Raw genomic sequence first — 139,980 nt, 5'->3', positions numbered from 1 at the left:
TGACACTTTTATAGCTGTTATTAGGCAAAACACTAAACAGTCAGTTTTTCCTTTATGCTCTTAAGAAGAGACAGCATGGGTATCATCTGAGGCCTGGGGGTTTCACACTGTCTATGACTGTGGGTAGGTCCCTTTGCCTCCCTGTAAACCACTGTGGGCCAGATCTGTGGTTCTCTAGCTGAAGTTCCACAGAACACTCTTGGGGGCTGCTGTTGTCAGGAGAAGACCAGCCAAATGGGCAGAGGGCCCATTGACTGATGATGATCGCACACTCACAACATCTAAAAGAATACAAATATGTCTAAACAGCTCCTCTCCTCCAAGGCAGGCTTATCCACAAATCACAGTTCTGAGGTGTGGCGCTCACCCTGGAAACAGAGAAGAAGCCACTGGGGACCTGGCCCCTGTCAGCTCGGCATCTATCCCTCTCTTCTGACTGGGGCCTCATCTGCATCACATGCTTGGTGGGATGTTTCCCAGCAGTGTCTGGCTCTCACCAGGCATCCCCACAGTTCTCTGTGCTACCCAAATGTACCAGAGCAAAAAGCAAAGTCAAAAGTCAGCATTAGCTGAACCCATCAAAGACACTGAATATCTCTATCATCCACACACACATACCCAGTTAAAACTCTCACTAAATAAGACTTGGAAAATTGGAAGGGGTGGCTTGATGTGGGGCTCAATTGAACGCTTCCATTTTTTTGTTTTTGTCTTTGTTTTTGTTTTTTTTTCTCCTGGATAACATCCTGGGAGATGGGTCTAAGTGTCCAGGTCTGGCTTTGCATCCCTTTCAATGTGATTGGATGGGCGGAGCAACAAGCATGTTGCTAGGTAGTGTTTTCATCCCCATTGGTTGACAGGAGCCTAGTGATCTGCAGCTGCTGTGGCTATAGCCAGAGGGGACCGACCCTTGACTTTGAGCCACCTTCAGGCTGTCATAGATGTGGCTCCCAGAGGGAGGAACAGTGTTGATTGAAGGTCTTTCTAGCCATGCAGGGTTGAGTCCAGCAGGAGGAAGATGAGTTAGTTCTTCAATGAAAGGGACTCAAGGAGGATCCTGACTTGGGACTGTGCCAAGACCAAGGGCCACTTCTAGAGCTTCTAGGGATGCACCATGGCAGTCCTATCAAAAGATGACCAGTGTGTGCCTGAAGGGCAAATGTGCCTCTGGATGCAAATGCTCTTCAGAGGGCAGAGTGTCACTGATTTCATTTGTTTCTCAAAGGAAGACTCTCCAAACAGGGTAAGGGGCTCTAATATCAATCAACGCTCTCTTGGAAGATGGAGAGACCAAGGTTCAGAGAGGGAAAACCACCTGCCTAAGGCCACACAGCTGCCTCATCTTATTATATTCACGTGTCTTGTCTCCTAGGAGAGCCTTTTCTAGTCCATTCTGCCTCTACCCTGGGCTCATGGGAAGGAGGGCCTGGCCTTGGGGAATGTGCTTAAGAGGAAAAGAAAACAGCAGTCTGCCACACTGTCCTGAGCTGAGGGGCATAGATACTGTGGAGTGTCCTGGGCAGATTTTACAACATGGGGATGGACTTGCTGGACCTGCTCTTCCTTACATATCCCATGGAGATCCTGCAAGAGGCCACCTAATCCCTCCCAGCATGGGCAACTGGGCTTCTGGGAACTCACTGCAACAGCTTCTAATCTGGAGGTGAACTGGGAAGGCCGCACAGAAAGGGACGCTCCAGCATTCAGTCTGTGGATGGTTCACCATCTCCCAAACGTGGCAGCTCATTCCAGATTCACCTGCCTGCAAAGATCCTTTCCTGCCACCAGATTTCCATCACTGAGATACCACACCACACTCTTTTCCATGGTGCACTGTATGCCCAACTGTGGACACTCTCCACATCTCCCAGTCCTCATAGAGACATGTGACAGGGGACACTTTCTGGGTGGTCACTGGTACCCAGCCTGTGGGTTTGTAATGATTTGTGTGGAGAATATGTCAGATGCCACAAGTCCCAGCAAATCTCCCCACCCCAGAAAAAAGAGGAAGAGGGGTTACTATCAATGAGGGGCAGTTCCTTTCTTTGGGAGGTGATCCCAGGATACACTATGGAGAGTAGAGACTGAGGAAGGGGAGGAAGGGCCCAGGGAGAGCTGGCCTGGCCCAAAGATTGAAATAAAGCAGTAACATTAGACCTGCCTACTGCCTGCCTGGCTGGCCACATTGAAGGGCCTCTGTGAAGAGAACATATCCTTCTTGCAGGTAAATGAGTCCCTAAGACTCAGCATCCCTACACCTGGGAAACGTCACAGATTCTAAAGTGGGACCTTAATGGTCTCAGGGTCCTGCTTTTGTCTTTACAAGTGTGGACAGGAAGGACCAAGGGTGTGTGTGTGTGACTTAGGAGACACACCCCTAGGTCGGGCACAGCCAGGCTCAGCCCAGCCACTGGACTCCCAGTGCTAGAACTTCCAGCCCTGGGCGGCCTGGTCTCTGCCCAGTGCCTGTCTTTACACAGCTTTGACATCTAGCCAAGGGGCACCTCCCGGAATACAGTGTGGGTTAAAAATAAGACAAAAGGCGCCAGCCCTCCCCTGCAGCAGCCTGCTTCTGAGGACACATAGGGAACTCAGAGCCACCACTTTGGGACCTGCTGTAAGGAGGACACAGCCAAGGCGGCACAGGCACCATGTGACACAACACGAGACAGTGTGGGCCCTGAACTAAAAATAGCCTCCATTGTATTTGCAGTGACCTGCCAAATGTAGACCCCTGTGAAGCCTGAGGTACCACCTGAACTTTCTGGGTGAGCTTTTGGGACCCTGCACACTTCTGAATTAAACATTAAATGACATTAAAAAGAGGTACATGATGTCTGTAGTATATCAGTGCCAGCCTGGTCACTGGGGGTCAACCTTGGGGTCATGAAAGTGTTCTCTGAGGGGAGAAGGGTAGGAGCCAGACCACCCATCCCAAGCCATCTCAAAGGCTTAAGGTAGAAGTCAGGTGTGGTGGCAAACCCCTGTAATCCTAGTACTCTGGAGGACTCTCATAAGTTCAAGACAAGACTGGGCTCTATAGAGAGTCTGACTAGCCTGGGCTACATAGAGACTCTGAGGCCAGCCTGGGATATATGAAGAATCCCAACTGGTCCTCCATGTCTACAAAGTGAATCTGTGGAGAAGCCTTGAGCAAGAGTGTGTACAACCCTGGCAGCCACCCAGCTCTGCAGAAAGTGGGAGCCAGGATCCCTCACATGCTCTCAAACCCCAGGAAGAACCATGGGGGAGGTGTGACCACAGGGAAAGCAGCCCCCCATGCAGTGGTGTGATCCAGCTTGCTGGTCGCTGGGCAGCTGGAGACACTGGGTGGGGAGCCTCGTGAACAGCTGTGTAGACACAGAAAAGCCAAGGGCTCACTGGACAAAACCATGTTTCTCTTGTCTGCCGCTCTCTTGACCCAGCGATGGGAACAGCACCCACTGCTTTGAGAACACCCCAGAAATCTCAGGGTGATCTGACTCCAAGTTGAGGAAGCTCCATTCAGACTTCATTAGATAAACAAAAAGAACAGTGTTAGTTCTCAGAATGAAAATCCAGGCAGACATCAGGAGTGGTTCCATCCAGGGATTCAGCCAACACCATCAGAATCAAACAAGCTCCTTTTCACCTCATCTTCCCTCTGTCTTTCTGTGTATATATTACTTTCACACCTAGGCTTTCTTCCTGGCCACAAGATGGCGGCACCAGCGCCAAATTTCACACTTTTATTCCACCAGGCCCTGAAGAGCAAAAGCTCCCTTTGTTCTAGAATCCCAGACATGTCTTCTCACTGGCCTTAAGTGGGTTACACACACAGCCTAAACCTAACACCAAATGGTTCTTGAGGCTTTAGGCTCCCCCAGGAGCAGATGCTAGGCTCAGTCACACATCTGACAATGAGGACAGTGAGGTCTTGGGAAAATGAGAGAGCTGCTCCACAAGAGAGGGGAGAGAGTGAGGTGGTATCCACAGGTGAGGACCACAGTGCCCATCAGGGATGCTGGGCCCCATGCCTTCACATCTAATCATCACTTAACCTCACTACAGCCTCCTCCTGCTCCTTGAGGAAACTGAGGCACAAGGAGTCAATGTAGACATCTCAAGGTCATCAGGTGATGGATTAAGGAAGTTAGCCCAGCCTGTGTGGCTCTAGCCTCTCAGCTCCTTACTGACCCACAGAGCCCCCCTCATCACATGTGTGCCCCAGATGGTCCCCTACTGTGGACGCAGAGTCAGCACCTAATTTCGTATGACGGACTGCCAAGCTAAGACTGCTCCTTAATGATAACTCGTGTCTGGGGATGGAGCTTAGTTGGTAGTTTGCCTGGTGTACATAAAGCCTCAGGATGATTCCCAGAACTGTAGGGACCAGCTGGGAAAGTGCACAGCTGCAACCCCAGCACCAGGAGGGAGAGCTGGGAAGATCACCATAAGTTCCAAGTCATCCAGGAATATAGAGTCCTAAAAAACAAAACAACCCTGCAAAATAAAACAAAAAACCAAGCTACCTGCCCAGGGATGAAAATTTAAATCTACACAAAGTTCTGGTACAGACTCTTTTTGTTTGTTTGTTTGTTTGTTTGTTTTGTTTTGTTTTTCAAGACAGGGTTTCTCTGTGTAGCTTTGCACCTTTCCTGGAACTCACTTGGTAGCCCAGGCTGGCCTCAAACTCAGAGATCCACCTGGCTCTGCTTCCCCGAGTGCTGGGACTAAAGGCGTGCGCCACCACCGCCTGGCATGCAGTCTCTCTCTTTTTTTTAAAAGCTGAGGATCGAACCCAGGGCCTTGTGCTTGCTAGGCAAGTGCTCTACCACTGAGCTAAATCCCTAACCCCTGGTACAGACTCTTACAGCACTTTCTTCATGATTGCTGAGATGTCCTTTAGCGGGGAGTGGACACATGCTAGCCCATGCTGGATGGAGCACTCTGGTCAGTACTTTGAGGTGGAGTTGGGGGTGGAGCCTGACATGTGTGTTGCTAAGGGAACAGGGACAAGGCAGGGGCATCTGGGAAGTCTACCTCTGTCTGGTTCTATTGTGAACCGGGGTTTCTTAGTTGACCTGGCAGTTACTGATTTGACTAGGCTGGAGTCCAGGAGATCTCCTTGCCTCTGACTCGTGGCGCTGTAAGTGCTTTGCATGTGGAGCTGTGTCCCAGCCCCACCGAGTCCTGTTTAGAGCAGGTTCTGTCCTCGCCCAGACACATTTCTGTGAAGAGAGCTCCTGCTAGTTTTCTACATCCAGCTTGTCTGTGCTCCCCACACACCCCCATCCTCAGTACAGGAGACTCAAGGGGAGGAGAGGATGACATGAACTGACATGAACGGTCTCCCCTCCAGGACTCATGGCAGACAGAAGCTGAAGACAGTTCGGAGCCAGGAACAGCCCCATCTACTCCTGGCTGAACCCCACCATTAGCTTGCAGCCTGGATGGCTGGGATTCACATTCACTTGCCACATGGAGGACCTGAGAACTGGGAAGGCAGAGCCTTGGTCCCCTGAGTCCATGCTTCTGCTAGGTTCATACTCTACACCACTGGAACAGAGATGAAACCCAGAGACAGCACAGTGCAGAGCCTGCTGAGGCCTGGAACAGTTCCCACAGGCTAGGGCTGTAGGGAAGGAGGCTGGAAGCTGAAGAAGGCACCCAAGAAGCCTTGCAGGAGTGTGCCAGGATAGGTTACATCAGCTCCCAATTTAAATATGCTACTGTCAGCAAAACTTCCCCTGGGGGATCAGGCCAAGAAGACATTAACAGACTGCATCACCCTGAGATAACAGAGTCCAGTGAAGGGAGCTAGGCAGATACTGTGTAAGGTAAAGACTGGCTGGGGAGGGAAGGGTCGGCAGGCCCCTAGGAACAGTGAAGGGACAAGGAGTACTTCTTGGCAGATCACAGCAGAGTTAATGTCATTCTGAATTACTTGTTTACTCAGTGATTATGTGAGTAATGGGTACCGCAGGCTCAGGGACATAAAACCGAAGCAGAGCGGCTGATCCATTTCTGGGCCTGGCTGCCATCACCACTTCGGTAGGAACAGTCAATCAACTTAAGTCGTCTCCCAGGGCAAATAGTGGCTAGTAAGTGGGCTAATGAATAGATGTGGGGTTTCTAGAACCCTCATCTCTGGAAAATTATAAGCATGAGAAATGATTTCAAAGGTGATAAGAAGAAGGGTACCAGCTTCCTTGTGTTGCCTCTCTCAGCAAGAGGCTCACTGAGGCCTTTACCTGGTGGGCTCCTGAGGATTCAATTCTCTGTTGCGGCCCTTCCTTCTCTCCTGCCTGTTCTCTGACCTTTTCTTAGCCTGATGACCCTCGCTCTACCTGACCTCTCCAAGCATGCAGACCTGACTGGGAGGGATGCAGATCTCCATAGCAGCCTGGAGCTGCAGAACAAAGGCAGGGACAGCTGAGCCAGGAAGAAACTAGCAGTCACCTCACCTGGTCCTCTTTTTATAGGTCAGCAAAATAGGGCTCAGAGAGGTTGAGTCAAATCCAAGGTCACGCACGGTAAAGAGTCCAGCAGCCCTGGCCAGCTACTGAGATGGGAGAGTACAGAAAGCGGGCAACCCTCACTGTGGTCTTCCAGCAAGCCTGCTTCACCTTGTAAAGATGACCACATCTACCCTGCAGAGTGCCACATGAGCATGAGGGCCTAAGCTCAGTCCCCAGCACCTAGGGCCAGTGAGATGGCTCAGTAGGCAAAAGGTGCCTACCTTCAAACCCAGTGACCTAAGGTCAATTCCCCAGACCCATATGGCGGGTGAGAATTGATTTCCTGAAAGCTGCCCTCTGGCTTCCACTTGTGAGAGGTTTTGTGTATGCACCCCTACACACACACACAAACATAATTTTTTTTTAGTTAAAAAAATAAAGTTTTGTGGCAGTACCTGCACTGGGGAGTAGAGACAGGAGGGCCCCAGGGGCTCAGTGGCCAGCCAGCCCAGCCCAGACACTTAACCACACCAGGACTACATGAGAGACCCTGTCTCAAAACATGGTGGAAGCAATTGAGGAAGGTATCCAGTGTCAACCTCTGGTCTCACCTGCACCTGCGTGCGCGCGAGCGCGCACGCACACACACACACACACACACACACACACACACACACACACACTATTTATTTGTCTTCTAGATCTGGGTGGAGACACTTCATTTGAAATAACACTCAGTTTTACCCATCTTCCTGCAAATGCCACTTCACTGTTCTTTCCGGCTACACACAACTCCATTGTGTCTATGTACTGCACTTGCATTATTCATTCATTGGTTGACAGACATCTGGACTGGCTCCGTTTCCTGACTATTGTGACAGAGCAGCGATGAACACAGACATGCAGATCCCACTGTGGGAGGACTCAGACTCTAGGGTAAACACCCAGGAGTGTACAGCTGGCTTGTATGGAAGTTGCTTTTGGAGAAACCCACCACACTGATTTCTTTAGTAGCTGTGGAAATGTTCAATCTCAGGGGGATTAAAGGTCTCCTCAGGGAAGGGTTAAAAAGACAAAAAGGCAACAAAAATACAAGCAGCAGGAGGAGGAAGTGAGGCTAGGGCAGGGGTGGGGTGGGAGTGGGGTGAGACAAGATGGACAGAGGGCTGTGGGAGGGAAAGATCAACCAACCAATCACTTTTGTATACCAATCTAAACGAAAAATATTAAAGTATATTACAGTATTCCCATATAACTTATGCCCAGCCTGGCACGGTGGGAGCTAGACCTGGCATGGGGCTCTACCCCTGACCTTCCCTCCTGCATGCTTCAGTTCCTCTCAGAATCGTCTGTAATACAGAGTGAGGCATGAACAATATATAAATAGGTGTCGGGCTGGGTTGTCTAGGGAGTAATGGAATCTACATATCAGGCATATGTTGGGAATATTATTTTAAAGTGTGTTATTTTTGATTATGTTGCATTTGTGTAACTCTGTGAAGCTGTGTTACTGTGCCTGTCTAAAACACTTGGTGGTCTAATAAAGAACTGAATGGCCAATAACAAGGCAGGAGAAAGGATAGATGGGGCTGGCAGGCAGAGAGAACATATAGAAGGGGAAATCTGGGAGGAAGAAGTAGAGGGAGGAGGAGGACATCAGGGGGCAGCCACTCAGATACACAACAACCAGCAACAGAATAAGAAAAGTTACAGAAGAAAAGGTAAAAGCCCAGAGTAAATGACAGGTTAATTTAAGAAAAGGGGGCAACAAACAAGCCAAGCTAAACCCAGGCATTTATAATTAAGACTAAGCCTCCATGAATGATTTATCTGGGAGCTGGGTGATGGGCCCGCCAAAAGAATAAGGAACAAACAACAGGTACACATGGATTTTTCTACCATGGGTGTTTCTGATCTGCTGCCATTTGAATCTGCAGACGCGTGACCTGTAGATACCAGGGACTGGTATCTCTCTCCACAAGTCTATCAGTGTGCACACAGGCTCAGAGGCTGACCATGGGACATTAGGTAGATAGAGAGACCAACCTGGCCCTGAATAACAGCTCTGGTAGGAGTCATCTCTATCAGTTAATGGTCAATAGAGACAGATCAAGAGGCCAACGGGACACATAGACACAGAGTTGTTTATGGTGGTATTGTGTTAACCAAAATATTGTGCACCCTAATAAACTTATCTGGGGTCAGAGAACAGAACAGCCACAATATTAAACATACAGGTTAGGCAGTGGTAACACATGCCTTTAATCCTGTCACTTGGGAGGCAGAGATCCATACAGATCACTGTGAGTTTAAAGCCACACCGGAAACAGTCAGGCATGGTGACTCATGCCTTTAATTCCAGGAAGTGATGTCAGAAAGCAGAAAGGTATATAAGGTGTGAGGACCAGGAACTAGAGCTGGTTAAGCTTTTAGACTTTTAGTAGCAGTTCAGCTGAGATCCATTCTGGATGAGGACTCAGAGGCTTCCAGTCTGAGGAAACAGGATCAGTTGAGGAATTGGCAAGGTGAGGTTAGCTGTGGCTTGTTCTGCTTCTCTGATCTTCCAGCATTTACCCTAATAACTGGCATGGGGTTTGATTTTATTAATAAGACCCTTTAAGATTCATGCTACAGTTGTTAGAATGGGCAACACTGTTGAGGCTGGGGAGTCATCTGATTGGCTATCTGAATGCCTGGGCTGCTCCAGCCTTAGCCCAAAGCCAGAACCAGAGTACCAATGTTCTAATCCCTGGTTCCAATCTGAAGGCCCAGGAACCAAAGCACTTGTGTCCACACCCGAAAAGAATGCCAGTTCATACCTTCCAGCACTGCTGTTCCGGTCTGCCATGTCCTGCACATGTCCCTCTTCACCCACCCCGAGTTAAACACTGCTCCCTAGAACTGCTACAGATGCCCAGGACACGTGTGCATCCCTTAGTCGGCCAGGTTCCTGCAGAACACGAGAGACATCATCAGCCTTGACCAGCTTAACCAGGCCTTTCTATGTCAGTGCGCTCTGAACCGGGAGAGGAGGGGGATGCCGAGAGCTTTGGGCTGCAGAATGCTCTCCTCTCCTCTCCTCTCCTCTCCTCCCCTAGGAGGAGTTTATCATCCTAGGGCCTCAGGCAGCACTGGGCAGATTTTAGCCAGGTAGCAAAGGTGAGGACAAGGTTGTCCGGTGATTGAACACATCACTTGTTCAATCAACAGAAGCTTGGCAGAAATCATCACTTAACTTATTAAGACAGAACCCTGCCCCTTGCTAGCAAGGGACAATCTACTAGGAATTATTTTTCATTTGTAATGATTTAAAGAAATCTTAAAAGGGAAATTTCAACTGTTAGAATTCTCCCCTCATTCCAGCAACATGACTGCACATGCACACTTCAGGGTCTTGCATCTTATGTCATCAGGGGGCGCTGGTGACTACATAAGCGCGGCATGGTCATACAATCTGCACCTTCAAAGCCAGATGCAGACCCCATGCTCCCTCTGCTCTCTCTACTCCCCTCTCTCCCCGCCCCACCATCTTTCTCTCTCTCTAGGCCTGGCTCTCCTCTCTCCTCTCCTTCCTTCCTCCCAATGAAGCTCTCTGTAACTCTGGTAGTCATGGCCATGACTCATGACTGGTAACCAGCGATGCCACCAGCGCCCTTTATCAGACTTTTCATTCACACTCTGAAAATTACATGAAATTCTAAGTGTTTGAGATGACTGTCTAAGATTTTCTTAGAATACAGCCGTGTTTGTCATCCAAGCATCTCTATGGCTGCTTTTGTGCTTCAAAGACCGTGTATGGTTAAAAGCCTGAAATATTTTCAGGAAGAGTTTGTCCATTCCTGAATGAAATGCCAGTATCTGGCAGAGTACTTGCCCAGCGTGTGCAGGTCCTGGAATGCATACATACATGAGAGTACCCTTATGACTAATGTGCTGTCTTGGTGCCATTAGATCTGCCATTTGGGCATGTTGTATATCCTGAGTAGGGAACTTGGATGGGGTGGGAAGCAGCTTTCTGCCTCTCTTCCCAGTCCCTCCTCCTGTGATGTCAGTGGTCACTAGTCACCCCCCTATACCCTCAGTTTTATTGTCCATGAATTCAGTCACCAGTGGCCAGTCACAATGTGAAAATGGAAAATGCCAGAAATTAGTGCATAAACTTCACATTGCACACTGTTCTGGGAAGTGTGATAAAATTCCATGCCATCCTGCTGCCATCCCTTTGCATATCCATGTTGCATGGGCCACCCACCCACTAGTCACTCCACAGCCATCTTCATTGGTCGATGTTGGGTAGTTTTATGTCAACTTAACACAAGCTAGAGTCACCCGGGAAGAGGAACCTCAGTTTGAGAAAATGCCCCACCAGATGTCTGTATGGCATTTTCTCGACTAATGATTGATATGGGAGGGTCCAGCTCTCTATGGGTGGTGCTGCCCCTGGGCAGGTGGTCCTGGGTTGTAGAAGAGAGCAGACTGAGCAAGCCAAGGAGAAAAAGCCAGTAAGCAGTATTCCTGCATAGCCCCCGCTCCAGGTCCTGCCCCGACTTCCCTCAGTGATGGAGTGTGACCTGAGACTTGTAGGATGAAGTAAGTCCTTTCATCCCCGCTTGCTTTTGGTCATGCTCTTATCACAGCATAGAAAACTAAGACAGGACTTATTTAACTGTTGTAGTAACGATTCCAGGGTGGTGAAATCATTGCTCTTGACCTCTTATTGTACCTGGTTTATACTATATCTTCTCACAGGTCTGAAGTGAAGGAAAATGCACAGTGAGCTCAGAGCCTCAGCGATTGCAGGCATCTATGCATCAGGATGAGGAGTCCCCCTCAAATGAAGGGTTCTGCCTCTCCATTGTGTGTGTTTCTGTAAAGTATGTGTTTTCCACTTGCGTGGATGGTACTGTGTACTCTTATGCTCCCTCCTCCTCCTCTTCTCCCTCCTCCTCCTGTACTCTTCAACTGCTCAGTGCTGGGTTTCAGACCATGTTGCCTGGTCCCTCAGCACATCACTTCTCCCTTATACAATCCTCCACCCATCCCAGAGGGAGTCACACACACACACCCCCAGACAACATTAAGTGAGTATCTTCCTATATGCCCCAGGATGCCTTGTAAGATGATACCCAAGAGGATCTGTTGGGTCATGGGTGGGAGGATACCCACGCCCTTTAACCAAGAAACACAGGGCAGTCCATAGTGTGCTGTGATGTGATCAAGTTCGTTTGCCTTGCAATTTTTGCTTTTGAAATGAGCTGTCCACCCCTGGGTCAAAAACTCATTCGCTGTGTGTTGTTCTGCTTGCTTTTCCTTCACATGGAGATGTTGAGCCCTCCCTTTGAAGGGTGTGAACAGGAGTCATTCTAGTTTTCTCTACATGCCAAGGGGTGTCGTCTTCAATTACAATTGACTTGGAAACCCAATTGGGCTTTTCATCAGTTCCTCCTACTGGGTTCATCATCAGTCAAATAATTCCTCCCAAAATCTGGAGCTTTCTTAGTTTGTTTTCTGTTGTCATAACAAAATACCCAAGGCTGGATAGTTTGTAGAGAACAGAGGTTTATTTGGCTTGGGAAGCCCCAGAGTATGATGTCAGCATCTGGCCAGACCCTCACACTGTAGCAAAGGTGATGCAGGGTATCACATGGTAAGCTCAGTGACACTGACAATTCTAACAAAGTCACTAATACCCTCATGGGGACTTCCCCACATGATATCATCTGATCCTAACCTCCTCCTAAGGTCTTGCCTCTGAATACCATCAGCATCTTGACTTGGGGATTAAGTTCTCAACACACATTCAAGCCACAGCAGGGATGGTGTGGAGAATCTCAATTGTGGTATATTTTGTGTTTATATGAACAACAGAGTCCAATTCTGGGCTCAGATCATTGGCAGAAAAACAGGCTTTTTACCACATTAGCCTAGTAGCGAATTGAGCTAGTATTTCACGAGTGAGAATTACATTTCTGGGGGAAATGATTATAAACTAGTTGCTTACCTCTTAGCCTTTGTTTAGATCCATGTCCATGACTGGACTGTGCTGGCTTGACATGAGCTAGAAGATTCCCCTCCTTCTCTCTGTGCTCTCAAAACTGGTGCCAGAGCCATGCATAGCTACTGAGCACTTGGAATGTGAGTGGTGTGGTTTGGTGGCTATAAAAAATGGATTTGTAACTTTTTTAATTTTAATTATTCTAAATTAAAATAGCAACACCTCTGAGTAGTGGCTGCCATATTGGACAGTATGGATCAGATTTAAACTGTGGAGGCAAGAGAAGGAAACAAAATGAGAGATGGAGATGACCTGGTAAACAGGAAGGAAGCTGTGAGCAAGCATGGGAGCTGGCATCTGCTAAGTGTCAACTGTGTGTCAAGTTCATATAGCCCCTGCTCAGCCCCATCAGCTGGGGTGGCCTCCTTCCTCTGAAAAGACAGCAAGCAAGCCTCAGAACTGACCCACAGTAGAGCAGCTACAAGCCAAAACCTTCACCATAAGGGATCCCAGAGGGAAAGGCAGGATAGTGACAGGCCATGTGCAGACAGGGACCTTCAATGGCACCCTCCTGGGGCACAGACATAGTCTTATGACTGACCAGGAACCACCTTGTGCCTGTCTACAAGATGTCATCGACATGAAATAGGATGGTCAGGAAGACATGAGGCCAAGATTGGGGGAGCAATCAGGAACAAGGAGAGGCTGTCTCTAAAGGACACTTTGAAATATTTTTTTTGTTTGGTTTGTTTTGTTTTTTGTTATTTTTTCGAGACAGGGTTTCCCTGTGTAGTTCTGCGCCTTTCCTAGAACTCACTTGGTAGCCCAGGCTGGCCTCGAACTCACAGAGATCCACCTGGCTCTGTCTCCTGAGTGCTGGGATTAAAGGCATGCACCACCACTGCCCGGCTGACACTTTGGAATCTTGTGGGAGAATGACTAGAGATAGCGCTTCTCACATCTGGGGGCCTGCCAGGGAAATGAGCCCCTGAATCCTACTCCTACAAAGCTTCTGCATGGCCAGCTGGACATTGGTGCATGAAACACTTCCACAGTCATGATCTAAGATCAGAATAGAACTCTGCATGATGTGTGAACAATTTTCTGCACAGCTATAATATGCAAAGAATTTTCCAAGAACACAAGGCTATGTGAGTTGAGGTGTTATACTTCATTTTGTTTGGAATTCCCCAAGAGCTGCTATCATTTCCCAACCACATCACAGATAGTGGAAGCTGTGTCATTACTGCTGAGGGACACTGTATCTTCTGACACTTATGTCTTCATGAGTCTGTGTGTCTACCTGCCTATCTTCCTATCTGAACGAATTTTCTTAGCCTGTGTTTCAAAATGTCACATATATGAAGGATGCCAACAAAACACAAGTAAACATTACCCAGACCCTTTCCAATTCAGTCTCACCCATTACATGTAGTGTCCAAAAGTGTCTAAAAACTTCATTATAGCTGAGTATTTCATACTGAATTATAATATAAAATTATTCTCCCCCATTTAAGTTACTGTTACAGTATCATGACATTAATCTTTCAAAATAAAAAGTGGACTATTTATCCGGTTTAGTTTGAGAAAGCAGAGAAATGCTCTACAATGTCTGAGTTAGTCAACTTTCTGTCATGATAACAAAGTACCTAAGAAACAGGGTGGGGGCCAGGCCATGAGCAAAGCATTGGTTCTCATACATGAGGCCCTCTGTCCAATCCCAAACACTGAAGATGGGGGAGGGAGTACTTGGCTCATGACTATGGTTATCCATGTTCATGGTTGGTCAGCCGTGCTGTTTGGGGCCTGTGGTGAGAAACTTACCTTTTAGCCTTTGTTTAGATCCACATCCATGACTGTACTGTGCTGCCCTCACATGAGCCAGACGTCTCCTCTCTTTCTCTCTGTGCTCTCCAAAGTGGTGTCAGAGCCGTGTTTGGCTGCTGAGTGCTTGGAATGTGGCCAGCATGGTAGGATGGCTAAAAAAAATGGATTTGTAACTTTGCTTGTGGGTGGGGGACCAGGAAGCAAAGAAAGAAGGAAGAGATTGGAACCCGATAATACCACCCCCCAGGAGCACACTCCAAATTACTCTATCCCTTGAGGCTCTACCTCCTAAAAGGCTTCATCCCCTCACAGTAACAGCAAGCTGGCAGCAACTCTTCAACACATGGGCCTCTAGGGAACATTCTAGATGTACTCCTTGCAGCATTGTGGCTTCAAACTATTAGAGTCAGGGTATGTTGCTGAGTCCTGATGGCTCCCTTGAGGGAAGGGGTGAGAAGGCACAGAGTCAATGGCACAGACTCTGGGAGTCAGGTACAAGGAAACAGCAGATTCATTTATTCAGCAATGGGGAGAGCCTTGTATGCGCTCCTCCCAGCACCCAGGCTATGTCCTGATCTGGTGACATTATGTGGTCACCCCTCATTGGCTAGGCACGATTACAACCTCTGACACGGCCTGTTGTTAGACCTTCAAGAAGACTCCAGGTTGGCTAATCTCTTGGCCTCATAGGCCTTATCTTTCTATATATCCGCCCTTTTTTATTTATTACATGGGTGCTCAGCAGGACCCAGCATTCTTTACTCAGGCCTTGTTGACCCTGCTTCAGGAGGGCTCAGCAACAGGACTGTGATTGTCTTAGGTTGGCTTGCCTAAAAAGCTCTTACCCGTCACTGACTACCAGCTCTGGAAGGCTATCCATTCCTGGAGAGCTGCCCAGTTGGAGATTAGGCAGTAGCCTTTTGAACTTCAGAGAACCAGGCATGCAATAACCTCCTGTGGAGGTCTAGGAGCAGGATATCTAAGAGCCATTAACACTTAAAGAGTCACCTTAGTTGCTGCCCGCTGCTGTTGAATATGCTTCAGGGGACATTTAAAGAGAATAAGGATTAACAATACCACCCTACCAATTAAGGCATATGTGAGCATCCAGGAGGGATCAAATAGCTTTTTTATATTATGCTAAACCTTTTCAAAAAATGAAGAGTCAAAGGCCATAACTTCTGCCCTTGTCTGATTTCAAGATAGACAGTCAGCATTGGGGAGTATGGAAAAAAGGGGAGTGTCCAATAGATTTTTGGGTTACCAGAGCCTCCTCTTGATAGCAGGGCTGAGGAGCACCCTGCCTGGAGTTTAAAGGGACTGGTGCTTCACCAGGCTGTGATCTGCAATCCTTTGCCCAATGAAATCCCTTATTTCATCTTGACCATCAGGCCCTAGGTTTTGCCCAGGAGCAGTCACATGGCAAATGGCCTGGTTTGCAGCATCTCCAGCAAGATCTGTCTACTTGGGGGCCCTTGGGTGTGTTTGTTGGCATCCAAGGAAGTTGTGAGGACAGTGATGGGACCATTACTGGGGGTCAAGCTCTCTTGTGGCCAGTACCTACTTATGAATGTCCTCATTGTGGACTGCTGTGACCACATTGCAGGTAGGGGCCCTTCCCAAACCAGTTGTTTGATTAACATTTCCCTAGTAGGGCCCAGGTCTACTCTCTACTCCACTGCCTCATTAACACATGTGAGAAAATCAGTAAAAAGTTCCCCTGGCTGTTGAATAAGATTGAAGAAGTAAGCTGAAGGGTTTCTTGGGGTACATGCCTTAAGAGCTTTGAAGGCCAGGTCAGAAATCTGTTGGTAGAAGGCTTGATGGCCATTCTGTGCCTGATGGACAGGATGGAAAAAGTTACCTCTTCCAGTGAGCATGTCAAGGGTTACTAGAATGTTAATTAAGAGGTTCATTTGTGCTTGAACTTCTGCTTGATCATTATAAGCCGATTTCCAGCTAAGAAAGGTGGCTGGCTCCAGCACAGCTTTGAGCAAACTACACCAACCACAGTATGTCTGTAGTTGCATTGCCCATTGAGTGAGGACCTGTTCAAAGTAAGGTGAATCTGGGCCCAACTCATTAGACACCTTCCAGATGAGGGAGAGTTCAGCTATTGGGGTGCAAATCCAGGGCTAGTTTGGCGGCATTTTTTTCCCAGGTTGACTGGAAAGGCTTCCACTTGCCTTTGAGGCTGAGGGGGGGCACTACAGCAGCTGGGGGGCATAATGCAGTATGAGGGAATTTCCACTTTCTTGGGCAGGTGGACATTGAGGCACTCCACTCCAAGGGCACCTCAGCAGAGGTGTAGCCTCCTGCAGCAGGAATGGGGCTGACAGGGAAGCAGCACATATGGTCTCAACTGTGGCCATGCTCTCCTCAGCAGGTTTTGTGGGCTCTGAACTGTTTGCCTCATCAGCATTGGATGCTGTACAGAGATCAGACATGGGAGGAATGGAGGTGATGGAGAGGTTACCCATTTTGTTGAGGGAGACAGCAGGTGAGCAACAGTCAGAGAGATGACAGCCAACAGGGGTGTAAAATTGTATTGGATCTTTATGTTTTATGCTTAGTGGGGGACTTCCATGATTTTTTAGGCCACAGCCATATGCACGCATGGTATCTCCAGATGAGGGACAGTGTTCAGGAGCCAAGCCTTGGTTCCTCCTCCTGGGGGTCAGCCCCTATGTGGAGGTGCTGGGGAAAACCAAAACAGAAAAAACTGCCTTCCTAACCAGGCAGGCAGACAAACATGACAGACAACACAAAAGAAGGAAAGAAAGGGGTCCCAATACTTACTCCTGGAGGTACTGAAAACACACAACACTGAGGTCTCACTAAAACACACCATCTTGGGGGTGCTGTTCAGCACCACTGGTAAGAGGAGGGAGGTGACCAGAACCTGTTTGGGTGCCAGATATTGCTGGGTCCTAACAGCTCCCTCAGGGCAGGGGATAAGAAGGTGTGAAGTCAACAGCATAGACTCTGGTAAAAGGAAAACAGCAGACTCATTTACTCAGCAATGGGGAGAGCCTTATGGACCCTCCTCCCAGCACCTAGGCTGCATCCAGAGCTGGTGACATTGCATGGTTGCCCCTCATTGGCTAGACATGATCAGGACCTCCATCAGCACCAGTTGCTAGGCCCTCAGGCAGACTCCAGGTTGGCTCATCTCTTGGCCTCATAGGCCTTATCTTCCTACAGGGATATTTGGCTCTCCATGCAAAGGAAGCCTGTCTGAGAAGAGCGCTGCTCTGATGATGCTCCAAACTGCTCACTACTAGAATTTGCTAACCTCCAGACTTTGCCAAGGCCTGAACTCTGTTTGCCACATGCGTAGAGTACCTGATATTGTCACCATTTTCCCTTCAGCCAGCCCCTCCTTTCACTTTGTTCTTTTCTCTCTTTTTGCAGTACTGGCAGAGAACCCAGATGTTCACACATACTGGATAACACTACCCACGGCCTATACCTCCAACCTAGCTTAAATAATTTTTAAAGGAAGTCATATCATATCACCATTAAAAAATTTAAAGATAATAAACTAATGGGCTCACTATTTTTAAGAGACGTTGAAGTAAATGCTTAGCCAGATGCACATAGTCTCCCTGTTCATCTGGGTGCCCCCTAAACTCACCTCAAACATCAGTGAAGGCAGGCACTCTATCACTCTATTTCATTATCATAGGACCCCCAATGTCCAACCCAGGGTAGAGCCCCATCATCGTTCACTGGTGAACAAGTCAGAAAATGAAATGAGGCAGCTCAGAGGGGGTGAGGGAGCTATAGAGTTCACCCAGCAAAGTCGTGGTCTCCTGCAGGGTCGTGGCAGCTTCTGAGGCCTCTTGGCATCACAGAACCAAGAAGGGAGTCTTTCAGGAACTGGGAGCTTCTAGGATGAAAGGGAGACAATGTGACATCTGGCTCCTGTCAGACTGTTTAAGCCTCTGGGCTGGCAACCAGATGTGGCCATGGACTGCAACATGGAAGCTATCAGAGTCTCAGTGGTGTTCCAGGAGGGTGTGGACGTGGCCATCGGGAGGGAACACCACATAGAAGACCTGGATCTAAGGAAGAGTGGTAACCACCAGAGTTCATTTCTCCAGGACCATCAAGCCACCAGGGAGGCTCCAGCAATGCTTTCTGGACCACTGACATCCTGACATCTCCCAGAAACACCCTTACCCTACTGAGGAACCAAAAGAGAATGGTACCCAGTAAGGGACCTAGAGAACACAGGCCAGGGAAGTATAACATGTCTCCTGGTGACTTACCAAGGGGTTCTGTAGCTGTGTTGACCACAGAGGACTCAGTTAAATCCCAGTTAGCAGACAAGAGCCACACAGGACCCTCAGAAAATGGTTCTGCCTCTGCAACCAACCTGAGGTTCTTGGGAAACTCAGAAGTTTTTCCTTACCTGACTTCCTTGCCATGACCCTGCCTCAGGGACTTCCTCTTCCCAAATCCTTGTATGTGACTTGTAGTCCCCAAAGCTGACAGTGGCTGTGCTGTGTCACTCCAGGGCTTCCTTTCCCTTTGGTAAGGCCCAGAGGGTGGTATGGAGAAAGAAGTTCTAGGGTCCTCTATTTCTGAGGTAGGCAGATAGCTCTGGTTCTCTGTGCTCCATTCCCTTCTCTGTGAAATGGGGACAATGGCATTATTTATTGCTATGGTTGAAATGTGAAATGTTTGGACACTTAGTCCCAAGATGTCTGAGGACAGTATGGAACCTTAAGGGGATGAAGCTTATCTGGAAGAAGTTGTTGGGGGAGAGGGGTCACAGGTAGTTTTATGTCAACTTGACTGAGAAAATGTTCTTACCAGATTTGCCTGTTACAAGCCTGTGCTGCACTTTATTTAGTGATTAACGTGGGAGAATCCAACCCATTGTGTGTGGTGCCACCCCAGGACAGGTGGTCCTGGGTTCTATAAGAAAGCAGGCTGAGCAAGCCATTATGAGCAAGCCAGTAAGCAGTGTTCCTCCATATCCTCTGCATCAGCTCCTGCCTTCAGGTTCCTGCCTTGAGTTCTTGCCCTGCCTTCCCTGGATGATGGACTACAAACTGTAGAATGAAATAAACCCTCTCCTCCCCAAGCTGCTTTCGGTCATGGTGTTTTACCATAGCACAGAAACCCTGACGAAGACAGCAAGAATTGCTGGGCAGTGGTGGCACTCACCTTTAGTCTCAGCACTTGGGAGGCAGAGACAGGAGGATCTCTATGAGTTTAAGACCAGCCTAGTCTCCAGAGCAAGTCCCAGGACATCTAGGGCTACACAGGAGAAACCCTGTCTCAAAAGACCAAAACCAAACAAAGACAGCAAGACTTCTGGGATGTAGTCCAGCCCCATTCCATTGTCATGCTTTGTTTCCTGGTCCAGGAAACACAAGACACAGTTGCCTTGCACTCCCACCACCACAGTGGCACCTCCACACCCTCCCCTTGCACCCTCCCCTCCACACCCTCCCCTCCACACCCTCCCTTCCAGGATGGACCGGAGCTACTCGAACCCTGAGCCGAAAATGCATCCTCTCAGTTGTTTCTGTTAGGTACTCTGTCACAGAGACAAGAAAAGCAGCCGACAGCTGCAATCCTAGACCTTGACAGAAATGCTTGGGTGCTAAAAAAGGTGGTGGGGTCCAGGAGCTGCTGTGAAGCAAGATGCACGGACACCAGCTTAATAGGTTGCCAGCTCATTAATCAATATGTCCGTGCTGGGCGATGGCGGTGCACGCCTTTCATTCCAGCACTCAGCCGGCAGAGGCAGGTGGATCTCTGAGAGTTTAAGGCCAGCCTGGTCTACAGAGTGACCAGGACAGCCAGGGCTACACAGAGAACCCCAGTTTTGAGAGAAAAAAAAGTAGGTAAATTAAAATGCTAATTTTATATCAGGGTTTTTTTTTTCCCCCCTCTATTATCTGACCTTGTGAACTGAAGGGACATAGAAAACAAATATTCAAAACATGGGAACCTTGGAGTGTCAAGGAGACTGATGGGGAACGAAGTGAGTTTTCCAAATCCCAGAGAGCAGAGATTCCTCAGTTAAAGGTTTTCATGCCCAAGACATAGAATGTAATTAAAATTATGTGAAAATCTAGTGGAAAGAAAAGAGTCTAGCCAGACACAGTGGTATATGTCTATAATCCCAACATGGCCTGCAACAGTGAGAGACTCTCTCTTTAAAACTCTCTCCTCTCTGAACTGGTAGGACCCCAGGTTTGCAGATGCAGCATCTACACACATATCCACAGTGTGTGCCATCCTCCTGCATCCACTGTGGCATTCTGGAGGGAAAGGAGGAAGCAGCATCCACCCTGCAATGGGAAAGTACTGGCTTCTCCATAGTGGGCAGCGGCCATCTGCAGCCAAGTGTTCCCAGAGAAAGCACTCTCGGTGCCTGCTGCCACCCTGCATCCTTCAATAGGGCACTTGACCCACAAAACACCACAAGAGCCAGCACAGGACCCATGAGTTCCTAGCTCCCCAAGCCTAAGCCTTAGAAAGGAAGGGGCTCAGGCCTCACAGACAAGAAAGTGCCCCCAGCCCGCCCTCCTGCTCCACCTGGACCTGGCCAGCATTCAGACCCACCCTTCCAAGTCTACTTTCAGGTCTGCAAACTGGATGACGGCAGAGTAGTTCTGGAGGGCAGGGTCTGAGCACCCACTTGTGGTGGCATGAAAGGCTCCTGACAATGACCCACGACCTCAACACACCCAAACACACAGACTACTAGTGATCATTTCTTTATTCAAACTAGACATACAAGAGTCTCCACTATTCAACTACTGGGTATTGCCAGCCCCCCCGCCATGAACTTTACCCTCCCCCACTATGCTTCCCACCTCCCCTTGCTTGGTCCCCAGCAGGTCCTCCCACTGTAGAGGTCCAAGCCCACTAGGGTCCTTGTCCCTCGAAGTTCGGATCAGTGTCTGAATTTACCCACCAGTGGCTTTGAGGGCCAGGCCCCCAGGCCCTGCAGGTCCAGCAGGAGAGAGAGATGCTGGCGAGCTTCCCTGTAGGGCACAGCCTAGTGTGGAGAGGAGGAGACAGGATGAGTGAGGTGTCTGTCTGCTAAGAGTGCTGTGAGTGGAGGGAAGGGTTGGGGAGAAAGGAAGTCCACCTTGGTAGCCTCATAGGTCTTCAGAGACAGGAGCTGGGGCTTCTCCAGAGCTCTGGCAACCTGGCGGAATGCTGTGAGAAAGGCCGCTTTACAGAGGCGGGAGGGGGGTCCAATGCTGGCCCTGAGAAAAGACGTGCGGTGGTCATTGGGAAAGAATAGGCAGGCCTGCCCATGCCACTCACAGTCTCCTCCTACCCAGTGCCTGTGTTATCAGAGTCACCGGAGGCATAAGCCATCACAGAGCTCTTACCCTGTGAACAGGGGGATGAGCTTCCCTACCCAGGAGCTCCCTGCTAAGGCTCAGTCCCACAGGGCCCTCCTCACTCAGTCTTCACACATCCGGTGGCCACATCAACAACTTCGATGTCAGGATCCCCCAGGCTCCAGTTGAGGCTCAGGCCATGGCAGGTGCTGGGCTCGGGGTCGGAGGGGGCCACCAGGGGCCCAGCAAACAGGTGCAAGGTGGTACGGACATAAGGATATGGAAGACATGATCCCAAGACACTGTCCAGTCTAGGCCGGGAATGAATGGCCCTGTTCACAGTTGGAGGGTCATGGCAGGGGTCAGCTGTGGGCAGAAGGCACAGGACATGGCCTGAGTCACCATATCCTCACACCACTCACAGCCCAGTCTCTGCCCTAGCGCTTTGCGCCCCTCACCTAGGACAAGACTGGTGGCATAGAGTGGTGGCAGGAAGTGGGCCAGCAGCCCACCGCCCAGCCCAAGGACAGCCCAACGTGCCAGCTTGTCACTGGCTGAAAGGCAGCCCACGTGGGTATTGCGGAGGGCAGGGGCCGCATAGGATACAGGTTTCAGCTGCCCACAGACATGGGCCTGCAGGCGGAAGGCTGATCTGTGCAGGTCACTGTCTTCCGAGGCCAGTGGGAAGCTGTGGAGGTCGGGGGAGGGGAGCAGAAGCCCAGAATCAGGACTCTCTTTACACCCTGGTTCCCCCAAAATGAAATCAAGGGACTACCAGCCTCAGACACGTACTAGCTGTCATGGGCTGCCCCCTTGGGAGTGTTGCTCACATACAGATGCAGGAAGACCCCAGGCTTGAGTGCGAAGGGGGGTCCAGGCCCAGGCTGGGGGGCCAGCACTGACCGCTCCTTGCCCTTGGGACCCCCCTGTGTGGCCAGCAGGAGCTGCCGGAAGAAGAACCTGGGAGTGACAGGCAGGGGGTGGGGTAATGGTCCTAGGCAGCTTGCCACAGAACCCACTTGCCTGCTCCTCACCTCAGCAGGGCCCTGCGGGCAATGACCAAACCATGGCAGTCATGGAGCCGTCGGCCTGAGAACTCCAGCCAGCCAGCATAGCTGCTGCTGCCTGTGCCCAGTGCTACCAGCTCGTAGGTCTCTTTGGAGTGACCAATAGTGCCTTGGACCTCTGTGCAGGAAGGGACAGAAAACTCAGGCCAGGAGCCTGAGCTTGTTTGTAGAGCTGGGGTGGGGGCAGGGCGATTCCTACCCCTCTCCAGGATGACTGCGGCCACTGTCCCCTTACAGGCCTGGTATGGTGAGCTCTCATTCAGCAGTCGGTCCAGGCCGGCACTGACCACAGCTGCACAGCGCTGCTCATGGGTCAGGATATTCTCTGCACAATGACCAGAGGACAGTGCAGGACCCACAAGTCACGCTTCCCCGACCTTTCCTCTTGCCCTGACCAGACACCAGAGTTCAAGCCAAGTGCCTACCTACCTGTGCTGAGGGAGGTGAGCAGAGACTGGCGGGGAGTCACAGGGGGCTCTGAAAGAGACAAGAAGAGCCAGTTGCACGGATGCTGAGTCTTCCCATCCTTTGGGAGGCCAAGCAGAGGAGGCAAAGTCTCCACCTTCCAGGCAGAGCATCCACCAGCAGCTGCTCTTGCGCTCCCTAGCTCCAGTTGGGACATCAGAACAGAGGCAGCCCATTTCTCCATGCTGATGCCCGATGGGACTGTAGACCTACAACCCCACCCCCATCCCACCATACAAACCCACATCCCCACACACACTACACCCCCAAACCCCACCACACACACATACCCCACCATACACATCCACACCCCCCACACTACATACATACACTCCACCATACACATCCCCCATGACCCCACACTACACACACACTACACCCCACACACATACACACCTATACCCCCTACCTCCATACACCCGCCCACAAACCCTACCATACACTCCCACCCTCCCACACACACAGACCACACATACACACACACACACCCTACCATATTCTCCTAACCCCACATACACACACACCACACATACACATAGTTGCTCACCCCAGTTAGGCCTTGGCTACCTGGTCTTTCCAGATGCTTCCGGATATACTGAAGAGCAGAGAGCGCTGCCTGCTGTTTGGCCTCCATCTTGCTTTTCCCTGTTCCCGCAGGACAGACCAACCCATCCAGCTCTGCACACACAGAGAATGAGGAGTCTGGACCTGGGGAAGAGATCTTGAGGAAGGCGCCTCCTGGCCGTCAGCCCCATCTTGACCATTTCTAGTAGGGATTTATCAACCCTAGCCTCCTCCTCCCCCTTAAGTCTCCTCTTGACCCCTGACAACAGATGACAACCAGATCCCACCAAGTGGGAACTCTACAGACAGCAGGTGGTGTGTGTCTTTCCACGCTATCCCCATTGTTAACTCAACCTGGCTTTCACAGAGCCTTCTAGAACTAGCATGAATGACAGGAAGGGTAGGCACTTTTGGGGAGAACCTAGGAGGAAGTTCCTCCACCCCATATGGGACAGCTTCCTGCCTGCCACCAGACTCAGCCTTTGATTTTTTTCTTCCAGGGCCCCTCCTGTTAAAAGCTCTTTCTGTTCAACATCATCAACTCAGGTGTAACAGCCCAAGAGCAGGTTAAAAAAAAAAAAAAAATCCCAGAATTGGGTCACCTGATCCAAGGATACGAACACACTTAAGTTCCTTCAGGTGTGTGTAATCCTTTCTGGGACAGTGGCACTCCCCATGAGCAAGGTGCAGTCTCCATCCAACACAGACAACTGTGATTGCATGAAACTAACCCTTTTCACCAGAAGTGGCCGGTGGAGACGTTTGCACAGCTGTAGCCTTGAAGGCATCAGATCTTTCAAGCTGTTCACCTCGCTCCTTTGAAAATGGGGTTTACCTGGGGGACCCCAGGCTCATCGTGGCCAGCTCAGCAGGTCACTGGAGGAAGCCTGACCTTCCTGCATTAATTAGTGATTCCTTCACCCCACAACAGACACACACCTGCCCCAGGCCCCACCTGCGGTCTGGTCCTCCAGGAAGGTCAGAGAGACGCCCAGGTTAGACACACACTGGGTGAGCAGGGCCACCGCCTGGGCTGGGGGCGGGTCCCTGGGCAGCAGGCTAAGCCCCCGGGCGTCCATAGGGAAGTCGCCCGCGGCCCCCGCGCGCAGGACCGAGCCCCTCGGGGGCTTACAGGCCTCCTCGTGGGCCTCCTGCTCCCTAACCACCCCAGGTTCAGGGGTCCCAGGTACCCCGCCCCCAGCCTCCGTGGACTCCTGGCCTCCCGAGGGCCTCCAGGGTCCGGGGCTGATCTGCAGCGACGCTGCCAGTCGAGGTCTCCTGCGCCCACCCTCGTCCACGCTTGCCATGGCCGCACCAGAACTCGCGCCGCGCCCTTTTTTACGTGGAGCATGTGGCACACAGGTGATCATGAACTCCGCCTCTGCCTGGAGCCGGCCAATGACAGACTGCGCCGCTGTGATGGATGCTGCGACCAGCCAATGGGGAAGCTTATCTCACCAAGCGGTGTGGAATCTTACTGGCTACCCGCCACCCGCCACCCGCCACCCGCCAACTGTGCTGCACGAGGGCAGATCTCGTGAGGGCTCGCACCATCAGCCGCTGCTCTTGATGCGTGGGAGTGGAAGGCTGAGGGTTTGCGGGCTTTCCTCTGAGACCACAGCCCATCTTAGCTCCTTTACCTGTACCGGGGTCCTTGTCCCTCGTACAGCCCGATATGGCGCTTTAAAACCTCTCCCCGGGCCTCCTTGAAGTCAAACAGAAGTGCGAGCTAGCTCCAGATTAGCTTGTCTAGCTCCCCTTCCCAGAAAACTTGCGTTTGGATTGGAAAATACCACAAGTTGTCAGTTATTTAAAACGAGTGGAGTAGGGCTGGCAAGATAGCTCAGCAGGCATTTGCCTCAAAGCCCGGGAACCTGAGTTCAATTCTTGGGTCCCACATGTTAATTGCAAAGACTCAATTGCCAGAAGTTTACTGTGATGTCCACATACCTGCCGGGACATGCTTACTCACACGCATACACACAAATGTAATTTTAAGTGAGAGGATTAAAATGACGGGACATAGAGAAAAAAAAGAAGATGAAGGCAGGGGTGTGGGCAATTTACATAGTATCGGCTATGGAAAGTGATGCCAATGGCTTGTAACTATGTACATATTCGACGAGGTTGGACACTATAGGCTTGTGTGGGCTTTTTGTTTGTTTTTCCGAGACAGAGTTTCTCTGTGAGACCATCCTAGAACTCACTCTGTATACCAGACTAGCCTCGAACTCACTGAGATCTATGCCTCTGCCTCTAAATTGTTGGGATTAAAGGCTTGTGATACCACTGCCCAGCAGTGCATTTGTTTTATTGAGTGTTGAACATGTTTACTAGACTACACTGCAGCTTATTCAAAGCAAGCCAGGAGGACCTGAAACTAGCCTCTGTGAAGAAATGTGTCTATAAGGATGATGTAGGATACTGGTGTGATAGGCAAAATGATGGTCTCCCCAAAATATCCATACCCTAGTCCCCAGAGCTGAGGAATAAATGATGGAATTTGACAAGGGGAAATCAAAGTTTCTAATCAGCTGATTTTATTTATTTGTTTGTTTGTTTGAGACAGAGTTCCTTTGTGCAGCCCTGGCTTTCCTGGAACTTGCTCAGTATCCCAGGCTGACATCAAACTCAGAGATCCACCTGTCTTTGCCTTCTGAGTGCTGGGATTAAAGGTGTGTGCCACCACGGCCAGGCTAATCAGCTAACTTTAAAAGAATATGTCTTGGATTATCTAGGCAGGCCCAGTGTAACCACAACCATCCTTATTGGAAGAGAATTGGAGGTAGTATCATGAGGAAGATTAAAGAAGCCATTGTTAGCTTGAAGATGGAGGGAGATGTATGCTGTGGGATGCAAGAAACTGGAAAAGGCAAAACACAGTAGTTTCTCCCTTGTCCAGATGCCTCTGCTCACACTGTGACTTTGGTCAGGTGGGTCTGTGTTATACCTCTGACCCCTAGAACTGTAAGAAATTGTACTGTGTTAGATTTTCAGTAACTCGTCACAGTGGAGAGGGGTAGGGGGAACTGACTTCTATGATCTTCAAGCTTGGCATAGGAGTATACAGCTGATCCCAGTACTCAGAGGATTGAGGCAGGAGATTTGAGAGTCTGAGACCACCTGAGCTATACATCAAGGCCCTGTCTCAAAATGAGTAAATAGTCTGCAGTGGTTTTGCATATATGCACCCTAAAGTAATTTCTAAAAAACTATGTAGCCCCAATTCTTAATCTCAAAGTTATTGGCAAAATGGTTTTTAAAAATTATATTATAATCACTATTTTAAATCTATTTCACCTAAACTATGGGGATGCTGTCTTAGGTCATTTCATTTATGAAAAATGCATCCTAAGCTGACCTCTTTGGCAAAGCTGGTCCTCAGAGGGCAGACCAGTCTGCCAAGCCAGACTTGAATTCTATCAGGAGCAGTCTGACATCATTTTTCAATCTGAGTAAGTATGCAGGCATTGCCCTGAGAGAACCAAGTCATCTCATTCTCTCACCAACTCAGTGTTTAGGTCATGTTGGGTGGGGGTTGTGCCAGACAGACAAATTCTACCCTTATCTTTTGAATTCTGTTTCTAAGCTTGAGAACTAAGTAAGCTGTGACCTGGCCAATCAGTCGAAGTGTCCATGAAATGGTGTATCAAGACTGATGTAATTTTCTTCTTTTTGTTGAGAAGACTTGTGAAACTCTAACATGCCTACAGAAAATGGGACAGATGGTTCACGCTGAACATGCCCCTGTGTTGTGGAGTACAGTTCTCTGGCCATGCCAGGGCCATTGCCATCTTGATTTTTTTTTTTTCCCTTCGAGACAGGGTTTCTCTGTGTAGCTTTTCCCCTTTCCTGGAACTCACTCTGTAGACCAGGCTGGCCTCGAACTCACAGAGTTCCGCCTGCCTCTGCCTCCCAAATTCTGGGATTAAAGGCGTGCGCCACCACTGCCCGGCTCATTGCCATCTTGAAAAGAGACCAACTATAATCTGTAATTACTCACATGATGCCCTCCCTGGATCAAATCTGTTAAAGTGCCCTCATAGAAGGAGGGTGTGGGGAGGGTCGTCAGGCCCTCACCTGAAATGACAGCTGTTTCCCCGACTCTCACCCCAGCTGCACACAATCCTGCCCAGCTCCAGACTGTCTTAGCAGATGCTGGAGCATCTATAGTAGATGGAAGGGTAACTAAAGGGTGGGGAGCTCCTATCTATGCACCTATGCTGCAGTGGGTGGGGCTTTGGGGCAGTGCAGCTGTTTGGGGGTCACTCACCTTCCTATAAATAACTCCGATGAACTCACTGGATCACTGAACTGAACTTCAATGGGATCATTACTTTGGGCTTCCAGTGCCTTCTTTACTGAGGTGCACAGGTACAGACTCCTGGGGAATGGCACACACCACCACATGAGCAGCACTCAGTGAAAAAAGCAGACACATCATCTCTATCCTCGTCTCTTGATGGCGCTCTCTTCCAGGGCCTCCTGCAGGGTATCTGCTGTCCCCTGGCACCTTCCTGTTTGGCACCTATTCATGGGCAGCACTCCATGAGGGAAAATGGTGACTGTCACTGTGAAAAGGAAGGTGGAAAGGAGCCCTCTGACTCCAGGCACCATCCAAATACCAACGGTACAGATGGAAGTTGACAATCTGCAAATTGATTTAAAAAAACAAAACAAAACAATAAAACAGGGCCTCATGTTCATGTATTCCATTCTGGCCTCCAACTTGCTATGTAGCCAAGAACGACTTTGAATTTCTGGTCCTCCTGCCTCTTCTGCAGATTGCTGGAATTACAGGTATGGGCCACCACTGGCTTATGGGATCCTGGGATTAGAATCCAGCGTTTTGTGCATGCAAAGCATCACCCTACCAGCTGAGCCTCCTCCTGACACCTCTTGCAAATTGATCTTTTTTTTTTTTTTTTGAGACAGGGTTTCTCTGTATAGTCCTGGCTGCTGTCCTAACTGGCTCTGTACACCAGGCTGGCCTTAAACTCAGATCTGTATGCCTCTGTCTTCCCATTGCTGGGATTAAAGGTATGTGCCACCACTACCTGGCACAAATTGATCCTTTAAAGATCTCAGAGTATGGGCTATGGGTCAGCAGTGTTATCTCAGACCCACTAAATTAGAAACTCAAGTGGGCCCAGCAAACTGTTTTAACATGCCTCCAGGTGGCTCTGGTGTACACTTAAGGTATCAAGCTACAAGGATAATGATGCTATTTCTGACTGGTCAGTGGTGCTAAAGCCACATGCAGGGCTATATTGCCTGGGAATGGGGAAGATGTTGACTCAAATGCAGCCCTCCTCTTTATGACATAGAGAGTAGAAGGTAGCTTACTCTTTAGCTAAACATGAATGAGCATGGTCCCACACGATGGCTAAAATTGGTTGTCAGCTGAGCATTTGGAATAAATTGAGAGCTAAACTGCTGGGCACACCTGTGAGGGATCTTTCTTAATCAGATTATTTGAAGAAGGAAGACCCACCCTAAATCTGGGCCACACCTTCTGGTGGAAACCCAGATAAAAGGATGTGAAGAAAAAGGAACTTTGATTTTTGTCTGCTTGCCCTCACCCTCTCTGGCGAGACTGTTTATTTATGCCACTCCTGAGGCATTCCCTTTACCAGCATCCGAACCAACTTCTTTGAGATTACAGCAGACTGATGATCAGCAAGCAGCTCTCCAGGAATCATCCAGGACTACAGCACCACACTGGGACAGCTGCCACATCCAGCATCATGAACTGAGCATCTACCAAAATTCTCACCTTCTTGGTCACCAGACAGCTATTGTTGGACTACCCAGATCACAGCTGTAAGCCAGCCTAATAAAATCTCTATTCTACAATCATCAATCCATTCTGTTAGAGAACCCTAACACACCCAGAAACACAGATTCAGGTTTCCCTGGATAACCTGCTACACCAAGGAGATTTATGAAGTTTTGCTAGTTCCAGAACAAAGGAAGTCATAACCCAAAGCAGTTTGCAAATACATTGGAGGGAACGTCATGTCGGTAGATTACAGTGAGTTGGGTGGGGGGCATTTACCCACCACGCAGCAGGAAATATTAGATAGAAGGAGTTAGATTGTGGAGATGAACAGATAGAAAATAAAGGATAGCCTCAAGAGGGCCTGGAACCTATTCCAATGGGCCCTGACAGTCTCTGCCCCAAGGTATTTATAGGGACGCCAAGGGGTGGAGCAAAAGACCCCCAACCCCCAGCACAGCCAAGAGCAGACCACCTCAGACACATGCACTCAGGCCTGTGGTCCTAATCATCCTCTCTATGCAGACCTGCTGGGTAAAGCCAAGAGGAACCTGAAAACGGACTCCCACAATCAGGAGAATCTATTTAGGTTCCAAGATTCTATCTGGAGACATTCTTAGCTTCCGGGTGTGAGTGGGTCGGTCAGCAGAGCCACACATCCTAAGTTTCACATGAAAGTCACAAGTCAAAGGCAGCTTACAGGCAGCGCCCAGACATCTGGGTTTGAACACGACCCCCAAAGCACGCAGGTGCACACTGGAATTTGAGAACTACGGGCTAATATTCCCTTCTGGCCCCTGATTAAACCACACATGAGCCCAGGTTTATCTGTAAGGTGGATTCTTCGGATTTATGGACACTCCCGAGTGCTGGGATTAAAGGCGTGCGCCACCACCGCCCGGGACAATAAATAGAATGCGTGCCTCATCAGAGGTGCTCAGTTTGTTGAGCGAACGCTCCGTGAGACAGGAAGTTAATGAAGCAGAGGCAAGATCAACCAACACAGGGATGATAGGACTTCCACACCTCAGGCGCCACGACCACGCCTATTCCTTGGTTGCCCCGCAGGTAGCGCTGGAGGACACCGTGAGGCCTTGCTGAGGGCGGGATTTCCTGTTTCTAGGGAGCACTTCCGGCCTAGTCCGGAAAACAGTTCTGTCTGGCCGTGGATGCTCCAGCGTTCTGGGCTGCGGAGCTGATGAGTGGCGCTCCGGCTCCTTTTCGGCCCTCGGATCAGGTGAGACTGTCACCGGGAACCAGCATGGTCTGCGCGCGGGGTGGTGGTGGTGGTGGTGGTGGGGGTAATGTGAGCACGTGGCGGTTCCGCGTGTCTACAGAAACCTAGGGCAGGCGGGCTCCGGCCTTGAGGCTTGTTCGGGACCCCTGGGATGAGGGTGGGCGGCCTCAGGACCGGGTCTCCCCTCTGGCACATGTGAAGAAGCTAACCGCACGCCGATTCTTCAGACTCCTCAAATTCAGGGCCTTTATGCCGCACCTAGCAGGTGCTAGAGCTCAGCAGGTGCTCTTGTTGCTGATGTTCGATTTAAATTTTCGAAAAATGTGGGCTGATTAGCAGCTAATGCTTCTAGAGCAGTGGTTTACAACCTCCCTAATGCTGCGCACTTTTAATACAGCTGTGATGACCCCAACCATAAAATTACCTTTGTTGCTACTTTATAACTGTAATTTGCTACTGTTATGAATGGTAAAGTAACTATGTTTTCCGCTGGTCTTAGGCAGCAGCCTGGATGAAAGAGGGCTGAGGACGGCTGTTCTAGAGAGTTCTTTTTTTGTTTTTGTTTTTATTTATTTATTTTTTGAGCTGATTATCGAACCCAGGGCCTTGCGCTTGCTAGGCAAGTGCTCTACCACTGAGCTAAATCCCCAACCCAAGAGAGTTCTTATTTTTATTCGATACGTGGGCATTTTCAGAGAAGCCTATGATCGGCAGTGGGAAAACAGGAATAATATTCAGCCCTTGTCTACAGAGGGGTGGAGCATAGTCTGCCTGCCACTGTCACACAAAGTGCTTATCACACTTCATCCCCCACACTCTCCTCTTTGTATATTCTGAGGTTACCTAGCTCTTCACTTTTTCTGCCTCAGAGCCTTTTACACTCCCTAGTCATTCTCCCTGGACCCTCTACCCAAGTGTGTGCAGAGCTATCTCCCTGACTACCCTCACCTGTCCATCAGTCCCCTCCCCTGTGATGGGGGGAGTGAGTAGTTCTCCTGAGGCCCTTCTTACTCTCTGGCATTAGGCTGCATAGTCTGGTCTTTACCTGCTTCTTTGTAGTAGACTCCCCTGAGGGCACTGTTCAGACTCCTAATGAAGGCATGTGTGACCCTAGATACATTCTCTCCAGGATGGACTTCCCCAGCTCTCTGCGCCCCTCCTTGTTTATGGCTGGTCCTCTTGGCATGACTGATGGCCCTGACCTGTCCTTCATGTGCAGCTGGAGAGATGCACTGACCCTGCCAGGGTCCCAGCCACAGAACTGCAAGGTGAGGATGGAAATAGGGCCCTTCCCTTGGTCCCCACTCATCATTCACACTCAGTGGCACAGGTGGTAGGGGAAGACGGCCAAACAGATGCTACTCCTGCTGTGCACAGGCCACCCTGCTATCCAGAGATAGTCGCTCAACAGAGGCTGTGGCTCCTCTTTCCTCCTTCTCTCTCCCCAGATCCAGCAGGCACTTATTGGCCAGGGTTTCTGTGCCAGGGTCCTTACAGGCCTAGGAGCCACCTCAGGAACTGCCAGTTAAGGTGGGAGAGCTTGTACCAACAAGCAGACCCTGTGTGGCCTTGGCTCTACTGGAACAGTGGAATGGCGGGACGTGAGGCAGGATTTCTGCTGGCATCTTGGGAGGGACGTGCCACCACCGCCCGGTCCATGCCTTCTCTTTATTGACGCTCACTTGGGGCAAGTGACAGCGACCTCCTCCTTCAGTTTCTGTATCAGTGAAGTGACCGACTTTGCAGAGCTGTCATGAGCACTGAGTGACAGCTCTGTAGCCAAGGGGTGCACCTCTGCCATGTTTTTGCTGTCCTGTTCTCCTAGGATGGGACGTCACCATTGGCCAAGAACCTGCTATGGGAGCCAACCACACCAGGACCTCTCCCCCTGCTGCCTCCTGGTCATGGTAAGCGTCTCCTTCTGGGCTCCCTCCAGGGACCTCAGCCATCACGCACGCGCACGCGCGCACATACACACAGGCATTCCAGGCTCTGGATACCTCCAGATACTATTGTGTTTCCATGCCTTCTCAGGTTCTTCTCTGACCTCTCTCTCCCCTTAGATCCCTGGGAACCTGGCATGACCCCTCGGGATCTCCTTTTCCGGGGAGGTCACCGCTACCAGTTCCGGCCTCAGGTTGGGCTGGATGTTACTGAGCAGGTAAGTGGTCCCTGGGTGGGATTGTGCCACACAGCCTGGCCTGTGCTGAGTGACACAGCCATTCCCCCCACAGCTCAGCCACTTCTTGTGGGACCATGGGGACATAGCCTTCGCACCCCTGGGGAAGCTCATGCTGGAGAACTTCAGATTGGAGGGGAACAAGGTAGGTAGCACTGACTGGGTGAAGGGTCAGCCACCTCTCTGGTGAGACCCAGGAGTGCAAAGCTGACAGGCCTTCCCTGCAGGGCTACTCGAAAAAGATGACCATAGTCAGCGCGAAGAGGCTGCTTCAGGACCTCGGTGGACACCAGCCCTGGGGGCAAGTAGCCAGTGAGAAAGCAGCCACGGATAGGCCTGGCTGGTGATGGGATGTGGAAGGATCTAGGACACAGACCAGGTTTTCGTCACAGTGGCTTTTCCAGCCGATGGTCATGAGTCACGAGTTCACAAAATCCCCAGCTCCAAGCAGCTTAAGGGAAAAGAGAATTGATCATTGGTGGATCTTAGGCCCACATATATCCAGGTACCCAGAGTGTTGCCAGGGCTCTCTGTTTTCTCGTCTGACTTAATTCAGGTAGCAACAGGGTGGCTTCTTATTCCAAGGAGTCAGTGTCTGAAGTACCACAAACCCTAGAAAAGACTGGTGAGCCAGGCTGGAGCCTCTCAGCTCTCTGTGGGTCACTCACTAGGAGGCACTGAAATATTCAGGGTTTGGGGTTCAGGAACAGGGTAGGGTGTATTCTAGGGAGCTATGAAAGAGGCTGTCCGCTTGTCCTGCATTGTCCCAGTGCCATCCTCTGCTGCTCTGTCCTTAGGTGTCCTTGGGCCTTCCTCAGCCACCGGCTTCGTCGCTTCTCCATCCTTGGGGGTCCTGTCCTGAGCAGGTCAGTGTCGGTGCTTATGGGGCGGCTGCTGCATGAAGAGCTGGCTTTTCGGTGGGAGCAGTTGCTGCTGGATGAGGCCTTCACTGGGGGTGCCTTGGCCTGGCTCCCTGGAAAGACAGCACGGGCTGGGCAGCTGGTCTACCCTAGTGGAGGTACCTTGGACAAGCTGTGTATCCTTCCTCATTTGATGGGGATCCTGAGGCCATGCACAGAGTGGTCCAGGGGAAGAGTGAGAGGGTGACCAGAGTCCATCCCAGTCCTTAACCAGAGGCTCAGATTTCCAGGAGGTCAGTGTGAATTCAGGTGGCAATCCCCGAGTCCTTGAGGACCCTGGGCACGTGCAGCTTCGGGGACCTGTACGGCAGGTGGTGACCAGCACTGTCCAGGGAGAAAGTGAGATTCCTTCCCCTCCCTTCCCTCACCCCTTCCTACTCCTTGTCCAGCTGGCTCCTTCCCCCACTGTACACACACTGCAAGCCTGACCTAATTCCCCACTGTACACACACTGCGAGCCTGACCTAATTCCCCACTGTACACACACTGTGAGCCTGACCTAATTTCCCACTGTATACACACTGCGAGCCTGACCTAATTCCCCACTATACACACACTGCGAGCCTGACCTAACACTGCAAACCTGACCTAATTTCCCACTGTACACACACTGCGAGCCTGACCTAACACTGCAAGCCTGACCTAATTTCCCCACTGTACACACTGCAAGCCTGACCTAACACTGCGAGCCTGACCTAATTCCCCACTGTACACACACTGCAAGCCTGACCTAATTTACCACTGTACACACACTGCGAGCCTGACCTAACACTGCAAGCCTGACCTAATTTCCCACTGTACACACACTGCGAGCCTGACCTAATTCCCCACTGTACACACACTGCAAGCCTGACCTAATTCCCCACTGTACACACACTGCAAGCCTGACCTAATTTCCCACTGTACACACACTGCAAGCCTGACCTAATTTCCCACTGTACACACACTGCGAGCCTGACCTAACACTGCAAGCCTGACCTAATTTCCCACTGTACACACACTGCGAGCCTGACCTAATTCCCCACTGTACACACACTGCAAGCCTGACCTAATTTCCCACTGTATACACACTGCGAGCCTGACCTAACACTGCGAGCCTGACCTAATTTCCCACTGTACACACACTGCGAGCCTGACCTAATTCTCCACCGTACACACACTGCGAGCCTGACCTTCTGTCCTCCCCAGCACTTCTGGCCGCCCGCTCTGACTACCACTGTGCCCTGTGGAAGACTGATAAGCAGGGGCTCCCAGCACCCCTGCAGGTGCTGCAGGTGGAGAAGGGGGCCACTGGTGTTAGCCTCAGGTGAGACATGTTGGCTTCCTAGCAAGGACAAGGGCTTGGAGGAAGTCTGGGTTTCTGGATCATGACGTAGCGCCCTGTGCCCTGTAGCCCTCACCTGCCAGGAGAGATGGCCATTTGCAGCCGTTCTGGAGCTGTGTGTCTGTGGACCCCACAAGATGGGTAATTAATTCCCTTTCCCCCTACAACCTTCCACCCCAAAACAGAACCATGATCTTCTGTTCCATGGCTTAATCTTCCTTCCAGCCCCGCCCCTCAACACGCTTGTGCCCCTAAGCCCCACCAGACCCACACCCACGACCCGCCTTCCTTCTCAAGGCTGCAGCTAGTCTACAAGGACCCTGAGACGCTTGTCTTCCGTGATCCTTCTCCCTGGCGCTGGACAGACTTCACTGCCCACCCCCGGGTGCTGACTGTGGGTGACCGCACAGGTGTGAAGATGGTCGACATTCAGGTATTGGGGTGAGGGGGTGAGGGGTTGAGGGGGCGAGAAGCAACAGAAATGATGGGCTGCAGGAGGCCCATCTCCAGCCTGGAGGCTCTGGCTGACTGTGCTGCACTTTCCCTAGGGTCCCCCAGGCTGTGGGCTGCTGCTGTTCCGTGCCGGAGCAGAGGCTGCCTGCCAGAAAGGAGAGCGGGTGCTACTTGCCCAGTACCTTGGGCAGCCAGGTCCCACCTGTACCTCTCTGCATCTCGTCTGCACCCAGGTGAGCATCAGCCTCCTCCCTGGGCTCTGACTCAGGCTTCACCAGAGTTCCTGCCAGCAGGCCTGATACACAGCCAGAGGAACCAGGGAGTGTTGGGTCCCCATGCATGTGACCTCACTAGGGCAGGCAAACTCGGTCATCTGCCAAATCAGATCAGAACCTGAGAGGAGGCAGAGGTTGACTGTAGCTCAGGGTCCCAGGTGCATGGAGAGTCTACCACTGGGAGCAAGGTTTTCTTCATGTCTGTAGTGAGAACCCTTTGGGGATGGTGCTGTCTGCCCAGGAAATACATGTTCTAAGTTTGGTAGGCCAAGTTGAGAGGGACTTGAAGGCAGATAGGAGTGACCTCTTCTGGGCGTTGGGTACCTCCTATAGGCTGTGTGGCCTGGAAAAGGTTATTGGAAGGCTGGTGTCAGGCATCAGCCATGCTCACCTCTTCCACTTCCTCAGTTCTCGATATACCTGATGGATGAGCGTCTCCCTCTGGTGCCAATGCTCAAGTGGGACCACGGCCTACCGTCTGCACCCCTGCTTGCCCGCCTGCTACCCCCAGCTAGCCCTGGCTACCCACGGCCCCTGCTACTGGGGGGCCAGGGTGGACAGCTTCAGCTGCTGCATATAGCAGGTCAGCCAGGCAGGAGGGAGGCTCTTGGAGATGGGCTGGGGAAGGGGCTGGGGCTGGTATACCTAGCTCTCTGTCCTTCCTCCAGGAGAGGGGACCTCCATGCCCCAGCTGGCAGGACCTCCTCAGTCTCTGCCCTCCATCATTGACTCCCTCTCCGCCTTTCCTCCACTGGAACCCAAGAGGCAGCAGCAGCTGCAGGAGCGTCTGGAGGCACCAGTCATAGGTAGGCTGGGCACCAGGGGCTTGGGGCTGCGTGGGAAGGAGCTGCCAGGCCCTGCAGCTCTTCTCCTTCCCTGTCTAGGTCTGGCTGCTGCCCCGCCCTGGGCCTCGGCCCCAGCACTTCTGCTCTTCCGACTGTCAGCAGCTGGGGACGTCTTCTATCAGCACCTGCGCCTCCAGCCAGCCTCTAGTCTTGGAGGAGAGCCACGTGACCACTCAGCACCAGAGGGCCCTGCATCCAGGGCAGTGGCACCTGTGGACCAATCCTCTTGGACCCCTCAGGCCACTGTCCGTTGTAGCCGTTGGGTGGAGGCCCTGATGGAACTGCCCCCTACTTGTCCCGTCTGGGCCGCCCCCACCTTTTCCCACCGTCGTTTTCTGAGCCACATGGAGCAGCAGAAGAGCCAGACCATGGCACAAAAGCTCCGAGCAGCCATGGCCAAGGGGAAGCTCTTGCGGCCTGAGGATCTGGGTACACTCCCCAGGGCAGAGCCGCCCCCTGCACCTCACTGCAGCCAGCAGGATGAGCTCACTGAGCGCTTGGCAGAAGCCTGGGAAGGTGGGGTAGCCTCCTGGTGGAAAAGGCATCAAAGTCAGACCTCAGGGTCCCAGACACAGACCAAGCGGCCTAAGCGCCGGACTCAGCTGGCTAGTACTTTTTCCTCATTTACAAGTTACCTGGACTTCCCAGATACCAGCAGCCCCCCTTGTAGCCAAGACCATTCTACCTCAGAGGCCTGGCCTCAGCCTCCAGGTACCCCGCCCTCCCAGGAGTTGACACAGGAGCTGTGGGCCCAAGGTGTACAGCGGGAACGTCGGCAGACCCTCCGGGACTACATGGCCAAGCTGCCACTTAAGGACACTCCAGGACCTGTGGCTACACCGCCCTCCCAGGCCTCCAGCCTCCGGTCCATGCCCTTCAGGCAACAAGCACCTGTCCTCTCTGGCTCCCATCCTCCCCGGAAGAAACCACGAATGGGTTTCTGAATATGGAGAGCCGTGCCTGAAAACCTAGCCTTCATCCTGGAGCCTTGCACTGAGCTTAGCCAACATGGTCTCCAGGGCAGAATCTCTGCCTCCCAAGGACAGTGTGCCCAGCTGAAGGAATGGGGAGCAAGTCTGTTTCATGTATTTGATAGCAGGTTATTCCAGAGTGCTGGCTGCAGAGGCTGCCTCAGGGTCACTGATGTGGGGACCCCATGGGTCCTTAGTCCTCCACTTGTCCAGTGTGGGTTGTCACACACTGCTATTTTCAGGGGTACATGGAACAGAAGTCAGGATCCATGCCACAGAAGCTCTGAGCAGCCATGGCCAAGGGGCAGCTCCTGTGGCCTGGGGATCTGGATACACTTCCCAGGGCAGAGCCTCCCCCTGTGTCTCATTGCAGCGGAGTTGCTGGAAAGTAGAGCCTGTGTGTCAGTGTTAGCCTCCTGCCCTCAAAGGAAATGGCCTCCTGTGGTGGCACAATGTGGGTCGGCAGCTGCTGTTGGGGACTGTTTGTGTGATAGTCCACATGGGCTCTGTAGGAGTTGGTACTTTGGCTCTGGCTCAGGGACTGAATAAACCTGTCCACTGGCCACAAGCTGGATGGTCATATGAGCTGAGAAGATGGTGTCTCTGTGGACCTTTCCAGGTCTGATGTGTAAAGCCCTACTCTTGGGGATGTACACACATTTGACAGCGTAGTGGCGTGGGGTGGAGTCTCTGGTCTCATCCCAATGGAATCTGACTGGCATCCCAGTAACATGCTGACTTGTGTGGGTCTTAAAGTATTTATGTAATCATGGGGTCTGTAACCAGGGAAACGGATGCATTGGGTACAAGGCACACAGCTGTGGCTGCAGAGCACATGCTGTACAGGGTCCCAAAGTGCACCAGCTGTGGTACACAGGAAAGAGTGCCCTGCGTCCACCTCACCACTGCTAGCCTCCACCTCACCACTGCTAGTCTAACTGTAGACTGCCTTGGGGTTCAGTCCAAGCCAAATTCAATATCTTCCAGGCTTGCCCTGGGGCTGGGCTCCCCCAGGTCCAACGAAGACTGTACTTCATTCTCAGCTCTGTCTCCTAAAGAGGCAGGAGAGAACAAGTCAGGACTTGGGTACAGCTGCCCTTCTTGCTGAGCACTGACTGGACTGGTCCAGGCCAGCCACAGAGTCCTTCAGATATGTCCCTTACTGTTGGGCAAGAGGAATGGGGAATATAAACCACCCCAAAGGCGAGTACTCACCTAAAATGCACATCCAACCCTGGGCTAGTCTTCTGTTTGGAATGACTAGCTGCCCAGACTGCCCTGTGCACCTGCACACAGCAGCAGCCCTGTGATTTAAGCTGCTGTGCCTTCATTGACAAACATCAGTGCTTTTGTCACTTAGCCCTAGTGTCTGTGGTCCCCTCCCTCCTCAGAGCCTCTGGCCTGGAATCACAGGGCCAGGTGACACACCACAGCCAAATGGTCACCTATGAATGGGGCAGAAACTCCCATCTGTTTCACCCCTCTGGTTCGCCTCCCTACAGTAGCCTCTGGGGTGTTACCTAGTAGGGTGGCTTCAGGCAGCTGGCTGTCTCCATCTTCACTAAAGTGGGCAGGTGGTGACTGGTTAGATTCATTCTCTCCCCTCCCATCCTCTTCCAGCTCCTGGATGAGGGGTCGTGGAGGGGTGGTGCTGAAGACTTGACCTTGGCTTTCCAATTCTGTTGTTGCTGTTGGCTTACATATGTCTGTGAGAGGCACCCTGGCTGCCTTGGAGGAGTCCTTGAAGACTGCAAATATGTTTGAGAGGACACCTGTAGAGCCTGTGGGAGTGTGCTCAAGCATGGGGAGAGAAGAGTCATTCACTTCAGGGTCACTGTCATCACTCAAGCTGGAAACAACCTGGATTTTCGGGATGCCTGTTTCCTGGTGAGAGAGAGTGAGCCGTGTCTGATTTTCCCATGGTCACAATACAGAAAAGCATGTGCAGGGGTAGGGAGAAAGCAGGCTGGTACAGGGCCTTGGGAAGGACACTTGGGCCAGTTTTCCCATGCTTACTCCCCATCCACACAGCTTTCCTATACCACACCCTACTGGTGTCTGGATTCTAGCCTCTGCCACACCCCATAGCCCAGCAACTCCTCAGGACTTTGTTCCTGGACCCCAGTTCCCACAGTGTAGTGGCCTGTGTGCCTGTTTGGATGTGAGATCTCATGCACAGGCTCCTTCCGAAGCCTCTTCTAGGGATAGGAGCTGACACAGTGGCTTGCTGGCTCCTGGTTATGCCTGGGGGGAGAGTCAGGTGCCTTCCCTCTGGGTACAGCTTTAGTAGATGAGTTGGGGAGGTTTGCATAGGAACACAGCATAAGGCAACACCCCAGTTCGTTTCATGCAGCCACTAATAGAACATGCAGCAGAAAGCCCAAGTGGCTGAATGAGCTTTCAGAGGGGCCAGAGAGTGGCTGTTTCCTCAGTGAGGGAAACATGGTCACTGTGCTCAGAAGGGCAGTTCACTTTTATGAGAAGGAAATGGCCTTTAAGGGACAGGCATGGTGGTACACTCCTGTAAACCCAGCAATCAGGAGGTAGAGACAGGTGGGTCTCTGAGTTTGAGGCCTGCCTGGTCTACAGCAAATTCCAGACCAGCCACGGGCTGCACCTTGAGACCCTATCTCAAAAGCAAAAGAACTAGGCATGGTACTTGCTTATAACTCCAGTACTTAGGAGGCCAAGGCAGGTGGAGGGCTGCCACAAGTTTGAGGCTATTCTGGGATATAGGGAAGAGCATGCTGACCTTTGTCTGGTCTTCCATAGACATGTCCATGCCATCAACATCTTCCAAGTCAGGCAGGTCCTGAAAGGGCCAGTGACCACGTGTCATCAAGAGACCCAATGGAAGAAAGTGTCAACAGGAAACAAGATGTCCTAAGGGAACCATCACCAAGGCCCCTCAGTAACTCCCACCTGTGCCCACCAGAAGACTTTGGCATGCTTGAAGCCATATTACCACTTCAAGTCCGGCCACCTAACCAATGGGAAGACTGTCACAGCTTCTTCACTTTGTTGTGTCATGGGGAACTGGAACTCAGAAGTACCTCTTATACATTAGTCTGAGCCTCAAGTACCTCCTGAAAACTAGAAAACCACACCACTACTTCCTAGATGTTTGGTCTTGGGCAAGTTGCTTAACCTCTCTGTTTCTCCAGTTGCTATTCCATAATATTGAGATGATCATACTACATATCTCAGAATACTTAGTACATGCCCTGCCTCAGGTAAGGCAGCCTCAGAGTAAGGACTCAATCACATCCTCACGGTGTCCTGTATGGTCAGTTTCTGAATGCAAAGCTTAGGCCTTAAGCAGACAGTGAGCCCCAGCCCACATGGGTTTTCGTGCCCCCTGAATTACAGTTGTTGGGGCAATGGGACACTGTGTGATTTCTCATGCCTTGCAGGCAGGATATACATATATACATATATATGTGTGTGTGTATATATATATATATATAGTCATCTAAATGGGAGGAGCTTTGGGGAGGGGTGGGTGACACAGTTGAAACCTTTGCTGGGAGGGACACTAGACAATCACACCATGGTGAACCAACAGGAAGCCAGAGTAGGGACCAGCCAATGAGGTGGCTGGAGCCACCTGCCAGACTGTGGGTGTGCGGCCCAGCAGGCTTCAGTGATGTATGACTCCAGGGCTGACCACAGAACCGCTTTGCACTATAATATCCCTGGAAACTCTAGTGTGGCTTTCACAGCCTGGGGAGGTAAATGGACCAGGCTCTAAAACCTGAATATGAGTAGGGTGGACTTGGGGGTTTGCCTGCGTATCTGTGCTGTACCTGCTCACTGGGGAGACAGTGAGGACCACAAAGGCAGAACCCCACCCTCAGCTTGTCTAGCCCCCTGCTCACATCGATAAAAAGCCTCTCCTTGGTGTCCAGGGCAATGGCCTCTGTGTCTTCGGTTCTGGCCCCATCAGTAGCCGCCACTGAGGACATGGACTCTGAGGAACAGCAGTGAGAAGTTACTAACCCCAGCACTGATGTCAGACACAAAGGCTGGGGCAACAGGCTAGAGGTTAAGGTGGAAGGGCAGACCTTCCTGGGTGTGGTTGCCACCATAATGTACCCTGCAAGAGCCCTCTACTGAGGACAGGGCTGCATCCCAACCTCCTGCTGAGGAAAGACAGGAAGAAGCTGACCCTGCTGTGACAGGAGGTGAGTCTACAGAAGCAGCCAAGCTAAGAGTAGACAGCCTGACAGCCTACATATCTTAGAACATTTAGTACATACCATGCCTCAGGTAAGGCAGCCTCAGAGTAAGGACGCAGCTACATCCTCACGGTGTCCTGTATGGTCAGTTTTTTAATGCAAGAAAGGGACGTGCTTGGGACAATAGCTGCTTCCAAAGCCCAGAGAGGACAACCTTGCAGCCCAGCCCTGGTGGAGGCCTCTCTGCCAGCCTGCACTGTCTGTCCATCAAGTACATGGCCACCTGCTCTCCAGGGCCAGGGACCTGTGCCACTTACCACAGCAAGGCTGCCTGGATGGGTAGAAACATTATAGGACCTCCTCTGCCAGGTCCTTCTTGCCAAGTTCCTAAGCCTTGTCCTTGTGTGGTTTGTTCACTCACTGTCCCCTCCATCTGGGCTAGGCACAGGAGAGGAGTGGCTAAGCCAGGAAGTCCATCCTGTGTATGACATTTGTAGTCGTGGTGGTGACACAACCCTACATGCTGAACCCAGAAGCCTTCAGATGCCAGCCATAGCACGTCCATGTGTGGAAAGCCACAGCAGACCCTTTCTAAACAGAAAATTTTCCCAGAAGCTCAGAACAGGCAGGTCACAGGTCTGACAATCCTACCCTGAGCCAGACACAGCAGCCTTCCCTTGTTACATAAGCAATAAAGTAAGGCATGTCCCCAGACAGACATCCTGGCACACAGTCCCATCAAATCCAGAAGAGCCATATGCATAGCTGATGAGCATGGCAGGGCACCAAGAGCAGGTTTCTTTCGGTGGCTGTAGCTTTCCGATACCATGCCGAAGCCCCTGCTTCCTGCTTCCCTCTGGATAACCATTGGTGCTCTCACCCCACCAATGGTCCTCCCTTTCCTGCCTCTCTTGATGCACAGCATGGTATCCCTGAGCTCCCTGCCTCCTGTTCTTCTCCAGACTGCCTTTGAATGCCTCCTCCGTGCCCTGTTCTCTGTCCTGTATTTCCTGCCTCTCTTGAGCCTGGGACACCTGAGCCCCCACACTGGAACCACTGACCCTAATTCACTGACTGAATGTTATATCTATGGCCTTGTGGACAAAATGTTCCAAGGCGGTCACTGTGGCATCCTGGGGTTACCTATCAGTAACAGACAGCCTAGACTCTGGGCCCTAGACTCATCTGAGAGGAAAGCCTCCAGTGAAGGACCGCCTAGATCAGACTGGCCTGTGGGTGTGACTGTGAGGCTGTCTTGATTTCTATTTGGTATAGGAAGATGGAGGCAGGAGCTGTGTGCAGGGTCAGAGGCTATAGCTGTGTGCAATGGGCTACCCTCTATTATCTCAGCTGCCTTACCTTCAGGAGTGGCCACCAAGGGTGCCTGGGACTGAGCCAGACTCCCAGACAGGTCTGGATCTTCCATTGTCCTGTTCACCACCACAGCCAGCTCCTCTTCTCCACCTGGCTTCTCGGGGAACAGTTCATCTTTGGCCTTGAAGCTCTCCTTCACAAACAATTCTATCTTCTGCTGGGTTTCTCCCAGGGGTGGCTTTTCCTGGGCCTCTGGGCTGGTGGAACTACTCTCCTCACTGTCTGGCAGAGGTGTCTCCCCTAGAGAAGTAAAGTCCAGAGTTGAACTTGGAGCTGCCTGAGAGGACAAGAGAACCTGTCTGTTCATGAACTTGAGAGACTGAGTGCAGGGAGTTGTTGGGCACAGTTCATCAAAGCATTAGACAGGCATGGTGTGCACACCTGTAATCCTGAAATTTAGGAGGTAGAGCCAAGAGTATCAGAGTTCAAGGTCATCCTCAGCTGTATAGCAAGTTGGAGGCCAGGCAGGGTTACGTGAGACTTCAACTTAAAAAACAATAGGTGTGTGGAGGGAGTGTTCATATGATAACTAAAGGCAGATAAATGCCTCCAATAAGGGATTACTCTGCTCACAGCTCAATGGGCAGCACTCTGCCATGAAGAACACAACATAGAGCCCCAAGGACATGGCACGCAAGGAGTTGGGGTCTACCCAAAGCACAGTCTACCTTTACTTTCAAGCAGTTCAGAAGAGGCCAGGCATGGTGACTGTGGTGGTTTCAATGAGAATGGCCCCCCATAGGACCATATGTTTGAATGCTTGGTCCCCAGTTGGTGGAACTTGGGAAGGATTAGGTGTGACCTCGCTGGAGGAGGTGTGCTACTGGGGGTGTGCTTTGAGGTTTTGAAAGCCCCATTGTTCCAGTTAGTGCTCTTCTCCCCTCTCCATCCCCCTCCTGCCTCATGCTTGTGGATCAGATGTAAGCTTTCAGGTAATTCTCCAGCACCATGTTTGCTTGCCTACTGCCATGATCCCCACCATGATGGTCATGGACTCACCCTCTGAAACTGTAAGTAAGCCTTTCTTTTCTATTTTGTCAGGGCCTTGCTGGCTTCAGACACATGTTCCTCCTGCCTTGGCCTCTAGGCTGAGCTGGGATTACAGGGATGTGCTATTAGGTTGACTGGAAGGTAGTCCTGCTGATGAAGGTCATTTGAGTGTGACCCCAGGGTCACACAGGCTGACAGCTGCTGACAAGCCCTTGCCTCAGGAAGGGACCAGAACTTTGTGAAAGGCCTTGTTCATGCTCAACATACCTGTGCCTACATGAATACACACACACACACACACACAATCATAAAATTAAAAATTAAAAACTGTTGTATGATATTTTGTTTGTGTCTGACAAATAAAGCTTGCCTGCAGATCAGAGGGCAGAGCTAGTTAACCATAGAGGCCAGGCAGTGGCAGCACACACCTTTAATCCCAGCACTTGGGAGGAAGCAGGAAGATCAGGAGTTCAAGGCCACCCTGGGCTACACAAAGAGATTAAACCAGTCTAAAAGAGAAACAGAGCCAGGCAGTGGGGGCTCACACCTTTGATGCCAACACTTGGGATCTCAAGCCTTTGGGAGGTGGAGACCGGAATATAAGGATTGTAGAGACAGGATCCCCTCCTTTGAGTCTGAGATTTCATAGAGGTAAGCGGTGACTGTGGCTCTGATCTTTCAGCTATCGCCCTGACTCCAGGATTTTATTGTTAAGACTAATTAGGATGCCTGCTTCAAAAAACTCCGGATGAATTTTGGCTTGGGGTTAAGACAGGATTTCCCAGTGTTTGGAGCAGTCCTAAGCATGCTTCTGCCCTTCATGCTGAGCCCTCCTCTTAGGGCTTCAGCGCTGTCAACCATGAAACTACAGTGTCAGTCAACCGTGAATGCCCGCAGATGCTCTGCACCCAACACACCCGCCAGCCAGCCAGGGGTCATTCCCTTTTGTTGTTGATGTTGCCACACATTTCCTGCAGACAGATCACAGATTAATGTCAGAACAATGCTTTGTTAGACATACAGTTTTCTCATTTATAATTTTTTTTGTTTGTTTTTGTTTTTCAAGACAGGGTTTCTCTGTGTAGCTTTGCGCCTTTCCTGGATCTCACTCTGTAGACCAGGCTGGCCTCGAACTCAGAGATCCGCTTGGCTCTGCCTCCCGAGTGCTGGGATTAAAGGCGTGCGCCACCATCGCCCAGCCTCCCTTTTGTTTTTCTGTGTATGGGTGTTTTGCCTGATGTACGTCTGTGTACTACATGGGTGCCTAGAGCCCATGGGAGCCAGAAGAGGGTGTCAGATCCCCTAGTACTAGAGTTACAGATGCTTGTGTCACCATATGGGTTCTGGGAATCAAACCTCGGTCCTCTGCAAGAGCAGCAGTGCTCTTAACTTCTGAGCCATCTCTGAAGCTCCCAAGGTTTAATTCTTTATGTAAAAATAACCAAGCATATCCATTCCACTAGCATGCAAATCAGCTTCCCTCATTAAATGAGAAAACTGCTGGGTGGTGGCTGCGGCGGCGCACACGCCTTTAATCCCAGCACTCCAGAGGCAGAGCCAGGCGGATCTCTGAGTTCGAGGCCAGCCTGGTCTACAGAGCCAGTTCCAGGAAAGGCACAAAGCTACACAGAGAAACCCGGTCTCGAAAAAACCAAAATAAATAAATAAATAAATAAAGAAAGAAAGAAAGAAAGAAAGAAAGAAAAAAAGAAAGAAAGAAAGAAGTAATGAGGAAACTGTATGTCTAGCAAAGCGTTCTGACATTAATCTGTGATCTATCTGCAGGAAATGTATGGCCTTTGTATGTTTTCTATACCTGTACACCAGGCTCATGGGAAAAGCTTGCATAGCTCTGGCCTGGGGCGTACCTTTGTCTCTGGCCTTCTTTCGCTCCTCAGCCCGCCGCTTGATCATGGCCAAGGCTTCCAGGCTGTCTGTGATCTTCTTGTGTTCCCTGCTCTCCCACTGATGCCGTTCTTCCTTCTCAGCTGCATAACCCCCTCGGGCCCACGCCTCTGCACATGCCCTAGGTAAGGACAAAGGACAGAACTGGGAGCTGGGCATGGGCACATGTCTGTCTGCACCTGAGCAGAAGGATTGCCATGCCATGAGTTTGAGGCCAGCCTAGGCTAAATAATGAGTTCTAGGAAGTGTGACACCCTGGGAGGCAGAGAAGTAGGAGGTAGGGGGGATCTGGGAGGAGGATACAGGTCTGAATTAACTTTTATTAAAAAATTCATATTTTCTTATCTGTGTATGTATGTACACCATAAACATACAGATGACATCTTAACCCGAGCCATCCAAAGGCTCCTTACACCTTGTGTAGGTTAAAAGAAAATTATAAACATTTATATGCTGTCTTCATTCCTCTGTGTACTGGTGTGTGCAGGTGCACACGTGTGACTATGTGTGTGGAGGCCAGGGTATGACCTTGGGTGTCTTTCCTTTTCAGGTACTATCTACCTTCTTTTTGAGACAGGGCTTCCTCCTGGCACCTGAAGCCCCTGAGTAGGCTGGGCTGGTTGGCCAGTGCAGTTCAGTAGCCCTATCTACACCTCTCCAGAGCCGGGATGGCAGGTGCATGCCATGGTGTCCAGTTTTTTATGTGGGTTCTGGGGGTCAAATTTAAATTCTCATGCTCATGAGGGAAGCACTTTAATTATTAAGCCATCTCTTCAGCCCCCTGAACTCATTCATTTCTTCAAAATTAGGGAGCTAGAGAGATGCTTCAGTGGTTAAGAATGCTTGCTGCTCCTGTAGAGAACATGAATTCAGTTCCCAGTGCCACATTGGTCGACTCACAATTCCCTGTAACTCTAGCTGCAGGAGATCCCATACCCTCTTCTGGCCTCACCAGGCAGCTGGCACACACACACACACACACACACACACACACACACACACACACACAAATAAATAAAAGTAAAAAATCTTCAAAAGTTTCTGGAGTTGATTTACTAATCCTACATCAACTTTGGTTCATCAGTTGTAACAAGTGTACCCAAGGATGCAAGATGCTCATCCTGGGAAACTGAAAGGGGAATGGGAACTCTGTACTCCTGCTTAGTTCAGCCAAAACTGCTCCTTTAGAAAGGCACACTGTTGTTTTAAATGAACAGAGACACATTTCCCAAAGAACAGATGCAAATCACCAGTGCATAATTAAAAACCACCTTACAAGAGCCACCAGGGAGGTGCAGATTACAAGCACGACAGGTCTCCACTTTGCATCCCACAGAAGGAGTGAAATTGATAGATTTTGGCAAGGATGCAGAAAACTCAGATCTTCTCAAAGTACTGGAAGGAAAAGGAAGGTGTGAGGCCATTTTAGAAATGGTGGCTTCTCAAAGGCCCAGCATGAGGCTGTCATCTGATCCATCAATTCTACTTCTATATATCTATCTAAAGTGATCCAACCTGTGTCTGCACAAGAATGTGTGCACAAATGCCTACAGAAGCATTGGTCCCAAGAGTTAAGATAGAGACAAAAGCCAGGGAGATGGTTCAGCAGGGAAAGGAGTTTGCTGCTGAGTCTGATAACCTGAATTCAGTCCCAGGACCAACACAGTGCAAGCTGACCTCCACAGGTATGCCAGGGTACACACACACACACACACACACACACACACACACACACACACAAAATCTGTGGGCAAGCGCTCCTGTTCCTGTGCTAGGCAGTGATGGTACGTACCATTAAATGGGTCCAGAGGGTATTTACCAGTTTGTGAAAATGCTCAAAAGTTAGAAAACTTGAGAGTCTACCAAGTGTGCTGACTGGCAAGCACTCAAATGCACACAACCCAAAGGTCTCCTTTCTTACCTGTCCTTGGGGAAAACCGGCCTGTCATCCAGGTAAGTCAGTTGCTTCAAACGAACAGTGACCGTCCTACGGTAGTTAGGGATATGTTTGATCACTGGGTTTCCCATCAGGTTCAGCACACGCTGCAAAGCAACATGCAGGGCCAAATTGATTATCAAAGTCAGACAATTGGGGCCCCTGGGAGGCCTCAGTGGGTAAAGGCACTGGCTGCCAAGCCCGATGACCTGAGTCCAGTCCTAACATGACTAACATGGTAGAAGAGAACCAACTCCTGAATGTGGTGGTTTTGTGTTCCCCAAAATATTGTGCACCCTAATAAACTTATCTGGGGTCAGGGCACAGAACAGCCAGGAGATACAGAGGCTAGAAAATGGTGGCACACATGCCTTTTAATCCTAGCATTCCAGAGGCAGAAATCCATCTGTTCAAGGATACAGCCAAGCATGGTGACTCACTCCTTTAATCCCAGAAAGCAAGCCTTTAAGAGCCTTTAATCGCAGGGAGTGATGGTATAAAGCAGAAAGGTATGTAAGGCATGAAGACCAGGAACTAGCAGCATTTGGCTGGTTAAGCTTTCAGCCTTCTAGCAGCAGTTCAGCTGAGATTCATTTGGATATGAGGACTCAGGTTTCCAGTCCGAGGAAACAAGACCAGCTGAGGAACTGGCGAGGTGAGGAAGCTGTGGCTTATTCTGCTTTTCTGATCTTCCAGCATTCACCCCAATAACTGACCTCAGGTTTGATTTTATTAATAAGTACCTTTGAGATTCCTGCGACAAGGCCAGGCGGCGGTGGTGGCGCACGCCTTTAATCCCAGCACTCGGGAGGCAGAGCCAGGTGGATCTCTGTGAGTTTGAGGTCAGCCTGGGCTACAAAGCAAGTTCCAGGAAAGGTGCAAAGCTACACAGAGAAACCCTGTCTTGAAAAACCAAAAAAAAAAAAAAAAAAAAAAAAAGATTCCTGCTACACCTGAAAGTTGTCCTTTGACCTCCACATGCATTCTCTACCCAACATATCTGTGCCTACACACACACATATACACACTACACACTACATACACACTATATACACACATACACACTGCACACAAACACACTACATATACTACATATACACACACACATATACACTGCACACATACCACACACACAAATACACACTACACACTACATACACACTATACACACACATACACACTACACACAAACATACTACATATACACATATACACACACACATACATACTGCACACATACCACACACACAAATACACACTATACACACTACATACACACTATACACACACATACACACTACACACACACTACATATACTACATATGCACACACACAAACACGCATGTACTATACATAGTGTAATAATAAAACACAAGATGATAACATTATGTGTCCTCAGAATAACTTAACACAATTTTCTTGAGCAAAATGAAATGTCAGCACCACATCCCAGTGCAGTGACATCCTGCACACACTGTCACTGCACATCCTGGTGCAGTTGACACTTTGCACACACTGTCACTGCACATCCTGGTGCAGTGACATCCTGCACACTGTCACTGCACATCCTGGTGCAGTGACAGGACAATGAGAAGGGCTCCTGTGCTGTGCCACTGAAGTGACACAGACTGCCCAGCCACCCTGCTCTCTACTCCTGGAAGGACTGGGGTTCTTCTGGAGCCATACTGGAGGGCATCCCCCAAAGCCCTTGCCTGCCTCAATAGTTCTATTAACTGCATTTCTCATTGTCTTTCACCGAAACACACTTCAGTCCATTTGTTTCTGGTTCTTCCTACCTGGAACCCATTTCAAGAAAACATTCATAGGGGCAATAAATAAGAATTAATGGCTGAGGAAGGCCAGGCTTAGCTACAGGAGATCTTGTCTCCAAACAAACAATAACAAAACAAACCAAGAGGCACAGACTGGGAAGGATGTATGGGCCACCAGGAGAGGCCTTTCCTACTAGGTGCCAGATCCCCTGGGGTCAGAATATGGTAAGGAAGGTTGGTCTAGTAATCCCAGCCCCCTCTCCCATGGCCAGATGTACACCTTCTGGACTCTACCTGAGGAAGCTGAGAGGGTTAATGAGACTCAATCCTTTTGCATTCTGTTTGCCTGATCACATCAGACACTTTTCATATCTACAGTGGTCTATGTTGTTGAGGAAACATTTCCGTATTATATGTAAATGAGTTGGCTTTCAACTTGCAATGTTTCTTAGTCATTGTTCTATGGCTGTGAAGAGACACCATGACCATGCAACTCATAAATGAAAGCACTTAATTGGGGTTTTCTTACAATTTCAGAGGTTTAGTCCATTGTCGTCATGGTGGGAAGCATGGCGGCATGCAGGCAGACATGGTGCTGGAGAAGTAGTTGAGAACTCTACATCTGGCTCCACAGGCAGCAGAGAGAGAGAGAGACACTGGACCTGGTATGAGCATTTGAAACCCTAAAGCCCACCCCCAGTGACACACTTGCTCTAACAAAGCCACATCTACTCCAACAAGGCCACACCTCCTAATCCTTGTCAAGTAGTGCCATTCCCTAATGACCAAGCATTGAAATCTATGAGCCTAAAGGGGTCATTCCTACTGAAACCACCACACCATGCTCTGGTCTCATGGCTTCTTCATTGGCCTGCCTATATTTTCAAAGTTCACAGAAGGAAGCAGAAAAGTATTCTAAGGGCTACATTGTATGTGGAGGATTTAAAGGCATTACCAAAAAAAAAAAAAAAAAAAATCAGGTGACCGCTTTTAACTGATGTTGGGGGATACATAACTGTAATCCCAGCACTTGAGACACAAAGTCAGAAGTCAAGGTCACCCTCCCCAACACAGCAAGCAAGTTCAAGGCCAGTCTGGATTACACAAAAATCCTGGCTCAAAACTCCAAATAACAACAAAAAGTGACCACTTTTGTAACAGACTGGAGTGTCCCATGTTGTCCCATGTCCCCCACCCCAGGCCCCAGTTTTCCCCACTCAGTACCTTAGAATGTAACTATATTTGTAGACAGGATCATCGACAAGGTAACTAAGTTAGAGTGAGGTCATTAGGATAGGCCCTACTGGCCTGACCGGCGTCCTTATAAGAGGAGATATTGTGAAGAACAATTAGCTGAGGTTGACCTCCGGCCTCCACATAAATGCACATACATGCATACACACATACAGAAGAATGATAGCCAGGATCAGCTCATACCTTACACTACACAGTGATGTAGGCAAACAGAGCCAAGCCTCAGGGTGGTGAGGGTCTCAACCCATTCTGACAACTGACAGGGGGGAGTTCGGAGCCAACACTGAGTCTGGCTCTTCTATATGAACCAAGGTTCTTTTTAAACACACAAAGAGGGAAAAGGAGGGTTAGAGACAATCACATGTGGCTCCCCTGATAGAGCCCACAAAGCATGATGGGAGACATTGTGAGGCCAGCCAGGCACATAGCATGAGAGCTCACTAATCCATCTTGCAGAGAGGGAGGCTGCGGGCCTGGCATGCTGCACCTTACAGAATGGTGCTGAACCGGAACTGAGCAACTATCTTCATTTGTCCAGAAACACCAGAGTCCTCAGAGCTTATGGAGTGGCAGAGTTCTCCAAGTCCAGGTCCAGGATGTGCAGCCACCAACACAGTTTCCTTGTCAAATGAATGCAACAACAGCAGCAGCAGCAGCAGCAGAGAAGGAGCGCTCAGCTCAAAGGGGATTGATTGACAGTAACCCTGAGGAATGCCTGGATCAGCACTGGCTAGAACACTTCTGAGACCAATGGGGAACAGAACCGACAGAATGTGCATGTGTGTTTAACATATACTTATACATATATTCATTTAGTATATATATTCTATACACATATTAAAGGGGATTTAGTAGAGTGGCTGGTAGGAAGTATTGAGTATAGCCACTGCAATGTTTTAAATGGGAGGGAACTACCCCCAGGTAACATCTGCCACTTGAGGAAACAGCTGAAAGCATTATTCTGGAGCTATTTCTTCCAGGTTGAAACAGCCTCTCCCAGGGAAGGGGGGCAGGATGCTCAAAAGACATAAGGAGATACACAAGGCATAGGAAGAAAACAAAATGAATACTCCCAGATCTCGGCTGTTTGCTGATGTTATTTGGCAGATACTCAGCTGCAGCTGAGAGAGCTGCCTGCTAGTCACCCAGGGAGCTCTAGGGAAGCAGCTCTCAGGAGTACCATTGTGCTGGGTGGGTTTCCCAGTGATGCAGGCTTTGAGTCACCCATGCTCCTGTACGTAACCCCAGTAAACTCATGGGTTTACTGACATTTAGGTGGAATCCGTTCTTTGCTCTCTTGATGGTACCCCATTAGGGGTGACCAGCTACTTGTCCAAGTCTCCCAGGGAAAAGTCACACAACTACAAAAAGGGAAAAGGAAGGAAGGAGGGAAGGAAGGAGGGGAAGGAGGGAGGGTGATGTTTCCGAAGCATACCCCAAAGCATGCTGCCTATGGCATGCTGTACTTACTAGACAGGGCATGCTCTCCAGCACACTCAAGATCTCTGGGTCACTCAGCATGTTGTGGGAGAGGTCGAGGACACAGAGTCGCAGACACTCCCTGAGGTGTTGAATGTCTGCCACCGTCTCCAGGCGGTTGTGGGCCATTTGCAGCGTGTTCAGGACAGGGAGGCAGGCTGGAGGGGAGGTGGCACAAATGAGCAACAGTAGCATGGGCTCCCGGCCCACACTCTGGAATCTCAGCCTGGATGTGGTACAGAGCAGGGCCACCAAGCTTACAGAGGTTCTCAATGGTCTTGATGTAGTTGTTGCTCAGGTTGAGGGCATCCAGCTTCTGGAGCGGCTCCAGATTCTCAATCTTGTGCAGTAGGTTCACTTGCAGAAAGAGGCAGCGCAGCTCGCTCTGGGCCTGCAGGTTCTCAATCCTCTGGATACCATTGCACTCTAGCCAGAGGCAGCGAAGGCCTGTATACTCTTCTAGGTTCTCAATGCGGTCAAACCCTGGTGGGGAGGCGCTGGTGAGGACCCTGTGTGCTCAGAGGGGAGAGGCCTGGACACTGTTGGTTTTGCTTATTGGCAAAGGCTGCCACTTTGGGTCTCTGCAAATTCTGATATAGAAGACCATTACCTCCAGGGTGATGGTGTTAGAAGGGGCCTTTGGGAGGTGAGGGGTTCCTGAGGGTGGGGCACACATGATGGGATCAGTGCCCTTTTAGAGAGAGACTGCTTGCCATGGTGGTACAACAGTGATCCCAGCTCCCTGGAGGCTACAGCAGGAGAATCACAAGTTCAAGGCTACTTTGGGCTATAGACTGAGGTCACAGATGGAGACTTCCATCTGTGAACTTGGAAGCAGGCATTGGATCTGCCTTCACCTTGTTCTTGCACTTGAGAGATTAAGACACCCACATCTCTTTCCTCTTTTTCTTTCTTTTTTAAAAAAGTTTTTTTTTTTTTTTTTTTTTTTTAAGACTAGGCCATTCTATGTAGTCCTGGATATTCTGAGACTTGCTCTATAGCACTGGGCCACACCCACGCCTTCCAGGGTCCCCGCTGAGCTAGTCTCTGTGTGTCTCTTTCCTGCACTCTGGCCCATCCTCCAACTCTTGTCCCTTGCTTCCACTGTCACTAGGGAAAGCCCCTTTGTTCCCCCAGCTCCTCCAGCAGCAGTTTCTAGGTCAGACTGGAGTCCCTAGTGACATCCTCATTGCTAATTCCCATTGTTGGTCTTCGTGCTTGACCTCTCCAAGGCTTCTGACCCATTTTCTCATTCCTACATGGCAGGTCCCCACCCCAGCTTATCACAGGCTCTTGTGTTGATACAGCGAGAAAAGGGTGGCCCTGAGACGACACATAAGGCAGAAGCGTGGCATGTGTCATTTCTGGAACTGGGATCCCTATTCCCATATTGTTCTTTCTCTTGATAGCCTTCTCTATGTGGAGCTGGCAGCCATTGGGAGGCTTACACGGTCAGGGAACTGAGCCATTCTCCAGCCCCAGCCCAGTGTTCAGGTAATTGAGGGCACTTGGCAACTCCTCAAGAGGGACCCTGAGCCAAAGCCACCTAGCTAATCACACATGGATCCTGTTCTTCAGAACCTGTGCGAGATAATGAATTTGAAGTTGCTAAGTTTCAGGGTGATTTATTAGCTAGTGACATATGACAGAGGTAGGCACCTCTCTCCTAACTCCAAATCCACTTAGCCTAACACATTGGCTCCTATTCCTTCCCTCCTGTTTAGTCTCTGTCCCCCATCATTCTAACCACTGCTCATGCTCAGATGCCAGGTGGAGAATTTCAAAGGGGCAGAAGTGGGGAGACAGGTGGGGAGTCCTTCTAAACCCTGAGGCCTGTGTGCTGCTGAGCCGGTGTACCTTCCTGCATAACGCCCTCCTCCCTGTAGCTGCCCACTCATGCCTGCCCAACCCAACAGGACCCCTAAACCATCCTTGCCACATCCACCTCTGGATTGCCAGCACTGAGAAAGTCCCATGCATGGAAGGCTCTCAGGAAAGATTTCCTGAATAATATACAAACAAATAGACAAGCAATAAGCAGGTCAGCCAGTTTACACTGGGCTCCAACTGAGAGCTGGGGATCCTAGTCATCACTGGTCAGGATAGTCCTGGCCATGAACCTGAGCTCAGATGCAGATGTGGGGCTGGACACCAAGCCCAAGTCCCTAGGATGCCACAGGTCCTCTGCATTCTGAGAGGATGAAAGATCCTCCTAACCTTCTGTCCTTCACAATATACCCTTCCAAAGCCCAAGGTTTACAACTGCCCCCACTGCTTTAAAAATTGCCCAGTCTCTGAGCCAGCTGTGCTAACTGGAGCCTCAACTGCCAGCACTCAGCAGACTAAGGCAGGAAGGCCACAAGTTCAAGGCTAGCATGACTATATAAAAAGATCCTATCTTCAGTGTGTGTGTGTGTGTGTGTGTGTGTGTGTGTGTGTGTGTGTGTGTGTGTATGTGGGGGGAGGTGATGGGGGTGTAGGGGTGAGGAGGGTTGAGAGATACTGAGATTAAATTAGTTATGTGCCTGATGGTGCAGGCCTGTGATCCCTGCTACTTGGTTGAGTGAGGCAGAAAGATGAGAAGTTCAAGATCCTTCTGTGCTACAAAGTGAGTTCAAGGGCAGCCCGGGCAATTTGCTGAGCCTTGTTTCAAAATAAGAAGGGAAAGGAGGCTAGCTCGGGCTGTGTCTCAGTGTCAGTGTACTAGCCTAGCCTGTGTGAGGTCCTGCTTCCATCCCTTATATTGCAAGGGGGAAAAAATCAAGCAACCAAAGAAACAAGGGCCATGTGGTGGTGGCACACACTTTTAATCCCAGCACTCGGGAGGCAGAGGCAGATCTATGTGAGTTCAAAGCCAGCCTGGTCTACAGAGCGAGATCCATGACAGCCAGGGCTACATAGAGAAACCCTGTCTCCAAAAATCAGAAGAGGAAGAAGGAGGAGGAGTTGGAGGAGGAGGAGAAGGAGGAGGGGAAGAGGAAGAGGAAGCAGCAGCAGCAGCAAGTATGGCTCCTTTGGACCCACACAGCCCCTTTATGAATTCAGTCAAGCCTGAGCTCCACTTAAATAGCATCTGAGCACAAAGATGACCTCTGCAGCTTGTTTTCTAGTTTGTCCTCCTGACACTGCTCACAGACTCTCCTGGGACTCACCCTTAAAGTGTAAATACAGCGTGTCATTCAGGGCAGGGGTGATGTACAGCTTGTGTTGCTTGCAGAGCTTTTGAAGGAATTCTTTAGTCATCCTGTTAAATTGCAAAACACAAGTAAGAGGCTCGTTTCAGCTTGTCAGTGGGGAAATGTATTTTAAGGTTTGTATTTGGTTTGCTTTGGTTTGGAGATAGGGTCTCACTCTCTAGCCCAGGTCAGCTGGGAACCCACTAGGCAATCCAGGCTGGCCTCAAACTTGTGGACCTCCTGCCTCAGCCCTGCTGGGAATGCAGATGTGAGCCATGGCACCAGCTCAGGTTCTTTCCTACATCCATTTTGTCTAAAGTCCTAAATCTGAAGCCTTTTGTTATATCTTCCTCCTCCTCCACTTTCCTTTGGTATGTTTGTGTGTATGTGTTCTTGCATGTTCATGTGTGTGCAAGGTCAGAGGGAAACCAGAGGTGAACATCAGATGTCCTCCTCTATCACATCTGACATGGTTTTTGAGGCAGTATCTCACTGAACCTGCTGATTTGGGTAGAATGGCTGGCCAGTGAGCCCCAGGACTCCTCTGTCTCAGTCAGCCTCCCCAGTTCTGGGATTACAGATGTACAGAGATGCCGGGGTGTTTGCATAGCACTGGGGATTCTAATTTATGTCCTCATCTGAGCCATCTCAGCAGCATCTCCTCCCTTATTTGTTTGTTTATTCATTCATTCACTTAATTCACTTATTTATTTATAGTTCTTAGAGCTTTCTAAAAAATTGCAGTGTTTGGCCTAATAAAAATACTTCTAGTAGTGCCATCAACAAAACTGGTGTGAACCAGACATGGTGTGAACATTTGTAATGCCAGCACTCGGGAGGCTGAGGCAAGAGGTTCATAAGTTTGAGAGCCAGCCTGAGCAATAGAGTGAGACCTTGTCTTAATGCAGGGGTCTGGGGGGGGGGGATGACAAGATGGCTCAGTGGGTAGAACCAAAGCCTGAAGACCTGAGTTTGATCCCTGGAATCTTCAGTGGAAGGAGAGAACGGACTTCTGCAAGTTGTCCTTTGACCTCCATATATGTGCCAGGGTATATGGCTGTACACATTCGTTTCCATATTCTTCCTCCCACACGAGTAATACTTTTTTTTCAAAAAAAAAGAACTAGGGGCTGGAGGCATGGTAAGATAGCTCTGCAATTAAGAGCCTTTGGAGAAGATATAGGACAAGTTCCCAGTACGCTCCAGGCAGCTCATAACCTCCCATAATTCCAGCTCTAGGGAACCCAACACCTTCTTTGGGCCTCCATGGCTACCTACACACACATAAATATATAGAAGTAACACCCCCCCTCTCCTTCCTTAAAAAGCTACTGCTGTTCTTAGCCTGTTCTGGTAGTAACTGGGCAGGCTCCTCAGTTGTTGTCTGAGCAAGGGACTAAAGGGCTATCACTGTGTACTCCTTAGTAGCGTGTTACTACCCAGCTACACAACACAAACCTGGGGCCCCGATCACCCCTGTCATTTCTTGCATAGCCTGAGCGACAATCTAACCTATGGTCGCTGCTCTGTTGCTTCTGACTTTGGCAGGATGTTGTAGAAGGACCCACACGTGTTTCCTGGGTCTCATTAATTTCTGTAAAATAAAAGAAGAATCAACTTGTAAAGATCAAAAAATTTAAGATGGGTATGGGCAATCTCAGCCTGTGGTCCCAGCACCCAGGAGGCTGAGGAAGGAGACTCTCCATTGGGTTTTGGATTTGGCCAGCCTAAGCTCCAAAACAAAAGAAAAAACAAACCTAGGCTGTCATGGTTTTGATTTATATAAATGGCATCCTGTGCTTTTTGTGGGGCTTTTTTTTTTTTTAATACCCATATATGTTCCTGAGAATGATCCCTACTGATGGATGAAGCTGTCAGTGTTATTTTCAAGGCAGAAGAATTCACTGCTTTCTACAAGCACTCCCTTAAAGACATTTTCATTGCTAACGGTATCTGACGCCCTCTTCTGGCCTCCTTGGGCACCTGCACACCTCTTCCCCGCCACACACTAAAATGAACTTTTTTTTTTTTTTTTTTTTTTTTTTTTTTTTAAAGGAAGGACACAGTGAAAAAAATAATTTAAAAGGAAAAACTGGTGTCACGGAGAATTTACCAGTAAGTTTTCTTGAAGAATATCAAGTTACACAGAACTAAAATTTAGCCAAGGAGTCACTGCCTCAGACATAACTTTAGGACTGCTGGGATACAGATTCGAAACAATGTATTTATGCACTTCTAGGTTCAAACTAAGATTATCAGGCAAGTGTTGCAAGCACTTTTACCCTGTAAGGCACCTAGAAGCCTCAAATGCATGTAACCTCAAGAGCTGATTAACTCTCTCTGTCGGGGGTCTGTTGGATGACACTGAACACTGTTTGGGGACCGTATCTTACATTCAATGCAAACAATTCCCAGCCACTGGTGGTACCTGATAAACATTCATTGGAATAAATAGTGTTCTATATGTGCTGGATTGATTATATTAAGAAAGGTACAGCATTCATTAATAGTTAATGGGAAGGCATGCATGTGAGATGCTGGCTGTATGGATAGGCATTTTTGAGGGGTGCTGGTTGTTCCCAGCTGCGTGGGTGGGCATGTGTGAAGCACACGGGCCCTCGCCCCCTCGGTTCCCCGACGCAATGGCACCTTCTTTGCGGACCCCTGGGCCCGCGCCCCCGTGATCGCCCGCCGACTCCTCCGGACTGGGTTCCGTCGCTCCATCCGCCTGAGGCTCTGAGACCTCGGGGTGCATGCTCACTCCTCGTCCCGCCACTCAGCTCGGGCACTAAGGTCCTCAGTCGTTGGCTGTCCAACGCTTCCCTGGTCGTCGCGGTAACCAGTGCACACGCGCAGTCGGTTACGCCGCGGAGGGCGGGCCTAGTTGGGAGCTCCACCCGGGCGCGTGCGCAGATCACGTGGGTAGCGGACCTGCGACGGAGTCCCGGGCGGCGGCTGCGCGGACTGGCGGCGGGACGGACTTCGGAGACCGCGCCGCTTGCTGCAGGTATCGCGCCCGCGCCTCTCGTGCCCCGTTTCCGGCCCTGGCCACGCCCCCGGGGACCCCGACCCTCGGGAACGTCCCTACCGCACCCCCCTGCCGCGCCCCGTAGCTGCGAACTCTTGGTTTCGCGCTCCGGGCGGTTCCTCGGCAGCCCGTGCAGGTGTCCCGGGCCTCATCTTCGCCCCACGGCTCGCACACGCGACACGCCCTGGGACCGCCCTTTTTTCGATGCCTCTTTATCTTTCTTTCCCCGCCGCTGGGTCTGAATGGGTTCTAGGATTCAGAACTGATGCAGAATGGCAGCGCAGCTGAAGAACGCGCGCAGATCCTGCAGAGCCGGGTGGGTTCTGCAGAGTCGCTGGGCGGCGCCCGGCGGCGCAGGGGAGGGATGGGGAAACGAGGTGGCGAGTCCTTGTTTCACCACCGGGACTCAGCCGCACCCCTGGGCGGTGACCGCAGGGGATAAAGGTTACCACGGGCCGGTGTGTGTGTGTGTGTGTGGTGGACTCTCATGGACCACCAGCCAGGGCTCTGATCCGTGCCTTAGTCTCAGGTCTTAGCTATGACATCCTGGGATGTGACTTTGTGTCCTTTTCCTCGTGAGATTGAAGGAAGGAGTAAAGTGAAGCCATAGGGATAACGCTCTTAGAAGCTTTTTCTTAAAGTCGGGTCGGTACAAATAGCGGTAGCTAACATCGAATCCTGAGTAATAATCCTGGCTAGTGGCTAAGGTTTATTGAGTGGTTGCGAAGTCACTGCTTTTTATGTATCACCTCAGCTAATTCTCATTGTAGCCGGGAAGTGTTAGCCCCTTTTACATGTGGTAGCGAAAGGACGGTGTGTTGTAGTGTAACTTAATCCCCAAGCACAAGATCTCTTTTTTTTTCAGAGTGACTCTAATTATTTCGGGAATATTTTAGAAGTGCAGAGTTCAACACTGCTTTATTAGTGGAGTGTGCGTGTTGTGTGTGTTGGGGGGGGGGGCGTGTTGCTCATGTGTGGATGTGAAAGCCACAGGTCGGTATCTGTTGCTCTCCACCTTATTTTTTGAGAAAAATGTCTTTCACTGAACCCAGGGTTTCCTTTAGGCTAGACTGACTGGTCCCCATGATCCTCGATTGCTTTTTTCCCTCCCAGTACTGGGGTTACAAATTGGTTCCACTGTTTTCCACTCTTACATACCACTGGGGATCTCAACTTGGGTCCCCAGCCTTGCACAGCAAACATTTAATCTGCAGAGCCATCTTCCCAGTTCCCAGTGCATTTTTTTTTGAGGCAAAATTCATAATTTTAGATATATTGAAACGTGCAACTTAGCAGTTTGTAGTACATTTACATGCTGATCAGTTGTCATCCCTAGTTCCAGGTAATTCCCACCACTCCCAAACAAATTCTACCCCATCAGCTGCAGTTTGGGCCCCATCTTGCCTCCAGTCAGTGCTCCTTGTCAGATTTCCCTGTTGCAAACATGTTTTATACATGTGTTGTGTCTAGCTTCTGTCCCTCGGCCTCATGTTTTCATGCCACAGCATGTACTCATGCCCCATTCCTTTTTAGAGCTCAGTAATATTCCACTGTATTATGTTTGGGTCACATTGTGGTGTAGCAGGAATCTTAAAAAAGTTCTTATTAATAAAAACAAATCCAGGGCCAAGTATTGGAGTGAATACTGAATGATCAGAGAAGCAGAACAAGCCGCAGCTACCTCACCTTGCCAATTCCTCAGATGATCCTGTTTCCTCAGACTGGAAGCGTCTGAGTCCTCATCCAGAATGAATCTCAGATGAACTGCTGCTCCAAAGCCTGAAAGCTTAACCAGCCAAAAGCTTCTAGTTTCTGGTCTTCATGCCTTATATACCTTTCTGCTTTCTGCCATCACTCCCTGGGATTAAAGGTGGGAGTCACCATGCTTGGCTGTATCCTTGAACACACAGAGATCCCAGATAAGTTTATTAGGGTGGACAGTATTTTGGGGAACACAATACCACCACATTGTGGTCATCAGTTGATGGACATTTTGGTAGTTTCATCTTTTGGCTAGTGAGTAAGGTTGACAGGAACCCACTTTACAAACTTGTAGTGCAAGCAAAAAATTTCAGTTATTTTGGATGAGTACCTAGAGTGGGCTGCTGGTGCCTAAGTAGAGACCTGGATCTCAGGGGTGTTGTGTCTTGGGTAAAAGTCCTGGGTTCTGGTTCCCATGTAGCTGTTCTTTTCCCTCAACCGTACTGCTGGTTCAATCAGTGATGAAAAATAGGCAGAAGAAGGGAAGGAACTCCCCAAATCTCACTGATCTGAAAGAGAATTTGTCAGAATGCTGATACAAAGTTTTGGGGTTTTTCTCTTCAAGCGTGACTTGAGCTCTGGCACAAAACAGTATCTAATGGGATTTACTAAGGCAATATTGTATACATAGCACTTTGGCACTGTGGAGCCCTACAGAGGATGCATGAAAACTGGCTGCCACCATTACAGAAGCTGGGGTTGCAGACTTAAATCAGAAGAACTTCTAGAAAATACTGTGAGGAAATTCCTGCCAGGGGTTACAGTATGAAGTAAAATGGGATGAGCACTGCTTGTATAGGAGGGGATTTGGAAACGAAGACATCCAGCTTATCAACAATGCTAGCAAGAAATATCAGCGAGAGCATGTGTCTAGAGTCTGTCAGGACTTCTTGTCATTCTGAGAGAAAAAGAAGACAATAGGAAGAGGGGCAAACGATGGGAGCGGGCATTTCAGAGATTCAAAGCAGCGTCACACGTGGTTCAGAGAAGTCTTGGCCCCATTACTAACCACTCCTACACACCCTGTTGTTTGAGGGTGAACCCTTGGGCATTCCTGCAGATAGCACAGAGGAGGCAGTGTGCACCCCACCTGTGAGGCAGGTGAATCAGGCCTGTCACTGTGGGAAGGATCCACAAGGTAGAGTGGAACCCTTGAGTGCCTGTGGCCCAGCAGTTCCACTGTGTAGCATGCCCCTTCGTGCATGCCTGCACCAGTGCCCAAGAGACGTTCTTAAGAATTTGAGTGGTGGCCCTGGGCTGGTGGTAGCATGGGCAGGAATTGTATGTGGGGGTGTCATGACCTACAGGAAAGCTGTGACCTCAGCAGGGTAGAGGAGTCTCCGGAAGAGGAGGATGCAGGTCAGCTCAGGACATGGGGGAGCTCCTCAGAAACCACTCAGACAGGCAGCACTCAGCAGCGTTGTGAAGTGTTGTGAACAGAGTCAGCAGCTCTTCAGAAAGAGCCAGAGTAGCAGGTTTGGGGTACAAGCTGTGATGCCAGCATTCAGGATGCTGAGGTAAGATCAATGGCAGCCTGTGCCTCAAAAATAAATAAATGACAAACCCCAGCTTTCAGGAGGGTGTCCCCTTCAGTGTAGAATAGGGGACAAGGAGAAAGCCTGGGTGTCCTAGAACTTACTGGATGCTGCTTTTGTTGGGCTGGTCACTGAGTAGGTGTTTTGTTTTCCTTCGAACTGTGATTAGTAGGGGTTCTACACTTTGCAATGTGTTTTCTAGTTTCTTTTTAAATTTTTTATTTTTGGCACACATTCTCACTTGTAGACTAGGATGTCTTTGAACTCACAGATACCCATTTGCCTCTGCCTCTTGATTCCTGAGATTAAATAAATGTGCCACCATGCCCAGCCCCCCCCCCCCTTAATTATGGAGAAATTGGTTTTGGACACAGCTCCTGACCTCCGGAGGCCCGAGCTCCGGTTTGCAGAGTCAGAGACAAGGGAAATACTGTGTTAGAGGCAGAGCAGCAGAGGGTGGGGCTGGGTTGGTAGGAGAGGAAGGGCCTTAGGCTGCAAAAGGTTGCCCCTCAAGACCTTTGATGGCCGGGGATTGAACCAAGGAGAGTGAGTGGATAGGAGGTGACTTAGAAGGCTAAGCAGGACCCAGGGTTCTGTGTACAAGGCAGGCTCAGTGGACACGCCAGAGCCAGATGAAGAGCACCACACCTGTGGCTGCAGAGGCTAAGGGGGCCTTGTCAGTCCTTCCCAGCCTGCAGGATCACGTCCAAGAGCAAAGGACTTGCTTCCTGATAACACTATGGTTATGGCTGAGGGCCTGTCGCAGTGTCTTCCAGACTGACAGTACATTATCTGTCTGTCCATCCCTTCTTCCAGGCATCTGTCCCTGGGTCCACCATACTTCCTTCTGTGCCATGACTTAACAAATGATCATTACCTTATTTATAGTTTTGCAGGTTAGAGACTAAAGTCCCTACATGTCAGGACACATGAGAACATCCAGGCATGCCTCAGGACTGTGTCTTGAGTTTTGTCATGGGGTCTTACTCATCTATCAGAAGTGTCCTAGGGATCTTCCTCATATATTAGTGGAAGTGTCCTGTGTATGCTTCGTTTTGGCCTCCTCCCTCAGCAGTTCTGCGAACGCCTTACCTCACAGATGGCCAGTTATCTTTCTGTGGGTCTCCAGGCATATGGGCCCAGGAGTCTCCTGATGTCTCAAGTTGTCTTTGGTCTGGGACATTTAGGTGCCATCTTCAGCCCTGTTTCATTTTCCATGCACACTTTTCCTATGTGAGGACAACCCTCCCCCACCCCCACAGGCCAGTGACCACCGGTTTAGGTCCTTGATGGCTTTGTGCTTTATTGACCACATTCTGCCTCTGTGAGTTTGGTGGGTGTGAGTCAGGTCTCACCCTGACCTGGCTTGGAGGAATAACTGAATGGTGTTTTTTTTCACGTCCAGGCTCCAGAGCACCAGTCAGCGCCTGTTTCTAAGCAACACCTCATAGTTGGTGGGGCCACTGTCTCCGCACTTCGTGATGGTGGCTGGGGAAGGGTCTCCAGGGGGAAAATGGAGAATCCTGCTAAGCAAGCCCCCTAAACCACTGTCCCCCTCCTTCCAGCCCCTCTCCTTCCTGCCAGGGTATGAGAAAGTGTTGGGCACCCGGGTGCAGGCAGGCCAGGCAGAAGCTACCAGGCTTTGGGTGTGGACACACAGGCTGGCTGTCGTGGAGGGGAGAGATGAAACAGGTGCTGCTGAGGACTGAGGAAGGTAGTGGAGAGAGAGGGTGAACCTGCGCAGGCAGGTGGCGAGACCAGAACCAAGTGATGTGGGCAGCCAGCTACTCAGGCTCAGGTGCTCTGAGGGTGGTATAGATTGCCCTTGTTCCCTAAGCTCACCTGGATGGATTTTTGTCCTAGTCGATGAGTCAGGACAAGGAAGGAATGCCCTCTCCACGGTGCCTCCAAGGCCAGGGGACTGTCCCCAGACGCACACTCTTTGCTGCCACTGCCGACTCATGCATTAAAACTTTCGCTTTGTTTTGCAAGCATTGATCTTAGTTTTACATAAAGTGTTCCCAGCTGAGCTGCGGCTTGCTTTCTTACTGGCTTGCTTTCCTTCACAACTGCCCCTGAGAGCCAACAGCCGGAGAAGACAGGCTGTCAATGAGGAGAGCAGAAGCCCCCTGAGGTCAGGCACCTTCCACTGGATTTACTTCACTGGTGTTCTTGGGGAAGCTGGGGCAGAGGGGCAGTTGCTGCACCCCTTCATCTCCCCGCTCTTCTCTTCCTCCTCCTCTTTCCTTCCCTCCTTCCTTCCTTTTCTCCCTCCCTTTCTTTGCTGGTGCTTGTAGCCAGGACTTCATGCTGGATAAGCCACTGAGCCACTCCCCACCCCCACACCCCCTTAGATGTTTTTCATTAAGTTCCAGGCTGGCTTTGAACTCGATTTTCCCACTTTAGCCTCTCCAGTGATATCACAGACCTGTGCAATGGGGCCTGGGTTTTTTTGTTTTGTTTTGTTTTGTTTTTTGAGCTGAGGATGGAACCCAGGGCCTTGCGCTTGCTAGGCAAGCACTCTACCACTGAGCTAAATCCCCAACCCTTTTTTTTTTTTTTTAAAATTTTTTTTTAAGGCAGTCTGTGTGTAGCCCTGGCTGGTCTGGAACGTACTATAATAGACCAGGCTGGCTTTGAACTCACAGAGAGCCACCTACCTCTGCCTCCTCAATGCTGGGATTAAAGGCATATACCACCGGTTCAGCTGGGGTCTGATTTTTTTTTATTCTTATATTTATTTTTTGTAAAATAGCCCATCATTTTGGCCTCGAACTGGGACTCCTTCGTCCTCATCCTCCCAAATGCCGTGTCCACATCACTACCCAGGTTTGAGAATAGCTTTCAAAACTTACTGTGACGTCAGCGTGGTTTCTCCCACATGGTGGAAATGTGGACCTTCCCGGGGAGAGTGCCCTGTGTGGTCAGGGCCTCCGCATGTCTTCTGTCTGTGGCGGTGCCCAGCTTTCTCTTCACGCTTCCCTCTGCGGTTTCTGCCTTTTCTCCATTTTACTGGGGGGAGGGGGGCTGTGCTCGCAGGTTCCTGCTTGGTGGTTGGTTTGTTTCATTTTTCCCTCTGGGAAACTTGATAGAGCTTGAATTAACTCACCGTAGACACAGGGACCCACTCCTTCCCCAGGGCTTGTGCCATTTTTGCCACTGTGTTGACTGTTTGCAGGACACCCTCATCTCACTTTAAATGGATTTCCTTCCAGAAGTCATTCCCACAAGTTCTATCTTCTCTGTTTTGAGGGAGAGGGGGTGGTACTTAAAATCTAGTTTCCCGTGTGTAATCCCAGCTGTCTGACTATGCATGTGAACCTTCGGGTGCTACCCTGGATCTGACTGCGGCGGCGGCTCCTCTGCTGTGGTCCAGGATGGAGCACAGACAGCTCTTGGTGATGCCATCAAGACCATGCCTGGCCTCTGTCCACCTCTCCAGGGTCCCCTCTGCTTGTAGGCTAAGGTACCCAGATGAGATTGCATTTTAACTGTTAAATGCCTGCCTCTGTCTTGGATCCTTAACACCTAACACCTGTCACCGTTCTTGGGACGTGTCTGCCCTTGAGTGTTTACTTCGTACACACTTAGTAAGGGAGGGTGTGTGCTGTGTTGTTGCGGAAAGGCGCCATCGCCTCACGTTTTTGGGGTGTTCCTTTTATTTAATATGCGTGTTTCTTGGGGCCAAGGCCACGTGCTGTTACTACCTGTGTTTATTCCACCTGTCACTGTTGAGGTAGTACGTCCTCTGTACTTGCTGACTGAATGACGCCAGGAGCTGGACACATTCCAGCTGCCATCGGAGGTAATAGCGCCTCCTGCTGCTCGGAAGTAGGGCACTCATGTTTCTTTTTGTTCTGGCTGCTTGTGGCTCAGATGTGGGGGTTTGGAGGAATTCGGTAGTTCTGTTGAATAATCTCTTGGAAGGCAAGAGTTTCCTAAGCCACGGGTGTTAGACAGTGAGGTCATGCTGTGACAGTTTTAGGCTGTGTGCTCTTGGGAGTTACTGTTACTTGAGGCAGAGTCGAGAAGGCCGGGGTTCTCCCTCCTTGATCTGAGGAGGTCTGCTCTGTCCACAAAGTGCAGCTCTCTCTCTCTCTTCTTGTCTCTGCAGGTTACCATGGCTGCCGTTGACAGCTTCTACCTCTTGTACAGGGAAATTGCCAGGTCTTGCAATTGCTATATGGAAGCACTGGCCTTGGTGGGAGCCTGGTACACAGCCAGAAAGAGCATCACGGTCATCTGTGACTTCTACAGCCTGGTCAGGCTGCACTTCATCCCTCGCCTGGGGAGCAGGCCCGACCTCATCAAGCAGTATGGAAGATGGGCTGTCGTCAGTGGTAACTTGATTTCAGCTCCAGTGACCTTTCTGTTTGGGTTGTGTTTCAAGTCAGTACTTCGAGCAAGGAGCTACAGAGTTTGACTGGAGGCTTCAGCCTCCTGCTGAGACCTCATTCTGCACTCTCCCACCTCACTTAGGGAGCCCTACCCTCAGAGGCATCCCTCTCATTACTCCAGCTCCTGTTCCCAGTCCCCCACTTCTCACCCCTCCCATGTCTTTTCTGCTGTCTGTTTTGACATTGTCCTTAGGGGTTGTCAAAGCTTTCAGAAATGCTTTGCCTAGTTTGAATTGTGTTGTCATTTATCTCAAGTGTCCCAGAAAGCTCATCCTGACACCTAAGCAAGTCAGGGGTGAGTTTGGGATCAGTCCTACAGTAGTATCCTACTCCAGCTGGCTGAGTGTGAGCAGTGCCTGGTCTGTCTGTCAGGGTGTCTTAGAGTGCATGCATTCGTGTGCGTGGGGGTGTGTGTGGGGGGGTGTGCCATGTGTACATATAAAAGTCTGGGAACAACTTTTGGGAGTCAGTTCTCTCCTTCCACCATGTGGGTCCGGGGGTTTGAACTCAGTTCGTCAGGCTTGGCAGCGAGTACCTATACCTACTGAGCCCTCTTGCCAGTCCCTGCCTGAGGATCTTTAGCGTTATGATTCACCTTACCAATTCAATGTAGTCCTTAACTGGCAGATGTTGTGCATTTCCCCCCAGTGTACGTTTCTCTCTGATGAGATCAACAGTGAGTAGTTCTGGTTCTCTGGAGGGATACCATGCTTCACCATTCTCATGACTCCTGGCTTGCCTTGCAGGGGCCACAGAAGGCATTGGGAAGGCCTATGCTGAGGAGTTAGCGAGCCATGGACTCAACATCATCCTGATCAGCCACGAAGAAGAGAAGCTGCAGGCGGTGGCCAAGCACATAGCTGACACCTACAGGGTGGAGACAGTTGTCATGGTAGCAGACTTCAGCAGAGGCCGGGAGATTTATGCTCCAATCCGAGAAGCCCTGAGAGACAGAGACATTGGCATCCTGGTGAATGACATGGGTGCATTCTACCCCTATCCCCAGTATTTCACCCAGATTCCTGAGGACACGCTCTGGGACATTGTGAATGTGAACATTGCGGCTGCAAGCTTGATGGTCCACATAGTGCTTCCGGGAATGGTGGAGAGAAAGAAGGGTGCCATTGTCACAGTGTCTTCTGGCTCCTGCTGCAAGCCCACACCGCAGCTGGCTGCCATTTCTGCATCCAAGGTCAGACTCTTCTTCTTCCCCTGGGATGGTCAGGGAGTAGTCAGCTACCATTTGCTTATGCTGGCAGTTTTTCCCAAGATGGGAATAGGCAAGTCTTGCTCCTGGGTTTTCTTTCAAGGTCCTTCTAGGTTCAAAGTCCTCCCCTTCTGTCCTCCCTAGGCCTATCTGGACCACTTCAGCCGAGCCCTGCAGTATGAGTATGCCTCTAAAGGGATCTTCGTGCAGAGTCTGATCCCCTTCTACGTGACCACCAGTGTGACTTCACCTGGCAGCTTCCTGCACAGATGCCCGTGGCTAGCACCTTCGCCAAGAGTGTATGCACAGCATGCGGTGTCGACCCTGGGCATTTCGAAAAGGACCACAGGCTACTGGTCCCACTCCATTCAGGTAGCCCCGTGCCGTCAGGTCCAAAGCTCTGTGAGACATGCCAGGGACCGAGGGTTGGGAATCCTCACTCACATCTCTTCCAGTGATTTCACTTACGGTGCTAGATGCTCGTGTGGGGTGGTTCATGTAAAAAATTTCAAATTTTCTTCTCTCCCTCCCCCAACAGGAAACAGGTTGCTTCATCTTGAATAGGGATTTCAGTGCAGAGATGTTGGTGATGCCTGAAGGGGGAATGCTGTGTGCACAGCCCAGTTCAGAAAGCCCTAAGATAGGGCCATAAGCCCCCATCTATTCTTGGATTTGTTTACTAAGGAAATCTAGAATTTTTTCCTAAGGTTTTTTTTTTTGTTGTTGTTGTTGTTGTTCAGCTAAAACAAAGATTTTAAGAGTATTTCAGGACCAGCCAGATGGCTCAGCAGGTAAAGGTGCTTGCCTCTGGGCCTGATGAGCTGAGTTTGTTCTCTAAGCCCCACGTGGTGGAAGGAGAGCAGTGCCTTCCACAAGTTGTCCTCAGGTGTCTACACACACCAGGGCATGCATGCACATACAAATAAGTGTAATACAAATATTCTGAAGAGCTTTTGAACTTCTGCCGGGCGGTGGTGGCACACGCCTTTAATCCCAGCACTCAGGAGGCAGAGGCAGGTGAGTCTGAAGCCAGCCTGGTCTACAAAATGAGTTTCAGGACAGCCAGAGCTGTTACCCAGAGAAACCATGTCTTGAAAAACCAAAAAAGGAAAATATTTGAACTTTATGAAATATTTAAAATTGTGATTTTAATTACAAGGGCAGCAACTAAAGATTATAATAATTTGTTTCTTACTATCTGGAATAGATATAGATGTTCCCAGATTTGGAGTTTACTGGGCATTTCTGATTACCAGTTAAAATAGTTTGGGGGCTGTTATGCATAAAGATAATTTAGTTTACTACCACAAAATAACCAGGAGTGAATTAGCACATAATTCTTACTTTTGTCTAATGGCTCAGAGCTATGGGTTTGTCTAAAAAGCTGTCTTAGTGACTCTTTCCAAGTCCACACTTCCTTGAGAACTGAGCAGAGAAACCCGAAAAGTAGTTTAAGGCTGGCTGTGGTAGCCCAGCCATCTTTTCAATGGGCAAGAGCCTGAGGCAGGAAGGTCTCAACTTAGGGTCAGCCTGGCCTATGGAGTGAGACCTTTTCTTTCTCCAAACAAAGCCAGAAAGTGGAAAGTGGCTCTAAGACCTTGAAGTTCTCTTAGAGATGCAGCTGCCGAGGCAAGTGCAGGCTGATAATCCTGGCTACTTTGGAGGCTGAGGCAGAAGGATTGCAGAGCCTGCCTGAACTGTAGAGTGAGTTCAAGGCCAGCCTGAGCAACCTATCAAGACCTTGTCTCAAAATAGAAAAAGTTTGAGAATGAGAGAGAACGAATAAATGAACTAGGGATGTTGCTCAGTGCAAGCATGGGGCCCTGGATTCTATCCCAAGTACCACTATTGGCAACAAAAATGTATTTTCTGCCAAGAAATCCCATGAAGTTCTTTAGTGCCCAGGGTAGTTTTCTATACAGAGCTGTGAGAACTTCTGTTTTTAACCTTGCCAATCTGTTTCTTTTGTCTTTTTTCCCCCTAATTTTTAGGGTGATGCCCTTTTAAAGCATTTAAAATTTTTATGTGTTTATGTATGTTTCTATGGGTATAAGCACATGATTGCAGTGCCCACAGAGGCCAGAAGAGAGTGTCAGATCCCCTGGAACTGGAGTTCCGGGTGGTTAGGAGCCGTCTTGACATTTGTGCTGGGAACTGACTGCACTCCAGTCTTGGTGAAGAGCAGCCAGCGCTCTTAACCACTGAGCAGCTCTCCAGCCCCTGCTTCTGTTTCACAACCAAGACATTCATCCACCACTGTCTTGGCCATGCTGTACTTCTCCGTTGGCTCCGGCTGTGACTTTTCCCACGTAGTTACTGCTTTCCCAGGGCCACAAAGGACTCAGCGTGAGCAAGATGTTCACCCGCGGTCATGCTTTAGCTGTAAGGAACAGATTTGGGGTATGTCAAACAATCGGTGACACTTCTCACCCCATTGGCCTCCTGTGCTGTGAGTTTAATGAGAACGGTATTCTGCATTTGTTCGTGGCTGGGAGGAGGAAGTTGATAACAGATGTGCATTGGTGGATTTCTGCTCAAGCAGTGAACATGGCAGGAGAGGTGCCTCCCGCCTGGAGATGTGTAACACGCTGGTAGATGGAACAGAAGGATTGGTACTGCTCTGGTCCAGATAGGCGGCTGCCTGAGAAGGGGTAACCAGGTGTGACAGGCTCTGGTGGAGCTCTGCACAGCTGGTTACAAGGGTGCTGGGGACTTGTGCAGGGAAGCTGAGGCGGCAGCTCCCCAGGTCAGCGTTCAGGCAAGGGGTTTCTGCTGGAGACAGGGTCGCAGGTTGGCAGCGTTTGGTAACGCCACAGAGAGCGTGGGCAAGGAGGAGAGCTAGGTGAGAGGCTCAGCATGGCAGGGCAGAATGGAGGAAGGAGTTGTAGCCGAGGTGGGGATGGCTGAGGGAAGCCAGGTGGAGACTGACAAGAGGTATGCGTGGTCACTGCCTGTGCCTTGCGGTGTCTTCCTGAACTTCACTTGGAGGGCCACCACTGGTGCTTTTGCTGCCCCAGGAGCACTGCTTTCTTAAGCTCGGATGGGTCAGCACCCGTGACATGACTCAAACTCTAAAGAGTTTAAAGAGGCCGGGCAGTAGTGGCGCACACCTTTGATCCCAGCACTCGGGAGGCAAAGCCAGGTGGATCTCTGTGAGTTCCAGGCCAGCCTGGGCTACAGAGGGAGTTCCAGGACAGGCTCCAAAACTACATGGAGAAACCCATGTCTTGAAACACCACCACCCCAAAAAAAAAAGAATTTAAGAGCCTGAAACCCCTTCCTGTGTGCCTCTGCTTCCCAAACTCTTGCTTCATTTGGGGACTGTCACCACCCCAGCTCAGTGTGGTTCACTTCCCTGTCTGATGGAGTGAAGTGAGATCTTAGCTAGGTGAGTGCAAAGCCCAAAGTAGTGCAGCCAAGGTTCAGGAGTGGATCGAGACTGACCTGCAGAGGACAAGGAGAGTGAGGCACCGTCTCAAGCACTGTCTCCCACAACAAAGGGCATGGGGTTGTTCAGGACGCCGGTACATGCCGTCTAGAGTTGGTCCATGTGCAGTCTGAGGTTACGGAGGTGAACGTGATGGACAGGGATGCCCTGGGCGTGCTTAGCTTTCATCATAAAGTACAGCTGAAACTCATGTCTGCACGCTGAGGATAAAGTCCATCACTCCTCTTCCCTAGCTCCCACAGACAGCTGCCAAGGGAGTCAGCGCTTGACTGGCGTGCTGGAGGCCTGTTCTCTGGTTGACTCGACTTAGCCCCCTTCCCACTAAGGGAACACCGAAACATACATAACAAGCACCACCCGGGCTCCCAGGGTCTTACCTGTCTCAGGGGCCCACGGATTTGTATGAGCTACTCCCGGGGCCTCCCAAGGGACTCCTGCAAGACTCTTTCATCTTGGATTTAGATGAAACCCTGTTCGGTGGTACAGCTGTAGCTTCTCCTTGGATTTAGAATGTTTTACTTAGGACATTTGTTCCCAGAATGGAACAGAAAGGGAGCAGGTGCTGATGGTGGGCATCACGATGGGGCATCACGCCTTGTGCTACCTTGAGTGAATCAAGGTGAGTGCCCTATGCAGAAGCAAACCTCAGTATGGAAGGGGCTCAGATTCTGTTGTTCAATGTGGTCAGTAGATGTCTGTTAGCAGGGTTAGATCCCACACTGGTCGGTACCCTTGTTTCTTCAGTTTCGATGGTTTGGGATTCTGACCACATCTCTCTCTCTCTCTCTCTCTTTTGTTTGCAGTTTCTTTTCGCACAGTATATGCCTGAGTGGCTCTGGGTGTGGGGAGCAAACCTCCTCAACCGCTCCCTACGGAAAGAGGCCTTATCCTGCCAAGCCTGAATCTGGAAGCTCGGGAGAAGCTGGGCCAAGCCACAGTAACCTGCAGTATTCTGGCATTTGGAAAACACATTTAGTTCACCTGCATATTGTCTCTTTCTGAGTACCTAGTGTGTTGCCATCTTTCACGAGGCCGACTTTCAGTCTGTGAGAAAACCTCAGGGACCACACGGGTGGCCCAGGGCACGAAGCCTGAGAACAGAAGGGAAGGCTTCCCTAGCAGTTAGAATGGCCAGCTCCTGTAAGGGAAAACACCTGTTTTCCTCTTCTAGGTGATTATACTATTGGCTTTCAAGTGTTCATCACACTGGGCATAGTGGCTCATGCCATTAATCCCAGCACTCGGGAGGTGGAGACAGATGGATCTCTGAGTTTGTCTGGGCTATGTAGTGAGTTTCAGGCCAGCCATGGATACATAGTTGAAACCTATCTCAAAAAATAACAACGTTCATCAGGAAGACAACAGAAAAGTGTTATTTTCTAACTGAACTGTGAGTGCTGATGATGTTAGCAGTAGACATGGGTGTTACACCACATAGCTCCATGTTGGGGCATCTGTGTGTGCACACTGCCTTTCCCTATGGTTCCCCCAGAACCATGTGAGTGCTGTGCGCTGTGTGTGTCTGAGCAATGTTAGTGATACGACTTTAAAAGAGACTTTGTCAGGACGAGGTAACAGGAGCCTTACCATATTAAAGGTCTGGGTTACTCCTTTTCACTTGGTAAAAGCCTGCCCAACCCTATTGTGGGCTTACCATGTCTGACGCTGCTTCCTTTGAGTGGTTTTTGTCTTTCCAACTCCATGGGCGGGTTTCATTCCTAGATTGGGATACATAATGGGTTATCTTTTGATGTCTAAGGTAATTGTTGTGGCTAAGTAGTGATTTCTCAGTGCGTCCATGTTGTAACTGACCCCTTCAGAGCTGCTTATAGCTGGTTTTTGTACACTTTTCTATGTAATCCAACTTCTTCCTAGGAGCATTGTTGATAAAGTCATCAAGTGTTTGTGGCGTAGTGGTGAAAATATGAGCAACTTTTGTGTGTGGTGTGAGGTATTATGGAGATGATGTTAGAAGCTCATTTTTGGCCTGTGTAATGAATGTGTACATTATAGGGGATGCTTTTATTGGTGTGAAGATAATTTACACAAACCCCCACAATATGGGTGAGTGTTGAAACTTACTGTGTTTAATTCAGTCTTGTAAAACCAAACACTTTGTACGGGTTTCATAGCCAGCACTTGGGAATCCGTAAGCCATGGCCTCATGTGCAGAGTGGAAGAATGTGGCACCGATGCTGTGCCTGGGACATGAAAGTGGGTGAAATGCTGGCACTTGTGTGGAATTGTTTGAGGTGACATTCCAGCACCCGTAGGCGCAAGTGCACTTTTATGTTGAACAGCTGTGACTGGGATCCAGACTATCAGTGGTTAGATTCTAAAGTTCTTCCTGTCCTCAATTATGTCTTCAAAACATGTGCAGAACTCTGCTTGGAGATAGTGGCAGATGAGCATTGGTGGGGACTGCTGTCAGACTGACGAGAACTTCGGGGAATCCGTGATAAGCAGCAGCAGCTCCATGTGAAACGTCATCAAGCATGATCCCCTGGGGGTTGGGGCGCAGTGGCAGGAGACTCAGGAGTTCAAGGCTATCATGGGCCACAAAGTGAAACCCTGGTTCAGGAAACAAAAACCATGGCAGGAACACACTGTCAGTTCTGTGTAAGGTCCTGTGGTCCAGTATTTAGACTTGTCAGGCAAAGGGCAGAGTCCTTGCTATGTGATAGGAGAGGTCCACATTGTCAGGACTCAGCTAGAACTTGATGACTGGTGCAGACTCAGAGCACAGTGGTGATGCACGGCTCCAGGAGAAGACCCAAGCCAGGCATCCTTAGGCTTCCTAGCTTTCATACTCAGCCCCTCTGCAGAGAGTTTTTCCTCTGACTGTGGACATGGTTTTTTTTTTTTTTGTTGTTGTTGTTGTTCCTGTTGGTTTTTTGTTTTGTTTTGTTTTGTTTTAACCAAGGAAGGAAGAGCTCTGAACTTGAACCTTTGTAACTTACCCTGTGAATGAAAATGTAACAATAAAAGCATCACTGTTTCCTTCATGTGTCACTGCCAGAAAAGGTTCTTTACTTGATGAGCAGAAGTTGACCTGTCAGCAGCTCTGCCTGCCACTCATTAGACAACAGGGTGCCTACGCCTGCAGAGCACCCAAGGGACCGTGCTCTTCGCCTCTGATGGCTGAGTAGGTGAGGATGAGGATGGGTTATGAACTTGGCAGTGTGGAGATGGTGAGGTGACTCATCCCGAGCCATTTCGATCTCATGGTGGGTACAAAAGCCAAGTGTAGGTTTTTAAAAGTGGGGAAAAAAATGAGAGAGAACGGATAAAGTTCCGAAGTTCTTTTAAAATTTATTTTTGTAAGTTTGTTTATATGTATGTGAGGCTGTGTGAGATTTTGTATGCAGCACGTATATGCAGATGCCTTTGGAGGCCAGAGGGCATCAGATTCCCTGAAACTGGAGTTACAAATGGTTATGAGCCACTATGCTCAAGGACCCAGGTTTGATCCTCATCACCCTCTCTCCAGCCCCTAAGATTTTATTTTCCTTTGTATTTATGTATCTGTGTGAGTGTATGCCATATGTGTTCCGGGACCACAGACCAGAAAAGAGCGTCAGATGTCTAGACTGGAGTTACAGGTAGTTGTGAGCCACCTGATGTGGTTGCTGGGAACTTAAGTCCACTGAACTCTCTCCAGCCTCCTGATCAGCCATTTTTGTTTTGCTTACCTCAGTGATGTAAAATCTCTTTGTGAGAACTGGAGGCTTGCTGATGTCTCCTCAGACCTGACCATCTATGCGCTCAGCCTCTCCTGTCTTCCCACAGTGAGCTTGATAGTCCCTGACTTAGGACTGACAGTGCCTCCTGTGTGCTTTGAATTTTGATGTGTTTCAAGGACAGGGGTATGTTCAGTTGCCACACCCTCAGCCCTGGACAGCTGCAGCTCTGGCAGCTGTGTGGTCACATGGTTACCCAGTTATCCCCTAGTATCTGTGTGGGATCAGTCCTGGGAGCCCCATGAACACCAAAATCCCTTACATCCCTGGGATCAAACGAAATAGCATTTGCATGTTACCACACAGGCCCTCTGTACACTTGCAGCCCTCTCTAGATTCTTACATCCAGCACTATATAAACAACAGTATAGTATCCACTGAATATGTTTTCCCAGTGAGAAGTCACTCCAGCACTTGGAGATTAATAAAGGAAACTCTTTAATAATAGCATGGGACTGGTTCTGGCTACCGCACAAAAGGGAACGAGCTGAACAGAAATCCTCCTCAGTTTAGTAGTTTCAGGGCCCACAGTTACACTTCAGTTCCAAAGTTTGGCTATTCAGATGAACGAAGGAGATTAACAATATAAGTAATACAGTACAATAAAGTAATTGTCATAGTTATCCCGAGACAGCCCCTAGGCTGCTGTTAACCAGGGCCATCCTGCTTGCTTGGCAGAAATTTGCTCTTTCAGATAAGAGTACCTGGATAGGATTCAGTAGCGCTGGGACCCGGTGCTCTTCCCCTTGGACCATCCAACAGAGGCATGTTCTTTGATATGGGAATGTTCCTGTGGCCAGCTGTGAGCCAGGGTGTCTCCTTTTGTGACTGCCCTAATTGGTGGCATTCTTAGTGAACAAATCTTAACCGACACACTCAGCAAACCTAAACTGTAATTATGTTCCAGATACAAATGTTTCTTTCCTACAGTCTGGTAAGCACACTGCTCAGCCTTGAGCACTTCTTTGGCTAAAGTCTACACTGTGAAACCCAATATTTTCTATGCAGGTTTAACGGATCTTTTATACCATCAACTTCTTGTTCCTAGTTTCTCCTGTGTTAGCAAGAGACTTGTAGTTACTGGAATCCAGGCACGGAGTGACTGACAGCCTTGGAAGAGTGAAATAGTAGTGAGTACTGCATTGGAGAACAAGACAAGTTCTTGGGAGTGGGCAGACAGTAGGGTCTCTACATAGCATCTCCACAAGATGGGCCATCCATGGGGTATACTGGAATCTGGGAACAAATGCAGCATACCATTTTCAAAGTGTGGGGCTACATCCACAGACCACACATCTGCCTCAAGATTGCGCTTTCAAAAATTTGTGTGTATGTCTGTGTGGGTATGTGCATAGGAGTACAGGTACCCCAAAACATCAGGACCCCCCCAAGCTTAAGTTACAGGTGATTGTGAGCTAGATCTAAACTTGGGTCCTCTACAAAGTGTGCCTGCCCTCTTACATGCACTTTTTTTTTTCTTTTTCCCCAGTATTTTGAGATAGGGTTTAATTGTGTAGCTCTGGCTGTCCCAGAATTCACTTTGTAGATCAGGCTGGCTTCAAACTCAGTGATCCACTTGCCTCTGCCTCCTGAGTGCTGGGATTAAAGTTGTGCACCATCATGCCTAGTTTAAGTGAGCTTTTTTTTTTTTTTTTAAGGCAGGATTTTTCTGTGAAATAGTCCTGGCTGTCCTGGAACTTACTCTGTAGACCAGGCTGGCCTCGAACTCACAGAGATCCATCTGTCTCTGCATCCCAAGTGCTGGGATTAAAGGCGTGCGAGTTTAAGTGAATGCTTAATGGCTGAGTCATCTATCTCTCTTCCAAACTGCTCTTTCTGACTGAGCACCCACGGAACAAAGCAAAAGAGCCCTGCACAGGGTCTCCTCTGCACCCTGCTCACCTCCAGATCCTCTTTCAGGAAGAGCTTGCTCAGCCGCAGGTTCCAGTGAATAACCCAATTTCTATACCAGGCTTGGTTAGTCAAGGCCCAGCTCCTAAATTGTGAGCCTAGTACTCTAGGTTTGCTTGTGTCCTCCATCTTTTTGTCTGGTTCAGTCACATTACCCAAGCATGCTTGCTGCCCACACTTAGGTAGTGCCAGGGCCAACTGTGGTCCAACTCAGTACGAAATTAAGACAGAGAACAGGCCTATCCTTCTGGTGTCTAAATCGCCCAAAGTACGTTTTGCCAGGCAGACTTTCACATTGTTCAAAATGGTAAATATTTGGTATTATAAAAGCCCTTCCTGGTTTTCAAGGTGCAGATGCCCCTGGCAGTGGTTAGGAACTGCCCAAGGCCGTCTCAGCAGCTGGGGCCATGGGGCTAGTTTAGGACAACGCTTGTTTGGTTCATCTCAACAGCAATGGGGGTTAGTTTAGATGGATGCATAGAGCCAGGCCATTGCCGCTGGGGCCACGAGGGTAGTTTAGCAGGATACACAGACCCCTGGCCACCAGAAGCTGGGGCCGTGGAGTAGTTTAGGAGTGCACAGAAACTGGATAGGAGTCGCTCCACTGGGCTGCGCAAAGGCGCGTGCTCCTTTCCTACTTTGCAGACCAGTGAGCCCCGCGAACCAGTGTTCCCCACGGTAGGAGAACGATCTGGCCCCGCCCTCGCCCCCGCCCCCCCGGACCTCAAATGTCGCGAGATCCCCGGACATCCTCTCGCCTCTTCTGCCGGGGCCCCAGGAGCGCGCACGCAGGGCGCGGGAGCGGGCGCGCGGGGCACGCCAGGCCGCTGCTCATGTCCCTTCAGCGTCGTGGTCTCGCGAGAGTTGCGAGTAAACATCCCCGAATGGAGAGTCAAGGTGTGTTCGCGGCGGAGGCGCCGTTCCCCCGGGCCCGCCGGCCTCGAGCCTGAGGCGGACGCAGGTACGTCAGCCGGCCGCTGGCGAGAGCCGGCCGCGCCCTAGGCCCGGCCGCTCGTTCCCCGCGTGGGGGCCGCGGGCGACCGCTGTTGCTTCACCAGCAATTGGCCCGGAGCAGCGGCCTGGCCTGCGCCTGCGCGCCGCGGTGCGCACGCGCCGCCCTCCTCTGCAGGGTCCTGCGGTCGCGAGCCCCAGGGACCGGGCCTGCGGGTCCGTGCACGTGAAGGCTCGTGGTTGGCATTTACTGTAGGGTTTTTCGAGTGGCATTTTGAGGTGACAGGAGGAACACTTGAAGATCTGATTCTGGGTGCCAGCCTCTAGGTTAGGAAGCGAAAGAGAAGCCGGACGGAGAGAAAAGCAGGTCCTTCCATTAAAATCTGCAAAACTAGTTTTTACATGGGAAAAAACCAAAAGAACAAAAAACAAGCCTTTAATATTTAAGACAAAGTCTAATTCTGGCTCAGCTGGCTTTGAGCACCGGCTCCTCCTCCCTCTACCCCTGGTGCTGGAAGAACTTAATTTTTATGAAATGACCATATCAAAGGGTCACTTTCTTTAAGTGTTACTACTCAGTGACTCTGCATCAGCACACTGAGATGTGCACCGCAACCCACTTTGAGAACCACTCCCAAGACCCCTGGTACCCTTTTGTGGTCAGTATACATTTTCAGTATGCTTAGCACCAGTGTCCCTGTCTCCTTAGATTTGCCTTTTGGGAGTAGGAGCCCCATGTGGCCTTGTGTGTCAGGTTTCTTGGTGTCTTGTTTCCAGAATTCATCTTGCCGCGTGAATCAGTACTTTTTGGTTGTAGCATGAATCAGAATTCCATCCTTTTTTATGGCTAAGTGATATTCCATTGTATAACAGCCACCCCCACCTCCCAACCCCCATTCAATGGGAACACCTTTTGCTAAGAAAGTTTTTTCTTCCGGTATGTGACACATTTGGCCCCAGAGCTGTTTTTGGGGGAGGTGGCTACCTGAGCTGCATTCTTACCTATTATAGGACTCTGCTGCAGCCCTCAAACGTCCCCCATAACCTAGAGTTGGCTGTTACCTATTCAAAAGGTGATGGAGTGTTGGCTGGCCCCTCCCTGCGGTCTCCCAGGAATGAAGGAGGGTGTTTTCTAGTCAGATTTTTTTTTCTTGTTGCCATCATATTCTTATATTCTTTGATTCGATTCTCTGCCTGACGGTAGACAGTCCTTCCCTGGAGGGGAATTCTCTGTGTATGTGTGTGCAGTTGTGCTTGGATGCCAGAGCTCTGTAGGTGTCAATGATCATGCACCACCTTATTTATTTTGAGAAAGGACCCTGGAGCTTACTGATTGAGCTAGACTAACAACAGGTCAGTTCACCCCAGGGATGGTTCTGTCTCTGCCTCCCAGGGCTGGGATTATGGGTGTCCACTGGCTTGCTTAGCTTTTTGTGTGAATTTGGGGGATCTGAATTCAAGTCCTTGTGCCCCCTGGACCATTTCTCCAGCTCCTCCAAGGGGTGTTTTAGTGGTTTCTTCTGGGGAGGAAGTTATACATTATTAGCAACTTTTAAAAAAATGATTGATTGATTGATTTTTATTTTATGTGCACTGGTGTTTTGCCAGCATGCATGTCTATGTGAAGGTGTTGGATCCCCTGGCACTGGAGTTATAGACAGTTTTGAGCTGCCATGTGGGTGCTGGGAATTGAACCTGGATCCTCTGGAAGAGCAGCCATCGCTCTTAGCTGCTGAGCCATCTCTCTAGCCCCCTCTTAGCAATTCTTGATTGTTAATTACTCTAGTCTTTGAGGGGTGGTATAGATGAGATCAGAACCAGTGATCTGAAATGCTAAGGAGTCCAGACCTAACATCTGGTGTTTGAGGAGGTGACAGGCTGTTAGGTAGACTGAGGCAGGTTAAAGAGGTGACAAGTGAGTTTTGTTCTCTTTCCTGGTGGTGCAGTCTGCTTTGATGTTTCACAAACCCATGTACACATGCTATGTGGAGGTCAGAGAGCAGGGATCAAACTCAGGTCATCAGACCAGCTTAGCAAGTGCCTTTCTTTACTTATGGGACCATCTAACTAGCCCTATTAATCATTTTTCAGATCTCCTGGAACTGGCATTTTAGACAGTTGTGAGCGTGTGGATACTGGGAATAGAACCCAGGTCCTCTGGAAGAGCAGCAAGTGCTCTTAACCATTGAGTCATCTCTCCAGACTTAGGCCCTATTAAATCTTGACAGTGGGCTTTTTTTTTTTTCCCTTAAGGAAGTGAATTGCATCTAAAATGAGGAGTGGGAAGTTTGGTGGCACAACCTGTGGTTGGCTGGTACCTTTTAGATGTCTAAGGACTAGGAGAGACTGCTTTAAGCCAAGAGCACACTCTGCAGGGACAGGCAGTAAATGCCTTGGGTTCTCTGTTCACACAACACTGACTGATGGCTCATTGAGACCTCCATATGCACCTTTATTTTAAGAGAGTATCTTCTAGCACAGCTTAATTGTTAGCCTGTTAAACAGTGGGAATGCAGCCAAGTATGCAATTAAGTCACAAAAGAGATCGTTTTCCAGCCAACTTTTAATTAAATTGAATAGTACCCTTTCATCGCTTAAACAGTCTTCACAGGAGTTATTTCAGTAAACTAGTTTATTAAGAGGCAGGGCATGGGGGCATAATTAGATGACTGTGATTTGGGTCATTTCCTTTCACCTGAATTAGATTTTAAAATTATATTCAAGCAAATAACTTCAGATATATTTAAATTATATCCAGAAGTGTAATCTTGGTGATGCTCTCTTCCTGTGCATATTGTAAGGAGAAGAATTTCAGAGCTGAAAAGGGCATTAGCTGCCTCTTGCTGCTTGCTCTCCTTCTCCCTCTTACACACGCCCCCGCTGCATCCGTTCCTGATATGCAGGTGTCTTCCCCACTTAGTGTTGGATGTCGGGCTCTTCTCGAGTCCCTCTGTGTGAGTGGTGTAGTCACACTCATGGTAAGCCATGGGTAGAAGGACTGGCTTTAGGGTGTACTTTTTGTAGATGATAACCATGTCTTCTACAAGGAGGCCTGGGATTTTAGTCTAATCAGTACTTGTTGAATCCAGGAACAGCCTCAGGAGACCCTGCCAGTAAGCAGTATGCCTGTGAAGTTTCTGGAAAGAGCAGTGATCTCCCTTAGCTGGGAAGGCCAGTGGGGACAGCTTTTTGGAGAAAATTAGTTTAAGATCACTCTGTATCAAAATACGTAAGTCTGATATGATTGATTTTTGTTGTTGTGTTTTGTTTTTGTTTTTGCAGGGTCTCATTATGTAGCTCTGGCTGTCCTGCAGACCAGCTGGTCTCAAACTTGCAGAGATCACGCCTGGCACACAGTTGAGTTTTTGTACTGCTCTCTTACCAGAAAATATAACTTCCTTGTTTAAAATTTATTTTAAAGGATTTACTAAAAATAACAAATAATATGACTTATCTAATTATAAAAATAATAAAAACCCTTTCCACACTGTGAAGAGAATGTAATAAAATGGAAAAGGATAAGTCACCCTGCTAGAGGTAGAAGCACTGTTACCATCTTGTTATCTTTTGGGTTTTTTTTCCTGTATACATAGATGTATTAAAAACACTTTTTAGGTTAACTTTTATTTTATTTTGCCTAAATGTGTGTATGTGTACCATGTGCTTGCCTGGTGTCCACAGAGGTAAGATGAGAAAGACCGATCCCCTTGAATTGGAGTTTGGATTGTTTGTGAATCATTACGTGGGTGCTGGGAATCAAACCTATGTCCTCTGCAAGAATAGCAAGTACTCTTAATCACTGAGCTGTCTCTCCAACTCTGTGGACGCATTTTAAAAGTCAGTTTGTGGGCACTTGGGAGGTAGAGGCAGGTGGATCTCTGAGTTTGAGGCCAGCTGGGTCTACATAGTGAGTTCTAAGACGGCCAGGGCTACGTAGAGAGACTCTGTCTCCAAAAATGGAGTGGGGGTGGGGGCAGAATTTAGGGCTTTCTGTACATGAGCTGATTTCTTTAGTACTTCAATAGCGCATTCTCCTGTTCCTAGCACTAGCACAAACTGACACTCACTTCCTGTGTTAGCGTCCTATAGGGCAGAGGTCCAAAATGAGTCTCATAGGGCTAAAGTCAAGGTGTTGACAGCTGGCTGTCTGGAGGCTCAGGAGAGAATCTGGTTCCTTCTGTTTATAGAAGCCACCTATATTCCTTGGCTCCTTGATTTTCTTCTAACAAGAACCCAAACCCTGGCTTTTGTCATTCCCACCTCTGAAGCACCCTCCTGGCTGAATAGAGATCTTATGGTGACTGGACAGTAGAGGATGCCTTTCCCAACTGAGTCTTTGTATACCATCACGTCTTGGACAGATTCTGGGGCTTAGGATGTGGACATCTGTGGGGGACCATGATTCACCCTGGCTCAAGACACAGTTTGAAAAGTTGCTGCAGGGCATTCTATAGTACAAGCAAACCATAATCAGTTCCCCATTCCTATTATAGTATGCTTAGATAGTCTCTAATTTCCCCTCATGACAGTCTTGCTCCGTAGATCCTTGGATGCTTCAGGTTCATGCATGTTGGACTGAATTCCTAGGGGACATTTTTAAAACAGTAGGCTCTTTCCCTCTGAAGAATGTGAACCAGACACTGGGGTTCCCAGACACCTTTCCCACTCAACAACAGGGTGTAGGGCAGCAAGGGCATCCCTCCTTTAGGAATCAGTTTTCTCACCCCAAAGTGGGGGTAATAACAGGATGTTATGAGGGTTATGTGAGTTATTTCAAGACAGTGAATTCGAATCTCACTTGCCACTAAGAAATGCTTATTGACTGTTAAGTTTTTATTCCTGGTCAGGAATCTTTCCTGTACAGTTTTAAGGGTTTTAGTGCATATTGACAAATGGTTTTGAGATTAAAAAAAATCATTAATAACATGAGAATACTTACTGGGTTTGCTGAATTATTAATACGAGTTGTATTCTAGGTGCCTCAGCTTTTCAGAAAGAAAGTTACTTGGTTTTTTTGTGTGTGTTTGGTTTTTTTTTTGTTTTTGTTTTTGCAATGTAGATGGTAAAAATACTAAAGCTAGTTTGAATAGAATGTTTTTGACTGAAGCCTTTCAGAAAACATACCAGCTTTGTAGAGTGGGAGGTAGAGTGTGTCCCCCAGTATCCCAGTCCCACATTCACATATTCAGCCAATTGCTGATTGAAATTATTTGGGATGTTGGAGAGATGATTAGTTAGTTGGTTAACAGCGCTTACAAGGAGCCTGGGTTCTGTTCCCAGCTCCTACATGGCAGCTCACAAATCCCACACCCTCTCCTGGACTCCGTGGGCATTGCATGCTCATAGTACACATGTATATGCACATAAAACAAAAGAAGTCTTTAAAAACCAAGTATTTAGGATATGTCTGTACTGAGTGTGCTTTGTTCCCTTAACAATATGGCAGAACCATTTAACATTTATGTCCTTTTATGTGTTATAAGTAATCTGGTATAAATTAAAGTATGTGGGTAGATGTGCACAGTTCCACTTCTGTGGAAGTGCTGTACTATTTTATGTAAAGGATTTGTATATTCTTAGATTCAGGAGGTTGAGGATCTGGAACCTCAGTATATCCCCATGATCAGCTACACTCCCCATTTCATGTTAGTCAGTACTATCTAGTGCTATGTTCTGGATATCACTGTACAACTGGTGAGTATTAAGTTGCCTCATATAATGGCCCTTGGGGTTCATTAGATGCCTCCTCATGATTTGATTGCTCTGAATCTTTGGAAGCAGCCTCAGAAATAGGCAGGGCTCTTCTCAGTGCCTCTGCTGGGAGAGGGGGTGGGCTGGGCCCCTTTGTCCATGGCTAGTTGGCTTGGATAATGAGATGAAGTCACTCTTCCCCTTTGTAAATATGTATTTTAGTGGGCAGCATTTGAAACTATGTAAACAGCAGAGTTTTCCTTAAGCTTCTACTTTATTTGTGTTGGAGACTGTTTTCCCATTTAATTTTCAAGGAGTTATGATCTGTTACTCATTATATATTGTGAAGCTCAGATTGTCCCGGATTTTGCTAGGGAAAGTCTCCACCCTGGCTCCTGGCGGCATATTCTCTGAGTGAGCACTGCTTCACTGTCTGGCACAGGGGTTCCACAGTCATCTCATCTAGTCCCGTCCCACCCCCCCCCCCACCCCATCCCCCCGAGCTGTTCTTCAAGGAACCCAACTTCTTTCCCTGGAGAATGATACTCAGCCACCTGAGCACAAGGTGGGCTTCCTTCTTGCGGGTACAACACATGGCACTGCTGCTGTGTCCTTTTAGTGGATGGGGTGTGTATTCAGATACGCACTTGTTTTTTTTCTAATCTGTGAGTACATCTGAAAACCTTGAGTTCCTACTAGCATTTCAATTGCTGCTCAATACTGAATGGCTCAGTCATCTTATTTTTTGGTGGCCTTCTCCTCACACACTTTCTTACCTGCTTGACACCAGCCCTAACCAGGTCTCTGTGGTCCCTCGTCCTCAGCATACTAACTTAGAAAGTGAAGGACAAGTTAGTGGCTTTCTTTCTCCCTGTATGTGAGCCTGTGTACACATACCTGTCCAACTAATGTCTCTTGTGGTGCGCCTGATTGCCACTAGCTAGTGAGCATGTCTTGTGGCTCCTGTTTACTGACTTGGGTTGTAGCTTGGACACCATGGGTTGTTGATACAGGTGAATAGGGCTGTTACAGCTCTCAAAGTACAGTCGGTTTTTTAAAAGCCCCACTGGACATGTCTGTAAGTTAGGATCTTTCTGAACACATGGGCCCTAGAACGCAGGGGTTAGTGGTAAATGGTTGGCTTTCTGTGCCAGGCCCCAAGCACTATCTTCTAACAGTCGAGTCATGAATTAGAAGCCATAAAGGAAAGTGATTTGAGCCTTCTTCCAGGATTGGGAACCTGTAGAAACCTCAGGCTCTGTAATTTTCCACCACAGGCCTGTCACAGTAATGTCTTTAAAAGCCTGGACTTTTCACCTTTGAGGACAATAAACAGGTTACCTGGGTCTACACAGCAGAGCTGTTTTCATTTTCTATCATTTCCGGCTTGTTCATTTATTCCAGGAGACTTTGTACCTGAAGCGGTTTCCTTCTTTCCTTACTTCCTTCTAGCACCTGTGAGCGTGGAGAGCAAGTTTCTGGAGTAGATGGGGCTTGGTGGAGTGTAGTCAGACCAGGGGCCACTCGTTCACTTAGTGTGACCTTTTTCTGGAAGAGATCAGTAACATTTTAAAAACATTTATTTTGTGTGTATGGATGGGTACTAGTGTGGAGATAAGAGAGGACATATGTGGGAATTGGTTCACACCTTTTATCATGTAAGTTCCAGGGATGGAACTCAGGTAGTCAGGCTTGGCAGCAAGTGGCCTTATCTGCTGAGCCATCTCCCTCTCCCTCTAAAAATTAAGCCAGTAGACTCCTCCTGTGGCCAGACTTGTCTTAGGGAAGTCTGATTTTGGCTTTCTTTTGTTCTCTCCTGTTCCCTGTCATATTCCCCAAAGAAGAGATGCTGGGTGGCCCAGGATTTGCCTCCCGGTGTTGATAAGCATCCTTCTTTTTAATTAATTAATTTGTTATTAAGACAATTTTTATTCATTTTACATACCAATCATAGATCCCCCTCTTCCCTCCTCCCGCACCCATCCCCCCATGAGCGTCCTAAACAGAGGTGTTCACAACTTAGTTTCCATGTGGGTGTGCCCCTGAGCCAGCTTCCATCTAGTCTTCATCGCAGAGGCAAAAGTTACCCTTATGACTCTGATTCCTCCCCTGCACTCTCCCTCATCTGGTCATCAGGAAAGTTTGACTCTACCTTCTTATTCTTAAGGGCCAAGTCAGCATCTTCTCTCCCTGGGTTATTTATACCCGTGATCTTCCACTGGGTCCCCTGTCCCCTGTATTCATTTCTCCTAGAAGCCTGAGTGGTCAGCTGTGTCTTCTCTTCCCTTCCAAAATAAGAACCAGGGTCCTCTCCGATCTGTCCCCAGTTCTTTCGTCTTCCCTCCCTCCCCTTTCTGCATTCTGCTCACCCATGCAGGCCTGTTTCCTTTGCTGTTCACTCCAAACTACTTCCTTTAGGTGTCCACTTAAAGGTCCCTTCTCTGGGCCTCTGTGGCCCTCAAGTTGGTGAGGCATCACTTTTAGCTCTCCTGTTTCCTTTCCTTTCTTTTCTTTCCAAGCACAGCACTTACCGTCAGCTAAGCTGCATTTACTTATTTCTTATCTGCATCCCCACACTGGAAGATAAGCTCTGTGAGGTCAGAGGTTTCTGCCATGTCCAGTACTCTGACCCTCCTGCCTGTACAGTGCAGAGCTCTGAGCAGTTGCTCAGCAGCCTTGTTCTCTGGCTCTGTATGCTCACTCCCTTGGCTGCTGATGTCTGCATTCTGGAGTGTCCTGCACCAATCCCCTTTCTCCTTAGTCAGGATGCCCAATTGGTCCTTGTGCATATTCTGTGTTCTTGTCCCTGGATGCACCACCTTCCCTCCATAGTGCCTTTATATAGCTCTCCCCAGCTCAGCTTCTGTGCAACTAAAAGCTTCCTTTTGTCACCCCTAAAGGGACTCTGTCGCAGTTTAGGTGACCTCTACTCTGATACCTTCCTTTCCTGCCTTTGGCCTGGTGGCTGGTTGGTTTCCTCTCCTTTGCTTCCTCATACATACAGCAGTGTCCCTGACCCTCTCACATTCTCTCTGTCTCTCTGTCTCTCTGTCTCTCTCTCTCTCTCTCTCTCTCTCCCTCTCCCTCTCCCTCCCTCCCCTCCCTCCCTCCCTCCCTCCCTCCTTCCCTCCCTCCCTCTACCAACACCTGGCAGTATTTTACTGGGTAAGCACTCTATAAAATGGCATGGCATAGTGAGTAATAAAGGCAGAGTGTGCTGTGATGGTGTGTGTGTGTGTGTGTGTGTGTGTGTGTGTGTCTGTGTCTGTGTCTGTGTGTCTGTGTGTGTGTGTCTGTCCGTCCGTCCGTCCATCTGTCAGTCTGTCCTATTTCCCAGAACTACCTTATGAGTTTCTCTGTGTAGTCCTAGCTGTCCAGGAACTGGCTCTGTAGATCATGCTAGCTTCAAATTCAGAGGTCTCCTGCCTCTGCTTCCCAACTGCTGGGATTAAATGCTTGTGCCACAAAGCTTGTCTGGTTATTTTCTTTTGAAAAACTTAATTTCCTTCCTTTCCATTTCTTTGTTTGAGAATCAGGCCCCTGCATAATTTGTAAACATCAACTCTCTCTTCTACATAGAATACATTATAATAGAAATTGACTGTCTACATGTGAGAAAGTTATCAAGGACATCGTTAAAAGTGATTTATTGCAGTAAGGCCTATGATGCTCTCACAAGTATTGCTCACTAACATTCACATTATATATCTACACTAGCTTATAGATTCTTTTTCTTAAGGCAGAAGGATTTAAGAGATTTTTGATAACTTTTTTTTTCATTTTTAAAGTTTTATGTGTATAGGTGCTTTGCCTTCATATGTGTCTATGCACCATGTATATGCAGTGCTCAGGGAGGCCAGAAGAAGGCCTTGGATCCCTTGGAACTGGAGTGACAGATGGTTGTAAACTGCCATGTGGTTATTGGGAATCGAACCCATATCCCTTGGAAGAGCAGCCAGTGCTCTAACCACTAGGCAACTCTCCAGCCCCTTTTGTAAAGTGCACACTTACTACAGCATTGGAACTATTATATTACTTCAGTGACTGGCCGTATATTCTTTGACCAGGGCTGTTCTCTGAGACTGTGTTCCCTGATAGCCCTGATAGGGCTTCTGGCTTCTGCAGAGTGTGTAAGGTGGCTTAGCTGACCTCTAGTCTTTCTTTTTTGCTCTTGTGGTTGACATTCTCACTGTCCTTATGTTGAGACAGACATCGTTATTTCTCCTTTGAGTACATCCCAGCAGCCCCGCCCCCGTCTCTGGTGTGGGTTCTAGATTGGCTGGTTATGCAGACTGTTGGGTGGTGCAGCAGTAAAGGTGAAGTGTCCTCCCTCAGTCCTTCCTGTTTCAGAAGGGCCAACAGGCAGTTGCCGAAACCTAAACCTCTTTATTACTCTAAAGGACCAGTTTCTTCCAGAAGGATGAATTTAACTGACTCATCTTGGTTGATGGTGTCTGGGTTTTGTTTTGTTTTTCCCCTTCTTCTTTCATGACAATACAAGGGCCTGACTTGTTCCACGTCCCCATCCCCTGGCTGGATTGTTCCCCTCAGATATGATGGTGAGCTGCATTCGCTGGTCTTGCTGTGGCACTCGGCCCTTGCTGCCGCTGTTATGAAGAACAGCTGTTCCTCCTGTACTTTAAATGTTTTGAGAGAGATCTGAGCCTAAGAGAAATTTTATACTCAAATATAATACTTTCTTTAGAAATAGCTTGCTTCACAAACTGTTCTCTAGTCCACTTCCAGTAAAGGGCTAATCTGATTTTATAATAGATTAAACTGACTTAATTTAAGTTTGACGTTTCAGGTAAAATAAATTTAATGGCTGCAGTAAACGTCTGTACCCTTTTCATAAAATTGGCAGAAAATACTTTAAAATATGAATACATTTAAGCAGTGTCTCTTAAAGAACCTATTAAAGTGACTTGGCTAGATAATAGTTCATGCTTAGGTATAATTTACAGCAGAAAATAAGGTCCTATAACTATGCTTTTGACTGAAAAATGGTAGATGCTGATTGGCACCATGCCCTGGCCTATGGACAGCTACCCATGTCAGGAAGCGCAGTCTGAAGCAGAAGTGAGGGTGGGTCGTGAAGGATGGCTTTTCTTTTTCCTTTCTAGCTGCAGGAATGGAGGCTGGCCTGCTTCCTGCCCCTCCGCTTAGCTGTTGTCCGTAGTCTCTTCATTTTCCTCATTTATTCTCCCTTTACTTCGTGGAGAGCTGTCTTGAAATGTTTCCAGGAAAGCAGTGAGGTGTAAGTAAATCTAAACAAGAGCAGGGACTTTGTATTCCCCTTTGTCTGTTTTGTAACTGGGGTGTCTGACCCTTCCACTTAAATTACAGCTGTACTGTCATATCTGGCTTGATCAGGATGCTTCTGATGTTTCTGTGTGCTGTTTTTATTTCAGATCGTCTCACGGAGTAGTTGCTTGGGCGTCCCCGCTAGATTTGGGTCTGTGTGCAAATGGAGTTTAGGACTCAGTCGACTCTGCCCTAATGAGAGAAGCCCCTGTCCAAGATGGAGAAGAAGCGGAGAAAGAAATGAAAGCCTCTTTTTGGGCCAAGCTGTGGGTGACCATGGGACTGAGGTTTTCTTTGCGTTGGACAAGTCTGTAGGATGGCTCATCAGTAAGGTTGCAGCTTTTAGCCAAAACAAAAATTCACTTCTGATCAAGGAAGAACCTAGTGCGATTTGAATTTATGCAATTTTATGACCATATTCACTTAGGACCATGAAGTTCATCAACATCTGGCTTCTTCTGCTGGTGGTTTTGCTTTGTGGGAAGAAGCATCTGGGTGACAGGCTGGGGAAGAAAGCTTTTGAAAAGGCCCCATGCCTTAGCTGTTCCCACCTGACTTTGAAGGTGGAATTCTCCTCAACTGTGGTGGAATATGGTAATGAACTGTCTTTAGTGTTGGACCCTCCCATCTTATTGTTTTCAAACTTAATATAGATGTTAGCTTCCGTTCTACTTGTGGTAAATTTCAAATGAGTGCACAGCATGTAGGTGTTAATAATCGCTGAAGGTGTAAGTAATGGATTAGGACTGACTGCACAAGAGCTGGAAGGGAGCTATGTAGGTCCGAGCATCACTTGGGAAGTCAAGCCCCAGGCAGAGATATGTGACTCTATCTGATCTTTGTCTTCACTTTCTGTAGAACAAACAGCCTCACACATTCCCTGAACTCCTGTCTCTGTTGAGAACTATCTTTCTTTACTGTAGTCAGATTTCTGTAGCTATGGGGGTTTTATTTTATTTTGTTTTCAATTTACAAACATTTTATGTGGATGAATGTTTTGCCTGCGTATGTGTCTGTGGACCACATGCGTGCTTGGCACTTGTGGAAGCCAGAAGAGAGTTTGAGATCCTGTGGAACTGGAGTTACAGATGGTTGTGAGCGACTGTGTAGGTCCTGGGAACTGAACCCAGGTCCTCTCTAAGAGCAGTAAGCACTCTTAACCACTGAGCTATCTCTCCAACCCCCCTGGTTTATATTTTTTAAGATGTATTTTGATTATATATGTGTGTGGATGTATACACATGTGTGTAGGTGCCTATGGAGGCTAGAGGTATCAGATTCCCTGGAGCTAGAGTTACAGGTGGTTGTGAGCTGCCTAAGTTGGGTACTGGAAACTGAAGCCAGGTCCTCTGCAAGAACTTAACTACTGAGCCATCTCATTAGACCCATACTTACATTTAAAAAAATACATAGGTGTCTGGGTTTGAACTGTATATTTTGTGTGATTAAGATTTATGTAAGTCAGCTTTACCCAGAACTTTAAATACTGCTGCCTCGTGCTTTTTTTGTTTTGATTTTTTTGAGACTGGGTTTCTCTCTGTAGCCCTAGTGGCTGTCCTGGAACTCACTTTGTAGACCAGGCTGGCCTTGAACTCAGAGAGATCTGTCCGTCTCTGCCTCCCGAGTGCTGGAATTAAAGGCAATTGCTACCAACTATCTTGGTGCCTATGGCATTTTACACTTGTTTTTCTGCTTACTCTTATTTTGCTCTGGGCTTTTGAGGTACATTGCTCTTTTGCCAGTGAAGATTCGAATTAGGTGTACTCTGTTATGTATGTAAGCACTTACTTTACTGTGGCCATTGATTTCAGAATATATTGTGGCTTTCAACGGATACTTCACAGCCAAAGCTAGAAACTCGTTTATTTCAAGTGCTCTGAAAAGCAGTGAAGTGGACAACTGGAGAATTATTCCTCGGAACAACCCATCCAGTGACTACCCTAGTGATTTTGAGGTGATTCAGATCAAAGAGAAGCAGAGGGCCGGGCTGCTCACACTGGAGGGTCACCCAAACATCAAGCGGGTGACACCTCAGCGGAAAGTCTTTCGTTCCCTGAAGTTTGCTGAGTGTAAGTATGGTGAGCACAGGCCACACCACTGCTCGGCTTTTACCACCTATGTCCTTTTTCACAGTTCTCCAGTGGATAATGTTGTCCTGACAGGCCATTTCTTGTTTTGTTTTCTGAGACAGTGTTTCCTGTAGCTTGGGTTTCAAATTCCTGAAGCTGAGGCTGGCCTTGAACGCTTGACCTTCCCTGTGTTCATGTCTCCACCTCCAAAGTGCTGTGATTGCAGGCATGTACTGCCATGCTCAGTGGACAGCATTTTCTTGAGAAAAGCAGCTTCATGCTGTCTTGAGGAACACTGAGGGTCTGTAGTGGACCATAATGGTGACCTGTATCTCTGTGGAAGCTGGTTTCTGTGTTCATCTGGGACGCTCTGACTTTCAGTCTACCTGCCCTTTGTGTGTTGAGTGGAAAGTCTTGGATTTTTTATTTTTATTTTTTAAATGCTAGGCGCTGGTGGTACACGCCTTTAATCCCAATACTCTGGGGGCAGAGGCAGGTGGATCTCTGTGAGTTTGGCCAGCCTGATCTACATAGTAAATTCCAGGACAGCCAAGACTACACGGAGGAACCTGTCTCAAAAAACAAACAAAACAAAACAAACAAAAAAACCCAAAAAGCAAAACCCCAAATCAATCTTGTTCTATAGCCAGGCTGGAACTGAGACAGTTTTCTTGCCTACTCTTTGCAAATGCTGGAATTGTAGAGGTATACCGCCACACCCTTGTGTAGACCTTGTCTTTGGGTCTCCTCTGTGCTTAGATTTTGCTCCTTTTGAGTGCATGTTTTCATCTTTACAGCCCTCTTGCAAAAGATCTTTTTCCTGGGCTTTGTTTTGTTTCCCTCTGAGCTCCCTGACAAGGACCAGAGGTGGGTGTTGCAGCACATCCTTGTAATCTGTGAGCACTGGCAGGCCTTTGGGTGTGAGCCTATGGAATCTGGCTCTCATTTTCTTGGGCCTAGTTTTGCTACAGTTGGGCTTTTGGAGGTTGAATCCATCCCCAAATAACAAACTACAAACTTAATGCAGTGCTCTGTAGACCAGGCTGGCCTTGAACTCATAGAGATCCTCCTAGCTCTGCCTCCCAAGTGCTGGGATTAAAGACAGGCACCACCATCACCAAGGATGACCCATATCTTACTGTGTAGTCCAGGGTGACCTTAAACTTACGATCCTTTTGTTTCTACCTTTGAAGTGTGGGGATTACAGGCCCTCACCATCCCACCCAGTTTTAGGTGGTGCTACCAACAAAACCTGGAGCCTTCTGAATGCTAGGCAGGCATTCTACCAACTGAGCTCCAGCTCCAGCCCTGTTGTTTGTTTTATTGGGCAGGCTAAATAACATTTTATTCACACTGCTTTGTCCATTATATACTAAGCTCCAGAGCCTCTCAGGTTGTGCTGTCTTTGGAAAAGCTGACCTGTGCAGTGCAGTAGACCAGGATTTTGAGTCAGTTGCAGACTTTGGGTCTGATTTCTTAAGGGCCTGACCTGTTATCCCAGATGTCTTGTATCTTTTTCTCCTTAAAGAGCAGCAATGCCCAAACGACTCAGGGAAACCACATCAAAGATGGTACAGTTAGCCAGGTGCATACACTGTCATTTTATTCAGCTTCCTGTTCATTTTGGTTCATTTCATCTTTGAGAACTCAAGAGTGTTTTTGGAGACTTAGAGTTGCCTGATTCTAGCCATGAAGCCTAGGCCATTCTTATGGGGTGCCTTTCTGCAGTGTCTGTACTGTGTTGTGGCTAGCTACAGCCTTTAGCATGAAGCTCCTTTTCACTAGAAGCTTAATTTTCTCCTAACATAAAGAGGTACTGACCATCACTTCACTGGTTCTCAGAGGAGAAAGAGAAATAGTGCCAGAGAGCAGTGCTTAGCAGTGTGCTCATAGCATGTGGTAGCACTTGAGCTCAGTTTTGCTTGATGTTGATGTTGGGCTGAAATCTGTCTTGCTTTGGATCCCATTGGGTTCTCTCCACTGGCCCTAAGACAAAGCTAACATCTTTTCATATGAGATATTAATGACATCATGAAGATGTCCACTTGTGCTGGCTAGTTTTATGTCAACTTGACACAGCTAAAGTCAGCTGAGAGGAGGGAACCTCAATTAAGGAAATGCCTCCATAAGATCAGACTATAGGCAAACCTGTAGGGCATTTCTTATTGAGGAACGGATGTGGGAGATTCCAGTCCATTGTGGGTGGTTGCTACCCCTGAGCTGGTAGTCCTGGGTTCTATAACAAAGCAGGCTGAGCAAACCAGTAAGCAGCACCCCTCCATGGCCTCAACATCAGCATCTGCCTCCAGGTTTCTGCCTGTTTGAGTTTCTGTCCTGACTCCCCTTGATGGTGGATTGTTAGCTGAAGTGTAAGCTGAAATAAACCTTTTTTCCTCAAGTTGCTTGGTCATGGTGTTTCATCACAGCAATAGTAACCCCGACGAGACATCATCTCTGTTATTTGCAGAGGTCTTGCTGTTCTTTTTATCAGTTTCTTCTGTACAAGCCAATGATCCCCAGTTCTTTCAGTGATTAGTCATATGACATGGATCTGTCTATCTATCTATCTATCTGTGTGTGTGTGTGTGTGTGTGTGTGTGTGTGTGTGTGTGTGTGTGTGTGTATATATATATATATATATATATATATATATATTTGTTTATTTATTTGAGTGCTCTGTTCTGTTTAAGGTCAAGCAGAACAGACTGTTCCCATCATCTAAATGTTCTTACACAGTATCTCTGGGATTGTTCCTGCTGTGGACTGAAAGACTAGAGTCACCTGGGAAACTCAGTGCAGATAAATTTGAATTGGACTGTCATTTTAGATAGTTGCTTCATGGAGTTGACAGCCTCTTTTTTTTTCCATGTCCCATACTTCTCATGGGTATAGCCTAGAAGCCTTGAGAACAATGAGAAATTATTTTTTAAAATATGATTTTTTATTATAACATAGACTTTGAGAGGTAAAATGAAAACTCATAATAATATTTTACTTTCATTTCCTTTATTAATTTTTTATGAAGGGATTTTTTTTTTTTTTTTGAGCTGAGGATCGAACCCAGGGCCTTGCACTTGCTAGGCAAGCGCTCTCTCTACCACTGAGCTAAATCCCTAACCCCAGGATTTTTCAGGTATTAAAATTCATCATTTAAGTGTACAATTTGACAGATCTTAGCAAAAGTACACAAAATAGGTCCAGAGTATTCTTTTGCCTCAGACCCTCCTCTCACCCTCCTGGTTCTTTCAGTTTTTGAAAGGGGAAACTGGAAAAGGTAAGAAAATCACTGAGTTTTGGGCAGCACATAGCTTAAACTCCCTGCTAAAATTTGGCCAGAGGTATGTTCAGTGAGGTAAGGCAGCTTTTTCCTTTAAAAGCTTCTGATCCTCAAGTGGCCAGCTCTTGGGTCATTTCCCTTTTTTTCTGGCCTCTTTTGTTTGTTTGTTTTTTGTTTTGTTTTGTTTTGTTTTTCGAGACAGGGTTTCTCTGTGTAGCCTTGTGCCTTTCCTGGAACTCTCTTTGGAGACCAGGCTGGCCTCGAACTCACAAAGATCTGCCTGCCTCTGCCTCCCTAGTGCTGGGATTAAAGGCGTGCACCACCACCTCCCAGCTTTTTCTGGCCTCTTGAGGGCAGGCCACTGGTGAGAATGATTTTTATCTTTAGTATTTCAGTGTCACAAGAGGTTTATTTGAGTCAGTGTTTTGCAGTATAGCCTAGGTGGCTTTAAACTCGTGATCCTCCTGTTTCAGTCTTGCTAGTGCTGGGCTTACATTGTCTATTATGGTGATTCCCAGCAGGACTTCTGTAAAGGTCACTGTAAGTCCTTCTCTGCCTTCCCTTGGTTACAGAATTGTAAGTCATTTGGGTATAATATAGCATCTAAATACTGTCCCATAGTTGTGATTGCCTTGAGGAAAGTCCTGAAACATGAGTTCAAGGTGATCTTGCTGTTTGCAGGAGGGTGGCCTGGCCTTAGAGCACAGTGGGTGCGCTTGTCCTTGTGGTCTCTGATCATGCTCTTCCTTGATTCCAGCCGACCCCATTGTGCCATGTAATGAAACCCGGTGGAGTCAGAAGTGGCAGTCATCACGACCCCTGAGAAGAGCCAGCCTCTCCCTGGGCTCTGGATTCTGGCATGCCACAGGAAGACATTCAAGTCGGCGACTGCTGAGAGCCATTCCTCGGCAGGTTGCCCAGACATTGCAGGCAGATGTGCTGTGGCAGATGGGATACACAGGTGTGTACTGCAGACCAGGGACTTGGACAGTCAGCATCCAGGGAGGCCATTTGCTGGGTTGTCCTGCCACAGCTCTGCCACCATATACTTCCGTCTTTTCTTACTGTGCATGAGCTGGTACAGTGAACTTGCCTGGTATTTGCCTCTTAAGCCCAGCATCTGTTTCTGTGACTTTTATTTTCACATCTAAAAATGTGTGTGTATGTGCTTGAACACAAGTACATGTGTATGTATGTATAGGAATGCATGTGTGTGCGCATATGTACATGTGTGTGAATATACACCATGGTGTGCATGTTAAGGTCAGAGGATGACTTGTAGGCATCTCTTCTCTCCTACTCTGTGGGACCTGGGAGTGGGATGCAGGACTTTGGGCTTGAACATTCCTTTCCTGTTGACACTACACAAAACAGCAGAACTCGCAGCCCATGGCTGTCCTCATGTGCTGCAGTACCACATCACATCTGCAAAGCTGCATTTTTTAGGAAGGTGATAGCATTCAAAGATGGACACCTGGACTTGGACAATTAGTCGTATTTACTCATTGTAACTGGAGTAACTGGGGGATCACCCCACTAGCTGGCCACTTGATTCAGGAAACACTGTGTCCTACACCATGAAACTCAGAGTCAGTGACAGTCCCTTTCTTTTGCGAGCAGAACAGCTGTCTTCACTAGTGTGTGAACTTAACCTGTGAACCGTGTCCCGTCCCAGGGGCCTGCCCTTGATTTCCTGTTTCTGTGGCTCCTTCAAAGGAACAGGGTTTTATGGATAAAAAATCAAGAAAGATTATTTCTCCCAATATGATTGTTTGCTGTTTCCTCTTTTTGGGATAAGGTGCTAATGTCAGGGTTGCTGTTTTTGATACTGGGCTCAGTGAGAAGCATCCACACTTCAAGAATGTGAAGGAGAGAACCAACTGGACCAATGAGCGGACCCTGGATGATGGTAGGTCCCAGTCAGGTGAGGGCCAAGCTCTCGGGTCTGGAGGCAGTACTTGTGAGTTACCCTGTGATTGCACAGACAAGCCCAAGTACTAAGAAGCTTTGCTGAGGCTCTCAGATGATGTGGGGAAGTAGAGGCTGGGAGAGAAGGAGGTACATGCTGAGAAAGGTTACCTGTGGAGTTGCCCGCAAAGGAGAGTGGGAACACTGGTGTTGGGAGTATGAGGGGCAGACCACAGCAGAGGCTGCTTATGTGTTTCCAAGACCAGGAATGTACGGTTGTTGGTTCAGAGTGTTCTACTTCGTTGTGCATCCTCGGCTGTCTCATGGGACTTCTTTTTTTGTGGCTGCAGGACTGGGCCATGGCACATTTGTTGCCGGTGTGATTGCCAGCATGAGGGAGTGCCAGGGATTTGCCCCAGATGCAGAGCTGCACATCTTCAGGGTCTTTACCAACAATCAGGTAGGTGTTTGAGAGGCCTTGAAACATGTGAGTGGTCAGAGTTGAGGTATGACATAAAGCACTGTTGTGCAGCCACTACAAATGGCACACTGCGGTAGCAGCCTTCCTCATTGTCAGGTGTGCCTCACTGTCTCACATTGTCCTGTCTTCTATGTGTCCTTCTCCCAACACTGCATTCATCAGCCTTCCCCAGTCCTGATGACTTCCTTCAAGGCTTGGAGGAAGCATTGATCTGTTTGTCTTTCACAATCAGGCTTGCCTGAACACTCTGGGTTACTGTCTAGGTCTTCCATAATGGACTAATGGCATGTTCATGGCTTCCATACCCCCCACCACACCCCCACCATTTAGTTCTCACTGCTGAAGAATGGGGACTATGTTGTTGACCTCTGTATCCTAGTATCCCAGCACCTAAGGTTTACAACTTTGTTTACTCATTTCGTCTGGAAACAGGAAGAAAATACTGTGCGTGCGTGCGTGTGTGCACACGCACACGTGTGTGTTTTATTTGTTATACTCATTTATGTGTGTTTGTGTGAGGAGGCTATCTGTCAGCCTGAACACCATCCACCTTGTTTTTTGTTTTATTTTGTTTTGTCTTTGGCAGGGTCTCACTGTCTTTCCTTGGCTGGCCTGAAGCTTATTATGTAGACCAGGCTGGTCTCAAACTCATGAACTCATAGAGATTCTCCTGTCTCAGCCTCCTGAGTGCTGGGATTAAAGGCATGCATCACCACACCCGACTTCTCTTGTTTCTTGAGACAGGATTTCTCATTGCTACTAGATAAAGAAAGAGCAGCAGTTGGTCCAGGAAAGGACTGAAACACAGTCCCTTCATAAGATGCCATTCATTAGGAGCACTAGATCTCTATAAACTTAGAAGGAAAGAGATTCTTCCCTTTAAGGCCTGGAGAAAAATGTTGTTAAGAGACTAAGAGAGATGAAGAAAGAAGGGGAAATCACTGCTGGGGTGGGGTAGAGACCAGAGGAGCCTCTTTAGAAAGCAGCCTTTTGAGCACTTCCATAATTAGCACATCCCAAGAACAAAGAAATGATCAAGTTGGCAGTAAGTTTCATACCATGTGATTTAGGTCACTGTAGCATACAAAACAAAGAGCTTGGTACCATAAAGTGAGAGCCGTCAAGTCACAGCGTAGATCACTTAACTTTGTTCTAGAGAGAGTTGCAGGGGGCCTGACCTGATTCAGGCTAGAGGATCCAGTTTAAACGTGTAGGCCCATGTTCAAATAACTGGGACTTGTCCTTTAGGCTAGTCTGGGTGGCAAAAAAGCCCCAGGGATCTGCCTTTCCATTTGTGAGATTTCAAGCATGCAGATTTTTATGAGTGCATCAAACTCATTCATGTTTGCATAGCAAGCGCTTGACCCTCTTAATTTTTTTTCCTGTTGCTGTGACAAAATACTCTGTCAAAAGAAACTTCATGGAAAAAGAATTGATTCTCGCTCACAGTTCAAGGTTTTGTTCATCATGATCAAGAATCTGGGTGGCAGGAACTTTGAGGCAGCTGATCACAAGGATCCATAACTACAAAGCAGAAGAGCAATGAATGCAAACTAGTGCTCTGTGCTCTTTGCCCTGAGTGCTCTGCCCTGTGGACCCACACACAATTAAAATGGGTCTTCCCATGTGAATTAATATAATCAACATAACCCCTACCCCAGGCATGGCCATAGGCCCATCTCCCAGTTGTTTCTAGATTCTTCAGATTTACAGTTGACACTAGTGGTCACTACTCGGAACCATCTCTCCAGCTCTTGTTTATTTATTTTTTTAAAGATTTATTTGTTTATTATGTATATAGTGTTCTGACTGCATGTATGCCTGTATGCCAGAAGAGGGTTCCAGATCTCATTATAAATGGCTGTGAGCCACCATGTGGTTGCTGGGAATTGAACTTGAGACCTCTGGAAGAGTAGCCAGTGTTCTTAACCTCTAAGCCATCTCTCTTACCCCCTAGCCCTTATTTTTAAATTTTATTTTTGAGCTCCAGCACATCAAAAAGAAGCACAGTGACAACACCTACCTGTTTCTTCCAGTGGCTTTTCAGCTCACTCCCCATAGTTCTTTGCTGCTTATGTTGCCTCTTAGGATTTCTTTTGCATATCAGCATGCAGTTTAGCTTTTTTAAAAAGCCTTTCAAAATACTCTTCCTTACTGTGCTACTCTGCCCACTATGAACTTGGTTTTGTGTTTTTGTTGTTGTTTGGTTTTTTTGTTTTTGCTTTTGAGACAGGGTCTTACTCTGTAGCTCCAGACTAGTCTGGAACTCACTACATAGCCCAGGCTGGCCTCAGACTCAGAGCAGTCTTCCAGCTGCAGCCTCTTAAGTGCATAGATTACAGTTGTGAACCACTATGTCTGGCTTAGCTTGTGTGTAAAAAACAAACAATCAAAAAGCAGAAGTAGTGTTTCAAGAAGGAATTTAATTTACATACAGGAAGTAGAGGATGCTGAACACTGGTGACATGATACTGTGAGGTGACTGTGGTTGCTTCTGTTTGTCCTTCAGTCTTTTTAGGAATGAGGGATGTTAGATACCTTAAACTGTAGAAATGCTTAACATGACAGCTGTGTCTTAGAATGGGTTCTTTTATGAGGCAGTTAGAAGCTCGGATTGGTCCTAGAAGGCATGCTAAGAGGTAGACAGTTGCCTGTTGCCCCCTGAGGAGAGACACAGCATACAGCAGAGTCCTCTTCTTTGGGTCTAGTTCAAAGACTTAGTTTGTGGGTGTAATGTTTACATTCTAAAGCAGTTTTACTTGGGATTTGTCCCCATGCTTTGAAGAATATGCTTGTCCTTAGAAACCAGAGCTGTTACAGCTCTTTACACTTCTGCTGAGGCCCTCAGAGGACTGTTTCGATTTAACCAGGTGTCTTACACATCTTGGTTTCTGGACGCCTTCAACTATGCTATCCTAAAGAAGATTGACGTTCTAAACCTTAGCATCGGTGGCCCTGACTTCATGGATCATCCCTTTGTTGACAAGGTTGGTCAAGTCACTGTGCAAGGGCAGTGTGTTGGGTGACAGTTCCTGTGCTTTTATATCTGAAGTGTATGTCATTTCTGCTGAGGTAATGACAGCTTTGTGAATCAGAGGGTTAATGACATGAACGTCAGAAACTTGCATGTCACAACCCAGTGAGCTAGAGGCCTGGGAGCAGGTATTTTTAAGGAGTATTGCTGCCTCCCTGGTGTCTTTTTTTTTTTTAAGAGATTTATTTATTTGTTATGTATACAACATTCTGCCTCCACGTATGCCTGCACGCCAGGAGAGGGCACCAGATCTCATTATAGATGGCTGTGAGCCATCGTGTCATTGCTGGGAATTGAACTCAGGACCTCTGAAAAAACAGTCTTAACCTCTGAGCCATCTCTCCAGCCCAACCTCCCTGGTGTCTTGATGCCTTTCTTTTAAAACCTGCACTCTGTTTCCCTGAGCCTGGCCATTGGGCCAATGTGCTGTGCATTGTCCAGCCCCAGGTTCCTTGGGTTGTCCTCCAAAACCTTGTCCCATGTGCCCATCCCACAGGGCATACCACTGCCTTAGAGGGGACTGTTTTCTTGAGCATACTTAGAGAAGTTCCACAGTTTGTGGGACAGTGACCTATTGATAGTAGCATTCATTAACGAAATGCTTGGTTATTTTGTAGGTGTGGGAATTAACAGCTAACAATGTAATCATGGTTTCTGCTATCGGCAATGATGGACCTCTTTATGGGTAGGTAACCCAGGATAACTTGAGGGATTCTTATTCCCCTGAAGTAACTGAAATTGTGTCTTCAGTCCACATGTCTTTGTGTGTGTTCTTGTTGATATCTATCTAAAATTTGTTGTTAGGTTTTTAATTAAAAAAGTAGAATGCATAATGACTCCCAAGTCCTTACCACCTGCTTCAACAATTGTAAATAGAAGCCAGTCTTTTTTATATTGATTTAAAAGAAAAACACCTAGCTGTAGTTTAGAGACCTGAAAGTTTATTCTGCCCTTCCCCTCCCTTCAAAGTAGAACGATCTTGGGAGATGGCTCGGTTGGCAAAGTGCTTGCCATGCCAGCCTGAGGACCTGAGTTTGGATTCCCAGCACTCACGTAAAAAGCCAGCTGTGGCCGAATGCACCTATGACTCCAGCACTAGGGTTAGTTAGGAGTGAAGAGATGATGATCTTGGGGCTTGCTGGTCAGCTAGTCTAACCAGTTGATGAGCTTTGGTTCAGTGAGAGACACGGCTTCGGAAAATAATTAGAGGACAATGGAGGAAGACCCTCAGTGTTGCCCTCTCACCTCTGCCAACACATGTGAGCATGTGTATCCACATATACCAAAATGTATGTATGCCCCACACACAAACAAAAGTTAACCAGGAAGCTGGGCATGGGATTATATACCTGTAATCCCAGTGCTTGGGAAGTTTGGGAAGCAGGAGGATCAGGAATTCAGGTTCAGCTTGGACTACATGAGACCCTATTTCAAAGAAAACAAGACAGTAATTAGAATAGTGGGTTTGTTAGGGACAAGTGTGTTCTGAGTATTTTTTGAGACTCACTGTGTATAGCACAGTGATTAAGAGGTAAATGGATAAATGTCTGCCTGTCCCAAAAGAGCAGGTGTAAACACAGTGCAACTCATGTGCTAGGTGCCTGATGCATTCATAGATGGTGCTTTTGGGACTGACAGGGTCAGTGAGGAGACAGCAGAAGACAAGTCTAGGTGTACCTTATGCCAGTTTTTGGAAATTAAAGCAGTGTAAGACATGATACACTTCCTACTGAAAAATTCAGCCTGCTGGGTGGCACATACTTTTAATCCCAGGCTGGTGGATCTCTGCTAGTTTGAGGACAGCCTGGTCTACATAGTGAGATCCAGGACAGCCAGGGCCATGTAGAAAGACCATCTTTCAAAAACCCAAACAAACAAGCCTGGGATCTCAGTTCTCTCCCTGTAGCTCTGGCTTACCTTCTACAGATGCCATTCGTGAGCAGTCTCTGGGCACACTTCTGGAGTAGAATGCTTGTCACCCTCAGTCACAGAGTAATCAGGATGGGTGCAGGTCAGTCCTGGAACCAAGGTGACCTCAGAGAAAAGAGAAGTTGCCACAGGAATGTGTTTTACATGTCATGTGCAATAAGGAGAGAGACTGGTTGTATGTAGAGCTGTATATGCACATTCATTTGTTCATACTGCATTTGGCTGAGATGTCCCTCTTGCTGAGGGAAGCCAGGCTGTCTGGAGGAGAGGCAAGTGTATGCAAAGCATCCAGAGCATAGGACAAGGCCAATGATGTGAAGTTGGTGTTTATGTGGCAGTCCTGTGGTACAGCCTGATGTGCAAACCATCCCTTTTAAGGGACCACAGTTCTCGGCTGTGATTCATAAATGTAAGTGGCATGAACTGTCCTAAATACTTTTCTGCACCAGCTCTCAAGTATCTGATGTCAGCTTTTCTTTTCTTTTTTCCCTTCCTTCCTTCCTTCCTCCCTCCCTCCTTCCCTCCCTCCCTCCCTCCCTCCCTTCCTTCCTTTTCTTAATTATATATACAGTGCTCTGTCTGCATGTATGCCTGCAGACCAGAAGAGGGCCTCATTACAGATGGTTGTGAGCCACCATGTGATTGCTGGGAATTGAACTCAGGACCTCTGGAAGAACAGCCAGTCTTCTGAACTGCTGAGCCATCTCTCTAGCCCAATGTCAGCTTTTCTTGCTCCCTTTTTATGTGTTCTCCCTCATGCCTCTTCTCCCATTTTTGATAGCCCTACTCAATTCAGAATCATCTGGGTTGTCAGGTTCCTCTCTTCCTGTCTTTAGGCTTTCTTACCCTGGCTGTTTTAGCATGAACAGAAGTGGGACCAGGCATGACCAGACAGATGTGATGGGGCCTGTTCAGGCTGAGGACCTTCCCTTTTGAGCCTTAGCCTTACTGTTTGTCTCAGGGTCCTGGGCCTGCTCTTGAGGTGCTGTGCAGGCGATGCTGACACAGGGAGCTCTGACTGGCAGCTGTTCCTTCTTTCCTTTGGTCTATTTTATTGCTGTGCAGGCTAACATTACAGCAGTTTTCTAATAGACAGATGTGCCTAGTGGGCACATACACGTTGTTCTTTGATACTCTAGCTGGGGTTGGCCAACCTCCTCAGATGTCAGAGGGTAAATAGTGTAGGCTTTGTGGTCAGATGGTCTCTACCCTGGTGATGAGAAAGCAGCAGGGAGATGGAGAAATGGATAAGTTTGGCCATGTCCTAGTAAAACTATGTGTACAGAAACAGGTGTGGCACCTAACTTACAGACATGGCAATTTGCCAGCTCTTTGCCAGAACTTTTTGACCCATGCACATCCTCCTTGGGTCTGAGTCCCACCTGTGTCTCCAGTAGAAGCAATTGAAGGTTCTCGCTACTGTCCTTGCTGCTGCTGGTTCTCCTGTCGATACTGTCTGTCCGATATTGTGCTGTTCTGACATTCTGACACAGGCCCTTCCTGAACCGCTGATGATGTAGTGAGAGCTTCTGATCTGAAAGTTGGGAAATTAGTATAGCTGAGAAGGAAAATCTTGAGAGGAGTGGCCCCATGTAGGCTTGTTGATGTGCTCAAAGTACTCACAGACCTGGGCATCTTCTCTCTCTGCAGCGGTGGCAAGTGGCATGTGGCCCATCCCTGTGTCCAAGGTCATGAAAAGTTACCATTTTACAGCTTGGCAGGGGAGGAGTGCTCCCAATGCCAGTCAGAGGACAGAAGCATGCCCTGGAAGTGAGGTGGGCAGCCCCTGTTTTCTTTACCAGGATCTCTGGATCCTGCACCCTTGGCCCTGAGACTGATGAAAGTTAGTCTGCAGCTGTAGCCACCCTCCTTTTCAGTCCTAACAGGGCTTCTTGCTGCTTTATTTCCTGGCTTGGCCCTCTGAGTGCCTCCTGTATTTTTTACGGGTTAAGATTTGGGGATTGACACATCGAGGGGGGTAGGAAATGGCGATCCTCTGTTGACTTCAGTAGGAGGTTCTGCCATGTGCTTTTGTTAGTCTCTGCGCCTTACCTTCATGGAAATGTGCAGATGTGCAGCATCACTGGGTGAGAAGCCTTCCTGCTGCCTCTGAGTGGCTACTTGGTTACAGAGTAGTCTTGACTGAGTGTGCTTTGAGCCTCTGAAAGCACATGCTCTAGACTCTTGCTGCACATCCCTGAAACCCCTGGGAATCAGTTGTGATTACAGCATTGTCAGGGTTCTTGGAGCAGAGCTGTCATGTATGAAGCTGCATATGTTCTTAAGTGCTCCTGCTTTCCAGCCAGCTTCACCTTGACTTCATAATATGAATCTTTTTAGACCACTCTGGCTGGCCCAGAATCTGCTGTATAGACCAGGCTGGCCTCGAACTTACAGAGATCCACCTGCCTCTGCCTCCTGAGTGCTGGGATTAAAAGTATGCATCACCATGCCTGGCTAGGACCTAAACCTTTTGTTAGTCATTTTGCTGTAACTTTTTGTGCAGAACTACTGCCATGAGGTCCTGGCATGTGTCTGTGATCTAAGGGCTCAAGATGGCAGGGTGACGGTAGCTGTCCTCCCATTCTCTTAAGGAAGTGGCATGCATTCAGTAGGTCTGACTGTGGCAACACAACAGTGGATCTGGGCTCATCTTAGGTGGTGAAAGAGGCAGAATAATCATCTCCAAAGTGGTGTGGCAACATGTAGATGAGTGAGAAACTGATGTGTATGCTCTGGGGAAGTCCATGGCCAGGACAGATCCAGGGAATCCAGAGAGGAGAAATCCCCATTTGTGCATAAGGTGGAAAAGAGAGAAGAAACAAATGGCCTTCCAGATAAGAGGCTACAGCATGAAGGTGCAGGAATGTGGTATTTCACAGGACAGCCTTCCATCAAAGTTGTACACATCTTGTACAGAAGGACCTAAGATACGGCCTTAAATTTTTCTGAGAGTGCTTGACCTGGTTTGAATTATTCATTTTAAATTATTTTTTTCCTTTTTTCCCCCTCTTTTATATGTCTCAATTTAGCACTCTGAATAACCCTGCTGATCAGATGGATGTGATTGGAGTGGGTGGCATTGACTTTGAAGATAACATCGCCCGCTTTTCTTCCAGGGGAATGACTACCTGGGTATGCTTTTTTCTTTTCTTTCTTTCTTTCTTTTTTCTTTTTTCTTTTTTTTTTTTTTTTTTTTTTTTTTTTTTTTGTTGTTGTTGTTGTTGTTGTTTTTTGTTTTTCGAGACAGGGTTTCTCTGTGTAGTTTTGGTGCTTGTCCTGGATCTTGCTCTGTAGACTAGGCTGGCCTTGAACTCAGAGATCCTCCTGGTTCTGCCTCCCAGTGCTGGGATTAAAGGTGTGCACCACCAACGCCCAGCCCTGGGTATGCTTTTCTATAATAGCCTAATGTGACTCACGGAGCCCTTGGTCTATCAGCTCTGACATGTATTTGTTAGTGCACCGGCAGAGAAATAGCCCTGGCTGTGGATATGTGTGTACGTGCACACACGGGGACACACACATCACCACCACCCACCCCCATGAGGACAAGAGGTCAGGCTCCTTTGGTGTTAGCCACCTTAGTTCAGTGAGTTGAGCTGCCGTGAAGATCCTGGGTGGATTCTGAGGGGCCTTTCCCAGTTCCAGCTGTTTACCATCTTCTGAAGCTCACATGTAGGTGAGATAGACTCAGGCTCAGTTGTCTAAACTGCAAGAAGACAGCGATTCTCCTCAATACAATCCCAGATTGATCTTTGGCCTTAAGAAGTAAATTCCAAGGTTGGTGATTTAGCTCCATGGGAGAACACTGGCTGGTGAGTGCCAGACCCCACTAAAGTGAAAATGAAAACCCAGTGAGAATAGTTAATGTCTGTTCTTCCAACAGTCATTGCATTCACTGTCCCTAGTGTTAGTGATTAATTAGTATCAGAATGTTAGTGACCGAGCTGCTTGTGGTTCGATTGTGTATCTCTTCACCCTCCTCTACCTCATTTGGTTCAAAATTAGATGTTCCCCAGAGCAGCACTTGGTTGCTTTATCCTTAAAGAGGTGACTGGGGAGCACCTGTTCATAGTGTTCTTTGGGGTCAGATCATGTCTCATTGTTCTAGTTTGTGCTAATCTCTGGGTGATCTCAGGAAGGGTCCAGAAAGATTCATAGCTGCCTGGGAACATTTAGGCCTTGTCCCCGCCCCATGCCACCCTCCACAGCACTAATCTTCCATGCCAGCCTCAGTTGTACAGTGTGGGTGGGCTCTTTTAGATACTAGGTCTCTGTCCCTCACACACTGGATGCCCTCTCTGGAGCTGACCTATTCACTGCTTTGACTTCTGTCTGGTTGAACCTACTCTGAGTCAGGCCAGCACTCTGCTGTGTGTTCTTTGTGTTCCCCAGTATGTCCTTTGTGCTGTTAGGTAGCAAGAAAACAGAGCATCTGTTAGCATCAGTCTGTAGCTCCCTGGGTAAGTACCTTTACCAACTGTACATGGTGCCATGTCCGTGGCCTTCCTCAAGGGCTCGTTTTTTTCAGTGCTACCAAGAAATGTTTCTGAGTTATCTGTGAAGCTGTGGCAAACAGTGTCTTTACCCTTTGCCCATGCTTCTACACTCCTTTTATGATTGATTGACTGGAAAAGATTTTCATTTCAAATAGGTCAGGTATACTTTTTCTCAACAGAATATAGTAAGTTCTTGGCCAGATTACAAATAAATCAAGTCTAGTCTTAGCCATGTCTAAAAATACAGAAAAAAGGCAGTTGGGTGTGGGGGAGAAAGTTAGTTTAAAATCCTTTTGTATTTTTCATACAGACCCACATTTTAGGGATCTGAAGACTGTGATGTCTGAAGGCATGCCTGTCTTCAGTGATGCCTTACCCTTTGAAACAGCAAATCATAACTACATGCTGGTTTTCTTTATGAAGACACTTGTAAATATTTTTCAGTTTTAGTTTTCCTAGTCTCTGATGTATTACTTAGATTATCAGATGGTAGAGCAGGCTGTTGGTTCTCTCAGTGACAAGTCAGTGACTGCTTTCTGATCTGAGCAATTATTAAAATACCAACAAAATTATTTTTTTTCTTGCTTTGTTATTTTAGTATTATACTTCTTTGTTTTTTGTTTTTTAAGACAGGGTTTCTCTGTATTCTGGCTTTCATGAACCTCTTAGACCAGGCTGGCCTTGAACTCAGAGAGATCCAACTGCCTCTGCCTCCTGAGTGCTGGGATTAAAGGCATATACCATTGCTACCTGGCTAATTTTAGTATTATAAAACATACTAAAGCAGTTTTATTTTCTGTGTTACCACTAGAGCTTGTTTTCATTCCACTGTATATTTTAGACTCAAACCAGCATCTTCTTGGATGACTGTTTAAAACTATCTGGTTTTATTCACACATAACGTTCCATGACTAAGGGCTATAGATGTGATAAGAAACCAAGCTACCCTTGTTTGTAGGAACTGCCAGGAGGCTATGGTCGTGTGAAACCTGACATTGTCACCTATGGTGCCGGAGTGCGGGGTTCCGGTGTGAAAGGGGGCTGCCGGGCACTCTCAGGGACCAGTGTCGCTTCTCCAGTGGTTGCTGGGGCTGTCACCTTGTTAGTAAGGTGAGTATCACACAGCTGACCTTTGCTTCCTCTGCTCCCTCATCTCCCACAGGAGGCAGGATCCCCCCTGTGTGCTAGCTGGAAGCTGCAGTAAACCAGAAAGCCCTGCAGAGCACGGATCTGCTCTCCAGGGCTCGTGATGGAGATGTGTTTGTGTGATGGGCTAGGCTTTGTTCTTGCAATATGTGTGTGTCGGGCAAGAACACAAAGTGCAAGTTTCCTTACTGAACCCTCCCATTTCTTTAGCAAGACATATTTTTTTTCTCATTAAATAAGTTCTGTGCAAATTTAACAATATACCCTTATGTCATGGGACACAGAGAATGACTGGTTTCTGCTGAAACAAGTTAACATAGCCATCACCTCACGTTTTGTTTCCGTGCTCTTAGCTAAGGAGCTGTGAAGCCACTTAGGTCCTGACAGCCAGCTACTTTCCTTGATGACTGACGAGTGTCTGTGCCACGCATTCTGTCGTGTTGAATCTCATCTGTAGTTGGAGTGGAGCTTAGTCCTCGGCCCTTCCTCCTGCAGGTGACGAAACTAGAAGCAGCCAGCGTCTGAAATGTGGTAGACCAGAATTAAAGCACGCCTGCCCGGCCGTGCTCAGATGGGCCATGCTCACTTCCTTCTTCTCAGTTGTGCCTGCATTCCCTGACACCAGTTTCTCCTTCTCTAGTTGAGCTCTTTGTTGACATACCATATTGTAATAATGCAAACCTCTACGTAGTTGAAATTTGTAGTCTATGCTCATTTTATAATGAAGCAAATTACAAGTTGGTTTGTGTATTAATAAGGTTGATTGCCTGATCTTCCCTTATAGGTCAGAGCAGGTCTTTGAAAGTGATAGCACTGCCCAGAAATAAGTATATGCTTCCAGGAAGCATGGCTTCCTTCTTCTGTGAAACAGCAAAAGAGGGAGGCAGTCTCACACTTGATTGGCTCACTCTCACTTTTCTATGTGCTGAGTAAGTCTGTGCAGGCTCTTGTTTCTAGTACTGTGGATTCTAGAAACAGAAAATACTGGTCTGCTTTTGCCTATCACCTAATTGTTAGCAGGAAGCCGGGCTTCCCAATTCTCTGTAGAGCCCATCTGTCTCTGCCAAGTGAGTGGGAAGGTGAGGAGGCTGTGTTTACTGGTCCAGTAGCAGCTCTCAACACGAGCAGTTCAGCATTGAGGGAGCCTTCACCTCACCTCTCCACATCAGATGCCATTGTGGTAGTCCAGCAGTTGGGATTACAGGAGCCTGTGGTATGGTAGATGCTGCTCAGTGAGGAAGTGAGGCTCCTGACCTGTAACTTCTAGTGGTTCTCTCATTCCTCAGGAGAGCTAGCCCCACTGTCTCCTCTTACTGTCTAGTTACCCATTAAAAAACTTGCTTGGCTCTCAGATCAACTTCCATCTGAGTTAATATTTAGGGATCTAAGTGGAAAGTAAGTTTTCCATTTTTGCCTGCCAACTGCCCCATAATCTAGTCACTAAAACTTATTTGTATGTGATACATAGATAAGAAAACATGAACATTTCTGTTATAGTGAGCCAAGCTGGCCAAACAAGGCTACATGTTAGTGTGTTGAGGTGCAGTCTAATGATGGCATGTTCACAGTGGCCTCAGGCCTCCAGATCCCAAACCAAAGACAAGGACTGGCACCAGAGGCAGTGGTCCTCCCTCACCGTGCACCTCCTGCCCACCTCTCGTTGGGTCCCTCTCCAATATCCACTTGTGTTCCTTTCCATCTCCCAGCCAGCCAGCTGGTGTCCCTCTCTGGGGACCCTGCACCTCTTTGATGGTTTTGCCTTCTGTAACCTTTGTGACCGAGGGAAACTGATATTCAGATTATCAGGAAACTATTATTCATTCATTTTGTATAAATAAGTATGAGCCTACAAATTCACTGCTGAGGAAAGTTGTGTGGAGGTTTACTAAATGGTCAGGCCTGACACAGGGACCTGTGGAGCTCATGGGATTCTCATGTCCTGGCTCCAGTGGACCAGAAGTCCTGCTAGATAGAGAACAGACTGCAGGCTACATGCTGGCCCTTTTGCAGATTGGAGGCAGTTTGGTTTTCATCCTACACTAAGAGAAAAGTGAGCAAATACTGCTGCTTCTCTTTCCCCAGCACAGTGCAGAAGCGGGAGCTGGTAAATCCTGCCAGTGTGAAACAAGCCCTGATTGCATCAGCCCGGAGGCTTCCTGGTGTCAACATGTTTGAGCAAGGCCATGGCAAGTTGGATCTGCTGAGAGCCTATCAGATCCTCAGCAGCTATAAACCACAAGCGAGGTGGGTATGTGCTGGCATCCTCAGTAGGGCTTGCCTATCCTGGGCCCTTGGGCCTCCCCTGCATGTGAGAGTAGTCAGTCTGACATTGGGAGTGATGGCCCCACACTCAGGCTCAGTTGTAAGGAAGTGAACTGCTTCTACCAGGTGCTGCCTGCAAAAAACCTGGCTTCTCTTGACACGGTGACACTATATTACCTAATGAATGTGGCAAAAAGAATAGTTTCCATTTCTTTAACACTTTGGAAACAACCTAGGTTTGCAGAAAATTTCCAAAAAGTAAAATTGTCGTGTCATGTTCGCTCAGCTTCTCCGATGAGAGAAAGGTAACAGCTTAGCTGACCCGACACAACTATTTGAAGTCATGTGACACTGGTCTCTGCAGCCGCTCAGACTCTGTGCTTACCCTTGTGATCTTTGTGCTGCACTGTAATTAGTTAGCCTGGCCTCGGCCCCTTGCAGCTTGCTTGTGTTGTGTCATTTATGCTTTGACTCTCGAGCAAAGAGCTGGTTGCTTACATTACAGATTGTCTCCAGTGGGTTTATCTTCCATGTTTTCATGATTGCTCTGAGGCTGTTTTTCACCAAAACTTTTTTGTGGGGGCTGGAGAGATGGCTCAGTGGTTAAGAGCACTGACTGCTCTTCCAGAGGTCCTGAGTTCAATTCCCAGCAACCACATGGTGGCTTACAACCATTTGTAATAAGGTCTGGTGCCCTCTTCTGGTCACACATGTTGTATACATAATAAATAAATAAATTTTAAAAACAAAACAAAAACTTTTTTTTTCACCTTTTATTTTGAGATGATTTTAGATTTATATCAGAGTTTCACAAATAGTACTGAGAACCCAGAAGTTCTCCCAGCTTCTCCTAATTTTGGCATCTTAATGGCACCAGCTCAGCTGCCAAGTCTGGAATGGCACCTAGACAACATTGTATACTGGGTTGCACACAGGCCTTTCTAGTCCAGGACGCCTTTTGTCCTCTGTCCTTCATTTGGCCTTTATATAGATTTGGACCTGTCTCTGGGCTCTGCGTGCCAGTTCACTGCTCTGTCCGTATGCCGCTGCCACTCTGTTCTGTTGAGGGCTTTTATTTGTGTTTTAATGTATAGGAGGCCTGGTTCCCATTGTTCATCTTCTTGGCTCTTTGTGAGATTTTTTTTCTTTGTGTGGCTTTTCATAGTAACTTGGCTTTCCATAAGAGAGCTCGTTAGCATTTTTATTGGGTTACAAGTTTAAATCAGCCAAAGAGGGATGGTTTGTATTAATATGTTTTTAATTGTGTTTGTGGGGAGTGGAGGTGCCGTACATGTTGAGTGCAGTTCCCACAGAGGCCAGACGAGGACATCCAGTCCCTTGAAACTGGAGTTAATAGACAGTTGTGAGCTGTCTGACATGGGTGCTGAGAACCAAACTTGGGTCCTTTGCAAGACCATTCTTTTTTTATTTTATGTGGATGGGTGTGTTGCCCGCATGTATATCTGTCCACCACTTGTGTGTGGCTTCTGTGAAGTCCAGAAGAAGGTGTTGGTCCCCTGGAACAGGAGTTACAGACCTTTGTTAGTTGCCATGTGGGTGCTGGGAATCATACTTGGCTCTCTGAAAGAACAGCCGATGTTCCAAATGTTGAGACATCTCTCTTGTCCCAGTATTTGCTCATAATGGCTGTGCCATTTACTCAAGGTTTTTGTGTCTCCCAAGAGGCTTTATAGACTCCTCCTGTAGGTCTCACATGTTGCTTGGTAAGTTTTAGTGCTTAATCCTTTTATTGTCATTATTGCCAGGCATTTTTCTTTAGTTACAGCTTCTAGCTGATTGTTATAAATTCTTATAATTTAATATCCTGCTGTCTTGTGAATTATGTCTTGATTCAGTTTGCTTGTTGATTCTCTAGTTTTCCAGATATACTAATATATCATGTAATTGGAAACAGAGGTAGTTCTGTCTTTCTTACCAATTCTTAAGCCTTTTTTGGTGCTAGAGACATGGCTCGGTGTTTAAGAATACATTCTATTCTTATGGAAGACCTGAGCAGGGTTCCTAGCTTCCATATTGGGTGTCTGACAATTGCTAGTCACTCCAGCTCCAGAGGGACCTGATGCCTCTAGTTTCTGCAGGGACCTGCACTTGGCTACATACCCACACAGTCTCACACACATAATACATCATTAAAACTTTTTAAAAAATTTAAGCCTTTGTTGACTGTTCTGTCCACTTGGACTGGGTGATGTCTCCAGCAAAGTGCTGATAGCTTTGGCTGGGAGCAGTGGCATCCCCACATGGTCCTTGGTGTTTCTCCACTATATTCAGTGCTGCTTTTGGGACTCGGTGTAGGTGTTATCATAGTAGGGTTTTCTTTTTTTTAAAGATTTATTTATTTATTATGTATACAGCATGTGTGACCAGAAGAGGGCACCAGACCTTATTACAAATGGTTGTAAGCCACCATGTGGTTGCTGGGAATTGAACTCAGGACCTCTGGAAGAACAGTCAGTGCTCTTAACCTCTGAGCCATCTCTCCAGCCCTATGGTAGGGTTTTCTAGTTGCTGGTTTTTTGTATTGCTTCACACCAAGACTATGCTTAGAGTTTTGTAGACTGTTCAGCATCGATAAGAGCCTGTAGTTTAGACTTCCTGACATCAAATCAGTCTCATTCCTGAAACTATCACTGCTTGGACAGTGCTGCTTGGTGTGCTGTTTTCTTTGAGTGGTATTGAATTGTGCTTGCTTGGGAATCCTTAGTTCAATCATGCTAGTTGGTTTAAACTGTTCGTGGACCCTAAGTACTTTTACTGACTCAAATAACCATACACCCAGCCACTAGAAGCGAGACTAGGTGGTATCTATCAGAATGGCTAAATGTAACATATGTTGGTTATAGTTCTCTGTAGATGGCAGAATATCCCTAAAGATGTTGTTTGGGAATCTAGGGATATGGCCCAATCTGTAAACTACTTGCTATTCAAGCATGAGATCATTAATTCAATCCCCAGAATACATATAAAAAAGCTAAATGCAGTGGCCCACTCATGTAATCAGGCAGATCCCTGGAGCTTGCTAGTCAGCCAGTCTAGTTGAATCTATGAGACTCATGTTCTGGTGAGACACCCTACCCCACAAAACTAGTTGAACATCCGTCTATCCTGAGGAACACCACCTGAGGTTGACCTCTGGTGTCCATATGTGCTTAAACATGAAAACATGTACACAAAGATATGTTAGGACTTTACGCAGTAATTCAGTTTGCCCCATATGTTCATCATGAGATAGATGAAACAGAGTACAGAGCCATATGCCCACTGTCTGTCTTCCCTACCCACTTCCTGTGTATCTTCAAATCTGCACAGATCTCTGATACCAATGCATGCTAGGAATAGTGTTAACCTGACTTGAATGCATTTCAGACACTAGGAATGAAAGGGAATGCAGGATCATTGTGTAGCACTTCTGTACCATCTCAGCCCAGGCTGGAACCTCTCCAGGCTCAGCATTTTACTGGAAGGTTTTATGGGTCTCAGCTGAGGGTGTCTGGTACAGCAGAGCAAGAATACAAAGGGTCCTGCTATAAGTGAGGAAGGCAGCTGGTGAACAGGGAATCTGGAGGAATCCAGACTTGGGCTTCCCATGCTTCCCCTCCTGCCCAGCCCCCAAGCAGGGTTTCACAGAGCTGGCTTTTTGACCAAGCAGCAGGCTGCATAGGTACATGGGTGTGTTTCTGCCCAAGAAAGCCTCTTGCAATTTCAGTCCATGGTTTGCTGCCATAGCAGCTGACAGAGCCCCTGACCGCAGAAGGCAGGAGGTGCTTCCTACGGTTCTGTGCTCTTTACTCCACGGTCAGGGAGCTGCACAGTGGGCACACCCCTAGTGCCAAGGGCAGTCCTACAATATGCAGCTCCACTGTGCTGCCTGTGCCCAGCTTGCTGCCTGCTTCCCCGTTGCTTTCTGATGTGGTCTACACTAACACTCTGTTCGTTGTTTCAGCTTGAGTCCTAGCTACATCGACCTGACTGAGTGTCCCTACATGTGGCCCTACTGCTCCCAGCCCATCTACTATGGAGGAATGCCAACAATCGTTAATGTCACCATCCTCAATGGCATGGGAGTCACAGGAAGAATTGTGGATAAGGTGAAACTCCTCTGTGTGACTTGGCCCAGACTTTTGTACCTTTAAGTTATCCCTCCGGAAATTAAGAAAGGGCTGAGCTGGGTGTGGTGGCGCACACCTTTAGTCCCAGCACTTGGGAGGCAGAGGCAGGCAAATCTCTTAAGTTCGAGGACAGCCTGGTCTACATAGCAAGCTCTAGGACAGCCAGTGCTACATAGTGAGACCCTGTCTCCGAAAAGGGGGAGGGGGTGTTGCTTTTACCTGCTCCTATACAGGAAAGTTGGGGCCTCAAGTTATTATCTGGCTTTGACTCCTGAATGGTAGAGCACATTTTTGTTTTCATAGCCACCAACTGATGAAAATGACTTTGTTCCTTAGGGAACATGAACAGGCCTGCATGTTTAGGCCTTTATGTCACTCAGTGATAAAGGATAGAGGGGAAAGCATAAAAAACTGACTTCCACCTCCAGTACCCAGCTATTGTTTAAAATATATTCTTTACCAGACCTTATTGCAACAGGATGTCATGTTTGTTGTTGTGTGGTGGGCAAAAGTTTACTTTAGTTTTTCCACTGTAAGCATATGAAAATACACCAATGTATTGTCAGTGTGTGTCAGCATGATAGGGTGTTGGGTTATCATTTGGTCACTGTGTGCTCTTGCTTGAACAGTTGTGTGGCTTTTCTGTGTAAAAATTTTGCTATTACACACAGAGTTTTCTTTTCTGAGTTATTTCTTCGGCGTGTGGTCCCTAGATGAGACTCTTGAGTCAGGGTGTGGATGTACTGCAGTTGTTGGTACAGGCACCAAATCTCTCCAGGAGAGCTGTGTCCATCAGATTGCTGCTGCTGCTGCTGCTGCTGCTGTTGATGGGTGTCTGTACCATACCTGCACTGGATGACACAGATTTCTCAGTTTTATATTTCAGGAGGCTCTTTTCAATTGTCAGTGTAGTGTTAGTAGTCACACGACTACATCAACATTGCATTCAAGAACATTTCTGTCACCCCTAAAACACTACCCCCATCAGCATTTACTCTGTCCTCGTCGTCATCGTCCGTTCCCCCACCCCTTCACCCCACATCCCTATGGCCATAAATCTGCCCTTTTTCTTTTTCTTTTTTGTGTTTGAGATACATTTTCTGTTTGTCTCTGTGTGTAGCCCTCGCTGCCCTAGAACTGCTGTATAGACCAGGCTAGCCTCAAACTCACAGAGATCCACCTGCCTCTAACTCCCAAATGCTAGGATTGAAGGCCTGCACTGCCGCACCTGGCTCGGTCTGCTTTTCATCTCTTGGTTTGTCTGCTCTGAGTCCATACTGTAGGACTCTGTGTGTGTGTGTGTGTGTGTGTGTGTGTGTGTGTGTGTGTGTGTGTGTGTTTTCTGCTATGACTGGCTTTTCTCATTGAAATCTTCTCAAGGATCCTCATGCATCATTCAGTGATTTACTCCTTTTTATGGCTGAGTCATACTCCAGAGTATGGATGTTGACACTCCAGAGTACAGATTTTGCCACTCCAGAGTATGGATGTTGACACTCCAGTGTGTGGATGTTGACACTTTTTTTCTTCAGTGTGTATGGAGGGAGAGGGAGAGTCTTTTAGAGGTAGGTGCTCTGGTTAGTGAAGACTGTAAAATGACTATATAGGTTGGGCACCTCTGCATGTGTTTACTATCTATCATCTCTCAGTGCCAATTCCCTTTGTGTTTCCTTCCCAGTTTTTGCTGGAGTTGGAGTTTTCCTTGCTGCTCTTACATTGTCTGTATCTTGGAAAGATAGCTGTTGCTATGGGTTTGTTTTTGTTGTGTTGGTTTTTTTTTTTTTTTTTTTTTTTTTTTGAGACAGGGTTTCTCTGTGTAGCCTTGCGCCTTTCCTGGAACTCACTTGGTAGCCCAGGCTGGCCTCAAACTCACAGAGATCCTCCTGCCTCTGCCTCTCGAGTGCTGGGATTATAGGCATGCACCACCACCACCACCTGGCTGTTGCTATGGTTTTTATAGTGTTCCCCTGCTATGCCACCCCCAGTTTTCTTATTCTTTGATATGACTTACTGTGGTGGTTTTATTAACCCTCACTTCTTCTATAAGAGTTTTGTACTTTGGGCTGGGTGGTGGTGGTGCATGCGTGTAATCCCAGCACTCGGGAGGCAGAGGCAGATGGATCTCTGTGAGTTCGGGGCCAGCCTGGGCTACCAAGTGAGTTCCAGGAAAGGTGCAAAGCTACACAGAGAAACCATGTCTTGAAAAACCAAAAAAAAAAAAAAAAAAAAAATTTTGTACTTTGATATAGTTGAACTTTCATCTTTTGTGATTATTTTCTGTTGTTTGAAAAATTATAACCCCCTACAGGGATATGATAAAGTCAGTTTTATGTTTACACTAATTCTTGTTTATTTGATTAAACATTAAGTTTCTTCATCAGTTAGTGTTTGTTGCATAATAGATGAATGGATGGAAGTTAAAATTTTTTTCTCAATTGCCAACCAGTAGCTCCAAGAGTAGCTATTAAAGCTGGTGGTGTGTCCTAGAGGAGCTTCTTTTGCAGACTTTATTTATGTTTTTAGCCCTCTCCTCTCTCCTCTGGCCTGTGATGGGGTGTGCGTGTTACACAGCGGGCAGTACCTACAGCCAGTGCACAGCCCTTCCTCTAGGTACCTGTCACTGGCTGCAGGATTTGGTTGGTGACAGCTGGCTTCTGTGACACTTGAGTGTGTGACTCTCTGAGGACAGGTCTGAGGGTCTGTGCTTGTGGTACTTCTCTTCATCTGATACACGTTCTTAGAGAACGCTTAGCAAGTGCGCCCTATTTCCTAAAGAATAACCCGGCAGAATGTCCACGGCAGTGGTGGTGTGGACTGCTGACGTCATGTTTGTGTCGAGACTCCATCCCAGTGCACCGAAATAGTCCTCAACAGCCAGGCTAGCTCACTTGCATTCCACACAGCTCACTTCACCCTTGGCCTGCTTTCTTTTTCCTGCAGCCTGAGTGGCGGCCCTATTTACCACAGAATGGAGACAACATTGAAGTAGCCTTCTCCTACTCCTCGGTGTTATGGCCTTGGTCAGGCTACCTGGCCATCTCCATTTCTGTGACCAAGAAGGCAGCTTCCTGGGAAGGCATCGCGCAGGGCCACATCATGATCACGGTGGCTTCCCCAGCAGAGATGGAAGTAAGGGTACACCAGGAAGTAGCTTGTTTTTCTTTACCCTTCACCAGCTCCTGCCAGGAGAGGGAGATGTGGGGGTAGCCTCAGTGCTCTGGGTCTCCATTTAATGGACCACAGAGCTTGGCTGGATTAGCCTCATAGGCCATAAACCATGGCCCAGGGCCTCCGAAGCAGCTGTGTCTAAACCCCACTCTGTGCTTTATGCTCTGCTGTTGTCTCAGCAGACAGGACCTTCCTGGGCCTAATTTCAAGCTCAGAATTAGTGCATCTGAAATTAGTCCCCCAAGAAACAAATACAGGGTTGGTCTTGTATTGCTCTAGTGGCTTTTTGGGAACAAAATGCCTAAATTTAAGTCAGAATTAATTGTAACATATGAACATAGGTTATTGTCATATATTCTTATATTTAAGTTATGTGGATTAGATTGGTAAATAGAAACAAGCTTTGTGAGCATAGTATGGTACTGTTGTATGTAGTCCTGGAAGCTGAGGCAGAAAGATCCTGAGTTTGAGGGTTTTTGGTTTTTTTGTTTGTTTGTTTTTGTTTTTGTTTTTGTTTTTAGCATTGGTGTTTTGCCTGCATGTATGTCCTTGTGAGGGTGTTGGGTCCCCTGAAACTGAGGTTACAGACAGCTGTGAGCTGCCATGTGGATGTTGGCGATTGAACCCAGGTCCTCTGGAAGGGCAGCCAGTACTCTAACCACTGAGCCATCTCTCCAGCCCCCCTGAGTTTGAGATCTTATCTCAAAAACAAAAGAAAGAGGAAAAAGAAAAAGTTGTTTTAGAACCTGAACTAAGAGTTGTTCAGAAAGAGTGCATTTCAAGTTTCTGTTTTATCCATTTTCTTTTTCAGTCAAAAAATGGTGCTGAACATACTTCTACAGTGAAGCTTCCCATTAAGGTGAAGATCATTCCCACCCCTCCTCGGAGCAAGAGAGTCCTCTGGGACCAGTATCACAACCTCCGCTACCCCCCAGGCTACTTCCCCAGGGACAACTTGCGGATGAAGAACGATCCTTTAGACTGGTGAGCGGCAGCTTTGCCTATATCCTGTCACCCTAGGGCTGTGTCTTGCTCATATCACTCTTGGGGCTGTGTTGTGAAGACAACCTCTTCTCTAAATAACACTTGAGTAGCAGAAACTGACGTCATGCTCTGTTGTCTTATTTCCCAGTCCACCACTGAGTCAACTGGCAAGTCTGGTCAGTCCCTCTCCTCCTGTCCTCCAGTGTGTGGCCTTCCATTGACTGTGCCTGAGGCCTGGGTGTTGTCCCTGTCCTCTGGACAAGTCTTGGTTCTGTTCTTATTGCTTCTCTGCATTCCATCTGTCGTATGTCAGCCACCATGATCACCTTTAAGAAGGCCCTCTCCACAGCTGTCCATCTACTGCCTGTTGGCTCCATGTTGAAAGTGTGGGACAAGGTTTCTATGTATAGTCCTGGCTGTCCTGAAATTTGTAGACCAGGGTGGCCTCGAACTCAAAGGTCAGCCTCTGCCTCCTGAGTGCCGGGATTAAAGTTGTGTGCCACCACACCCTGCCTGACCAAAATTCTTACAGGGTTGGATTTGTCTTTTTTTTTTTTTTTTTGGAGCTGAGGATCGAACCCAGGGCCTTGCGCTTGCTAGGCAAGTGCTCTACCACTGAGCTAAATCCGCAACCCCTTTTTTTTAACTTTTACATGTATGGATGTTTTATCCGTATGTATATCTGTGCACCACTTACATGCTTGTTACCTGCAGAGGTCAGAAAAGGACATCAGATCCCCTGGAAGTGGTTGTGCATTGCCATGTGGGTGCTAGAAATTGAACCTCTGTAAGAACAGCCAATTTAACCACTGAGCTATCTCTCTAGCTCCAGATTTGCCTTTTAGAATAAAATGTTCCTGAAAGGGAGGGGTGGTAGGTCCAAATCAGACAAGTGATAGGAATAGGGGAAACTGACATCAGGCAAGGCCAGGGGCCTGCACAGGAACCTGTCAAGTGGGCATGGCTGAGGAGATGGGCTCTGGGTTTTTCTGCCAGCATTTAGACAGTTAATCTAGCCGTGCAGGGAAATTGAGCATGTTTAGAAAGGAAAGCAAGCCAAGGTGGATAGGGAATCATGTGCTTAACCTGCACAGAATGTGCCAGTCTGTGTGTCCCTGTGGGGATTGTTCCATGCAGGTGGCTACTAACAAGTTAGTGTGTACCTCTAACGCATGCCCAGGACGTCTTAGGCCTGTCTCTGCATCGTTGTATCATCTGCACACGCCGTGCACTCTCTTGTCACCACTTTAGCTTGTCTAACCCAGTGATGCAGTCCTGGAAAGTCGGGCTCCTGGGCTCCACTCCTGGGATCAGCTCTGGCCTCCTGTGGTAACCAGCAGCGAGAAGAAGTCATCTGACTGCTGTGCTTGTTGCTTTTCAGGAATGGCGACCATGTCCACACCAACTTCAGGGACATGTACCAGCATCTGCGCAGCATGGGCTACTTCGTGGAGGTGCTCGGTGCCCCATTTACATGCTTTGACGCCACACAGTATGGTGAGCAGCCTTGCTGGCCGGGTCTTTCAGCCCACATCATACATGTATGTGTTGGGTGTTGCAACAATATTCACTGATGAGCTGATAAAGGGAGCCCAGGATAGTCTCTGACCAAGTGGAGGTGGAGAACAAGGCTCTCCATGATGTTTGTGATCACTAGGTAGTGATGGTTGGAATTCTCAGCTGAGTACAGAACTGGTTGTTAGCAGAGATTTGTAGCCTTTTTTTTTTTTTTTTTTTTTTTTTTTTTTTTTTTTTACTATTTTTACTACATTTATTTTGTGTGTGTGTGTGTGCGTGCACACACTCACACACGCTCAGAGGACAGCTTGGAGGAATCAGTTTCCTCCTTTTTATGGATCCTGGGAACTCAGGTTTGGTGGAAGTGAGCCACCTCACTGGCCCAGACTTTTTTTTTAATTAATGCTATCACTGGACATTACTCTTTCCTAAAGTCATGGAAAATCTTTACATTGAGCAAAGATGACAACCAAGAGTGCAGTTAGCTAGTCCTCGTGGCTTGCTGGCTCCGGCTGTGTGTCTCACCTCCCTCTAGTGGTGCAGGGTGGTACCAACCAGACTCCTAGGAGGACACCAGTGACAGGTGGCGCTTCTGAATTGTCTTCTGCCACTCCGAGGTGACAATTCTCAAACTGCAGTGGTTCTTCCATCAGGCACTTTGCTTATGGTGGACAGTGAAGAAGAGTACTTCCCTGAGGAGATCGCCAAGCTGAGGAGGGATGTGGACAATGGCCTTTCCCTTGTTGTCTTCAGTGACTGGTACAATACGTCGGTTATGAGGAAAGTGAAGTTTTACGACGAAAACACAAGGTACACTTGCAGTTGGCATCTGCATAGCAGTATGGCTCTGGGGCTAGAGTTCCCCCAGCAAGCTCTTGGGTGACTGTGTTAACTTGGGGTGGTCTTTCTAGGTAGGGGAGCATGGATGGAGAAAGCTCTTGTCTGTGTGTCAGAAAGCTCCTTGTGGAGAGACAGGTTTCTGGACTCAGTGCTAATTAGGGGGTCATTGTCTTTGCTTGCTGAGCCCAGATACCTGTGCTTTGATTTCTGTTTCATGCTGTTCTGTCCTGTATCCTTCAAACTGAACATAAGAAAATTGACATGCACCCACGGAAGTATTACTCAGAGAACCGTGTAGTTAACTGCCGAGTGCTAGAATGCTATAAATGCTGTGTTGTGTTACGGATTTTCCTTGGCATGTATATCCTTTCTCATGTTTCCTTCTCTGGTTCTGGCTAAGTCTAGACTAAGCCTGTCTGGGTTGTATGCCAGAGAGGTTCTGATTTTAATTTCATGAAAGAAAGCTTGAATATGCTCTATACATTTGCTGGGGCTGGAGGTTTTATGTATCTCTCAACCAAACAGCTTGTTTCAGTTGACACTTAGATGCATGTGTGGACTGGGTTGTGAAAGAAGACACCATGTTTTGTCAAGGAAAGAGGAAATGTATGGGAGGATTTTCATTCTTGCCTTCTCTGTGCCCGCTGCCACTTTTACAGGCAGTGGTGGATGCCAGATACTGGAGGAGCCAACATCCCCGCTCTGAATGAGCTGCTATCTGTGTGGAACATGGGGTTCAGTGACGGCCTTTATGAAGGGGAGTTTGCCCTGGCAAACCATGACAGTAAGGCTTTGTGTCTGTGTGTAGAGGCATGCAGTTGGCAGAAGGGTGAGGGTTTGAGCTACGTGCTTTTGAAGGAGAGATGGCATTCATAAATGAGCTATAATGTGGAAAGACATCATCAGTCTTCAAAAAGCACATTTAGGGCTGGGACCATAGGTCAGTGGTCACTTGTCTTGCATGTGCAAGGATCTAGGTCCAGTCCCCATCAGATCTGGCATGTTGCTCAGTTAATAGAGTGCTTACCTGGCTTACATAAAGCCCTGGGTTCCATCCTCACTGCCACGTAAACTGGGCATGGTGGCTTATGCCTGTAAATCCTAACACTTGGGAGCCAAGAGCCTAAGACAGGAGTTTGAAGTCACTCTGGGATATATAACAAAACCCTGTTTCTAACAAACAAACAAACAAAAAGTTTATTTGTATGTTTCTTAAAAATCTGTTTAGAAACTATGTCACCAGCATTTTTTACTTGAAGTTTGAAGTGATTACTTCTAGTTGAAGTGTGACAAGCAATAGCCATTTGTCTCTTCAGGTTTAAAAAAAAAAAGAGAAAAAAACCTTAAAAAATAAATGTAAGTGATATAGACCATGTCTGAAATGGATGATGGGTCAGTGAGTCGAGTGTTGGGCATTTCTGCTCCCTTAATGGTGAGCAACTGTTTTCCAGTGTATTATGCGTCGGGGTGCAGCATCGCCAAGTTTCCAGAAGATGGTGTCGTGATCACACAGACTTTCAAGGACCAAGGTAAAGAAAGGGCACTGTTGACAGGCCTCTAGTGTCCTTTATCTCCCTCTCCCTCTCCCAGAGATTCACTCTTCTGATGTGTGTGGTTCAGTGGTTGTCGGTGCATCCTTGTGTGCACCTCACAGCCCACTTCCGCGTGCTTTGTCGGGCGTTAGGACTAGCAGTCCAGGCCTTCCCTTCCCTCTGCTCTGCTTCCTGCTAAAACTCCAGTAGTAGTGTTTGTATACTGTGGCATGGGCTCCGGGGATTCCAAAATGAGCGAAACAGACTCTTGCTGAATATGTGTGTATAGTCTGCAGAGGAAATGGGGCTTCTCCAGGACAGAGCTCAACATTGTCTTGGTCACAGTCTAAGGGTTGTTCTTCTGTGATTGGTGCACAGTTATAGCATAGTATTGTTGGCTTTGAGAGTTCTTAGCTTGATGAAGATTCAGGTTAGAAACACTATCTTCTGCTGGGCAGAGGTAGCACACGCCTTTAATCCCAGCACTCAGGAGGCAGAGGCAGGTGGATCTCTGTGAGTTGGAGGACAGCCTGATCTACAAATTGAGTTCTAGGATAGCCAGGACTACACAGAAACCTTGTCTTGAAACCCACCCCCCAAAAAACAAAAACCCAACAACTAAACAAAACCAAACAAAAAACACTATCTTCCCTTCTAGGGGGCATTGCTATTTGTTTATCTGTGTTTACTCACTGCAGACATCCCTCAAAGTCTGGATCAGGCCCCTAGTGTGGGTAACGGTCTGCTGAGTGCACAGAACCCACCTGCTGGAACAAACCAGGCTGCATCTAGTTTTGAAAGTTAGGTTCAGGACAGTAGGATAGGACCACAGGATGTTCTTCCTATGGCTATCCCTCCAGAGCTGGGATTCTGAGCTGTAAGACATGTCTCATCTGTGCTAAGTGTCAGGAGACTGATGTGCCTTATGTGACAGCTTGTGAATATGTGTTGGTGGGCCATTCCCTCCTAAAAACTGATGTCCTGTCTTCAGAGTGACCAGCATACCACCTTCAAGATGGCTGTTTTTCTGTAACAGTTTTATCAGTTGAAAATAGGATACAGTGTGTCAACTGTTTGTGGCCACTTTAAGCACCAGATTTTATCTTCTCAGCCCCCTGGCCTAGCTCATTCTAAGTTAGTGCTTTCTAAATGTTGCTCTCACAGGCTTGCCTCCTCTGGGGTTAAGAGTTATGGCCTCCTAGCTTGTTTGCTGCCTCCTGTAGTTCAGTATTTTGGAAAAGGAGATAGCAAAAGTAGATTTAATAATGTATATTTTATTTTGTGTTTTAGCATAGTCTAAAAGTCAACTGCTTGGTGTTAACTCGGATGGTCTTTGGATATAAAAGGTAGTACGTTGATAGTGCATGTCATGTTAGAGCAGAAAAGGCCTTATTATCAAAGCTGAGCAAGGTGACACAGGCTAGTCATCCTAACTACTGATACAGTTGAGGCAGGAGAATCACAAGCTTAATGCCTGCTTGGGTGACTTAGCAGGACACCCCACCTGATCAAAAGTTAGAAAGAAAAGGGGTGGGGTATAGTTCAGTAGTAGAGTGCTTACCTAGCCTTAGGTTCATGCCCCAGTATCACCAAAAAAGGAAAACGGGGCAAGCAAAGGGGGAAAAAAAACATAACAAAATTCTTAGGTAGCTTGGGGCTAAATGTAAGTGCATCCATGGCCATCTGGGTCTGTCCTGTTAAATCCCTTATTTCACTCCACAGGGGTGAGGCATATAACAGCTGGCTACAGGCACAGTTGCAAATTCTGATGGTGTCTGGCACCTAGTAGGGTAAATTTAAGTTTCTGTAGCATAAACTCAATGTGGCTACGCTGTTGGCAGCTGCCAGGGCACTGGTCCTTTTTTATCTTGATGCATTAAACATTTCGTGTGCTGTCTGCTTGGCAGGTCAGAGGTGCCATTGCTAAGGTGTGTGCTTCATCAAGTCTTACGTCTGAATGGCATGTGGAAGGACACACATTTTAGGAGTCAGCTGCATTTGTCTCACTCCTGTAATTCAGGATAGAGCCTGGGGTGTCAGTCCAGGCTGCATTTGTGGACACTAGTTTTGTGAGAGCTGGGTTTTGTTAAAACTAAAGTTAATAATGCTTAAAATACTGCTTCCCTATTCTGAAGATTTGCACTGTCTTGATTGAATGTTGTGTGTTGCTGGGTTTGTGTCAGGTAGGTCAAATCTCAGGCCAAGTGGCGACTAGAAAATGAGTCATCCCTCAGAGTCCTCTCTCCACTGTTGTTGTTCACTGCAGGATTGGAGGTCTTAAAACAAGAGACAGCAGTTGTTGAAAATGTTCCCATCTTGGGGCTCTATCAGATTCCAGCTGAGGGCGGAGGCCGGATCGTGTTGTATGGAGACTCCAATTGCTTGGATGACAGTCACAGACAGAAGGGTAAGAAAAGAACACACAGGAGGGCTGGGGCTGCAGCTCAGTGGTAGAGCACTTGCTTTGGATGTACAACCCTGAGTTCAAACCCAGCGTGGCCATAAAAGAAAAGAAGCACATAGGCTTAATGATGTGGGTACATAGTCCTCTTTCCTTTGTCCCTGGAGAGATGCTGGCCAGAGCTGGAGAAATAAACAGGTACTTGCCCACAGGAGCCAGGCATGTGCCTACCAGGTACTTGGATTGCTGGGATATTTCTGCAGATAACACATGGCTATACAGACCTCTACAGACCTCAGTACCTGCCTCTGTTTGCCCATCTCATGGGCATGAGTCACTGTTACCTGTTCAGTAGAGACCCTTAACCTAGGTGACCCACATTCTGCCCTTCTCAGGCTTCCTGCTAGGCTTTGTGACCTCCTGTGTGTTTCTTTGGTCTGGCCTCTCTTCCCAGCCATGCATGAGTCTTGGAGACCTTGCTTATTGCTCTCTCCTAAGACTTGAGAGTTTGGGGTGCTGAGAGCTTTTACCAATGAGGGGCCTCTGTTATTTTCTCAAGGACAGGAAGCAAGAAGGTAGAGTTAGTTCTCCTTTGCAGCCTGTCTCTTGTATCTTCCAAGTATGCTGCTCATGTGATTGGGTGTGGACTTCATTTTCTTCCTTTAAGGAAGGAACAGTGGTAACGCCACAGGTCTTGATCTGGGAAGATGCTGGTAAGTTAGGCTGGGACTCTGCATCTACCTCAGGGTGCTCAGACAGTGGGGCCATAGGCACATGCCAGAGGCCTCACCTTTTCCCAATTTCCAGCTGATGTTGACTGGATTTCAGTGGCTTATGTAAATCCTTAGACTATGATTGGTTTTTTTTTTGTTTTTTTTTTAAACCAGCAGATAGGAGATTAATGTTTTATTTCCACAGAAATTCTCTTTAGGATCTGAGCTTTCCTGTTAAGAGTCTTTATTAAAATTTTAAGTGCCTAAAGGGACTCTCTGTGCCTGGACATTTCAGATGGCAGCTCTTTGGGTCCTTGGGGGTTTTTGGCACTTGGCCAGAAGTGCATGCTCTTTCTAGAGTGGAGTACTTAACAGCCTTTCCCACTCATGAAGCTGTTGTGGTCCAGATAGGTGTTAATGGGACTTGGGCTGGGTAAATAGGGGGTAGGAGGGTGGGAGTGGACAGAGAGAGACCAGGTCTGGGATGGGAGCATCTGCAGCCTCCTTAGGAGGGGGCTTTGTGCAGCTAGCTCTGAGTGGGAGTTTCTTGTATTCTCAGACTTGGATTCTGAGATGTCCAGTAAAGAATTGATCATATTGGTTAGGACCACTGACTCAAATAATAGACTTTCTCCTCTAATCTTAAACTCACCTCCCCATGTCTGCTCCCTCATAGTTCAGACCGATTTCCGGTTCCCAGGATGGCTTCAGGTCCTTAGCAGCGGCTCATGTCCTTGGAGCTCCTTTTGTGGAGGCTATTCTTTTTTCAGTGGATGTCACATGGTCTTGCTATCTCTGAATGAACACTATTCTGTCTTTGCCCATGAGCTATCTGGAGTTGTGTGACATTCAGGCAGGTGGTCCAAACCAGTCACAGTGGGGCTGAGGTGCCCAGGGCCCTGAGACATAGAGTAAATTCCACCTACAGTCATCTGGTACTGGAGCAGACTATCCTGGGTGGGCTGGAACCCTGCCTGTGGAATATGCATTCTTCTCAAGAGTAGGAGAGTCTGGTGAGGGTGTCAGCTTCACATTGACCTAAACTTCTGACTTCTGAACCTCCCCCTCTTCATGGGAGCTAGTGTTCTTCAATTCTCCAGAGGGATTCATTTTTACAAATTGTGTGCCTGTTGACTCTGCAGACTGCTTTTGGCTTCTGGATGCACTCCTTCAGTACACATCATATGGCGTGACCCCTCCCAGCCTCAGCCATTCAGGGAACCGGCAGCGCCCACCCAGCGGAGCTGGCATGGCCCCTCCTGAAAGGATGGAAGGTGAGTGTCTCTCACAGTGCCTCAGCAGGGACTTGAACCAGCTCAGTGCTGCATCAAGACAGTACTACTTGCTAGTACAGGGACCTGCCCTTCGGTGAGAGTGGTGAATTTTTCTCAGTGTTTGCTGGTAGCACAGTTGTCGACTCATCCACCTGTTCCCAGGATGGAGAGGAATTATGGGCCCTGTATGTAGGTGCTCTCCTGGAGTCCAGCATCCTTAAAAATATTTTATTTTTGTATATGAGAGAAATGTGCAAGTGCCTGGTGAGGCTAAAAGAAGGTATTGGAACCTCATAGAGCTGGAGTTACAGGGAGTTATAAGCTGCCCAACATAGGTGATGGGACTGAACTGTTACCTGCAAGACAGCAACACTCTTAGCACTGAGCCATTTCTGTCCCCAAGGCCCAGCATTGCAGGTGCTCTCTGGGCACGGGTGCCAGGCCGGGTCCTTTGTAAGAGTTAGCTCACAAATGCATTTTGTCCAAAGAGCTAGTCCTCTTGGTGTACAAGTACAGAGACAGGAGGGAGAGAGGCTAGGCAGCTACCTCAGGGCACTCGGGCCCTGTGAGCTGAGCCTAAAGCTCTCTGCTCCAGGGTTGTGTGGATTGGTGCTCGTGTACTCACAGGACCCAGTGTTCTCTTCCTTGCAGTACTGTCCGCAGAAGGACCTGAGCCACAGATGTCGTTTAGAAGTTTATAGTAGCAGCCAGCCATGGTGGTGTGTGCCTGTAATCCCAGCATTTAGATGATTATGGGAAGAGACTAACTGGAGGCCAGACTGGCCTGTTGATAGTAACCCCATCTCAAAATAAAAGAAAGCCAAGACTGAGGAAAAAGAAATCCCAACAGCTACATTAAAATATAAGGAGCTGGGAAGGTGGCTCCGTTGACAGTGTTTGCCAGATAGCATGAGAACTTCAGTTTGGCTCCTCCCTCAGCAGCCTCATAAACACTGAGTTTGCAGATCATGTCTGTAACCCCAGCTCGGGTGAGCTAAGACACTGGCCAGCCAGTCCAGCAGAATCCGTGAGTCCAGGTTCCATGAGACTAATAGAGAGTAAGGACGACATCCAACGTTGATCTCTGGTCTACACACACACACACACACACACACACACACACACACACGGATGTGTGTGTACATGTACTCCACATACATACCAAGTAGAGAAGGTAAAATTCATTTTAATAATACATTTCAGTCTGCTGCTTTAAAAGTTACTTGGATGTGCGACACCAATTTCATTTGCTCAGTAGCAATGTGTAGCTTAGCTGGTGGCTGCAATGTAGGGTGGCACAGATTTAAGAAATGTAAAACCTAGAAATGTAATTGATTTGCTTACTTTGCCAGAGAATTAAGTATTCCAGAAGAGAGGTTTTTCTGTGGCACTGCCCTTGGTGGCCTTATATGTGTGATTGATAGTCTCACTGCCAGTGAGACCCTGATGAAGGGAATCAGGCTCCTGTCAGGTGTGGTCTTGAAGCACGTGGGGGGAGTTGACAGAATACAGCTGTTGGCAGAAAGCCACCTTTTCTCTCGTGCATTTTTATAATGGTGATCACCTTTTCTGTCCTTACTGCTGCTCACCTCAGGAAACCACCTTCATCGGTACTCCAAGGTTCTTGAGGCCCACTTGGGAGACCCGAAACCTCGGCCTCTTCCAGCCTGTCCACACTTGTCATGGGCCAAGCCACAGCCTTTGAATGAGACTGCGCCCAGGTCGGTGTCTGCCTGTGCTTTCTTCCTGATCCCCAGGGCCTGTGACCCATTCCTTTTTTATAGGAGAGAATGCAATTTTGCTGACATCATTGTGAATAATCCAATCTAGCTTGTCATTTTCTAACAGTTATGGAAATGAGAAACCCCAGATTGATCTTTAGAAATGTACTTTGAAATCCCAGCACTCGGGAGGCAGAGGCAGGTGGATCTCTGTGAGTTCAAGGCCAGCCTGGTCTACAGAGCTAGTCAAGGACAGGCTTCAAAGCTACAGAGAAACCCTGTCTCGAAAAAACAAAACAAAACAAAACAAAAAAGGCTGGAGAGATGGTTCAGAGGTTAAGAGCACTGTCTGTTCTTCCAGAGGTCCTGAGTTCAATTCCCAGCAACCACATGATGGTTTATAACCATCTGTAATGGAATCTGGTGCCCTCTTCTGGCCTGCAGGGATGCAGGCAGAACACTGTATGCATAATAAATGAATGAATGAATGAATGAATGAATGGATAGATAGATAGATAGATAGATAAATAAATGTTAAAGAAAAAAAAGAAAAGAAATGTACTTTGGTGGTGTCCTGCAGTAGAGTGCTTTGAGAAGGAAGCTGGGGTCCAGCCAAGTGCTGTCTTGAGCAGAAGCTAAGCGCAGGCTTCACCTGGGGGTTTGAGGTCTGTCGTTTGCAGCTGTGCTCCTTTCCAAATGTTGTATGTGGAGTGCAGATGGTTCTCTCTCCTGCAGCCAGAACTGAAGCCGCTTCTGGGAGGTGTGGCTTCTGCTGTGGTAGCCCAGCCAGAAGTGCCTGCCAATGTAGGCTGTGGCTTTTGTCCAAAGGTGCTGCACTCATGTGTGGCCTTGTGTGGCTCTGCCCCTCTGTCTCTCACCTGACATTTTCATCTGCCCTGAGTAACCACTGTGGTTCCTCTCCAGCCAGGCCATGCTAAGCCATCTCCCCAGCTTGCACCTTCAACTTCCTCTCTCTGGCATCTTGCCTAAGTGGGACAAGATGGAGCAAAATTAACTGGGCCTGGTGTCCCAGAGCTAGCTGGCAGACATACCCTTACAGGTGTGTGCTTCTCTCAACCCCTCCTGACACAGGCTTCCTTTAAAACAATCTCTCACCTCCCTCTTTCCTCCCCTTTTGTGGCTGCCACTATGCTTGGTTCAGTGATGGACAGATGTAGCCTAGCCAAGGGTAGGATCCCCGCCCATTCTGTGAGAAGGAGACACCCTGGCCTGTTATTATCGCCTGCATACTTTACTGCTCCACGAATGCAGGTCCTCAGTGTTCTGCTCAAGGACCATGTCTTAGAATAGCTGTCACAGAAAACAAGAAAGTTGACACCATGGAGATGGCTTAGTAAAGTACTTGCCATACACTGGGTTTAATCCCTAGAACCCCATGTTTAAAAAAAAAGAAAGAATGAAAGAAAAAAACTGGGCACAGCAGCATGCACCTATAACCACAGTGCTGAGGAGTGGGAACAGAAAAATGTCTGGGACTCACCGGCCAGCCAGTCTAGTTGAAGCAGCAAGTCTAGAGACCTTTTGTCTTAAATAAATAGAGAGGGAGAAATGCACCACTGTTGACCTCTGTGCTCCAATGACCCAGGCACACGTGTGCACTTGCCTACAGAAGTTACATATATCATTTGGCCTTTAGCAGCAGTGTTCTTCCCAAACCTTTAATTGAAGAGTGCTTTTCCATTTCATTCACCTTACATCATTTAAAACGTGTAATATATTTCCATATTTGAATCCTTATTTATTTAGAACCTTCTGTTATCTTAGCATTCAAACAGATTTTATGTTCTAGGCATGATCCGCAGTTCCTGCTTGAAGAGCAGCCGTGATAGCTAGAGTGCCAGAAGCCCAGTTCTTCTCCCCAGTGTGCACTGAAGGCTGTGAGAATAGATAACAGTACCCTTGGTATCTGGCTGGCCAATCAGATAATCCCTCCCTCTCTGCGTCCATCCATAGTGCTGATAATGCTCAGCTCCTGGAATTTAATTGTGACTTGCTCTCAGCAACCCCTCTCCTTACCACACCACTGAGCTGCTCTCTTATCTCACATGTCACTTCTTGAGGGAAGTTATTCTCAGTCTTCAGAGACTTAGATCAGGATATATTCTGAATCTCTAGAAGATTCTGTGTTTGTGTTAGACAGCTGCAGATTACCATCAGCTATGCCAAGAGCAAGTTCCCATCTCTGAGGTGAGGCTTTCTCCCAGGTCTTAGCTGGGTTTCAGGTGTCCTTAGGTGTCATTGCTGTGGGGACATTGACTCAAGTCAGACCCTCCATCACATATTATCAGTGTGCTGTGAGACTCCAGTGGTAAGATGAGTGCTTTTATGTCAGTGCCCCACTAGAAGTCCAGTCAGGACACAGGACACTGTTAGAATGTCCACTTAGCAACACACTTGGAAAGCTTAAGACACCACTGGTTCCATGTCTTTGTCAGTTAACTTTCCAGACAGATTGACCCTGAGCAGTAGCATTAAGTCATACAAAACAGGCTGAGCTGCAGTTGTGGGAGCTGGCCAAGCTGGTGCTCAGCCAGGAGCCACTGGTGGTCTCTCTCCCACCCCTCTCCAGTGACAAGCTTCACTCCTGGCTGCTGCTGCTGGCCTTGCCTATGCCTTTCTTCAGCTAAAGTAAAGAAGACACAAGTCAACAACTTCTAGGTGGACTGAGACAGGAAGATTAGAAAGTCTTCATTTCAGATACCTTCCTTCTGTTAGTGTCCTTGGCTCTCCCCAAGTGTCAACAGGCCAGGCATCGCTGTTCAGAGTGCATCAGCCGCTGTGACCTCAGCTCTAATCGCATTGGTCTAACCGAGTTCCTCAGACCCGAAGAGGAAACAGATGAGCAGTGCCTTACTCCCCCTGAGTGCCCAAGTTCCAGCACACGTTTTGTTGGTTGTCACCCCAGGCCAGGCAGGTGTTTCCTGCTCACTTGTCCTTCAGTTCTTGATTATTTGCAGATCTGTCCTGTTCTCATTGCAGTTGCTGGTCTGAGCCCACCAGGCTGGTTAGTCTGGTGCCATTTCCCAAGTGTGGTTGTTGTGGAGTTCCTCCACTGCATTGCTTTGCATCCAGAAAGCAAGCTGTGGTAACTTGGAGCCTCAAAGAAAAAAAGAAAAAGAAAAAAGACCTTCCATGACACCTTAGGCCTCTGCTCTTTGCAGAGCTCCAGCCTGGACTGTCCTCTTGCCTTGCTTGGGAGTGTTGCCAGTGTTGAACAGAGATAGGCTTGGGAGGCTGTGTGATAAGTCCCCCGGGAGAATGCTTCCTCAGGCACTGATCTCAGAGCATGGATCTGATTCTGCCCTTCTCAGGACCTGGAAGCAGGCACTTGCTCTGGGTGCTCTGTTCCCAGTCAGGCGATCCAAGGTGGAGGGTCTCACACTGCCCAGTATGTTGCTTGCAGTGTGTTGTGTATTAGCTAAGTGTCCAGGTGAGGACAGATACTTACCTTTCTTTGTTTTAATCTATTCCTGGAAGTAATCTTTGGAAACATCAGAAGCTGCTCTCCATTGACCTGGACAAAGTAGTGTTACCCAACTTTCGATCGAATCGCCCTCAAGTGAGACCTTTGTCCCCTGGAGAAAGTGGTGCCTGGGACATTCCTGGAGGTAAGTCCTCAAAGGCATCTTTCTGGGCTAGATCCTGCTGTGGGTTTCCAGGTGTTTCCCCTCACCAAGGAAGAGAGCCAGTCCTTACTGCCTTCCCAAGCATTCCTGGGAGCTGTGATGGTCCTGGCTGCCTTTGTAGTACAATTGGCAAGGCTAAGAGGTCTAGAGATGAAGATGCCATTTCTCTTAGAAAATTCTATATACACATTTTAATTAAAACATTTTTATTCTTATGTGTGAGTGTTTGCCTGTATGTATGTACGTGTACCACAATGTGCCTGGTGCCCCTGGGGTCTTTGGGTCCTCCATAGCCTGTCTTGACAGCTGGACTGTCACTTGATTGAGCTGTACCAGGTTCCTTTGGCCTGAACAGACTTCTTATTCCAGGTTCCTGTGTTTCAGCTGGGAGAGTTGGTCCCAGGTCCCTCCAGCTGAGTGTGTGTGGTCTTTTTATTCTGGAAACTCCTGTGGCCTCCTCGGGGATTTATAGCTCCCAAGGGAGGGTTTCTCTGGATTTCAGGAATTGGCTGGGAAAAGGTATCCCAGCCAAAGGAGGCCAACTGTGGGAACTTGATGAGGTGAAGCCAGGATCCTGAAGTATAGGTCATAGGGTGTGCTGATGACGGTCAGCTCTGGAGCCCTTGGCATGGCTTCATTACAGAATCATTGCCTTTTAGTCTGAGGCTTCTCTGATGGTTATTCCAGGAGGAATTGCCCCCTGGGGAACATGACCAGCAGGTTTGTACTACCTCCCTGCCTTGCTTATTTTTCCTCAGCTAATAGGACTCCAGCACTGTCCTCTTCTTCTCTAGATTGAGACTAGTGTGTCTTCCATTGATCTTTGGGAAACTCTGGTCCTGATGATGTAGCCTGGCTGTGATAGGATTGAGGCCTGCCTGCCCACCCACAAGCCAGGAGGCTAAACAGTCTGAGATACCACTCCCCCATACACATAGGGATGCTTGGGATCAGCTGATGAAAACAATCTCCATGCCTGTCACCAACACTATGGTTAAGCAACATGGGCTCCTTAACTCTGGCTCAGAAGTGATGTCTGCCCTACCAGCTCAGCTAATAGAGTCAGCATTTGGTCTCTGATTCTCAGAAAGGCTGTAGCTGTAGTTTTGTGGCACCATTGACCAATGACTGTCCTCTTGCAGGGATCATGCCTGGCCGCTACAATCAAGAGGTGGGCCAGACCATCCCTGTCTTTGCCTTCCTTGGAGCCATGGTGGCCCTGGCCTTCTTTGTGGTACAGATCAGCAAAGCCAAAAGCCGGCCAAAGCGGAGGAGGCCCAGAGCAAAGCGACCACAGCTTGCACAGCAGACCCACCCACCAAGGACCCCGTCAGTGTGATCATCACAGCGGCTAGCCACAGACGCCTACAAGCCTTGGACCACTCTGATGGCCGGCCACACGGGGCATCAGAAGAGCATCCTGGGAGGTGCCTGTTTCCAAGGAACCCCATCTCCAGCTTGCAGCTGGGTTAGTGTGTTCTCCCCAGGCATCTCTGAGGTACATCCTTAAGTACCTCACTGTGCTAGGCTCTGACAGGAGGTGCTCAGTAACTCAGCCTACGGTGGCATCAGGCCCAGTGACAGTGCACCAAAGACCCAGAGCCTGGAAGGGCTGTCGGGACACACTTTCTACATAAAGCTTACAACCCTGACCAAGCGAAGACATGCTTGTTCCAGGCTATTTTCTATATTTATTGTGGGGAGAGTCACTTTAAAGACTTGTGCTGTTTGGAAGCAAACCTGTTGTTTTGTCTGTCAATTGAGTGCAGTTTTCTGCAGTGACATCCTAAGGAGTCAAGAGTCCGTGACCTTTTTGATGAGAGGACAGACTGAACTGAACTTAAGGGAACGTGCACAGATCTGGGAAGTGCAGGCCTTTGCTTTATTTTTATAAGTGTCAACTGCCATCATGTTTTGTAATTTGGGGTCTTGATTTCACCATTGTTGGTGAAGGAAATTTTCAATAAATATGCATAACCTTACAAAGCTGGAGCGTGTTGTGTACCAGACCCCTGCCACCTTCCCGTTCTCGCTGTCAGCCCTGAGAGGAGTCTAGCTTAGCTGGTTCGCACACTATAAAAAATGTGCATGTCAGGCTATGCCCCTGTGAGCTCCAGTGTTCTCACTAGGTAATGTGGCCAGCGACGTTTGACTCTTAACTCCAGAACATTCCTGTTAGCAGTGGCCTGTATTCTTGCCCAGTCCTGCGGCTAGCCTGCTTTCTGTAACTTGCCTGTTGTGGTGTTTTCGATCATGAATTCACACCGTGTGGTCCTGTGCTGCTCCCTTTCTGTTGGCGTCTTGTCTTCAAGCTCCGCTCATGGTGTAGGTGTCAGAGACATTCCTTTTCAAGGCTGAATAGTACTCTGCTGTGGGTAGACCACTTGCCAGTTGCTACGGACAGTGTCGTTCATGTGCTGGTGAGTGAGCATATTTGTATTTCTCTTGGGAGTCTTCCTAGGAGTGATGCCATCATGCTTTTGGAGAAACTGTCCAATTTTTCCAAAGCAGTGCAGTATTGGACACATTTGCCAGAGGTGTGAATCCTGTCTTCTTTGTGCCCTGGCCCATGCTTATCTCCATTGTTTTGATCACAATGCTGCAGTGGCATGCCTGTGGTTTTTCTGTGTATTCCTGGAGACTGAGCTGGAATGGCCATTTTTGCATCTTCCTTGGAGAAGTGCTGTTTCTAGCCTGTGTTTGTTTTTAACGGGTCGTTTGAACCTTTTTTACTGACTTGTGAACTTTCTTTACATGTCCAGGTAGGAGTTCCTCATCAGACTTGAAGTAGCCTTTCACTTTCTTAATGGTGTGTCCTTTAAAGCATGAACATTATTAATTTTGGTCAGACTTGGGCTTCTTCCTTCAATTGCTTCTTTAAGCATGCTGAGTCCCAGCTTCCCATGGGATCCCTGTACACCATGGCTGAGGGCAGCTGCTTGGAGACCTGTGGCTATGACCAGGGTTGCTGTGGGTTGTGGGCAGAAGGAAGTCTAGGGAGAGAAGAGCAGAACTACCTGGGTATCTTGCCATTGGCAGATCTGTGAGTCGCTCCTAACTGGAGCTGCTCTCATGGCTGCTGTTGGGTCTGGGAGGTATTACTAAGGCCCATGATGTGCTGGATCTCTGTTTGAGGTACCTCACAATGTCACAAGCAGCCCTGGCTATGTCAGCACTCAGTGGACCCTGTGTCTGCATGTAACTCCTACTTGCCCAAGGAAAAGTGGTTAATGTGGGGCCTCTTGTCACTTTCAAGAGATGGACTCATCCTCAGCTCAGAGGACCTCTGGGATGAGTATTCCATAGAGCATAGGAGCGAGAAGGGCTAGGACTGAGGCAGCAGAGGAGGTAGGCCCGGGCACTCCGGCCCCATCTTAGGTTTCAAGGTGACGAGCCTGAAATGTGGAATATAAAATCCTCCCGTTCAGATCCCATCTCTGCTGTTTGTCATGACTGCAGGTAAGGTCTCTGGGCTTTGGTTCATGTGTGAAACAGGGCCAGTGTCACCTCCTTCACACTGATGTGAAGGGGAGTTGTTGAGGGCATGGGACTAGCACAGCTTTGATGACAGCATGTGGCTGTTGGATGGACTGCTCCTGCCTGTGCATAGCTGTTGCCAGCAAGCTTGCCACAGAATCAACCAGGTTGCTGGTCGTGGGCAAACTTCACCTTGTACACTGTTCCCAACACTGGCTCCCTTGCTGGGTCTGTAGGCATTTTAATACCTCAAGCCCAGCCCTTCCAGCTCCAGAGTGGTGCTCTTAGAACCCATGCTTGTTCTCTGTGTGTGGGATGCCCATATCCAGGGCTTTACACACTCACGTTTGTCCATACTGGGCCCATGTATAAAACATGAACTTGAGTACCTCCAAAAGCTGACCCTGGTCCACATCAGCTGCACAGGACCTGCCAAGCCTTCACGCCTGGGCTCCAGTTAAAGTGGGCAGCCTGCTGAGGCTGCTTAACAGCCTGCAGTATTTTGCTGTCCTCAGGTTGGACTGGGTTGGCCTGAGCAGGAAAGCCCACTGAGGTGAGGGAGACTGGGCCTTTGATCTGCTGGGCCACACATTGCAGGAGGTTGTCCATTTTCCCTGTGTGGATTAAGTAGGGGTTTCCAGAGAAGTTCCTGATTTTTACTTCCCTTAGTGCATACTAGTAGAAGGTTGGTTTCTTTCACTGGTGCCTAGAAGGCACAGAGGAGTGGCCTGGAGACTCAAGTTCCAGGGTCTTGCCCTGGTGTACTAATCCACCTGGAAGGGTGTGAGGCAGTAGTGACAGTGAGACCCTGCAGCCCATTCCTAGAGGTACCCAGAAGCGGCTGAATCAAAGCTATAGAGATGTGCATAGTTCTACTACAGCCAAGAGGCAGTCTCTGTAGATGGTGAGATGGCAGACTAGCCTTCAGGGACACTCTGCCTCATGCTACCTCATGATAAACCTTAAACACACCTAGTGGGAAAAGACAAATACAAAAAGCGGCATCGCCTGTGACTGCAGTGGCATGAAATGGCCAGAACGGACAAATCCATAGAGACAAAGCAGATTAGTGTTGCCAGGGCTGGGGGAGAAAGGGACTGGGTCGGGGAGAGGTGACAAAAATGCTCGGGAATTATCGGTAATGGTTGCAGAGTGAGTGCTAGGAATGTACCTAAGCCCCTGAGGTGCACTCAGCCTGGTTAACGCAGTGAGTTATGTTAATTCTGCCTCCCTTCCTCCCACAGGCTCACACCTACCTCCCCAGGGGATCTTGTGACTGGGCCAGCCCCAGGAAGCATCTAGCTGGGGCCCTGGGAAAGGATCTCTGGTCTTACAGACCTGAGGAGTAGCATTGGCCTGTGATCAGGCTGTGGTGGACATAGGCTGTGGGCTTAGTAAAGGCTCCAGTACTATACTCTGTGCTCTGCCCCAGCTGTGCCTTGCCCCAGGTCTCTTGGTTGCCTACCCTTCCCCTTTCTTCCTGGACACACTATTGGCAAGATGGAGGTAAACCTGGAAGTGAATTGTAAGACTTTCTTGCACCTACAAAGTCCAATCTCTTCTTCCCCCTTTTAGACAGGACTCCTGCTTATACCTGCAGAAGCAGCCCTGTTATCAGGGGAGGAGACAAGAGGACCCAGGAGGATTGTATCCACAGACCCAGCCCTTGCCCAGGAGCCTGAGGCCTCTGCTCTCAGGTTTCTCAAGGATCAGGGTGGCAAATGAGCTGGTTGGGTGCCTGCAAACAACTATTGTTCCCTAATGTTGGCTCTGGAGATTGGAAGTCCCAAGTGGTCTCGTTTGGTCGAGTGGCAGGGATACTGGGGATGCTCCTAGAGGACAGTCTCCTGCCTCTCTCACCTCCAGGAGCTGCTACACATCTTGGCCTGTCCTTATCTTCCAAGCTCACCACTCCCGGCCCTTCAATTCTTATTGACCTCTGACCACTCCTGCACTCTTACAAGGACACCTGTTGCAAGATTGTCAATAAAGAAGCACAAAACCACCTGTGTACCCGGACTAGGACACCAAGGGCTTGTTGAGCCAGTGAGCTCACTGGGGTTTGTTGCAGGAGCATAGGTGACTCTAAAACACCTACCTCAGCATGGGTGCTGAGCCCCAAAGTCGCCCCAGTCAGCCCACCTCTCCTCTGCCCCTAGTGAGTAGCTAGGATCTCAGATGAGGGACTTGAGGCCCCATCTAAGTGAATTTCAGTAGGCCTGACCTCCATGAGGGTCTCCTGTAGTGGTTACGTCACTTGACTGCTCCAGGCTCACCTCTCCATCTCAAGGGTCTGCATGTCATCTGTGGAACCCTCCTACCATGTGAGGACACATCACAAGGACTGCAGGTTAGGATGGAGCCGTTTTTGTGCCTTCATCAGCCAGCCACACTGGTTGCCAGATCCCTAAGGTGTCATATGTTTACCTAAGGGGCCTGTGGGGCCCTGTCACGGATGCTGAGCCCTGGCTCTGCTGTACCAGTGTTCATTGGGCTGCCTCTGCAGGCTGTGGGCCCCAGGAGGCCCCGCCCACTCAGCATGATGGCATTACCCCTTTGCAGCACATCAGGCTTTCTTGGACAGCTGTTAGGGGTCCTGTGTCAAATCAGTGTAGCCTGGGGTGCTGATGGACAGGCGCCGGCAGCTTCTAGAAGCTCCCTTTGGGGCTGAGGTTAAAAAGAAAACCCGTAGGCAGTGTCATGTGACCTGCGCTCCTGCTTCAGCACTAACTGCTGACAATATTCTCATGAACGACTCCAGACAGGAAACACTGCTTTCACAGGTGGTCAAGCTGGAGATCCAGTGCCTGTAAGGTGGCCATGCCCACCAGCTACCCGACATGATCCAACACTTTAAGCATCTGATGAGAGTCCTTGTCATACACTGTGGGGGAAGGACAGAACAGCCGTCAGGAAGTCCCTGATGGACAGGTGTGCAGCCAGCAGGAGAATGAAGGGAAAAGGCATGGATGCTCCAGAGCAGTGCCCTGCCAGCCCCCACCTGCAGGATCCCCAGGGTGCCTGTGCTCACCTCCTTGCCTGTCTTCTGCTCAGTGCCGCCCACCCTCCCCCGGCTGCAGATGGAGCTCTCCAGGGTGCCCCCTCCACAGCTTGGGAAAGGTCACACAGCCTTGGAGGCCGGCAAGGGAGTGGATATCAAAGCCCCAAAGAATTAAGAGATCATGGAATTTTACAGCCTAGTGGCCAATTTCTAAGTCATGCACACTAATGGGCAGCTAATGAAAGATTCTGGGCAGAGACAGGAGCATGCCCTGAGCCCCTGAGCCTGATTAAGGAGTACAAAGCTTTAGCTGCTGACTGATCTTTTTCCTTAGAAGGCTGGAGGCAGGGGTGTGTGTGGGTGGGCTGTTGAGCCTCCTGGCTCCTGGAAGGTGTGGTATGGCACTGGGTCACCTGTATGCTACTGGGTGTGGCCTCTCTCCCTGCCAGCCTGGACTCCTGCCCTGATCCTACTGCCTACTCCCCTATAGCATCCACCTCCACCTTTTCCAGATTCAATAGCCCTGCTCCAGTGAGGAGGACATGGAGTTGAAAGGCTTTATCCAGCTGGGCATAGCCAATGAACACCAGACCCCAGGCCAGCAAGTGAACCAGGCCATAGCCATGGAGCACCAGTAGCCCCATGAGAACCGGAGCATCCCCCAGATCCTGCTGAGGGAAGGTGGCCCTTCCACATGCTGTCCTCAGACCTGAGTCTCCAGAATGACAGCTAAATCCCTAATGTGTCAAGCCAAGTTTGTGGCATTTAGTTACAGCTGCTCCAGGAGCTTTCACTGGGGGAGACCTAGTGACTTTCTTATTCTTTTGGGAATCCCTTCCATCCTCCTTCGTCCTTCCTTCCTTCTTCCTTTAGTACTTCCTGTGTGCCGACTCTTGTCAGCACAGGGCAGGGGGCCAATGGAATCACAGCCTTCCTAAGCAGTCACGCTGAGATGCTGTCAGGCATTTAGTGAGCGCCAGCTGTGTGGAGCCTCAAGGAGGTCACCAAGTCAGGGTGGAGATACTAGAAACACAGGAGGAAACAGCACTTTGGGGCCGTCCCTGACAGGCTGGTTGGATGGGGTGGGGCTCTGGGCAGACAAGATGTCTGATGGAAAGCAGTTCTCGGCAGGGTCCGTCAGCCAGCAGTAGGAAACAGTATTAGACAGGTCGGTTCTCAGGCCCCACCCCGGGCCCACCGAGGCAGAAATGCCAGGGATGGACTGGCCACTTGTATGCAGGAACCCTCCAGGGGATTCTTCCAAGAACAAGCTGATGAAATGCCTGGTTTGATCTTGACATCTTAGTGTGTCTTCCAGAGTAGGGCTGTCTTCTGCTAGCTTAGTAGCCGCGCATAGGTTCAGTGGGTTGAAGGTTGCCTTCTACTTGGTGTAGCTCCCTCCTGGAGCTCATTAGGAATCACCAACATCGGGCTTCCCCACAGTGGAAGCAATCAGTCTGCCTTTCAACAAGGTACATTTGAGGCACAGGGTTAGTTTGAGAAGCGTCCACCACTGGCGCTGTAAGAGGTAGGGAGAGGACCTACCAGGGGTGCTAAGGGACCCTTCCACAGATGGGCCTCAATGAAACATAGTGCCAACCAGTGACATTGAGTGAGGGTGATAGACCCAGCCCAGCGCCTTCCACAACCCTCCCCCAGACTAGAGGGAGGCCCTGAGGGGCTGCTGAGGGCAGAGGCTCTGAAGAAACTGACCCCCAGCCTGTAGTGGGTGGGATCAACTTCTGGGTGCCTGGCCCTGATGGATTCCAGTTCAGCTCTGTCCAGTAAGCTGCTGACAAAGCCACACCCCGGGGAGGGGCCTCTGTAGGTCACAAGAATTAAGACATCCTGCTGAGGTCCATTGCAAGCTTCTGGGACAGGTGGTCTTGGTCTGGCCTCTTTGTCCTTCAGACTTGAATCCCTAACCCAACACATGCCCTCTAGGGTCCCAGCTCAAGAGCCCATCCCTGCGGAGGTAGAATCTCCTTCCACCCCCCCACCCCCCAGGGCCGCAGCACTGCGGCCAAAGCACCGAGAGGAAGCCTAAGTTCGAGTCTGCTGACCCAGGACTGGGGGGTACCTGACTGGGTTTGGTAAGGATTAGAGCTCTGGGCACTGCGGGAGCTGAAATTGGAAGTATGGTTATAGGTGGGGGTCAGAGAGGAAGCACCCACCAGGAGAGAGGAAGCTGGGGCTTTGAAAGGGAGGAGGAGGAATGAGGTCAGGGTCGCCTGGAGATGAGCGGGAGGACAGGGGAGAGAAGAAATG

The 139,980-nt window shown here is 48.5% G+C and overlaps 5 protein-coding genes across 12 annotated transcripts; 3 read left to right on the top strand and 2 right to left on the bottom strand.

Moving 5' to 3' along the window:
* Positions 1 to 21,184: 21,184 nt before the first annotated feature.
* Adad2 (adenosine deaminase domain containing 2) lies at positions 21,185 to 25,028 on the bottom strand. The gene is made up of 10 exons (XM_036186783.1): positions 24,636 to 25,028; positions 23,684 to 23,824; positions 23,081 to 23,128; positions 22,851 to 22,976; positions 22,619 to 22,769; positions 22,377 to 22,544; positions 22,043 to 22,272; positions 21,707 to 21,950; positions 21,383 to 21,503; positions 21,185 to 21,289 (listed from the first exon to the last, which is right to left on the bottom strand). The coding sequence occupies exons 1-10, from the start codon at positions 24,985 to 24,987 to the stop codon at positions 21,185 to 21,187; spliced, it is 1,686 nt and encodes a 561-aa protein (XP_036042676.1). The 5' UTR covers positions 24,988 to 25,028.
* A 5,572-nt stretch (positions 25,029 to 30,600) lies between these two features.
* Taf1c (TATA-box binding protein associated factor, RNA polymerase I subunit C) lies at positions 30,601 to 38,296 on the top strand. Of its 2 annotated transcripts, none has more exons than XM_036188227.1 (15): positions 30,601 to 30,696; positions 31,826 to 31,964; positions 32,522 to 32,603; positions 32,760 to 32,857; positions 32,931 to 33,020; positions 33,103 to 33,176; positions 33,673 to 33,911; positions 34,018 to 34,134; positions 34,984 to 35,101; positions 35,189 to 35,260; positions 35,417 to 35,552; positions 35,668 to 35,805; positions 36,256 to 36,430; positions 36,516 to 36,653; positions 36,732 to 38,296. In XM_036188227.1, exons 2-15 carry the CDS (start codon positions 31,827 to 31,829, stop codon positions 37,634 to 37,636), a joined length of 2,520 nt encoding a protein of 839 aa, XP_036044120.1. In that variant the 5' UTR covers positions 30,601 to 30,696; position 31,826; the 3' UTR covers positions 37,637 to 38,296. The 2 variants fall into 2 exon arrangements, with proteins under 2 accessions (XP_036044120.1, XP_036044122.1); XM_036188229.1 differs by having other exon boundaries at positions 31,811 to 31,964.
* Positions 37,786 to 58,557, bottom strand: Dnaaf1 (dynein axonemal assembly factor 1). 3 transcript variants are annotated; one of them, XM_036188230.1, is made up of 12 exons: positions 58,378 to 58,557; positions 57,187 to 57,322; positions 55,705 to 55,796; positions 52,814 to 53,035; positions 52,544 to 52,710; positions 48,032 to 48,153; positions 46,074 to 46,231; positions 43,201 to 43,455; positions 41,542 to 41,633; positions 40,416 to 40,475; positions 39,184 to 39,547; positions 37,786 to 38,715 (listed from the first exon to the last, which is right to left on the bottom strand). In XM_036188230.1, exons 1-12 carry the CDS (start codon positions 58,481 to 58,483, stop codon positions 38,621 to 38,623), a joined length of 1,869 nt encoding a protein of 622 aa, XP_036044123.1. In that variant the 5' UTR covers positions 58,484 to 58,557; the 3' UTR covers positions 37,786 to 38,620. The 3 variants fall into 3 exon arrangements, with proteins under 3 accessions (XP_036044123.1, XP_036044124.1, XP_036044125.1); XM_036188231.1 differs by having other exon boundaries at positions 57,241 to 57,322; XM_036188232.1 differs by lacking the exon at positions 57,187 to 57,322 and having other exon boundaries at positions 58,378 to 58,428.
* Positions 58,558 to 58,651: 94 nt separating this feature from the next.
* Hsdl1 (hydroxysteroid dehydrogenase like 1) lies at positions 58,652 to 72,361 on the top strand. 2 transcript variants are annotated; one of them, XM_036186696.1, is made up of 5 exons: positions 58,652 to 58,735; positions 66,167 to 66,392; positions 67,196 to 67,641; positions 67,801 to 68,028; positions 71,908 to 72,361. In XM_036186696.1, the coding sequence occupies exons 2-5, from the start codon at positions 66,173 to 66,175 to the stop codon at positions 72,004 to 72,006; spliced, it is 993 nt and encodes a 330-aa protein (XP_036042589.1). In that variant the 5' UTR covers positions 58,652 to 58,735; positions 66,167 to 66,172; the 3' UTR covers positions 72,007 to 72,361. The 2 variants fall into 2 exon arrangements, with proteins under 2 accessions (XP_036042589.1, XP_036042590.1); XM_036186697.1 differs by lacking the exon at positions 58,652 to 58,735 and adding an exon at positions 60,608 to 60,626.
* Positions 72,362 to 77,536: 5,175 nt separating this feature from the next.
* On the top strand, positions 77,537 to 133,220 carry Mbtps1 (membrane bound transcription factor peptidase, site 1). Of its 4 annotated transcripts, none has more exons than XM_036186936.1 (23): positions 77,537 to 77,716; positions 88,809 to 89,295; positions 90,513 to 90,770; positions 94,805 to 95,008; positions 95,846 to 95,956; positions 96,306 to 96,415; positions 99,307 to 99,423; positions 100,088 to 100,155; positions 104,432 to 104,534; positions 106,857 to 107,008; positions 109,127 to 109,288; positions 113,271 to 113,415; positions 116,377 to 116,565; positions 117,416 to 117,588; positions 118,970 to 119,085; positions 119,760 to 119,916; positions 120,606 to 120,730; positions 121,398 to 121,475; positions 123,745 to 123,885; positions 125,735 to 125,866; positions 127,461 to 127,587; positions 131,086 to 131,216; positions 132,377 to 133,220. In XM_036186936.1, exons 2-23 carry the CDS (start codon positions 89,133 to 89,135, stop codon positions 132,571 to 132,573), a joined length of 3,159 nt encoding a protein of 1,052 aa, XP_036042829.1. In that variant the 5' UTR covers positions 77,537 to 77,716; positions 88,809 to 89,132; the 3' UTR covers positions 132,574 to 133,220. The 4 variants fall into 4 exon arrangements, with proteins under 4 accessions (XP_036042829.1, XP_036042825.1, XP_036042826.1 ...); XM_036186932.1 differs by having other exon boundaries at positions 116,377 to 116,571; positions 132,377 to 133,214; XM_036186933.1 differs by lacking the exon at positions 77,537 to 77,716 and adding an exon at positions 81,033 to 81,062 and having other exon boundaries at positions 116,377 to 116,571; positions 132,377 to 133,214.
* The last annotated feature ends 6,760 nt before the right edge of the window (positions 133,221 to 139,980 follow it).

The sequence above is a fragment of the Onychomys torridus genome, chromosome 5 (genome assembly GCF_903995425.1).
Source record: "Onychomys torridus chromosome 5, mOncTor1.1, whole genome shotgun sequence".
In the NCBI taxonomy this organism is placed as follows: Eukaryota; Metazoa; Chordata; class Mammalia; order Rodentia; family Cricetidae; genus Onychomys; species Onychomys torridus.
This window is presented reverse-complemented; position numbering and strand designations above follow the sequence as displayed.

Excerpts from the sequence above, each read along its gene's own strand:
- Adad2 (XM_036186783.1), bottom strand. The coding sequence starts at position 24,987 with ATGGCAAGCGTGGACGAGGGTGGGCGCAGGAGACCTCGACTGGCAGCG. Across the intron at positions 22,977-23,080 it reads GCTCACCTCCCTCAGCACAG|AGAATATCCTGACCCATGAG; the intron begins GTAGGTAGGCAC and ends GTCATTGTGCAG. Across the intron at positions 21,504-21,706 it reads ACCGGATGTGTGAAGACTGA|GGCCAGCATTGGACCCCCCT; the intron begins GTGAGGAGGGCC and ends GTCTTTTCTCAG.
- Taf1c (XM_036188227.1), top strand. The coding sequence starts at position 31,827 with ATGGACTTCCCCAGCTCTCTGCGCCCCTCCTTGTTTATGGCTGGTCCT. Across the intron at positions 33,177-33,672 it reads GGTGGACACCAGCCCTGGGG|GTGTCCTTGGGCCTTCCTCA; the intron begins GCAAGTAGCCAG and ends CTCTGTCCTTAG. Across the intron at positions 36,431-36,515 it reads TCAGCTGCTGCATATAGCAG|GAGAGGGGACCTCCATGCCC; the intron begins GTCAGCCAGGCA and ends TCCTTCCTCCAG.
- Dnaaf1 (XM_036188230.1), bottom strand. The coding sequence starts at position 58,483 with ATGCACCCCGAGGTCTCAGAGCCTCAGGCGGATGGAGCGACGGAACCC. Across the intron at positions 39,548-40,415 it reads CTATGGAAGACCAGACAAAG|GAAACAGGCATCCCGAAAAT; the intron begins GTCAGCATGCTC and ends CTCTCTCACCAG. Across the intron at positions 38,716-39,183 it reads GCCTGAAGCCACCCTACTAG|GAGACAGAGCTGAGAATGAA; the intron begins GTAACACCCCAG and ends CTGCCTCTTTAG.
- Hsdl1 (XM_036186696.1), top strand. The coding sequence starts at position 66,173 with ATGGCTGCCGTTGACAGCTTCTACCTCTTGTACAGGGAAATTGCCAGG. Across the intron at positions 66,393-67,195 it reads AAGATGGGCTGTCGTCAGTG|GGGCCACAGAAGGCATTGGG; the intron begins GTAACTTGATTT and ends CTTGCCTTGCAG. Across the intron at positions 67,642-67,800 it reads CTGCCATTTCTGCATCCAAG|GCCTATCTGGACCACTTCAG; the intron begins GTCAGACTCTTC and ends TGTCCTCCCTAG.
- Mbtps1 (XM_036186932.1), top strand. The coding sequence starts at position 89,133 with ATGAAGTTCATCAACATCTGGCTTCTTCTGCTGGTGGTTTTGCTTTGT. Across the intron at positions 95,009-95,845 it reads GTGGCAGATGGGATACACAG|GTGCTAATGTCAGGGTTGCT; the intron begins GTGTGTACTGCA and ends TTTTGGGATAAG. Across the intron at positions 113,416-116,376 it reads CAGGAAGAATTGTGGATAAG|CCTGAGTGGCGGCCCTATTT; the intron begins GTGAAACTCCTC and ends TTTTTCCTGCAG.